General features: G+C 40.3%; 2 protein-coding genes across 3 annotated transcripts; both read left to right on the top strand.

Annotated features, from left to right (window-relative positions):
- Positions 1-54,582: 54,582 nt before the first annotated feature.
- On the top strand, positions 54,583-58,512 carry LOC143028639 (uncharacterized). The gene is made up of 2 exons (XM_076191054.1): positions 54,583-55,228; positions 58,292-58,512. The coding sequence occupies exons 1-2, from the start codon at positions 54,675-54,677 to the stop codon at positions 58,299-58,301; spliced, it is 564 nt and encodes a 187-aa protein (XP_076047169.1). The 5' UTR covers positions 54,583-54,674; the 3' UTR covers positions 58,302-58,512.
- Positions 58,513-58,726: 214 nt separating this feature from the next.
- Hsepi (D-glucuronyl C5-epimerase) lies at positions 58,727-119,924 on the top strand. Of its 2 annotated transcripts, none has more exons than XM_076191053.1 (12): positions 58,727-59,119; positions 67,001-67,099; positions 68,244-68,405; positions 69,716-69,890; positions 70,050-70,161; positions 90,459-90,589; positions 92,033-92,214; positions 94,471-94,581; positions 95,262-95,432; positions 111,984-112,146; positions 112,469-112,595; positions 116,784-119,924. In XM_076191053.1, the coding sequence occupies exons 1-12, from the start codon at positions 58,868-58,870 to the stop codon at positions 117,055-117,057; spliced, it is 1,959 nt and encodes a 652-aa protein (XP_076047168.1). In that variant the 5' UTR covers positions 58,727-58,867; the 3' UTR covers positions 117,058-119,924. The 2 variants fall into 2 exon arrangements, with proteins under 2 accessions (XP_076047168.1, XP_076047167.1); XM_076191052.1 differs by having other exon boundaries at positions 68,241-68,405.
- The last annotated feature ends 24,255 nt before the right edge of the window (positions 119,925-144,179 follow it).

Below are 144,179 nucleotides of genomic sequence, written 5' to 3'. Positions count from 1 at the left end.
GCATCACCGTAGCGAGGGACTCACCAGCCTTGCGAAAAGGGGTGGGAGTTGAGTCAGAAGAATAGAATCTCAGCCAGGAAGAAGAAGAAAGAAAAAGAAAGAGCCCCCCCCCCTCCTTTTCGTGGTTACTTCAGTGTACCAGTTTATGGAGAAAATAAAAGAAAATTACCTAGAATTTATTTTATTAATTCACAACGTACCGGCGTAAATTTTACAGTATATATATATATATATATATATATATATATATATATATATATATATATGGGTAACTAAAGATCGGTGTTATTTGTCACCACTGCCACAGTTGGGGGAGGATGCCAGTTGCCATTGGGGGAGGATGTGGCGTCCGCAAAATGGCTGTTTACAGGTGAAGCACACATAGCGACTTCGCCTGTTCGCCGACCTGGGGCATTTCCTACACCTCGCCTTCGGGTTGCTGGTGCTGTTGGCCAGCACTGCCTGGCCCATGTCTGTGTGGATGACCGTGGGAGGAGGAGCGATGTCGAAGGTGGTGGTGATGTAGGACTTGAGGCTAAGTGACAGGCAAGGGTTGGTCAGGCGTTCCTCCGCCCAGGGTCTGATCAGTTCCATCGCCACCTCCCGCGTGAAGTGACGCCGTGGAAGTGTGCGGCGAGAGGCCTCCATGTTGGCGCAGTGCACGATCCAGCCGTTGATCAAGCCGGCATTAAGGATGCTATAAAAGATGCACAGAGGCCACCTACTCGTCTTCCGCCCACACGAGTACGATCCGGACATTTGATCGAAAGCGTCGACCCCGCCTTTGGTGCTGTTGTAAAACTCCATGACCTCAGGCTTGCCACTGGCCCACATGGTGGGCTGATCGTGCATGGTGGAGAGGAGGAGCACCAGCTTCTTCACACACTTGGACTTTGCCGGCACGTATGACACGAGGGTCATTTCCTTCGTGTGCAGGAAGCAGGTGGAACCTGGCCTCCTTGCCCGCATCTCCTTCATCTCCATTGTGATCTCCGGGTTGTTTGGTTTTACAGTCCCCACTATAGTCATCCTGCAATTGTTGAAGAGGTCAGTGGCAAGGGGCACTGACGTGAACCTGTTGCCAAGTGTCACGTTCCTGCGGCTGTGGTGGTAAGGTTTAGTGAGCTCTTTGGTGAAGTAGTGTCTGAGGCTGAGCTTCCCTTGAAGTGGTGGATCCTGCTTCCCTAGGTATGGCATCGCCCCCACCAGGTACTTACTGTAAGTGTCAATACACATCATGAGCTTAATGCCATATTTGGTCAACTTGCTTGGGATATACATCCTGAACGGGCACTTCCCCCGGAATCCTAGCAACTGCTCATCAACCGTCAGATGGGGGCCGGGGACGTACATGCGCCCGCACCTGTCAACGAAGATGTCCCACAAGCTCCTGATGGGAGCGAATTTGTCCTTTTGTTGCCTCTCCTGCCTTGTGTCTGGGTCATCAAATCGGAGGCATGCTGTGAGGAAGGAGTACCGTGACTCTGATAGAGCCGCCCGGTACAGGGAATGCCCGGTGGCCAGATGCCACATCTCCCGCGTAGACAGGTGGTTGTCCCTCTGGCAGCCGCTGAAGATGAGGAGGCCCAGTAAAGCTCTCACCTCGATGGCATTAGTGGGACCAATCAAGCCTGACTGGTGCTGGTACCTGGGGGCGGTGACATTGATCTTTTTATTGGTCCACTTGACGATCTCATCCATGAATTCGTCAGGGAAGAACAGGTGAAAAGCCTCCAGCGGCGTGTCTACACCCTGTGCCCCGGGGCTTGGCCCTTGGGTCGAGCGGGACAGGATGTTCCGTGCCTGTGCCCGAGGTCCCACAAAGTTCTGAGGGCGACAGTGCCACTTGAAACCCGACTTGCTGGTCAGTGTGCTCACCCCAAGGTCTAGAATCCGCTCGTGTGGACCCACAGTAGAGTCCCTCCTTGTACGAACAGGATATACAAGATCACCCTCGTCCTCTAGACGGTGCCGTCGTCTTCCTCTACAAGTTCGCGACCTCGCACTAACGCCTGAAGAAGGTCCAGGGCGAGGTGAGGCACTAGGATCATCCACGTCCTCAGAAGTGGCAGATGTGGGCCGAGGAGGAGTCTCAAGCAAACTGCAGGAGGCAGGATCGACAGAGGGACTGAATGGCGATGGGGAGGTTACATTTGTTGGGGAAACCGGGTCGCTTATAGGGGAGGGGTAGCACGGACTTGCGCGGATTGGTGACACATTTGACCTGCTCAATTTAACATTTGAACGCCCACCACGCCATGGTCTCCTTTGTCCAATGAGCGAGTACTCATCGCTGTCAGTGGACTCGCCCTCTGATACACTGTACGCATGACCACTGTCACTATAATCGCTCTCGACATAATCACTACACTCGCCGTCACTGGGGGCGAGAAATAGAGCACCTTTGTTGTTCATAAGTGCATCCATCGTCTCATCTAGCCTTTGAGAGGCAGCCATTTTACATACCTGAAAAAAATCCACGTAATCACCTTCAACGCACTATCATGTACACTGATCTATATAACACCTGGATAGCGTATACGGGCCGTGGGCTGCCCCAGGAGTGAGGCGGGCAGGCGGGACATGGCCGCCATAATGGAAGTACCAAGACAGCAAGTGTGAACCGCTCCGCCGGTCATGGGACACTGATCTATATAACACCATTTTTAGATCAGTGTCATGGGAGCTGTCGTGTTACTCTCGTGGCCTGTGATCCAAGCATGATTGGGTATATAATGGCCACACAATTCGTCGCTGTTGGGCCCTCCATATACATACATACATACATACATACGTACGTACATACATATACAAGGTGTATATCAAAATAGCATCATCACAATAAAACAATATATTGATATTTATTACCTCTAGCAGGAATAACCATTTATATACATAAACTTGTGCATGTATATGGATGAGTTGGCACTGACAAATTATAATTCCAGTATATATTATAACTTCAAGGGAATGTTACACAGACAACAAATGGGATAATGATATATAGTCAAAATATTATAGGGATAATTATAATTATAGATCTATACTAGCATTTAACGGAATAAATATCCCTATAACATTTGATTACTGTACTGCATATCGTTATTGGTGCTTGAATAAAACAAGTTTTGATAACTCCTTCCTCACTTTGACACCGGTTACTTTTTGAGAATACAATTTGGAGATATGATGGAGCCTGATTTTGCAGAAGCACGTGACGATACACTTGATCAAATTGACGATGTGGTTAGAATCCGGGGTTGTGTCGAACATGTGGAAAGATAGAGAAATTGCCATATCCATGATCTAAATTGTTTCAAATAGTAAAATATCGCATTAAAGTGGTGAACATGTAAGGGGCCATTCAAAGAGTATGTAACGCTGGGGGGGGGGTGCATGGTAGATGCGATGCGTTACGAGGGTGTGGGGGTGTTTTCAACAGTGCTACGCAACGCTAATAATGGTTATTTATATTTATTTATTCATGTCATAAATTATGCACTGAAATAGCATATCCTTAATAGATCGAGCATTAAATATCGAGCAAAAAAAATCCAAAAACATCATACCATGTTTCATTCTTTGATGCAATCGTAAACAATTTCACACAGGACAAATAAAAATGAGTATGTTTTGGTGAGAAGTCAAGGGGGAGGGGTGTTTGGCGGATCTGGCCTACATTTGATGGGGGTGCCGAGTTGTAATTAGTTGTAATCAGTGTTATGTAATACAGGGAGGTGTAACGCCCAGTGTTACGCAATGTTACATGAGGTGGGGGGTGTCGAATTTCACCAGAAAAAACGTTACATAATTTTTGAACGGGCCCCGAATAGTAATTCAGCCCATCTAGTATGAATTCCTCACACTTCACATTATAGAAAAAGCCTACACATGTAATCAGGAAGAACAACTGGTTCTATACAGCTACACAGCTCTGGACAGCGTTTGAGCCTTATAAGATATTTTTAAATTATATATATCTATCCTGCTATTGCCATGATTACATTCGTGACAAATGGGTTGCTGCTAGATCTATTTCTTACATATAATAAATACATAGCATTAACATGACAACACCTAACAAAACAGTTGGTGGGCAACATTTTATGGCTCCTGATGGCCGCATCATTTGTTGATGGGTATCGGGATGTTTTGGGTAATAAAACCTTAATTTACTTACGAGTGGAAGGACTGCTCACATCCACCTTTTCTCCGGTTGGTGCAGTTGAATGCAGCACAAGTTGGCATTGTAAAATGATCGTTGAATATGTATATGGGAACGAAAGCTGCCGAGAACTGTAACTGTATCAGATCAGTGATCGCGTGGCGTGACTTTGTTTTGGTACTAACATCATGGCTGCCGCCGACCTCATAATCTCGACACCGATCCGTGATCCAGTTATATCTAGATCAGTGATCATGTATCATGCTTTTGATAAACATCCATAGTTCTCAAAAGGGTGCTGTATGCCTTAACCATTCGAAAAAAAAAGATCACGTGTCATACACGATGGCGGTAACACATTCGCAGACATTTTTATGGCCCATACTTTAAAAATATGGACAAACTAGTTAAGGAACGATTAGCATTGACTTGCTTCCGGCTCGACGCAGTTTCAACTGTGGCTGTTGCCTGTTGGGAACACCACCCGGCAGTGGCGTTGGTAACAATCGTGTAAGCGAAAGCGTTGTAGGGGCGAGGGAACTGAATGTCTCATTGTAGACACCAAGTCGTCAACGTGAATAGGGTTTTCGTTAAGAGTATTTGCCACTTTTACACATTTCATTAGAAATTAATCAATACAACGATTATTTACCCGCATGTGAATGGAACGTGCACGTAGATTGTTGCAGTATTTCATATAATTTAAGACGTATTTTGTAAAATTGGCATAGTTTTTTTCTTATTCTCCTACATTAGGTAAGCATAGTAGAAGTGTTACAGGCGAAAACTCGTTTATTATATAGGCCCCTCACAATCCCGTCAAAACTTCACGTAGGTTGAACGGTCTGTCACGCTGTCGGACGTACGATGCTCCGGAAATTTTATCGTACGTATTGAGCCGGTTCTCCTTCACTTAATCCTCTCCAGTCCCTTACATAAAATAACAATCGGAAACGAGTAGCACTACATCAATACATCGTTATCATATAAATGATATTGTAAATAAAGAATAAAAATAAAACAAAAGGTTTAATTATTTTTTTAAGTTCACGACCCCTTTATACGTAGTTGTGTCATCCATCTATTTGATTTATTGTACCTATAATGTAAATAAACATAGTTGCATTATGGAATCAGTACATTCAAAACGCATTTGATGAAATATAATATCCCTTTTCAAACGGAATACTCCCATATTACTGGAGTGATGACAAATGGAGATTTGTGAAATAAGATACAGGGACAATATTTTTCATATTATTACAGTGATAAAAAATCCACTTGTAGCCTTTCTCCTGTCATCGTAATCAACTCAGAGAGAAAAAAATGAAAAACATTTATATACAATTACACAGAAAATATGCATCATCACTTTGAATAACATAAAAAAAGAAAAATATAACTCAATAATAAAGCATGAACGAATTTAAAAGTAGGTATTATATACGGAGAAAAAGAGACGAGACCCTGCCAACGTAGCCCTTTTCCTGTATATTACAGTAATGCAAAAACAAATACGAGTTCTGACTAAGGCTTATTTCACACGCATCGACTTTTCGGTGTGCGCCGTCAACGACACAACGCCGTGCTCGCAAATAGCAATGGATGTCTATGGGCGCTTTCACACGCGGTCGTGACGTGTGATAGTGTCCACAAACACCCATGGGTATTTGAGAGCACGACGTCGTGTCGTGGGCGGCGCACGGCAAAAAGTCGATACGTATGATACCTATATATATATATATATATATGTGTGTGTGTATGTATAAATATATATGTGTGTATGTATATATATATTATATGTATACATATATATATATATGTATATATATATTCATATATATATAAGGCCATGTTTCCTTTCTTGCATTTATTTGTATTTTAGAATGCAGAATACTAAAGTGTAATTTTGGTTTTAATTTGAAATCGGTTATTACATTTAGCACTTTATGAACTATGAATTCTTGAAATATTATGTATAAGAAGGATTGAAATACAAGCGGCTTAGACATTATATTTTCACAGCCAGAAGAGCCTTTAGTGGGGACAACAGTTTATTATTGTAGTCCTTTCTTCCAACATCATTTTTATGAGGGTCTCATTGTGGTGTGTACCTATGCTCATGGGGCTCTGTGTACATGGCAGGTGAGACAGCGCGTCTACTACACTGACAAGACGAGTCTTACCTCAATACCCAATCAGAAGACTTACAGGCTTTCCCAAGTGTAAGAAGTATTCATCTACCTCGCAGAACGCTGAGTGATATGGTGCGTGTGTGTGTGTGTGTGTGTGCGTGTGTGTGTGTGTGTGTGTGTGTGTGTGTGTGTGTGTAAAAGTACTACAGAAAAACGGAAACTCGAAGACAGTACTTTGGTGTGCATCCTTAGAGAGAGTAACAAAGACAAACGTTGTCATATACTCACGAAAAAGACAAAAACAGAAGTAGACATGTCCATAGGAATGAGATTTGTAGAGGTGCACAGACCTGGCCCTACCTGACCTGACTTTACCTGTCTCCAACTAGGTCAATCTGGCACAATTTTCTTGATAATTAATTCGACCTTCAGTTTGTCACATTGAAAATGTCCATAACTCATATTAGCATTCCTTTTTTCATGTACCGGAGATCAAACACAATTCAATTACATTCCTATCAGGCAAACATTTTGAATAAGCTAAAACATTATTTGATTTTTATTCATCCATTTATTTACTCGTTTTTATTTATTGACATTCATTTATCTATCTGTTAGGTTGTGAAGTTAAAAAAAGTAACACAATAAACGTTGTTGACTCCTAACACTTTCAATAACATCGTGTAATTCGGGTTATTACTAAATATTATTAATCGTGTTGGAGCCGTTGGAAAATGGCTGTGTTCTTATACGTGGGGGACCAAAACGCCCCAAATATCGACCCACCCTGTGCTCGAAGTGAGTATACGGTTGGTAATTTGTTTAGGATTTTTGGATCCTAAGATCGTCCAACGTTTAGGAATATGGGTCAGAACGGAGTCATGCCACGTGCGCAACCTACTGGCACCTGTGCCCGGGGTGCTGAATAAAGGAAGGAAACCTGCACCATGCCTGCAATTAATTTCGCTTCCAGGAGGATATGAAAGACAATATCCGACAACAGCTGGTATGGTGGCGACGGTTAATGGCACCAATATGTAGTAAGTGGCCAGAGTTCACCACTTCTTCCTTCTCTCCACCTTGTCTTATGCATTTAATTATGCAAATATGCCTCCCGTAGCTTAACATGTAACAAGTTTTTCTATCGACCATATTAGGAGCGTTATTGGGAAAGGGATTTTTAATAGAAATAATTCTTTGACCTCTGCTTCTTCCTCAGTCCCGGGTAACATTTTTTCTTGTATTTTGGCAGCTGCCAGGCGATTTTATTCATCTCGCAAGCGAAGGGATTGCCGTAGGGAATGTATCGGGTCGAGTGTATTTTTTTTTTCGCCTTGTCTTCCTTTTCCTCCTCCTCTTCTTCGTCATCGTCGTCTTTGCCTTTGTTTTCGTCTTCTTACTCTTCTTTTTCCTCTTCTTCATTCTCATCTTATGTTTTTCCTTTCTCTTATCATCGCCATTATTATTGTTGTTATTATTATTATTGTTGTTATTATTATTGTTGTTGTTATTATTATTGTTGTTGTTATTATTATTGATATTATTGTTATTATTATTGTTATTATTATTATTCTCGTTTTCCTCCTCATTTTCCTCCTCATTTTTCTCCTACTCCTAACCCTCCTCCTCGTTCCTCCCTCCTCATCCTACTCCCTCCTCCTCACCACCTCTACCCCACTTCCTCCTCCTTCTCCTTCTCCTCCTCCTCCTCCTCTTCCAACACCCGTTCTCTTATCCCCAACCCCTCCTACCCTCTCCTCTTCATTCCCTCCTCTTCCTCTTCCTACCCTTCCTCTTTCTCCTTTTACATCTCATACTTCTTTTCCTCTTCCTCCTCCTCCCTTTCCTTCACACCACACACACACACTCCTTCTCCTCCTCCTCCTCCTCCTCCTCCTCCTCCTCCTCCTCCTCCTCCTCCTCCTCCTCCTCCTCCTCTTCCAACACCCGTTCTCTTATCCCCAACCCCTCCTATCCTCTCCTCTTCATTCCCTCCTCTTCCTCTTCCTACCCTTCCTCTTTCTCCTTTTACATCTCATACTTCTTTTCCTCTTCCTCCTCCTCCCTTTCCTTCACACCACACACACACACACACACACACACACACACACACACACACACACACACACACACACACACACACACACACACACACACACACATGTTTCTGGCCTTAGACTGACCCTTAACTGAATAGAACCTTGTGTCTGGAGAAGAAGAAACCATATTGAACGTAGCAACTTCATTGCCTGTCGTGGTAGTGGGACTGTTTATGTGGGAAGGCGAGCCAATATTGCTCATCTAAAAGAAGAGGAGGAAAGAATGTCTGCAGAAGATTTGTGTCACTGTGTAGGTGGAGGGAGAGATGGACTGGCGAGTCACGATAGTCCAGTGGATAGAGTACTGTGCTGGCGACATCAGGGCTGATGCCTCTCTCTCTCTCTCTCTCTCTCTCTCTCTCTCTCTCTCTCTCTCTCTCTCTCTCTCTCTCTCTCTCTCTCTCTCTCTCTCTCATTATCATCATCATCTTCTCCTCCAGATGTTTTTGTCTTATTTATTTGTTCATTTATTTACTTGATTGTATATTTATTTATATTATCATTTACCTATATGGTCATTTACTCGCCCTTGCATCTACCGCGGAAGCTATCTTCATTTTCACCTTCATGTGGGGGAGAGGGGGAGTTATGGAAGGGGAGGGGGTGTAATTCCGGCCCACAAGAAACAAACTCATAGGGGGAGGTGGAGAGGGAAGAAGGGTGGGTGGTGGTGGAGTCCATAATGGCAACAAACGGCGATGGTGGCAAGGTAGGGTCACTTTTACCATAGTAATGAACGTCGGAGTCGACGACACAATAGTAAGGTGACGACGCACCTGAAGACAGACAGTCCTATCGACCGACAGACAAATGGACAGACAGGCGGCGGGCGCGCTTGTCGATAAACGGTCTGATGGAGGTCCTCCTTGGGCAACGGGGTCTTGGTCTATAGAGCACACACACACACACACACACACACACACACACACACACACACACACACACACACACACACACACACACACACACACACACACTGAAGAAAAACAGTTTTCCACATAGAGTAGTGGACACTTGGAACAAACTGGATAATGAAATAGTATGCGCAAAAACCATTCATGAGTTTAAAAGTAAACTAGACACTGCGAGATACAAAGGCGGGACACCACGAGCATAGCTCCCCTTCCCGCAAAATACAACTAGGTAGGTAAATACACACACACACACACACACACACACACACACACACACACACACAGCATTACCCATAGATCGGTCATACGAGCTCTGAACTCTCTTCCGAGAGGGAAATAGCTGTCGATCAGGAGTCCAGCACGTGATCCAAAGACCAAGGTGAATACATACACACACACACACACACACACACACACACACACACACACACATACGCATGGACCAGATGAAATGGCAAACTGGGTTTTGAGAGAATGCAGGAATGAACTAACAGACAACATGCATGGTCTAATAAGCAGTTCATTGAAAGAAGGAAAAGTTCCAGAAGATTGGAAAAGAGCAAATATAGTACTAATATATAAAGGGGGAAACAAGGAAGACCCTACTATAGACCGGTCTCTCTTACAAGTACGATAGCTAAAATTTGTGAAAGAATGATCAAAATTAGATGGGAAAGGCATTTGGAAAAAACAACGTACTAAATCCAAGGCAATTTGGATTTAGACAAGGACGATCATGCGTCACAAACTTAATGTGTTTCTATTCAAGGCTAATAGATGTAATACAAGAAAGAGATGGAAGGTCTGATTGTGCATTTCTAGACCTGAAAAAAGCTTTTGATAAGGTGCCACATAAGAAATTGCTAAAGAAATTAGGAACTGCAGGAGGAATACAGGGCAAATTGCTGAAGTGGATGGAAGACTTACTGCATGAAAGAAAAATGAGAGTGGTGATAAGAGACAAACACCCTAGTTGGGATGAAGTAATTAGTGGAGTTCCACAAGGAACAGTTCTGGCCCCAATAATGTTTGCTATATATATTAATGATATGGATAAAGGAATTGAAAATTATATGAGCTTCTTTGTGGACGATGCAAAATTGTTGAAAAAGTGAACACTGTAGAAGATTGTGAGTCGCTGCAGAGTGACCTCAATAAAGTATGGGAATGGAGTAGGAAGTGGGAGATGGAATTCAATATTAAGAAGTGTAGTATAATGGAATTTGGATATAATAAAATAGGATAGTAGAGATACAAGAGGACACGGGAAGAAAATCAAGAAAGACAGTTATAGAAGAGACCTGAAAAAGAACAATTTCCCCCACAGGGTAATAGACGCTTGGAACAAGTTAGATGGAAATGTGGTGTGTGCAAAAACGATACACGAATTTAAAAACAGTCTAGATAAAATGAGATATGAAGGCGGGCCACCACGAGCATAGCTCCCCTTCCCATAAAATACAACTAGGTAAATACACACACACACACACACACACACACACACACACACACACACACACACACACACACACACACACACACGTGTGTGTGGTAAAGCCCAAAAAAGAATGTAAAGAAAATTGAAAGAATCCAGAGAGCAACCACAAGAATGGCTCCAGCACTTTCAAACTTGTCATATGAAAAGAGACTGGCTAAATTGGAGTTACCTACTTTGGCGGAAAGAAGAGAGAGAGGCGACCTACTGATCATCTACAGAATCATGAAGGGCACAGAAATACTCGATAGAGAGGACTTGTTAAATTGGGACAAAAGAAACACAAGAGGACATGGAAAAAAAAATAAAAAAAGATATAGAAAAGATCTGAAGAAAGAACAGTTTTCCACACAGAGTGGTGGATACTTGGAACAAACTGGACGAAACAGTAGTGTGTGCAAAAAACATTCACGAATTTAAGAGCATACTAGACACTGCGAGATACAAAGGCGGGATACCACGAGCGTAGCTCCCCTTCCCGTAAAATACAACTAGGTAAACACATACACACACACACACACACACACACACACACACACACACACACACACACACACACACACACACACACACATAATGAATAAGCCCTGTATGGCACTCAAATAATCCACTCGGTCTAAATAAGACCTTACTGGGAGTACTGTCACTGGTAACTACGGAGCGACAACCTCCCTTTACCCGCCATTATGTCACGATGGAAGAAATTGGCAGGATTGCCTTCAGCTCACTCCCCGTCGGGGTGGAGGGGGGTGGGTGCCTAGCAGCTGCACTGTGAGCTGCGGCAGTGTCCTGCGTCAAACAACAGCAGATTCTGCAGCTGCACCACTCGTGTTTATGTGCCGTACCTTAAGATTTTTTCTTCTTCAAATTGTTACGGTAAAATGTCCTTCATTTTGTCCGTTCCTTGCGTGAGTTTAGAAGTTTTTGTTTTCAAATTGTCTTCAGTCAAGCCTTCTTTCGTCCCAGAAAAACAAATGAATAAGTAAATAAATAAATTAATAAATAGATGAGTAGATAAGTGATAAAGATGAAGTGTATATTCCAGTCGATGATAGTACTATATATTTTATGACTGTTTCTCACTCTATCTTTTTCTCTCTGATCAGTGTGTCTTGTTTCTCTGTCCCCCACCTACATATCTCTCTCTCTCTCTCTCTCTCTCTCTCTCTCTCTCTCTCTCTCTCTATATATATATATATATATATATATATATATATATGCCGGGAGGTACCTCTTTTTTGTGGTTGTCGCCAGTCTCTTTCGTTCATGTTTTGTGTTGTGGCGTTCCTTCATTTAAGACTAAATAAATAAACAAAAGTAATGAATAAATAAATAAGCGTGTGGTAAGGCCCAAGTATGCAATAAATGAATAAAAAAATTGATAAATGAATTATAAATAAGTAAATAAGAATAAAGGACTACACATAAGTAAATGAAGTGAAAATATAAGTGAAATAGATAAAATGAATGAGCAAATTATAAAAGTAAATAAATGAATAATCAAATAAGTAGATATAGGAATAAGCGTAGATAACAAAAATGCACGTGAAATGCATTGATAATAATAATGGTAATATGATATAATAATAATAATTTTATAATAGTAATATATAATAATCGTATTAATATGTAATAATGACTCGTAAGTAATGACTCGCCAGTCCATCTCTCTCTCCACCTACACAGTGACACATAATGACAATGATAATAGTAGTAGTAGCTGTAGTAGTAGAGGTAGTATGCCAAAAGTGGTCATGAGTATACAAAAGAGAAAAAGAGAATGCCGTGTCCGCGTTCAGAAATAATATTCAAACGTAGCAGTAAAAGAACGAGAAGAGCACAAGAGCCGTGCAACGAATAATGGTCGTGAAGATGACGCGTAAGATGGGCAAAACATGAAGAAAACTTGCACACGTCCTATAAGACTTAGACACTCGAGGTCAGCTGAGGCATCTACAGTACGTTGTAATGTACTTCCTTATATACTCTGTCAGTCGTGACCATGTTTTCTTTCAAGTTTGAGTATAGTCCAACTTTGTCGAAGGATGTTTAATTATTTTTTATAAACTACTACTACTACTACTACTACTACTACTACTACTAATTTTTTCGTATATTCATCATGAAATTAAAGGCCTTATACCACACATATAAGATCTACAGTATGTAGACTGGAAGCGCTAGTGTCTGTTGAAGAATGTACGAACGTCGGCGTGTTCATGAGAGGCTTTGTTGGGTTGCATGTAAAGAGAACCTTTAGTACTCGTACGAAAGGCTGGCCTGCTACTATGTTGTGTGCGTGAGCGCGCGCGCGCGTGCGTGTGTGTGTGTGTGTGTGTGTGTGTGTGTGTGTGTGTGTGTGTGTGTGTGTGTGTGTGTGTTTACCTAGTATCTTATGGGAAGGGGAGCTATGCTCGTGGTGTCCGCCTTTATATCTCGCAGCGTCTAGTTTGCTTTTAAATTCGTGTATGGTTTTTGTACACACTGTTGTTTCGTCAGTTTATTCCAGGTGTCCACCACTCTATGTGGAAAACTGTTTTTCTTCAGATTTCTTCTGTAACTATGCTTTTTGAGTTTCTTTCCATGTCCTCTTGTTTTCTCTTGTACCAATTTAGTAAGTCTTCTCTATCAAGTATTTCCGTGCCTTTCACAATTCTGTAGTTGGTCAGTAGGTCGTCATTATCTCTCTTCTTTGTTGCAAAGTCGGTAATTTCAATTTAGCCAGTCTCTCTTCATATGAGAAGTTTGAAAGTGCTGGAGCCATTTTCGTGGTTACTCTATGTATTCTTTCAATTTTCTTTATATTGTTTTTGGTACTGGGTGACTATAATGTCGCAGCATACTGCAGTCTAATCATTATTAATGCGACTAATATCTATATACATAAAGAAATATTTCTCTCTAAACCTTCCAACCTCCTACTCCGGAAATGAGTCATCACCGGAAACACTAACTCCCGGGGACACATCTGACTCAGACGCCTGTAAGCATTCATAGAGGGTAGACGTGTCTTTAAGCTGCTCTCCGTGTGTTAATCTAATACGTTAATAATATTACCATGGGAAAAGAAAGTGGTGCTAACAAGAAAAAGATAATCTTTACGGAATTCTGACAAAAGAATCTTTACGAAATATTAATGAGAAAATATTTACGAAATATTGCCAAGAGAATCTTTACCAAATGTTAACAAGAGAATCTTTACGAAATATTACCAAGAGAATCTTTACGAAATATTGCTAAGAGAATCTTTACGAAATATTGCCAAGAGAATCTCCACTCCACTAACATAAAAAAATATTTCTCTCTAAACCTTCCAACCTCCTACGCAAGGCCCAACCCGGAAATGAGTCATCACCGGAAACACTAATATTACCATGGAAAAAGAAAGTGGTGCTAACAAGAAAAAGAGAATCTTTACGGAATTCTGACAAAAGAATCTTTACGAAATATTAATGAGAAAATATTTACGAAATATTGCCAAGAGAATCTTTACCAAATGTTAACAAGAGAATCTTTACCAAATGTTAACAAGAGAATCTTTACGAAATATTACCAAGAGAATCTTTACGAAATATTGCTAAGAGAATCTTTACGAAATATTGCCAAGAGAATCTCCACTCCACTAACATAAAAAAATATTTCTCTCTAAACCTTCCAACCTCCTACGCAAGGCCCAACCCGGAAATGAGTCATCACCGGAAACACTAATATTACCATGGAAAAAGAAAGTGGTGCTAACAAGAAAAAATAGAATCTTTACGGAATTCTGACAAAAGAATCTTTACGAAATATTAATGAGAAAATATTTACGAAATATTGCCAAGAGAATCTTTACCAAATGTTAACAAGAGAATCTTTACGAAATATTACCAAGAAAATCTTTACGAAATATTGCTAAGAGAATCTTTACGAAATATTGCCAAGAGAATCTATATACATAAATAAAGTTTTTCAGTTTTGAAAATTTCCTGGCGTTTTTATGACCACCTTCCGAAATTTTATTGCCTTTATGATTGACCTAACGAGAAAGAAACAGAGAGAGAGACGAGGGGAGAATTTGACGACAACGTCAGTAGACTTTGACGACTCCTTTTGGAGACTGAAGACTCCTTCGGGAGATTTTGAAGACTCCTTCGCAAATAGGGGAAGAAGAACCTGATCAATCCATCGTGTGCATTCCAAGATCAATTTTCAGTAAGACAGAAGAAGAAGCCGTAGCCATGATTATGCCCGAAGAAATTTACACAGTGGATTATTCTAAGGACCTTTCACTGAGGGACATCGTTAGAAAGAGAAGGAAGATTTGAATTTCCACTTATGTGTTTAATGTATTTTTCATGTACAAAATCGTAGTAGGTCTAAATAAAATAATGTAATTTATGCCGTAGGCCAAGCACACCTGGCGAAGCCAGGTCCGGGTGCTTGTTTCTATAATAATTTCTTCATCCAAATAGGTAAACTCCACTTTTATTTATCTTCATAAGTTATAGGATTCTCCGACAATTTTGTTTGTTTATCAGAGGACAAGTCGTTTAAGATAATTACTTCCAGGTCTTTTTCAGATCCCACTTTCTGCACCTCTTTAGTTCCAATTATATATTGTCCTGATATTTTTTTTTCCTGAACTCCATTATGCCACATTCTTAATGTTGAAGTCCACTTCCCACTTCTGACTCCATTTCCAAACCTTGTTCAGGTTTCTGTAGTGATTCACAGTCCGTTTTGATTTTCACTTTCCTCAACAATTTAGCATCGCCTGCAAAGATGCTCATGTAATATTCCACACCATTATCCACGTCATTCACATAAATAGTGAAAATTATTGGAGCCAATACAGATCCTTGAGGGACTCCACCTCCTTCCAACTTGAATATTTTTCTCTGAGTATTACTCTAATTTTCTACCATTCAGGAAATCTTCCATCCAGTTTAGTAGGTTGACTTGTATTCCTCAGATATTTTCCTTTTGTTTTCAATTATTTTTTGTGTTGTACTTTGTCGAAGGCTTTCTGTAACTCTGGGAAAGCACAATCAGTCCATCCATCCCTTTCTTGTATTATATCTATTAGTCTCGAGTAAAAACCGATTGAATTTGTGGTACATGATCTTCCCTGTCTGAATCAAAATTGTCTTGGGTTTATTATATTGTTTTCTTCCAGGTGTTTTACCCATCTATTCTTGATAATCTCACAAATTTTGGCTACAATCTTTGTTAGGGAGACTGGTCTGTAATTAGTTGGTTTCTCCTTGTTTCCTCCTTTATATATTGGTATAAAGGTGGCATTTTTCCAGTTCTTTGATATTTTTCCTTCTTTGAATGAGCATCTTATTGTGTTGTATAATTTGCACTCATTTAGTATCCAGTTTGCAAATCCGTCTGGGCCGTGTGATTCCCTAACGTCAAGGTTCGTTAATTCCGTTATATCTTTTTGTGTTATTATTATTTCCCTTATGGGGGGGGGGGAGATCGCACTTCGCTTCCTTCGTCCCAATGCTGTACTTTTTCTCTAGTGAAAATCGACTTGAAGTGATTGTTCATGACTCCGGCCATTTCTAGATCTTCTGTGTATTCTATATTTCCTTGGCGTAGTTTCACCATTTCCTGTTTGTTTTTAAGCTTACCGTTCACACATCTATAGAATAGTTTGGGTTGATCCTTGCATTTTTCTATGATGTCTTTTTCAGTTTATTTTTTCCTCTCCGTGCACTTTTACATATTCATTTCTATAGTTTATATATATTTGCCATTTTCCAGGTTTTTTATCTTTTCTCCATCTTTTCCAAGCTTTGTCTCTTTTGTCTTTTGCCTCACTGCATCTTCTATTGAACCAGCATTTAACGTACACCCTCTCTTGTTTTTGTCTTGGTACGTACCTATTCACTCCTTCATTATAGATTTCCATCAAGATTGCCCATTTCTCTTCCACTTTTGTCTCTTCAATGTAAAAAAATTCCCAATTTGCATTTTGAAAGAATTTCTTTAGTTTTCCAAAGTCCGTTTTGTTGTACATCAATCTTCCTTTTCTGTACTTTTCATTTCTCTCCATATATATTTCTTCCTTTAGTTCAGCCTCTATTAGTATGTGGTCACTCTTTCCAAATGGTGTTTTGTATTCAATTTTATCTACAATTTCAGGTTCTGTTGTAAATATTAAATCCAGTCTCGACGGTTCTTCATTGCTTCTGTATCTGGTATTTTCATTGACCCATTGTGTCATTGTATGTTCCATGGTCATATCCAGTAATACATTTCAACATAGGTCCTCTCCGCCCTTCACTATTGTCTCCTACCAACAGATTTCTTTGCAGTTAAAATCCCCCATAAGTACCAGGTTACCTCCGTCCTTTAGTATCTCGTTTAATGAATGCCTTGTATCTTCTAACATTTTTGAATGCTCGTTCTCTTTCCAAGAGCCCGTTTTTGGGGGCACATAAGTCACCACAAACTTTCTACTTTTCATGTCTCTGTCTTCGACTTTTATCATGATCATTTCTACATTGTTTTTACCCTCAGTAACCTTCGTCACATTCAAGTTTTTTTTTATTTATTTATTTATTTATTTATTTATTTTTATTTTTTTTTTTGCCACGAACATGATTCCTCCTTCCTGTTTCTCGTTTCTGTTTTTAATCCAATAATTGTATAACCCGTGTCCAACACTATTAGGTGGTATTGGACCTCTTAATTTCGTCTCCACAATTCCCATTATGTCTGGTTTTTCATCTGACAGGTAATCATTTAGTTCATTCAATCCTGAGATTAATCCGTCAATGTTAGTATAGGCCACTTTTATTTTTTTCTGTCTTGTTTTCTGGTTTTGTTCTGATGTATCATTTTCTCAGCCTCATGTCCAATAGGAATCCTTGCTTTCGGTCTCTGTTCTCTTCACGTTTTTTTTTTTTTTTCTTAGCTTCACCTTTTGATATTTTCTCTTTTTCTATTTCCTCAACACTCATCTCTTTTTATCCATATCTTGTTGTAGTGTTCACTAGTGTTCACTCCATGCTAGCTTACTTGCTTTTCTAATATGTCTTCTACTACCATTTGCGATCTTTTAGTTTTATCTTTAGTGGTCGATTTCTTTCCTTAGAATATTGTCCCATCTATACACTTCAATATCTTTCTCTACTTTCTGGTCACCATCTTGTATTTATTTTAGAACTGATATTGCTGTTTCCTTTTCTGCCTTTTCTCTCATGTACCTCACCAGACCATGTTTTTCCCTTAGTCCATACCACTATACATTTTTTTCTATCCACTGTATCTCTAACTCAATTTGCCTTTTCTTTGATTACTTGAATGATTGTATATTTTGCATTTTCCTGCATCTGTTGTACTATTTCTTTAAAGGCAATTTCTTCATTTTCTCTGTTTTCACTTCATTTCTTAATCTTTTGCATACTTTCCTTACCTAAATTTTCTTCGAAAATTTCAGTCATTTCTTGTATTTGGCTATTTACCTCTTTTTAATTTCTCACTATTGGTAGTATCATTAATCTTCATTTTTTCATTTTCACATATAACTTCTATTATATTATTTTTCATTATCTTGAGTTCGTTCCAAAATTCAGAGTTTGATTTATTCAGATCGGATATTTCGTTGTTACTATGGGCTAAGCATTCCATTATTTCTACAGTCTCCTTAATTCAGTGAATTCGTTCTCCCACCATTTTCTATTATTGTGTATGATTCGACTCGATTTTTTTCGTACTTACCAAAACCGGAAAAGGAGTTTTCGTTATACAGTTTAAATATTGCTGGTGTTTCCATCGGTCTGTTTACAATGTACTTTGGCGTAGCGTCCCTAGATGTCTCTGCTTTCGAGTCGACATTCGTCTCGAAATCATCGTTTTTATTTTCTTGCATTTTCTCTTGTTAAATCACAAATACAGCAGAGAAACCACTTTGGGTAACCACGAGTACTCCGCCTCCTATTCAGTACAAACTAGGCCTCCTGTTTTCCTTGCACTATTTTGAAAATTTTCGTCTTCGACAGTCTACGGAGCTCAAGTGAGATGTTGACAGTTCGTAATCTTACGGGAAGGGGAGCTATGCTCGTGGAGTCCCGTCTTCATATCTCATTTTATCTAAACTATTTTTAGATTCATGTATTGCTTTTGCACACACCACTTTCTCATCTAACTTGTTCCAACTGTCTATTACTCTGTGAGGAAAGCTGTTCTTTTTCAGATCTCTTCTATAGCTGTCTTTCTTGATTTTCTTTCCGTGTCCTCTTGTATTTCTATCATCCCATTTTATCAGATTCTATTTGTGTGTGTGTGTGTGTGTGTGTGTGTGTGTGTCTTGTTTTCCTACACTGGCTTACGGAAGTCGTATGTAGAGCTGGGTGTAGTGAGTCACAAAGCTTCGTTCTTAATTCATTTCAGTCTTTGCATTGTGAAGAGAGAGAAGAGCGAGAGAGAAGAGAGATAGAGCCGCCGAAGACTCCTCCAAGACTACAGTTGATTACAAAAGTTAGCATATAGAGACTGCATAGTTACCGCACTGCCTATAAGACTGGGCCTGTGTAAACTGTGATTATTTGTGATTGGTGATGTGAATTTGTGTGTACACTGTAGACTCGGGAGAGCACATCTCATGACGTCACACGACGTCACGTCAACGCGAGGATATGGTTAAGTCAATCATGTCATATTTTTTACGGTGTCTGTGTGTGTGCGTGTATTTACCAACATAATGTGCAAGAAAGGAGTTACACACGTGAGGTATCGTCTCTTATTCTCTTAGATTTAGCTTGGGCAAGCGTGAATGTTTTTTGTATGTGTGTGCTTTACTTAATTTACTTACTTGTGATATATTCGCATTGTCCATGTACCATCCTTAGTTTTAGTGTTTGCCTGGTGTTTCTGAATTTTTTTTTTATTAATCTATGATGCTAATATTTTCTTGTTATGTCATCATTTACAGTATCTACTGCAGAACCCTTTCCCAATGCCGCCAAGTGATTTTATTTAGTTGAAGGGAGAAAATTGGATCGTGATCAATCGAAACGTCATTTTATCCAAATTCTTCCCACTCTTCTGGTCGGGACGATAGAATCGCCGTCAGCAATAATAGAATAAGTAAAGAGTACCACCCAGAACTCGAAAGATCAAAGGACACAAAAATATGATCCAGAAATCCAGTAATTGATCGTCTCGAGAACCATCACACACATCTTAGTGAGACGCGTTGGAAGTCATGGTACTAGCTATGACTCCGAGATATCCTGAGGAGCAAGATTGGGTCTAATGTATTAAGAATAAAATTAAATATCTGGAGCACTTGTCACTGGGCCGTATATAACTCTGGTGAGACAATAGGCTCAATCGAAAAGGAAAAATCGTCGAGGGGAGGACCGTTATGACGTCACTAGCCTTTGCCGTCCTCGCTAACTGTGATTTGATTTTGTTTTGTTTTATTTCTACTTATGTAAATATTTATTATCAAATTTATTTATTTAGTTGTTCATTTATTTTTGTTGATTTTTTTTTATTTTGGTAAGATTCTGTAATGGCCTTTTATTCCTGATCTTATAGACCCAAAGGGCTTTTGTCAGCATACCTCATTATTGTACATACATATACCAAGGCTTTTTCCCCCTTACAAGGGAGGTAGCCAAAAAGGAAAAGGCATAAAATCATTCCCACCCATTCCATCCGTAAATACACTCCACACCCCCTCCACCCTCCCTCTTATCTTAACACCTCCTGGATGACGAGTCATCCCTGTACCTTGTCCACTGCCCTGGGTCAGAAGCAGTGTCACAAGACACAGCACATCCACAGCAAGGCCGCTTCATTAAATCGGCGACCCCCCTCTCCGTCCCCCCCCCCATGCATAAAAGGAGAAGACGGGAAGAAATCCCTTCAGGCTGCGTCAAAATTTGCTCGCACATAATACCTCATCCCCCATCCCCCCGCCCATTCCACATCATGCATCACAACATCATCCATATACAACCATTCTCCATTCATCCATGTCTTCTGTCCTCTCCCGTCCTTCCTCAACAGACATTCCCCTCTTCCCCAAAGCCCCCTTCACCCCATCCATCCACCTCATCCTAGGATGTCCCCTCATGTTCACTCCCTCCACATCTGCCTTCCATGCCTCTTTTACTAGTCTTTCTTCACTCATTCTTTCCATGTGTCCAAACCATCCCAATACTCTTTCATCAACCCTATCTCCCAACTCCCTTTCCACCCCTGTTCTCCTCCTCACCTCCTCATTTCTCACTCTATCTAGCCTAGTAACCCCCATCATACTTCTCAGACACCTCATCTCAAACACATTCAAACTCCTTCTCTCTTCCTCTCTTATGTTCCATGTTTCTGCCCCAAACAGTGCTGTTGGCACAATCACTCCTTCATATAGTCTCCTCTTAGCATCCATTCCCAAATGTCTATTCCTCATTACACTCTTCAATCCACCAAGGCATTTACTCGCTTCTCTCAATCTACATTCTACCTCCACCTTCACTCCACCTTTTCCTGCCACATTTGCACCCAAGTATCTAAAAATATCCACTTCCTCCAGTCGCTCTCCCTTAATGCTCACTTCCAGTCTCCTGCCACTTTCACCCCTTGTACATCTCATCACCTTACTTTTACCCACATTTATCTTTAGCTTTCTTCTATCACACACTCTCCCAAACTCTGCCACCAATTTCCTCAATCCCTCCTCCGATCCTGCCACAAGCGCAGTGTCGTCCGCAAACAACAGCTGGCTCACCTCCCACTTTTCTCCATTTTCTTTAACCATCTCCAATCCCTGACCCACTACCCTTGCATATACCTCTCGCACTACCCCATTATTGTAACTCATCATAATTATAAATAAACGCAGTGCATAGGACCAAATAGATAAATAGAATGAAATGTAAATAGACGAGTAACTAAATTATGAGTTATGAATAAATAACTATGGTCAAGGAAGAAAGAAGGATGATTATGAAAAAATACCAGAACATGCTTGGGCGCATGCAAGGTGGACTAAGTAAATGAAAACCCCGCCATATTTATTGTCGTCGCGGAGGAGTCATTACTCAGCAGGGCACAAATCACAAATGTAGTAATCTTCGTCGTACACAACCCCCCCCCCCCCAAACACACACACCGCCACCACTTACTGGGGAGACGTTGTCTGGACTTGGGGGGGAAGAGGTGGGGATACGTTATAATGCACATCATTCGCGGGGGGGGGGGCAGAATGTATTCTATTACCTTAGGGAAAAGATTGTCTTGAGGACAAGGTTATAAACGATAATTTTGTGACGTCTTGTCGCTCGGTTGAGTCGTGTAAGCCTTATTAGGTGCTCTTGTGGAGAAAATTTATATTGTCAAAGCAGTATGTAAAGGAAAGTTGACCTTTGATATATTTGTGTTTCTCAGTACCAAACTTTATGGTATAGTGTTCTCTTGACCGTCCGAGTTTATACGATTTTCATGGAAAATTGAAAGCTGATACGATTCAAAGAAAACGATAATATCTCTTGCCTTTGGCATTCTCATGTATCAGTAGCCTACATACGCTGTTTGTTTATGGGCAATTTACTTATTTGTTTATTTATCTATTAATTTGTAAACATTAGAACCTATTATTTTTCGTGTGAAATGGTATAATTTCATCATGGCGGGAACATAGAAGGATCAGTCTGTTTAGACGTGCTAATTTTGGTGTTGTCAGACAGTGCAAATTCTTTAAAATGACCCAGAAGGTCATCGACACATCACGTTTTGTTCTCAAGAAAGTGTTCAGCTTCAAATTGTCTCCTTTGATCTTCCCGTTCTGTACCCATTTGACGTCACATGTATCTTTTCTTTCATAATATTTACTTGATACGGCAACTTAGTATAAATATTTTGTTCTAGCAAAGGGTATAATGTTATAGAACTAGAACCAGACCAGGGGTAATCAACCTTTTTATGTGTGGGCGCCAAAATCAGCCAAATCTACAAAACATTCTCGCGTGCTAACAGAGTAACAATGATAGGCCTACATACTGGTATGGGCCCCCTCCCTTCACCACATAGGGATCCCAAAGCGCCACCCAGCACAACATACAGTTACCAATGGTCATACAAGAATTAGATATTTATCATTAGTTATTGTTTTAAGTTGCGCTCTGGGTTTCGCGTGCCGAAAAAGAGTCGTTATTGTGCCAGGTTGTGCTAGTATGTGGAATTTTAGATGCATAGACGGGCTTCCCTTGACCGAATAAAATGGCTTTGTGGCAACTCGAAAGAATTCATAAACTGTCAGTAGGAGAGAAAGGGTTAACTGATAAATGGTATTTTTTATCATGTATGTCAGTTTTCCTTTTATGAACTCTACATAACACAGCCATGATAACCACTTTTAAGCCAATTTTGTGAAGCTTTTAGTCGGTCTTGCGTGCTGCGGGTCATTGCCGATATGACGTCATGCACCAAAACAATGCGCGTCGTGGTCGACTGACGCGGACAGTGACTGGTGGCGCCGCATTCTTCTTTTTCCTCTTCATCTTCTTCTTTGCCTTTTTCGTCTTCTTCTTCTCTGTCATCTTTTTCTTCTTCCTCTTCGTGTTTTTCTTCTTCTTCATCTTCTTGTTATTCGTCTTCCTCTCGTTCTCCTTATTCATCTTCTTCTTTTTGCTTTCTTTTTCGTCTTCATTATTTTCCTTTTCTCCATCGCCTTTTTCTTACTTTTCTTCTTCGCCTCATTTTTCTTTTTCTTCTTCTTCATCATCTTGTTCCTCATGTTTTCCTCCTCATTTTTTCTTCTTTTATAGGTGCAAGCTGGAGTTTCCGATTTACGAACAGGTGATGTGGGCCCTCTGGAATATTTCTGGTTACGCCCTTGTAAACATGTAATATACTTTGAGTAAATTTGGCTTATCGTAGGGTCATCCCTTGAAATTATTGAGTATACGTAATATTGTAGGGAACGAAATGTAGTAAAAACAAGATTTCAGGGGGCCAATCGTCCTTTGTTATTGTATTATTAAAAAGAGAGAGAAAAAAAAAACGCGAAGAACTTAAATCTAATAGTGGGAACATTCAATTCCTCGTGAAATTTTATCGCCGGATTGAATTAATTAAACCTGAGTTTATTGTTATTGTATTGTTTCAACTCTAGTGGTTGTGCTCATTCGATCCGTTGTGAAAATTCACTCTAGACTGTCGTCTTTGAATATAACTCAACTGCCTGACCTAACCTAACCTTACTGAACTTAATCTTCCTCCTGACATAGGATACCAAAGTACTGTAGTTTTGAAAATCGCGATGCAAAAGCCTTGTACAAGTGCGTTTATTTTCTTATATTATTATATTTTCTTAATTTACATAACTGTTATATGAAAGGTAAGAGCTAGACTTATGAAATCCGTCTCGATTAATCCATTAGTCAGACTTGCCAGTTTATTCGTGTGTGAGCGTGTGTGTATGTGTATGCGCATGTGATTCACTACGGTCTTGGATCACGTGTTGGACTCGTGTATATATGCGTGTGCGTGCGTGCTTGCGAGTGTGTAGGTGTGTGCGTGGGTGTATGTGTGTAATTCACCGCGGTCTTGGATCACGTGTTGGGCTCATGTATGTATGCGTGCGTGTGTGTGTTTACTTAATTTACCTAATTGTTATATACAGGATAAGAGCTACGCTCGTAGATTCCCGTCCTTGTGCCCCCCCCCCATTGGTCAGACCTAAATTTGAATTCACGTGCTTGCGTGTGTGCGTGCACGTGCGTGTGTTTGTGCGTGTGTCCATGTCTTCCCTCTATGACCAGCTGACAGCTCTCTCTGTTGTGCTGTGACGTCATCGACACGCCCCTCTCTTTGAGGAGCGGAACCGACGTGTCAGTCTTGCTTTTGTTGCTTGATTGGCCTTCCTCCGACGGAATGCCCGTCTTCCAACCCTGTCAGTCAGTCACCAAGGGCTTCTCCGCCCCGATTGAATAAAATCTTCCAAACAGGAACAAGAAAACGATGGCGTGGTCTTCTAAAATTCCTTTTGCGAACTGGAACACATCATGTATCGGGAAGACTGGACAAAGGACTTGATGAACATAAAAGGTTTGCGAGACTTAACAGATATTCAATGGTTTTTTTAAGTAAAGCTATTTTATCAGAGTGGAAAGAGGTCCAGTTTTTACTTTCCTGGGTAAGAATGATAATAGAAATGATTTGGAAACGGGTTGCGAAGCCACAGAAAAAACGCCAACTCAAAAACGAGGTTTATGTCCTGTCCTTGGGTCAAACGTCCTCACAGGTGGCGACAGGCGAGTGATGGTGGAAAGGAAGAGATCAATCAAGCTACACTTGTGGGTGGAGGGTAATAGTCCTACTAGATAACAGATATTAGCAACTTCATTTTTTTTATTCAATTTAATTATTATTCAATTAATTTATTTATACTTATTTATGTTTACATATTTATTTGATTATGCACACACACACATATATATATATATATATATATATATATATATATATATATATATATATATTGATTCAATTGAAGAAGGCCCTAGGGGTCAGTATATGTATATGTGTATATATGTATGTATATATATATATATATATATATATTGTAACGTAATATTAGATATTACGTCATATGTGTAATTATGTTATAGAATTGTGTTCCTTTGTATTACATAACTATGTTCATATTTCTTGTCTATGTATGTATTGTAACAATGTTAAGCAGTAACGCCCGTCCACTATATGTAATCTTGCCTACGTGCGGAGAGAGGTGCGCACTCTTGTAGAACAAACAGACAAGCGAAATCCTGAATAGTTCGGAGCGCACAGATTTGACAGTTACTAAATAAGTAGATTGTTCAAGCGAGTCGAGGGTCTTAAAACTACCCATGTTGACGCGTGTTAACTTACCCTCCTCCCCCTCTTTCACTCTCCCGCACACTCACCCGGAAGTATCCCGCTTCCGGTCCAATGGTATATAAGCGGTGGAAATCGCTCACTCCTCGTCATTTTCTCGCATATCTTATCTCTTGATAAAAACTGGAAGTTTAGACTCATGAGACGATTGGTGTGAAGTGATCACCCTTTTTGCCTACATTACGTGTCTGATATACATTGCATTACTTTATACTTATATTTGTACTTATTACTTATTTTGATGCATGTTCCTGATCTCTTTGTACTTAGATAGTACCATATTGTATACGTATCTTGTGTTTCTTATTTGAACGATAATTTCCATATTCTTATAATCATGTAACGGTCCCATTGACCCACCTGCCCATTCTCTTTTGTGTTGATTGCCTGTAAAATATTTTCCATATTAATAATTTCGTTTACTAGTTTTATCGCTAGTTTAATATTCCTTTCCTGGAATCTTCTTTGTTACCTTTACTTCTAGTCTTACGAATTATCTAGGCCCTGACCAGATAGTTCAGTCCTACAGTGGCTTCTAGAAGTGAGCTGGTTCTTAAGCACTTATCCGTTATACGTAACGTCTCTTCACATACCAGCTCGTCCGTAACAATATATATATATATATATATATATATATATATATATATATATATATATATATATATATATATGTGTGTGTGTGTGTGTGTGTGTGTATCAAAGGGGGAAGGAATGGCCATGCCACAGGTTTTACTTCGAGATCCATAAAAGCGAACGTGCGATTCGCGTGGCGAATTAGTTGATTGCAGCTGCTGCTGCTGCGCTCGCACGTAACAGTATTATCATCGAGAGTGAACTGCAAAGGACGACTAACACACAGACCTCCTCTCTCTCTCTCTCTCTCTCTCTCTCTCTCTCTCTCTCTCTCTCTCTCTCTCTCTCTCTCTCTCTCTCTCTCTCTCTCTCTCTCTCTCTCTCTCTCTCTCTCTCTCTCTCTCTCCGCCTCTTCTAGTATATCGTGACTTTAACGTCGCAAACATTCCTGTTAGTGATTTATTGCCATTTGTCTCCAGCTGGGCATTGCCTTGCTTACGAGGCATTATCGTTCCTCTGCACCTGTGTGGTGTGGGTTCTGGAGAAAGTGCAAGGGTGAATCAGTACCCACTACCGTCATTTCATTTCTTTATTTTATTTTAATTGTTTGTTATTTTATTTTTCTAGTATATGCGTTATTGTAAAATTATTATCAAAAGTTTTGTCGATCCTCTAGTATGCATCATCTAGTGAAAATTATTTATTTTGTAAATAAAATCAAGTCATCACTATGAATGAAGCTAACACGCCGATGTTGGTGACATGTTTCAGTTTAGGGCTGAAGATCGCAGAGTACGATAACCCATGATTGATTGCAAAAACACCACCGTGGAACACCTGACCGGCAGCTTCCATAACACGAAAGTCTGCAGTCTTCTTTCCCCGTGGCGCCAGACCCAGGCGATCGTGATCATGGGCGACATTGACGCCACTCCGGGCGAAATTGACGCCACTCCGGGCGTATCGCCACCCCTCCTGGGCGTATCCCCCTACCCCCTCCGCCCCTTACGTGACCACTGTGCGCGCGTACCTTTCATGTGCGTTCGTGAGTCGTTCCACGTGCAAGCTCTGTACACTTCTCGGAAGAAGCGTGTAGCGGAAGACAAAAAAAAAAATATATATATATATATATATATATTGGCACTGCGGCGGAGTGAGGGTCACCAGACGCTTCCGGGTTTTTCGCACGCAGGAGGGGGAACGCCTTTGAAGATTTTACTGGCTGCAGGCGACGGGCCTTCTAGAACCATTCCCTCTTTCTCAGACATTCCCTGTGACCCCGCACAACACAAAACGCCTTCTTGATATCGGTTAGACGTGTTGGATCACACGTGGCACCAAGCACGTGCTTTATGCCAAGTGCATTGTGGCACCAGACTATCCACATGGCACCAAGAACGCCCTCGATGCCAGTGGTGGCCTGGTTCTAGGCATAACCACCCGATTACTTTACTCCGATGCTACACTGATGTTCCCAAAGGTGAATAGAATTGACTGACGCCAGCCAGAATGAAGTTTGGCAATGGTTCCTCGGGGTAGCCTTATTTCTTTGCTACGGTAATGTTCCCTAACACGAAATCATCTGGCGTTAGCTCGAAGGAAAGATGTGAGGTGCGTCATCGTAGCAAAGGGGCTGCCAGCAGGCATCCTTCTGTGGCACTCCTTCCTTCATACTAGCCACCGTCTGGTGCCAGGCATCCCCTTGACGGCGGGTACTCTTGCTAAACCATCCAGCTGCTCCTTGGCGTCAGGGAGAGCGACAGGAGGTGTCCTCATGGCGTCAGACACCTTCACGCCGGTCGACACCTCATGGCGCTGGGTATCTTCTTGCTGCTAGGCACCTCGTGGCACCAGACACCCGCGTGGTGCCAGGCAACTTCCATGGCAGCCCGTACACCCGTTGATTTGATGTAACCCCTGCCGGCTGCCGTCAAGGTTTAATGCCATGCAGCATGCAAGGCTCGGCTGCGGCACGCGAGGGGGCGTGGGGGTAGGGGTGGCAAGGCCAGAGGAGGGAGGAAGGGAGGAAAGAAAGGGAGATTAAGGGTCCCTCGAGGAGAATGAAGGCGAGAGGACGAAGGTAGGGGTGGGTGATAACTAGATGTGTAGTCGTGGAACTAAAACTAGGGTAGGGTCCGAAGGGTTAGAGTTGCCGTTTGGTCATTAAAAAAAATGTATTTGCTGGAATAAGCAATGAGCGATAATTGGCGACGCGTTCACGCTTCGGGACTCGACCACGTGTCGCCAACAATGTCACGAAAGGGACCTCAAGGTTTGGCGCCAGCGTCCCGTCACACCGATTTTGATGTGTCCCAGGTTCGTGACCCGTATGAACCTGTTCAAATGTGACATTCAAACACGTCACACTTCCTTATGTTGTGTTATACATCCCTTATTGGGGAGAGGGGGAGGAGGGGGATAGGCATATTGGATGTAGTGTGCACTGGTGCAATCTGTGAAAACGTTAATGAAAGCCTAGTGGCTCTAATTAAGAATAAATGTAGGTCGTGTGTACGGTTGTCTTTTTAATATTGACTACAGTATGATTATAGATTTCATTGGCCCATGATCACTGATTTATTGCATTTCAGCAAAATTGTATGATTAATGGGGACGAGTTGTCAAAATTTTCAATGTATTGGGTCGTTCAAATTATGCACGTTTACAGCATTGCCCCATGATACCAAGTTTTCATTAAACGCACAATTTGTTTCTTTAATGTATTTGTTGATTTATTCTTATTTTTATTTTCTCTTTTAACTTTTATTTCTTTTGTTATTATTTTTCTTAAAAAATCTAAGATTTTTGCTAATTACAATTTGTTTTTATTTATTTATTTATTCATAATCTTTAAAATTTCCATTTGACTTTTTTTTTTTCTTTATTTATTTTTTTCTAAGAACATTGATGATGTCAAGATCGTTGTAGCTTAGGTCCTAGTGGCAAAACTAGTTCAGTCTTGGTGTTTTGCAGTGCAGGATTGAACGTAATTAATCGTTACACAAAATGCACGAAACATTGTGACACCTCAATACGAAGGAAATTGAAACGGGTCTGACATGGTCGGCGGATTGAATGTTTACAGAAAGTATTGGTCATTTCCCTCTTGTGTACTGATACTTTTGTGACTTTGTTACGGTCTGAGGTCACGGTGCTAGTCTGGCGGAGCCTAGAGATTTCTAGGGTAGGTTTTAGGTCACTTTGTGCGTTCCAGCCTTGCTCTTCCTTGATTTGGAAAAAAAGTATAATAATAATAATAATAATAATGATGATAATAATAATAATAGTAATAATAATAATAAAAAAAAAGAAATTAATTACGGGGACAATACTGCAGCCCTTATTTATCAAGGTAAGTAAATTTTTACTCTCCTCGTATTTTTTTGTAATGCCGTTGTAAGTAGAATGTTGGAAGAAGAAATAAAGAAAGGACACCCAGCACGTACAGTCAGGACCAAAGTTTCGACCCACGCTACAGTTCTCAAAGCGTCAGTATGATCTTCTTATGTAAACCACGTGAAATATTTTCCTATGTAGTATTTAGCTTATAGATAGATGATTTTTCTTGAATAGATACAAAAATTGTCAGGAAAAGAACTTAAATTTTGTATCACGAAAAACTCTGGGTGGTGGGTCAAAACTTTTGATCGTGACTGTACCTAGAGACTAAAAGAGTAATCTGTTTCTTAATAGAGATGGTGGTGGAAGAAGCTGGGGGATAGTGAGAAAGGGGAAGATGAAGATTGGAAGATCTGGGCTGAAAAGAAGACATTTCTTCTTGTGTTGTGTGTGTGTGTGTATGTGTGTGTGTGTGTGTGTGTGTGTGTGTGTGTGTGTGTGTGTGTGTGAGTGTAAAAGGCTTACCATGACCCTGTCTCACGTGCCGGACTCGTGATCGACAGCTATTACCCTGCCGGGGCGAGAGCCTGTGTCGGTTTTTGTGTTTGTGTTGGTGCATGTTTATTCATATTTGCTTGACTTCGCGTGAAACAGAAACTTGGATATGTAGCGAGTGACGAGCGCCTAGGCGCATAGGAGATGTCTGTGTGTTGTCATCCAAAACATATCAAGTTTCAAACCAAATACATTGAGAGTTGGTGGGGCGCCCTACACACACACACACACACACACACACACACACACACACACACACACACACACACACACACACACACACACACACACACACACACACACACACACACACACACACACACACACACACACACACACACACACATACATACATACATACACACACGAGAGAGAGAGAGAGAGCACCTCTGGCATGAAGGGTCATCCTGGTCTCTCGCCACTCGGCTCGGGTCAAAGGCAGTGCAGCGAGGCACAGCGCTTCATCATATACCTCCTACCTTCCCCCCCACTCGTCTCCTCATCCACTCAAAAACGAAGGAAATCGTCATCCCCGTCTCCTGATTTATGCAGAGCCCCCTCCCCCCCAAAAAGTAAATAGATTATATAAAAAAAAAAGGGGGCGAGGATGAGACTGGTTGTCTCGCTTCTTCATCTTAAAGAAAGAAACGAAAGTATAGCCACCAACATTCCTCTTCTCCTTCTTCTTCCTCCCCCTTCCTCTTCTTCTTCGTCCTCCCCCTTCCTCTTCTTCTTCCTCCCCCTTCCTCTTCCACCCTCACCCTCCTTCCCCTCCTCCCCTTCCTCTTTTCCCCCTTCCTCTCCCTCACCCTCCTCTTCCAATCCCCTTCTTCTTCCAACCCCCTTCCTCTTCCTCCCCCTCCTCCCCCTCCACCCCCTTCCTCTTCCTCCCCCTCCTCCCCCTCCACCCCCTTCCTCTTCCATTCCCTTCCTCTTTTTCCCCTTCCTTCTTCGCTTCCCTCCCATATTCCATTTTTATAATTTTACATAATATTAGCTGCTTATATTGTAAGGTGAATAACCATTGCAAAAAATGGAAATGGAGATTTATTTGACTTGACTTCTCTTTCCTCCTCCTTCCCTCTCCTCTCCCTCTTCCTCCTCCTACTCCTCCTCCTTGTCCCCTTTTACCTTCCTACCCCTCCTTCTTCCCCTTCCTCTCCTCTTTCGTCTTCCCTTTCCTTCTTCCTCCTCTCTTTCCCCCTCGTCCTTCACCTCCCTCCCTTCATATTCCTCCTTTTCTTTTTATTCACTTTCCTTCGTGTCCCTCTCTTTCTCCTTCCCTTCATGTTCTCCCTCCTCCTCCTCCTCCTTATGCTCACAATATTTCATCTGCTGTTTTCATTAAAATAAAAGAGAGAGAGAGAGAGAGGGGGGGGAGAGATAGAGAAGAAAGAGCTCCCCCCCCCCCGACTTGGGCACTACTCTGAACCCGAGGCACTCTCCGGGTCTTAACTGTGACGACGCCGCCGCCGCCGACTTCGTGGGGGATTCACGGCCGCCTTTTGTTCTTGTCTCGCAGCCGACGTGAAGGGCTGAGGAGTGGGAGCAGAGGAAGAAGGTCTCGCTCTGCCGCAGGAAGATCCACGCCGCCGCCACCCTAGTCGTCGTCGTCGTCGTCGTCACACGATTCCTCTAACTGTGTGTGTGTGTGTGTGTGTGTGTGTGTGTGTGTATGTGTGTGTGTGTGTGTGCGTGTGCGTGCGTGTGTGTGTTGGCGTGCTTGCGTGCGTGCTGCTATGGGTGTCTGGGTAGCGTTCAGAAAACCACAACAGCAAGAACGTTTTTGGGTTCGGAAATGAAAGACTCTTCGGGGCCCAAGTTTCTCATTTAATTAAGTAGGTGGTGGAAGTAGTAGTATTAGTAGTAGTAGTAGTAGTAGTAGTAGTAGTAAGAAGTAGTAGTAGTAAGAAGTAGTAGTAGCAGCAGCAGCAACAATAATAATAATGATAATAATAATAATAATAATAATTATGATGATAGTAATAATAACATTAAAAAGTGCGTTGACATGTGATGTAATGATTTGAATGTAATAATTCTGCAGCACTTGTAAACGTGAATTTGAAGGCATACATTAAATGGAAACAGTATCCTATTTGTTTGTTTATTTCGTCTTTGTGTGTGATTGGAAACCTTGAACCTTGCCGTTGCGAGGGGAGAGGAGGAAATCAACACTCCACGAAGCACAATACATACAATATTCCTGCGACAGAACAATATTCCTTACTTCTTTATTTTTCATTTATTGATTATTTATTTATTTATTATTAAGTCTGCTACGCCAAGGTGGGGCTCTAAACGACTTTGTAGCCTGAAATTTGATGAACCATGCCCTTGGTCCAACTCGCTAGCGGTGGAACTCTAACCACCGTCACTTCCTCGACCTCCGCCGCAAGTAGCGACACTAACCCGCTCGGCCATCGAGCCCCCGTTGTGCTGTTTGTTACCAGACTATTTTATTCAGTCAAGGTGTAGGGTAGGCAAGCCGCCTTGACTCGCCAGACTTAAAGAAATTTACCATGAGGGCTACCGTGTGTAAGGAGTTGCATTCCTTCGTTATCGCTGGGTGAGGAAGTACCTGAGATATTGGGAGTTAAGGCGCTGGTGATGAGGGTGGGAGGTCGGGTAGGTGTGCGCTAAAAAAAGGGCCGCTATCTCAAAGTTTGGGAACAGTGTTTGATGTTGTATTTTTTTTTTTATCGTTGTATTATTGTTGTTGCTGTTGTTGTTTGTCTTAGTATTTCATGGTCATTTATTAATTTTTCTATTTTTCTACGAGTATTTAATTTATTTATTTACTTATTCTCCCTTTTCTTCATTTTCTTTTTATCGTCATCATCATCATCATCATCATCATCATCATTATTACTCGTATCATTATTATTATTATTATTACTACTACTACTATTTTATTATTATTATTATTATTATTATTATTATTATTATTATTATTATTTTCATAATTTCCTTTTTCGAAAGCAGTAGAGAGGGAGGGGGAGGGAGAGGTAGCAACTACAGGTGAAGGGAAGCGGGAAAGTAACCTGAGGGAGAAGGTCTTGGCTGAATTAGCACAAGAAAGCATTGATAGAATAAAAACAACTTTTACGTGTTAACTGTGACTCTCGCAATATGAAGATGAGGAAGAAAGTAAAATTGGCTGCCACCAGAATTATATTTACACTATCTCTCTCTGTCTGTCTCATTGATGAATGCAGCAACCATCCAGGTGAAAATAAAAAAATGTATAATTATAGTTAGATTGTATTTATAAATGTATGGAGAGAGTGAGTAGGACTGCATCAGGGATGTAGCATGTCGCCATGGCTGTTCAGTGTGTACATGGATGGGATGGTGCGGGAGGTAAAGGCGAGGGTAATTGGCAGGGCACTGGAGATGGTTAAAGAGGGTTGAGAAAAGTGGAAGGTGAGAGCGAGTTGTTGGTTGCTGACGACGTGTGAGGGAGGTGTGCATCTCCCATGTTCAGAAGAACATTTGTCTGCTCGTGACCTCAGCTCAGTCTGCTCGTGACCTCAGCTTCAGTCTGCTCGTGACCTCAGCTTCAGCCTGCTCGTGACCTCAGCTCAGTCTGCTCGTGACCTCAGCTCAGTCTGCTCGTGACCTCAGTTCAGTCTGCTCGTGACCTCAGTTCAGTCTGCTCGTGACCTCAGCTCAGTCTGCTCGTGACCTCAGCTAGAGAGCTCGTTTTTCTGCACAGACACCAGCTAGCGAATACCTGTGAAATTTATATCTCCGAATAGTGTTAAGTGATTGTGTTGTGTTTTTGTAATTCTATACGTATAGCGCTATACAGTTACAGATATAAGATAAAGTGTAGTGTTCTATTTATATTCAAAACAGTTTTCTGTTACTGTACTCCAAAGGTAGGAGAAATAGTATAAGGTAAGCAGAGTAAGCTTCGCGTATTTAGTTTATTAGAGACCGCTTTGTTGTTGTCGTTGATTTGTATTTTCTCTTTGCCGTTTTTATTGCTAAAGGAGGAGCGAAATGGCTTGTGAAGGTTGCGTGAACCTAGAAGTCCGTCTCAGGATGTGTGAGAAGGAAATTCGTCTTCTCAGGGGTGCGCTCCTTGAGAAGAGTGAACCCTCCCCACAACCCAAATAGCGTTCCACTTCTTCCCCTACTGTCACTGCCGTGAGCGAGTGGCGCTCCGTGGGGTCCCGTTTGTCGAGCCCGCGTTCGGTAGACGTGTCCCCTGTGGAGCAACCGCTAGCAGCCAATCGTTTTGCTCTACTGGAGGATGAAGTGGCTGAAAACCAGGAGTTCTTGGTGGTGGGGGACTCCATGGTGCGAGGCTATGACGACATCCTGCAGCGGAAGACTAAGCGACGTTGCAAGCTTGTATGTCAACCGGGCCGTGGGATCGCCGATTGTACCCAGTCCATTAGGGAGTAAGGACGGAAGAACACGGTTACGATTGTTCATACGGGAAGTAACGATGTAGGTAGGGTGAGATCAGAGGAACTTGTTCGGAATTACAAGGTCCTCCTTCAGGAGATGAAGGAACGTCACGTAGTCTGTGGGATCCTCCCGAGGATCTACGCAGGCTCGTGTTGGAACAGTAGAGCCATAGGGATCAATGATAGGATATCGTAGTTGTGCACACAATTGGGATACCACTTTCTTGATCTCTTTTCTGGGCGCCATGACCTTTACGCTTCTGATGGGATCCACCTCACCCGCAGAGGCAAAGATGTTCTTACAAACTTCATTGTGGGAGTTTGTAATAAACTAGCTCCTTTTTTAGGGTAGAAGCCCAAAGGGAAGGGGAAATAGAATATACATAAAAAAACTGTGTAGAGTATAGCATTAATGTAGAACAATGTGCCAGTATAGGACAAAATATAGTTATAGGATATAATGTCGGTAGAGGACGAAATGTTACATTAGGATGCAATGTCATAGGACAAAATGTCGCAATGGGATGTAATGACAGTGGAGGACAAAAGATCACGATAGGAAGTAATGATAGTGGAGGACAAAGTATCACGATAGGATGTAATGATAATGGAGGAGAAAATATCACGGTAGGATATAATGTCAGTGGAGGACAAAATATAATTTTAGGAAGGGATACTGGACAGAATGTCAATGAAGGCCAAAATATCATGATGGGATGTAATGACAGTGGAAGACATAAGATCACGATGGGATGTAATTATAGTGGAGGAAAAAATATCACGGTAGGATATAATGTCACTGGAGGACAAAATATAATTTAAGGAAGGGATGCCGGACATAATGTCAATGAAGGACGGGAGGCCGGTGTGAATCACGGTGACGTAGGGGGACAAAATGTACAAAAGAGATCGGATGACCGTGATCGACCAGATGTCCGTGATGGGGAAAATGTTAATGAGGCATTGAATGTCAATGAAGGACCAAATTACAAAGGATTACAAAGGCGGAGCATGCCGACAGGAGACCTTTTGATCCATATCTAGGTCGGATGCCAAAAAAAAAAAAAAAAAATCAAATTAGTAATAAAATAATAAATAAAAACTATAATAATGTAAATAAAAAATAAAATACATAAATAAATGCATAGGTATAGTTGTAATGATAAACAAACAGGTAAATAGTAAATAATAAATTAACATATAACTAATAATAAATTATTATCAGACAGACAAATGATAACAAAACAAAAACAAATAATATAAGATAAATTATAATCATTACAGCATCTTACTTAAGTATTTATCTAAATGATTCTTAAAGCTTTGAACTGAACTACATTGCACTACCTATAATATAGAGCAAGGTATAAATAAAAAACAAAATGATAATGTAAGACATGATATTGAAACTCAAAATGTGTCAAAAAGAAATAATCACGAGTTTCTTAAAACCATGTACTTTAATGCTCGTAGTATTAGGAACAAATTTCAAGAAATACAGGCGTATGTCAAAAGCGAAAATCTCGATATGATAGGAATAACTGAGACATGGTTAAATGGTAGAGTTCGAAGCTGAATTTAATATTGCGGGATTTAAACACTTTCATCAGGATAGAAACCACAAGAAAGGTGGGGTTGTTCTGTTGTACGTTAAAAACAATGTTCATGCTTGTGTTTTAGAGAAAGTGAAACAGGATGCATATGATAGTTTGTGGGTTGAGTTAATCCAAACAAATGGACAAAAAATGAATATAGGTGTAATATATAGGCCAAAGACATTATCATTAGCAGACGACAAACTGTTATTTCAAGAACTGTCTAGTTTCTGCAACCGGGATTTATTGGTAATGGGTGATGTCAATTTTACTGACATTGATTGGATGACCCTTGAACATGGCCATATACGTAGGTAGTCGCTTGGTTGATATTCTTGGTGACAATTACTTAATTCAGCATGTAAAAGAGCCCACAAGATATGGAAACTTACTCGATCTATTGATCACTAACCGCGAAAGCATGGTAACTGATGTAGAAGTCGGTGAATCTGTTGCAAATAGAGATCACAACTTAGTTAGATTCAAACTCCTAAACAATTTTAGAATAGATACTTGTGTTTCTAAAATACCCGATTTCAGTAAAGCTCAGTTCATAGGACTACGTCAGAAGCTTCAGCTTACAGATTGGGAGGCAAAATTAAACGAAAGACCTGTAGATCAGATGTGGGAAATATTTCAAAATACGCTCACTAAGATGATTCAAACTTACATTCCTTTTAAGGACAGACGTCCCCCAAATCAGGCTCGCCCAAAGTGACTCGACAAAGAAACTGAAAAAAGTATTGCTAAAAAGAGACAGGCTTATAAGAAATATAAGTGCTCGGGTGCATCTAATGACTATGAAAGTTATGTATCAATACAGAGAGATTTAAAAAAGACAATAAGAAAAAGAAAACGACAATACGAAATGAACATCGCTGATAAATCCAAAGAGAATCCCAAAGAATTCTATAGTTACATTAGAGATAAAAAGGTTGTTAGGAATCACATTGGTCCACTATTATCTGCTGATGGTCAACTTGAATATTCAAATGAAGGAATGTGTAATATCTTAAACAATTATTTTAGCTCGGTATTCGTAAACGAAACACCTCAAAGTGAATTCCAAACTGAAACCTGTGAAAAGTGTAGGGTAAACTTACTACGGTAAATATAACAAAAGAAAAAAATTAAAAGGTGTATAGATAAACTCAAAGTTAATAAAACACCAGGGCCTGACGGTTGGCATCCAAGAATCTTAAAGGAAATGAAAAATGAGATTGTTGTTCCATTAGAAATTATTTTCAAGAAATCCATCATATCCGGAGATGTCCCAAGAGAATGGAAGCTAGCTAACGTTACTCTCATATTCAAAAAAGGTGACAAAAAGAAGCCAAATAACTATAGGCCTATAAGTTTGACTTCAATCGTAGGAAAAATAATGGAAACTATCATCAGAGATGCTATCGAACATCATTTAGAAAGTAACCGTTTGATAAATGATAGCCAGCATGGTTTCAGACGGAAACGTTCTTGCGTGACTAACTTACTCGAATTCTACAACACAGTTATCTCGAATTATGACAAAAGAAACAATATAGATTTAATATATCTAGACTTTCCAAAGCTTATGATACCGTCCCACACGAAAGACTACTTACTAAATTAGCTTTACACGGAATAAGTGGTGCCAATTAGGTTGGACTAGTAATTGGTTGAGTGGTCGAAAACAGAGAGTTATTTTAAATGAAAAAACTTCTAGATGGAAAAATGTTACAAGTGGAGTTCCTCAGGGTTCCGTTCTTGTGCCACTTCTATTCATAGTATATATAAATGATATAGACCATGGACTAAAATCTACTGTTTCCAAATTTGCTGATGATACAAAACTGTGCGGAGTGGCAAATGATCACTCAAACCAATTAGATATTCAAGAAGATTTAGATAAATTACAGAAATGGTCTGAAAAGTGGCTAATGAATTTTAACACAAGTAAATGCAAGGTAATGCATATAGGTAAAAATAACAGTAAGTACGATTATAAGTTATTTGGAAATTCGTTAACAAAAGTGGATAGTGAAAAAGATCTCGGCGTAATTATCAGTAACGACCTCAAATCATCCAAGCAGTGTATTTCAGCCTCTGAGAAAGCAAATAAGATTCTAGGACTCATTGCGCGATCTTTTGATTTCAAAAGTCCATCACTCATTAACAAGCTATATAAATCGTTAGTTCGTCCACATTTGGAATATGCTGTTTCTGTATGGTCACCGAATCTCATGAAAGACATTGACAGACTGGAAAAAGTACAACGGCGAGCCACAAAACTGATTCCAAATATCAAAAATAAATCATACGAAAATTGACTAAAACATATGAATCTGTTTTCCCTAAAAAAGCGTAGACTCAGAGGTGACTTGATACAGGTCTTTAAGATTCTAAAAGGAATTGACAACATCAAAAGTGACAAAATTTTCACACTGAATGAAAATCCGACAAGAAACAATGGTCTCAAACTGTCCAGAAATAGATTCAGTTTGGAAGTAGGTAGAAACAACTTTGCCAACCGTGTAGTTAATGAATGGAATAAACTTCCTGCACAGGTAGTGCAATGTAGTTCAGTTCGAAGCTTTAAGAATCATTTAGATAAACACCTAAGCAAGATGCTGTAATGATTATAATTTTTTTTATATTATTTGTTTTTGTTTTGTTATCATTTGTCTGTTTGATTTTCATTTATTATTAGTTATATGTCAATTTATTATTATTTACTATTTACCTGTTTGTTTATTATTTAACTATACCTATGCATTTATTTATGTATTTTATTTGTTATTTACATTATTATAGTTTATTTATTATTTTAATATTATTATGATTTTTTTCGCATCCGACCTAGATATGGACCAAAAGGTCTCCTGTCGGTATGCTCCGCCTTTGTAATCCTTTGTAAAAAGATGTGAGGAGCCTACGCCAGGAGGCGCTGAGTAGCTGCGGCCGAAACCGTCACTTTTTGCCCTATGATGCGCTTTGAGGACTGTTGAGGCAGATAACACAGTCGCTGATGGGAATCGGAGAGAAGTGCGGAATTCGAGCCAACAGCTTAGAAAATGCGAGACCAGCGCGCAGAGGTGAAGAAAGGGAAGCAACACCTCGGCGGTCCAAAAAAGATCGGGAACTATCGAAAGCGTTGAGGGTTCGAACGGAGATGCGAAGGCGTTTCGATTCATACAGAAACTTCAAGACTCGAGTCGATCACTCTAACCACCAGGCAACCTCCTTCAAAGGGTTGTGCTGGTGGTTAGGGAGGAGGAGAAGGGGAACTGAGGGGAGGAGAACCGGGGGGAGGGGGGTGTTGTGACTCGGCCGGGAGTAGGAAGGGGAGATGGGAGGGGAAGTGGGTGGGGTGGGGGCGGAGATAAGAGAGGAAATTGCTTCTTGAAACGGGCGGAGAGAACGGGAAGGGGAGGGGGGAGGGAAGGGGGGAGCACGGAGGACAGCCAGTGCTTGCACACGCACGCACGCATTCATGCTTGCACGCATACGTGCGCGCGCGCGCACACACACACACACACACACACACACACACACACGACTCGGTGGTACAGTTGGTAGAGCGCTGGAATGGGAAGCAGAAATGCTCCTAGTACCCAGTTCGAATCCTGCCCAGGGCCGAAATTATTTCGGTATCGCTGTGCCTCGGGTCGTACTCTGACTCTCGTGGGCGGGGAGTTGGGGGTGTGTGTGTGTGCAAGGTCATAGCATTACCCATAGATCGGACCTACGAGCTCTGAGCTCTCTTCCAGGAGGGAAATAGCTGTCGATCACGAGTCCAACACGTGATCCAAAGACCAAGTGAATACACACACACACACACACACACTAGGTAAATACACACACAGTCTGAAGTATGCAGCATGGGGATGGCCGCCACGCAAAAGAACATATATAAACAAGCTGGAAAAAAATCAGAGGAACAACTGAATTGGTTTCTGGTCCTGCTGATAAAATATACGAAAAGAGACTGAATATACTGGAGCTATCAACGTTGGCGGAGAGAAAGAAGAGAGGCAATGTAATAGAGCAATGTTTAGAACCATGAGGTATTTCATATACTTGGCAAAAAATTATTGTGTTGTAAGAAAGGAAAAAACAGAGGCCATAAGATAAAAAAGTGAAAGACATGAAAGGTTTTTTTTTTTCCATACATAACACTGGTAAACACAATTTTTCTGGCATGGGGGTTTTGACCGAATTCTAGTTGATATTAGTGTGCCGAATCCAAATATGCAATAATTTTTTGTCCATCACATCAGGTTTTCAAGATATAAGATATATTTTCGTGAATTGGCAATTTGGCAATTTTGTGCGTATAGCGAAAGAATTAGATACAAAGATGTACAAAATATTTATTGTTTATGATTAAGTTACAGCCACATGAACTTCCTTTTTTTCGACATTCTGTCATGCACAACATCTGGAACATCCCTCCTCAAGCTCCAACAGTAGTCCCATCTGTCTTGGTAGCGTTCTTCCATAATTTTAATGTTTTGATGAAAGCGTTCACCTTGTTCCTCAGTGACATCATCATCCAGGTTCTCGGGAAAATTACTCAAATGACTGTGTAGTGTTCTTATCTGAGGTCCATCAACTACTCCTGCCTTTTTCTTCTCTTCACTCAGGATTGGAAGGGTTGAACATATGTGGTAGAATCATTCTCCATTGTGATCAAGGGCTTTCAAAAATTGTTTCATCAAACCAAGTTTTATGTGTAGTGGAGGAAAGACTATTTTGTCTCTGAGCAAGAGGATTATTGATGATGTTCTTCTCACTAGGTGTCAAACTCTTTCTTGGGGGCCATTCCTTTTTCGCCCGGTGGTGTGCTGTAGCCCTACTGTCCCAATAAAAAAAAAGGGGTGGGGGAATTTTGTGTAACCTCCTTGCTGACCCAGCAAAAAGTTCACCATTTTCATATCTACACAGATTAACCATTCATGTACATGATATTGCAACCTCTCCAGAACAATCTCGATGCTGGCATATTCTTCTTTCCTGATTACCGAGTGTCCTACTGGATTAGAACCAAACTTGTTTCCGATGTGACACAAAACACATTTCAAGCTCCTTTTGGAAATGTCAGTAAAAAGTCTCCACTCACTTGGATCATATGCAGGTAGCCCCATAGCAGGCAGAAGGCCTTCAGCATCACTGCAATACACAGGTTGAGCATCAGACTTAAAATACTTCCGCAGTTCTGCTTCTCTTTTACGACAAAAAGAAACATTAGTGCCAGGTTCTAGCATTCTTTTTTCTTTCAACCTGGGAGCTAACAATTCAGTAGATATCTTTGGCAAATACAAATCTCTTACCAGATAATTTAATTCAGCCTGAGTGAACAGAGAAGGCGTATCACAATCTTCAACAGATGGCAGAAAAATATCATCTGGTTCATTTTAATCCGTATTAGAAGTTGTTGGACTAATGACTTCGTAATCAATCTCAGGCAGTCCAGCAAATATACAGGTATTTCATCACAATGTTTAACTGGTCGAATGGCAGGGATATTTGGATATTCCAATAGATGCTTGGTTTTCTTATTGAAACCTTTCACAGTGATAAGACAGAATAAGCAGTTATCAAAATGGTTTGTCGGTTCCCTCCAAACCATTGGCACTCCAAACTTGAGCTTAGGATTCTTTCCTTGAGTCCATGATCGCAAGGTGTTTTGCACACTATGTGAGGATGGGCCCAGCTTTTGTCCTGGTCTCCAAGTTGTACATTTTCTTGGCAGAAGTAGTTATGTTGCGCCTTTGATCCTTTAAAGTGTAGTTTCCGCAGATGTGATTAAATACATTTGGGTCATTACAACATTTTCTTCTTTGCGATGTTGGAGCCATAGCTGCATTCATTATAACTGCCAAGTAATCACGATCTGCAAAGAAGAAACACAATTATTTAGGTCATAACTATCAGCATGATTACTTTAGTCTACACAATTATAGAAACTTTGTCACGTAAATAAGTACAAAATGTTGATATAAAATTAGTTAACATATATAACATGTTGCCCCAATAAACAAAATAAAAGCTATCTAAAAATAATAAACAAAATGTATATATAAGAAAAACGAAAACTCGACGCAAAAGAATCACAACATTGAGCAACCCTAACCTTTCGCACTGCAGCTAAAAAATCAACTGTCTCACATTTTCTTTGGCGAGGCAAAGAAAAAAAAAGTGCCATATTTTCCCAGAAAAATACCTCTGCATATCCCTAACGATATGAAGTAAAAACATATATGTAAGGACGCGTAAAAACATATTAAGCAGCTTGCAATAAATAAAGAAGTGTGAAAAGATAATACTTGCAGAAAATTACAGGAAAATGGGGTATGGTGATAGCGTAAAAATGTGATGTGATAGAGCAATTCTGAGACTAGATTTGGATTAAGCACCCCAAAATTAGTGTAGAAAAGCTATAATTTTCCATGCCAGAAATGTTTTTAGTTGTTGACCAGTGTAATTATTGACTTGTGTAATAGTTTGAGTGAAGGAATAGTGCAATGAAATATGTTTTGGACATTTTAAAGTCATAATTAACAGGTGGGAACGCAGAGACAGAACCCTATGAGTTGAGCTCTTATATACACACTCGGTAAATACAAGATAAACACGCACACACACAAACACGCACGCACGCACACACACACACACACACACACACACACACACACACACACACAAACACGCACACGCACACACATACACACACGCGCGCGCGCGCGCACGCGTCGTCGGAGAGAAAGGAAGTCTAGCGAATGAGCTCCGACTTAGCGCTTTTGTCGCTTAGATTAAGGAAACGCCTTGTTGTTGCATTTTCGGAATGAGAGAGCTATGTAATGGAGTGACCGGTAAGGTGTAAAATCCAGTTTTTTGAAAAGTATAGTATAGCACGAAGTGGAGGAAGAGAAGACAAAAGAATTAATGAACAAACGAAGAGAGGATTGGACATTAGTGGAGTGGAATCGCCACTGGGTGTGAAAACGAAGGGGACGAGTCTAAACGACACCCCGAAGTCTACTCAAAGGTGGGAAAACAAGGTTTTTCAGAGAGAAAGGGGAGCAATAGGAAAAGTTATGGATTCAGAAAGAGAAACTAGGTATATCAGCGTACTAAGGAATCGAGGCATCAGAGACTTCATGGAGGAATTAATAGATCTAAGAATTGATTATAGAGCCATGCATAGAGAAATACATGATTTACGTAAAACTAACGAGGAAATAATCAGAGAGTTGAATGACCTAAAGAGTGAACTAAGTATGATTAAAAGAGAAAACGAAAGAAAAACGAGGATAGAAACAAAAATGAAGAACAGAAGAAAGAGGTCAAAGAGTAAATACAAGCAGTGACCGAAAAAGTGGGAGAATCAAAGAGACAGATCTCCTTGAAATAAAAAATCAGTGGAAACAGGAACGTGAAAATCTGAAAATAACTTTCAAAGAAATATTACAACAGCAGGTAAATTCAAATGAAGAAACAAAGATGGAAAAGAAATGGAACATATTAAAGGAAAACTACAGGAAGGAACAGATAAATATGTACCAGAGGAACAAAATAAGGGTTTGCATAAAGTGTTGGTATAACAAAAAGTGTAGTGAGGCTAAAGATAGAAGAGACAAAGCCTGAAAAAGATGGGAAAAAGGAAAAAAAAAAAAGGCAAATATACATCAAACTGAGAAACGAATATGTAGATATACGTAGGGAGGAAAAAAAAAAACTACGAAAAAGATATAATAGATAAATGCAAAGACTAACCTAAACTATTTTACAGATATATAAATGATAAACTAAAAGACAAGCACGAAATAGTGAAACCGCGCGAAGGAAGTAAAAAATAGATGATGTAGAAGTGGCTGAAGTTATGATCAGGCATTTTAGATCTGTATTTACAATTCAAAGCCCACAAATTTGGGAGGGAAGACAGCGAGGAAGGTACCCCGAAATGAAAGAAATAATGGTAACACAGAAAGAAATAAGGGAGCAAGTAAAAAACCTTGACGTCAGAAAGTCACACGGGCCGGATGGAATTGCAAATTGGATATTAGAAGAGTGTATAGATGAACTAACGGACAAAATACACAGGATAATTGACTTCCCACTCAAAGAAGGAAAAGTACCACAAGATTGGAAAAATGCAAATATTGTACCAATATACAAAGGAGACAAAGAAAATCCAACAAACTATAGGCCGGTATCCCTTACAAGCACAGTAGCAAAAATACGCGAAAAAGTTATTAGGAATAAATGAATTAAACATTTGGAGAAGAACAAAATACTAAATCCTAAACAATTTGGTTTTAGAAGTGGAAGATCATGTACCACAAACTTAATATGCTTTTACTCAAGATAAATAGAAATAATACAAGAAAGAGACGGATGGGTAGGTTGTGCTTTCTTGGACTTCTAAAAGGCTTTTGACAAAGTACCACACAAAAAGCTACTAAGAAAAATTGAAATAATAGGTGGAATACAAGGAAAGTCATTGGAATGGATGAAAGATTTTTTGAACGGAAGAAAAATGAGGGTGATACTTAGAGACAAGAACTCAAATTGGGAAGATTTAAGTGAAGTCCCACAAGGCTCTGCACTGGCTCCAATAATGTTTGCCACTTATATAAATGACATGGATGAAGGTGTGTAATGTTATATGAACTTCTTTGCAAATGATGCGAAACTACTAAAGAGAGTAAGTACAGAGGAAGACTGCAAATCACTTCAAGAAGACCTGGACAAAGTCTGGGAATGGAGTCAGAAGTGTGAAGTGAACTTCAACATTAAGAAATGTAGTATAATGGAATTTGGAAAAAGCAAAAATAGAATATAGGGTCAATATAAAATTGGTACAAAGGAAGTTAAAAAAGTCAACTCAAAAAGGGACCTAGGAGTAACTATCTCTAATGACATGACACCAGACAAACATGTCAACAAATTAGTCGGAGAAAGTTTTAATTTATTAAGATCAATGAAAGTAGCCTTTGACTATACGGATGAAGAAATGGTAAAGAAAATATTAGTTACACTGATAAAACAAAAATTGGAATACGCTGCAACACTATGGACATCTAGTTCTAAAAAATCATAAAGAAACTAGAAATAATTCAAAGAGCAACGACAAAGATGGCACTAACACTCTCTAATTTGACATACGAACAAAGATTGGATAAACTAAATCTACCAACCCTGGATAAAAGGAGAGAAAGAGGTGATTTGCTAACCATCTACAGAATTATGAAAGGGATGGAAATTCTTGATAAAGACGACTTACTAAAGTGGGACAGAAGAAAAACAAGAGGGCACGAGAAGAAACTTAAGAAGGACAGTTACAGAAAAGATCTGAAAAAGAATAGCTTCCCACACAGAGTGATAGATATCTGGAACAAACTTAATGAGGAAACAGTGAGTGCTAAAACTATACAAGATTTTAAGAACAAACTGGATGCGGAAAGGTACTAAAGCGGGTCTCTACAAGCATAGCTCTCTTACCGTAAAATACAACTAGATAAACAGACACACACACACACACACACACACACACACACACACACACACACACACACACACACACACACATACACACACACATAAGCATGCTCTCTCTCTCTCTCTCTCTCTCTCTCTCTCTCTTTCTCTCTCACACACACACACACACACGAAGTTGGGCAGCTTTTCAGGTTTGTATCTCGTCTTGGTCAGAAGGTGTCGTCGTCTCCTCTTCCTCCTTCTCTTTTTCAGTCTTCTCCCTTACCTGCCCCCGCCCCTCCCCTCCCTTCCTCCCGCTCCTTACCCCTCCCGCCCCTCCCCTCCCTTCCTACCGTTCCTTCCCATACTTCCTCCCTCTCTTCCTTTCTTCCCTCCCTTCCTTTCCTCTCTCCCTCCCTCCCTCTTCCCTCCTTTTCTTTCTCCCCAATCCCTCTACCCCCCATCTCTCGCTCCTTCACTTCCTCCCTTCTTTCCTTCTTCCCCTCCTCCCTCGTTCCATTTCTCCCTCCTTTCCTTCCTCCCTCCTTCCTTTCTTCCCTTCCTCCCTCCTTCCTTTCTTCCCTTCCTCCCTCCTTTCCTCCTTCCCTTCCTCCCTCTCTCACTTCTTCCCCTCCTTTCCTTTCTCCCTCTCTCACTTCTTCCCCTCCTTCCCTTCTTCACCAATCTCCTTCTTCCTTTGCTGTCTGTGCCCTTGTCTCGCATCCCATTTTCCTTTCCACCCGTTTTCACTCCGCCGTCGCCTTCCTTCCAACCCATAATTTCCTCTTCATTAGAAGGTTGTATTTCCACGGCTCTCTGTGGGATCTTTGTGCTCCTCAGAGTCCTTAGGGCCTGTTCCCCGTGATGCGGTGAGAGATGCGTCTTTGCCCAGACGCCGCCGTTCGTCATGTCCTCAAGGACAACGCGTGTGGTCTTTCAGTTGGAAGATGTCACGGAGGAGAAACGAAGAATAATAACACACACACACACACACACACACACACACACACACACACACACACACACACACACACACACACACACACACACACACACACACACACACACACACACACACACACACACACACACACACACACACACACACACACACACACACACAGAAAGAGAGAGGAAAAAGCAAAAACAGAATAACAGGATCATATAAATTGGGAGAAGAAGGAATAAAAAAAGTAGAAAATGAGAAGGACCTGGGAGTCATTGTTATGAATAATATGTCACCTGAGAAACATATAAATAAGATTTAATAAGAACAATCAAAGTGGCATTTACATACCTGGATGAAGAAATGGTGAAGAAAATTCTAATCACTCTGATAAGACCAAGATTGGAATATGCAGCAACGATGTGGTCACCAAGTACAAAAAAATGTATAAAAAAAATTGAAAGAATACAAAGAGCAATTACAAAATTGGCACCAACACTCTCAAAACTATCATATGAAGAGAGACTAGCAAAACTTGAACTACAGACACTAGAGCAAAGAAGAGAGAGAGGAGATTTGATAGCTATTTACAGAATCATGAAAGGCATAGAAATTATTGATAGAGAGAATCTGATAAAATGGGATGATATAAATACAAGAGGACACGGAAAGAAAATCAAGAAAGACAGCTATAGAAGAGATGTGAAAAAGAACAGCTTTCCTCACAGAGTAATAGACAGTTGGAACAAGTTAGATGAGAAAGTGGTGTGTGCAAAAACAATACATGAATTTAAAAATAGTTTAGATAAAATGAGATATGAAGACGGTACACCATGAGCATAGCTCCCCCTCCCGTAAAATACAACTAGGTAAATACACACACGCACGACTCGGTGGCGCGGTTGGTAGAGTCTCCGGCTGTCACTACGGCAGTCCGGGTTCGAATTCTGCCCAGTGCTGAAATACTTTTAGTATCGCTGCGCTTCGAGTTGTTACTCCAATTCTCGTGGGCGGGGAGTTGGGTGTGTGTGTGCGTGTAAGGTCACAGCATTAATCATAGATCGGTCATACGAGCTCTGAGCTCTCTTCCGGGAGGGGAATAGCTGTCAATCACTAGTCCAACACGTGATCTCAAGACCATGGTGAATACAGACACACACTCGTTGGCGCAATGGTAGAGTTCTCGGCTGCCACTACGGCGGTCCGGGTTCGAACCCCGCCCAGGGCTGAAATTATTTCAGTATCGCTGCTCTGAGAGTCGTTACTCCAACTCTCGTGGGCGGGGAGTTTGACGTGTGTGTGCGTGTAAGGTCACAGCATTACCCATAGATCGATCATATATGAGCTCTGAGCTCTCTTCCGGGAGAGAAATAGCTGTCGATCACGATGCCAACACGTGATCCAAGACAATGGTGAATCACACACACACACACACACACACACACACACACACACACACACACACACACACACACACACACACGGTACACGGCTCGGTGGAGGATTGGTAAAGCACTGGCCTCACAAGCCAGAGAACCGGGGTTCGATTCCCCGGCCGGGCGGAGATAAGTTGGGTTTGTCTCCTTTCACGTGTAACCCCTGTTCACCTAGCAGTGAGTAGGTACGGGACGTTAGTCAAGGAGTTGTGACCTTGCTGTCCCGGTGTGTGGTGTGTGAGTGGTCTCAGACCTACCCAGAGATCGGCAAGTAATGAGCTCTGAGCTCACTGCCGTAGGGTGGTGTCTGGCTGTCTCGACAGAGACTGCAGTAGATCCAAGGTGAATACACACACACACACACATTCGTCGGATGGACGGCGAAGATTGGAGTTCCGAAGAAAAAGTGAAATGTTCATGGATCTGAACGTCAAAGAAGTACCTTATTGTATTTACAGGGAAGGGGAAAGCTCGTGGTGTAGTGGGAAGGTGATAAAAAAAAAAGGAGAAGGGGAGGGATTACTGAGGGAAATGGAAGGAAATGAGGAAGGGGAGGACTTGGTCCAGGAGGCCAGGCGTCTTGTAAACAAGCGAAGGACCGATGATGATTTTGGTGATGACGGGATTGACAAAAATGTAAAGATTAGAAATATAGATAAGAGCAGCACAATGGAAGATGAGGATAATAATTCCCAGGGATTTAATGAGGGGGGAGATACCAACCTCCCCCGATTAGCAAGACTAGAGGAAAACTTGAGAAAATGACCGAACATTGGGAGAGTAGGTTCGGTAAAATAACAAAGATTGCGCAGGGAGTTGAAAAATTGGAAGAATTAGAGAAGGTGAACAAAAACCTAACTAAAGAAATAGAAGAATTAAAAAGACAGTTAAAAGAAGTAAAATATGAGAATGAGGAATTGAAGAAGAACAAAGAGAATAAAGAGTCCATAGCAAAAGAAGCACAGGGTTGGAAAAAAATCCAAGAGAACAGTAAAGTTGCATTTACTGACATAATAAAACAGCAAATGAAAGAACAAACTGAAGACTCAGTTATTAAAGTGATGAGACAGGAGAATATAGTAAGAGACTTAGCATATAAAAAGAAATAGATAATTATATTAGGAATGGAAGAGAAGTATAATCTTAATAGAACCACAAGAATCAAAGAGGAAAAAGAAAAAGTAAGCAGTTTACTAGAATTAGTTCAGGAAGATGAACCTGAAATCATGAAACAAATTAAAGAGATGTATAGACTCAGAAAATATAGTACAGATAAGACCAAACCAATTAAGGTTAAATTCAGGTCACAATCGACAGCAGAGAATATCTTAGCAAAAACAGGGACACTAGCAAACAGTGAACAATATAAAAAGGTATGGATAAAAAGAGAAATGAATAGAGAGGAAAGAGAGGAGGAAAAAATGAAAAAACAAGAAGCTAAGGAAAAAAACGAGAACAGAACAGAGACAGAAAAAGAGAAATTCTTTTGGAGAGTAGTGAATATGAAAGTGAGGAGATGGACCATACCAGAGAAAAACAAAAGGGAAACAGAAAATACAGTGGAAGTAGCAGAAAACTAAGAGTGTCTTACACAAATATAGATGGATTAATAACAGGATTGAATGAACTGAATGATTATCTGAAGGAAAAAGAACCGGTCATAATGGGAATTGTAGAGACAGAATTAAAAGGTCCACTACCACCCAACAGTGTAGGACATGATGCATATAATTATTTGCTTAGAAACAGAGAGACAAAACAAGGGGGTGGAGTTATGTTCCTGACTAAGAAAGATATAAACGTGAAGTGTGTCACATATGGAAAGAATACAATAGAGATGATTTTGATCGATGTGGAAGACAGATAAGAAGAGCAGAAAATTTGTGATAAATTATGTGCCTCTAAAAACAGCCGCGTGGGAAGAGAGTGAACATAAAAGTATGTTAGAAGACACAAGGATAACATTAAATAAGATAATGGAAGATGGAGGAAGAATAGTTATGATGGGTGACTTTAATTGCAAAGAAGTCTGCTGGGAAGAGATGACAGTAAAGGGTGGAGACGACTCTTGGGGAAATGTTCTACTTGAGATGATTATTGACCAGACAATGACAATGGATACAAGAGAACACTAGGTATAGAAATGAAGAACCATCGAGACAAGACCTAATAATCACATCTGAACCTAAAATAGTGGAAAAGATTGAGTATAAGACACCAATAAGTAAAAGTGACCACATATTGATTGAACTGGAACTAAATGAGGAAAAATACATGAAAAGAAATTAACAATATAGAAAAGGAAGAATGATGTATGAAAAAACAAAATTTGATAAGATAAGAGAATTCTTTCAAAGAGAAAACTGGGAAAGAATATACAAAGAAGAAACAACAGTGGAAGAGAAATGGAATATTTTGACAACAATTGATAAAAAATGAGTGGAAAAGTATGTCCCAAGACAAAAACAAGAAAAAGAATATGTAAAGTGCTGGTACAACAAAAGTTGTAGAGAGTTAAAAGAGAAAAGAGACAAAGCTTGGACCAGATGGAAAAAAGACAAAAGACCTGAAAAATGGAAAATATATACTTGTTATAGAAATGAGTATGTACAAATGTGCAGGGAGAAAAAGAGAAAATATGAAAAAGATGTCATAGAAAAATGTAAAGATCAACCAAAACTATTTTACAGATTTGTAAACAACTAACTGAAAAACAAACAAGATCTAGAGAAATTAAGACAAGGAGTTGAATACACAGAGGAAATAGAAATGGCAGAAATTATGAACAAGCATTTTAAATCGGTGTTTACAAGGGAGAACATACAACCTGGAGAGATTGAATGGGAAGAGAAAGTCCCCCCCATGAAAGAAATAGAAGTAACAAAGAATGAAATAATGAAACACTTGAGTAATCTTGACGTCAGAAAATCGCATGGACCAGATGAAATAGCAAACTGGATTTTGAAAGAATGCAGGAATGAACTGGCAGACAAAATACATAGCATAATAAACAGTTCCTTGAAAGAAGGAGAAGTTCCAGAAGATTGGAAAAAAGCAAATATAGTACCTATATATAAAGGGGGAAATAAAGAAGACCCTACCAACTATAGACCAGTCTCTCTAAAAAGCAAAATAGCAAAAAAAATGTGAAATAATTGTCAAAAGTAGATGGGTAAAGTATTTGGAAAAAACAACATGCTAAATCCAAGGCCATTTGGATTCAGACAAGGACGATCATGCGTCACCAATTTAATATGTTTCTATTCAAGGCTAATAGATATAATACAAGAAAGAGATGGATGCACTGATTGTGCATTTCTAGACCTGAAAAAAGCCTTTGACAAAGTACCACAAAAAGTTGCTTAAGAAATTAGAAACTGAAGGAGGAATACAAGGCAAACTGCTTAAATGGATGGAAGACTTTTTGCAAGAAAGAAAAATGAGAGTAGTGATAAGAGACAAACACTCAAAATGGGATGAAGTAATAAGTGGTGTTCCACAAGGAACAGTTCTGGCCCCAATAATGTTTGCTATATATATTAATGATATGGATGAAGGAATTGAAAGCTATATGAACTTCTTTGCAGATGATGCAAAACTATTAAAAAAAAGTGAACACAGAAGAAGATTGTGAGTCACTACAGAGTGATCTAAATAAAGTATGGGAATGGAGTAGGAAGTGGGAGATAGAGTTCAATACTAAAAAGTGTAGTATAATGGAATTTGGAAAAAGCAAAAAAAGAATAATAGGATCATATAAATTGGGAGAAGAAGGAATAGAAAAAGTAGAAAATGAGAAGGACCTGGGAGTCATTGTTATGAATAATATGTCACCTGAGAAACATATAAATAAGATTTTTGGAGAAACTTATAATCTAATAACAATCAAAGTGGCATTTACATACCTGGATGAAGAAATGGTGAAGAAAATACTAATCACTTTGATAAGACCAAGATTGGAATATGCAGCAACGATGTGGTCACCAAGTACAAAAAAATGTATTAAAAAACTTGAAAGAATACAAAGAGCAATTACAAAATTGGCACCAACACTCTCAAAACTATCATATGAAGAGAGACTGGCAAAACTTGAGCTGCAGACACTAGAGCAGTGGTTCCCAAACTTTTTTCTGTCATTTCCCCCTTACATCCAGTTCAACCATCCAGATTTCCCCCTTTCATGTGTATGAGGGAAAGAGTAGTTAAAACACACTGTGACTATTTACTATTTTATTTTTCAAATGTACATATATACTGATAAACAGGCATTCTCTCTCTCTCTCTCTCTCTCTCTCTCTCTCTCTCTCTCTCTCTCTCTCAGACATGAGAAAATTCATCTGAGATTTTTTTAGTTAGTAGGTAGTGTAATTATTTCCCCCCTGGTAGGTTCAAATTTCCCCCCAGGGGGAAATTTCCCCCAGTTTGGGAACCACTGCACTAGAGCAAAGAAGAGAGAGAGGAGATTTGATAACTACAGAATCATGAAAGGCATAGAAATTATTGATAGAGAGGATATAATAAAATGGGATGATAGAAATACAAGAGGACACGGAAAGAAAATCAAGAAAGACAATTATAGAAGAGATATGAAAAAGAACAGCTTTCCTCACAGAGTAATAGGCATTTGGAACAAGTTAGATGAGAAAGTGGTGTATGCAAAAACAATACATGAATTTAAAAATAGTTTAGATAAAATGAGATATGAAGACGGGACACCACGAGCATAGCTCCCCTTCCCGTAAAATACAACTAGGTAAATACAACTAGGTAAATTCACTCACAGTAATCCCTCCCATATCCGAACTAGTTGAACAACACGATGTTCGGCTTGGGGACCATTTGGATACACACACTCACACGTACACTAATAAAACTCGTCGAACACCTCCCCCTCTCCCACCTCACTGGTCGGGTCAAGGGCAGTGCAGCGAGGCTCATTACGATGGCCTGACAGACGAAGCTGATTTATCTCAACATTTATAGTAACAACGATAATGATAGTAATAGTAGTTGTCGTGGTAATAACAACAACACTACAAACAGAGCTCATGTTGGTAATAATAATGATGATAGTGACTAAGAAAATAATAGAAGTAATTGTAATAGTTATAGTAACACTGTAATAGCGCTATTGTTATTATTATTATTATTATTATTCTGATTGTTGGGAGAGGGCGGGGTCATCATAATGGAGTGTTTAAGTGTTTGGCCGGAAGTAGCCATTACGACCTTTTTATTTATTCATTTTCTATTTATTTTCATCCTTCAGGTATTCGAGCCTACCACCTGCAATGGGGGTTGGTGGGGGACGTTTCTTTTGGTTGAATGAAATCACCTGCCGACAACTGATGGGATGGTTGCTGTAGTGAAAAGTTTAAACCCCGTGTTGGGTATCGCACGACTCTTCATTATCTTTCCAGCTGCCGTCAGGCGATTTAAATCACAATTATGGGGTTGTTTTCCTTCTTCGATGGAATGCAATCACGTGGCGACGGACATGAAAATATGCAAGAAAGCTCGATGCTATTTAGGGCACATGGAAATCATGCCTACAGTTCCTCTTCTCTCATACACAAGACACTCCATCTTGCTCTGGCTCCCCCTTCTCCTCCCCCCTCCCATGTCCCTCTCCCCTACCACACAACAGCCCCTGTGTGTGCAGGCAGGCTGCCCACCGTGAGGGCAGTCTTAATATAGATCGTACAGGTCACATCCTGCAGAAAAAGAAAAAAGAAAAAGAAATATTCAGACGCACAAACACGCGTCCCCCTGAAACGACCCACCCCCTCCCCCGGGCGCCCACAAAGCCAAGCCAGTCCAGATTCACAATTGGCCGCAGGAGACGGATCGCGCACCGCAGGATACTAATTGGCGTCGGTGCGGCGCCGCAACTGCGAGGAAGATTGACCGGTTCAGGGAGGTGCGGGGGGTGGGGTTGGCTGGCAGAGGGGAGCTTTTGTGTCGGCGCCGAGGGATGGGGATGGGCTTTTGTGTTGGCGCCTGGGGTGGAGGGGCTTTATACCGGCGCCAGGAGCGAAGGTAGAAATAGAAGTTGGACAAGGAGGGAGGGTTAGGCTGTTTTTTTCCATTGATTGTTTAAGTATATATTAATGTATTAAGTATTTATTTCGTGAGGGACTGGTCATCTGGGAGCCCCCCATACGTTTACTGTGATGATATGGACAATAATATGGCAAGGCATCTTACCTTCCACCATTATCCTCTTCCTCCTCCTCCTCTTCTTCCTCCTCCTTCTCCTCCCCCTCCTATTCTTCTTCCTCCTCCTCTCCTCTCTTTCTTCATGGAAACTGAAAATCGACCGCGATTGGAGTTAACGTTGACGTGGAATGATACAAGAAAGTAATGGCTACCACACCCCCACCCCTCCACCTCTCCGCCCCTCCACCCTTCCACCCCTCCAGAGGGAAGACCCGGGACTCCTCCTCCTCCTCCTCCTGTGTCGACACAGGAGGAGGACTTTCCGTCCGGTGGCTTAGACCCGGTTTGACTTCCTCGCCCGATACAACCGGTGGCTTCTCTTTCTCCGGTACGCGTGGTACGTCCGGTGACATCCCAGAACTTCCGGACTGTGGCTGCTGGTAACGCGAGTAAGATACCAGAGGGAATACCCGGTACCCGTTACTTCGTGGCTTGACTCGCGCATGCGCAGTCGATATGGTTTCTCCCCGTCCCGAGAATTTCCCCCAAATTCAACGGTAATTGAGCCCCCGTTAGGTTGGGATCTGGGAGTCTTACCAAGGAGTCGGTCTTACGGAGCGACTGGGATCGTCGTCTCATTCCTGGGACTGAACATCACCACCACCAACAACAGCTACTACAGGTACAACAAGAACAACAACTACAGGTACAAGAACAACAACTACAGGTACAACAAGAACAACAACAACTACTACAAGTACAAGAACAAGAACTACAGGTACAAGAACAAGAACACCTACAGGTACAACAAGAACAACAACTACAGGTACAACAACAACTACAGGTACAAAAAGAACAAGAACAAGTACAGGTACAACAAGAACAACAAGTACAGGTACAACAAGAACAACGAGAACTATAGGTACTACAAGAGCAACGAGTCCAACGGAAACAGCTACAATAACAACAACGACATTAACTACAACAACTACAACTGCAAGAAGACTTGTGCCATAGTAAAGGCTGGCTGGAGGATTTGCTCCGAAGTCGGGCCAAGGTACGTATCCGTAGGTGGTCGAGGTGACCCGAGGAAAAGAAGAACTTATAGAACAAAAAGAGAACAAGCAAAACATGAGCCTGGGCGTGGGTGCTTAGACAGGAACACGTAAGATAACTAACGTAAATAGAAAATAGACGTGGATGGACTGTGAATACACAAGAAAATGATAAAAAAGATATGTACGGGAAGATGAGTGGAAGAAGTCTTCGGTGAGGATTTGATCTGGAGAGGTGGAAAGCAAGTAACGACAGAAACATAAACGGGCTCATGGCGTCTTCTCTGAAAGAATCGCACGCTCAGAGTGAAGTAAGACTGCGTTTATTCGAGGTGATTTGAATGCAAGAGTAGAAAATAAGAAGTAGACTTGATCGTGCTCACGCGTTGTTGCATGTGTTTGTGTTTGTCTGTCTTCTTTAATAAAGATTTGTAATTTGATAATACTTAGACGAAATTGTGGTAGGGATTGCTGAACGCTTCATTTATGATTATCTTCTCTTGTTGGAATTTTCGTTGTAAAGGCAATGGAGTCTTATTATGGATATTGTTTTTGTTATTATTTTGATTATTGTTATTATCATCATTATTATTATTGTTATTATTATTGTTATTATCATCATTATTATTATTGTTATTATTATTGTTATTATTATTATAATTTATTATTGTTATTTTTATTTATTTTTATTCATTATTATTGTTATTTATATTATAATTTTTTATCATTATTATTATCATTATTTTTTATTATTATTTATTATTATTATTATTATTATTAGTTAATATTTTATTATCATTATTGTTATTATTGTTTTGTTATTATTATTATTATTATTTGTTATTTTTATCATTATTGTTATTATCATTATTATTATTATTGTTATTGTTATTATTGTTGTTGTTATTATTATTATTGTTATTATTATTATCATTGTTATTATTATTACTATTATTGTTTCCAGGACAATTTTAGAATGAAGAAGGAAATCGGCGCTAGTTTACCAATAGAGTGGTCAACAAATGGAATAGACTTAGTAACCATGTAGTGAGCACCGAAACTATAGGTTGTTTTAAGGAAAGGTTAGACAACTTTATGGATGGAGATGACAGGTGGTAATGGATATGGAACTGGCTAGTGTAGGCCTTATGGTCACATACAGTTTCCTTCATGCTTATGTTTTTCGTGCTATTATGATTATTATTATTTTTATTCTTGGAGTAATCTCTCTGATACAACTTTTGTTAAATTGGATAGCCGCTGACGTTCTGACGATCTGTGTAGCTGATTGCTCAAAATTGCGGAAGACCCTTTTTTCCTCATTGATCAATGTGGAACAGAAGTTTCCGAAATAGATCGTGGTCTCTTACCTCTTCTTCAGCTGGGTGGTAATAGTAAATATTTTAATCTTCTTAGTCTATATAGTTCACAAGTGAGAATGACCTCACCGAGTGGGCTGTGATTTTTTTGTCCGGAACTGTTATGACCAAACGTCACTATGTTTTTTGAGGTATCAATTGATTCTGCTGTGTATTCAAGGTGGTCTGCTGAGTTTTTCAATTAAAACAGCTTCTGCTATTTGTAGTCTGCGGTGATCATTTCTTCAGTAAATGATTGAAGTATTATTTCTTAAATCTGCTGTTTGTGGTCTTTAGTCATTCTGCTGTGTAGTGAGCGAAAATTCCACCATTGTAACGATGGTGATACAGCCTTTTTTCTAGAGAAGTTCTGGTGAATCCAGTGTACGTATTTTGAAGGGATGCACAATTCCCAGTCTGGCATGTGTGTTTATACACTACATTGTTTTCACTCCGTTCTCTGGAGTTAGTTGTTTTGTTCTTTATAAGGAGTGACGCTGTTTTATTTGGTTTGTGCTAATAAGAAAATGGAGAAAAGTGGGAATTAAGCCAGTTGTTGTTTGCTGACGACACAGCGCTTGTAGCAGGATCAGAGGAGGAATTGAGGAAGTTGAAGATAAATGTGGGCAAAATTAAGGTGATGAGATGTACAAGGGGAGAAAGTGGTAGAAGACTGGAAGTGAGTATTAAGGGAGAGAGATTGGAAGAAGTGGATATTTTTAGATACTTGGGTACGAATGTGGCAGGAAAGGGAGGAGTGGGGGCGGAGATAGAATGTAGATTGAGAGAAGCGAGTAAATGCCTTCGTGGATTAAAAAGTGTAATGAGAAATAGACATCTGGGAATGGATGCTAAGAGGAAATTATATGAAGGAAAGATTGTGCCAACAACACTGTACGGGGCAGAAACATGGAACATAAGAGAGGAAGAGAGGAGTTTGAATGTGTTTGAGATGAAATGTCTGAAGTATGATGGGGGTTACTAGGCTAGATAGAGTGAGAAATGAGGAGGTGAGGAGGAGAACAAGGGTGGAAAGGGAGCTGGGGGATAGGGTTGATGAAAGAGTATTAGGATGGTTTGGACACATGAAAAGGATGAGTGAAGAAAGATAAGTAAAAGAGGTGTGGAAGGCAGAGGGGGAAGGAGTGAACATGAGGGGGCGTCCTAGGATGAGATGGATGGATGGGGTAAAAGGGGTATTGGGAAAGAGGGGAATGTCTGTTGAGGAAGGACGGGAGAGGACAGAAGATAGGGGTGAATGGAGAAGGGTTGTGTATAGATGATGCTGTGATGCATGAGGTGGAGTGGGTGGGGGATGGGGGTGAGGGAGTATGTATGAGAAATAGATTGACACAGCTCGAAGGGATTACTCCCCGTCTTCTCCTTTCCTGCATGAGGGGACGGAGAGGGGTGTCGCCGAATTAATGAAATGGGTTTGCTGTGGATGTGCTGTGTCTTGCAACACTGCTTCTGACCCAGGGCAGTGGACAAGATGCAGGGATGACCCGTCATCCAGGAGGTGCCAAGATGGGAGGGAGGGTAGAAGGTGGAAGGAAGTGGAGTGTATTAGGGATGGAATGGGTGGGAGTTGTTTCTATGCCTTTGTCTTTGGCTGCCTCCCGTGTTAGGGGGAAAAGCCTTTGGTATATATATGTATTATTATTGTCAATGTTGTTATTAATGTTATCTTTTTTTTTTTTACCTTAGCTGGTGGTGACTTGGTGTGCAAGGTAGACGAGAGCCCTCCTGCTACCGCCGCCGCCGCCGCCGCCCTCCTGCGCGTGACCATGGTGTGGTGCTGAGAGTCCGGCCTGCCTGCGCGTCGAGCATGCGCCGCAGCTGCTGCTGCCGCAGGTGCCCAGGTGTGGCTGCGGGCGGCCCACACAGCGGACGCGGCGCCGCGGGGCTTCCTCCCCCGCTCCTGTAGGAGGCACCCATTCGCCGCCCGCGCGCGCACGGGGGGCTGAGGGCGGAGGCCGCTTGCTTGGTTTGCCCAGCCGCAGCAGCAGCGGCAGAGGTGCTGAGTGCAACGGGCGCAGCGCCCCCTGGAGAGACACCGCGGGTTGGAGCTGCGGCGGTGGCAGCGGCGGCGGCGGCGTTGGTGGCGGTGGGCGGCTGCGGCACCAGCGACATCCCCGCCTTGCCGATTGCCCTCGACAAGCGAAGACCCACACGTGAGGCGCCGCAGGTGGTGAGGACGACGACGCGGGCGGCGGCGGCGGCAGTGGTAGCAACACTCCAGCAGCAGCAGCAGCAGCAGCAGCAGCAGCAGCAGGACTCAAGATGCGTGTAACTGTGCGCGGGCTGGTTCTCGTCGGGAGCGTGGGCGTCATGGCCACCACGGTCCTCCTCCTGACGCAGTGCCGCCAGCCGCCCTCCCGCGCGCCGCTCTCCCCTCGCGACTCCGTGGTGGTTCGCTCCGACGCGGCGGCAGCGGCGGCGGCGGTCGGCAGTAGCGGAGGCGGGGGCGGCCCGCCACGCCTTCGAGAGGGACCACAGCCTCACCGCACCGTCCTGCAGACGAGTCACGTCCATGTGAGTATCCGCATCGAAAGTTCCCCAGCCCAGGGGTACTTCGGAATTGCAAGACTTACTAATTTCCTTACGTCAAAACAGTGATTTGCTATTATATCTTGTTACCCTTAAGAAACAGACTTTATAACAAAAAAGCTGGGCTACAAGCTGTAATTTGCCCCCATTGCGTAACAATAGGATGGTCGTAAAAACCAGTACAATAGGAATTACACAATGAAAATATTTTCACAAGATTATGAGAAAAGCTGGACGTTAAAGGGAATATATAAACGCTTAATTGACACAATATACTTTTTATGTGGTTGGTCTTACGTGATGGACGCAGGGCCGTTTCTAGCTTTGTGGGGGCCCTTAGCAAGATGCTGTTTGGAGGGCCCAAGATAGATAGGTATGTAGGGATTTCATTTATCCCTGAGGGGTTTGTCAAACAGTGATAAAGTGATTCCTCTTTGCAAGCATGTTGCAAGGGCGGCAGTGAAACAGGTTGTGTAGTTCGTGGGTTTATTAATCGGTAGGTTATGTGTACAGAGGTGAGTCACAATAGGAGAGCTACATGCTTACAGTAAGACGGACAGTTCTAGATTGACTTGGGGGTAACGTCGTATTCCCTGCGCAGAGGGAAAACTATGCCACGTCCTACATATTTATCAATGAGGGCCTTGTGCCCAAAGAGTCCTTGTAAACCTATGGTGCCCTGCTCGTGTCGAACGCCAGGGCCCATGATAACACTATACCACACCTCCCCACCCTCCGTGCTCGCACGACCACGGCGAGGGGAATGCTTACCCGCAAGCCCGGGCGAGCGGCGGAGGCGGAAGTGGGGGGATCCGCGCATGAGGACGGCATGTCCTCCACCGAAGGAAGGGACGCGACGGGGCGGCTTCTCTCAAGACCTGTGGTCGCTCCCGGAGATGGCGGGGCGTCAACGCGCTGTCGGACAGCGCCGGTCCTCGTCAGCGGAAGGGGCGGTGCGGAGCTTCCAATACGGAGGGATGGAGTTGGGTAGGGCGCGGTAGTCGGACGGGAGCCCGGAGGTCACGCAGGTCAGCGGGTGACCGTAGGCGGGGCTTATCCGTGCCGCGGCCCGTAGTCTTCAGAGCGCTCCGTCGGTGTCGGCGGCTGGCGACGGGTCGTCACTGCGGAGCGCCGGTATTGCCGGCGACGGAGTTCCTGACGTGAGGAGGGGGACGAGCGAACGATGGTCCGTCATCCACGAGAAGTGGGGCCATCCAAACGGGCATGGCTTGCAATTGGGTGCGGCCCAGATGGCAGCAAGCGTCTCCAGTGGTAGTGGCGTATCAGGTTTCGGCATCCGTCAGAAACCGTAGGCCACACTGGACGAAGCGGAAGTGCGCGGTATTTCAGTCACGCATATAAACTGCGTCGGAGGCGGAATCGAAGGGGGTCCACGCACGAGGACGACAAATCCTTCGCCGAGCGGAGAGGTCGGCCTGGTGCTCGAAGGGCGCCAGCACGGGCGGCGGCGACAGAGCTCGCCTTACGATGGGCGTGACGATACCTTGCTGCACCATTGAGTCAAGTCTTCCTTCGCTTGAACCTGAAATGCGAGCGGTATCGGCCTGGGCGTGCGGGCGGCGTGGGGCGTCGCGTCGGCTTGCAGGTGGGTTCTCACGAAGGGGGGGAGAACCATGGTCTTTCCTAGGGGGGGCGATGCTGGGGTCGTCCTTGGAGACCAGCACGTCACTAAAGTATAGTAGGAAGCAGTCGCGAGTGGCGGCCGGGAGCTGTCCATGGGCAATGTCAGCTCGGCGCACCTGTTTGCGTATGTCATCGCCAGGACAGGGTCCGGGAAGTCGAGTGGGACTGGCCAAGCCGAAGGAGAGGAGGGGCGTTCGGACCTCCCCGTGAATCCGTATGGCGGCGTTGCAGTCCCTGTCTCCGACGTTGAGGTGATCCGGAAGCGTTCGTTGCGGGGGGGCTAGGTGAGATATGTCGGCCGCGTCATCGGCGCCAAGAGCGGCGTCTGTAGGCTGGTTCCAGATATCTCCAACGTGCCTAGGTGCCGAGTGCCTATCCCTGTGATTCCGCACCTGTGTTGTCAGGCAATACGGCACGGGCACTGACAGGTGGCGGAGTGAGGTCACCCAGAAGTGTCCCATTGGGGGGGGGGGGGGTCACGTGAGATACGTCGACCGCGTCGTCTGCGCTGAGAGCAGCGGCTGCAGACCTCTTGATATCTCCAATAAGCCTAGGTGCTGAGGGCCTATCCCTGTGATTCCGCACCTGCAAAGGGCAGCACATTGCGGGTGCTGACAGGTGGTGGAGGGCGATGGCCCGGAAGGCATTGGGACGGCAGGTGCCAGTCCCTCCGGGAGAAGGGGCGGAGAGTGCGTGCGTCTGGCGGGGGACCCCTTTCATAGTGACACGGTGCATGCGTGCAGGTCCTACTGGGCGTTCGAGACGGTCCCCTTCAATGCCTCCGGTGGGCGGCAGTGGTGTCGACTCCTCCTGCGGTGACGTAATTGCCACGGGTGTGCAGAGACAGTGTGGCAGTTCCTAAGCTGGGTGGGTGTGGCCTGTGCGAGTCAGCTAGGCCCCACGCGGGTGGCACTCGCGGTGAGCAAGGCGAAGCAGGACAAAGGCCTCCTTGTTCGCGCGGCCTGCTTTGGCCTGGGCCCCGTGCAGGGTGGCGTCCGCAGCTAGCAGGGCGGAGCAGTGGGACAAAGGCCTCTTTGTTCGCCCCACTACGTGCACGAACGCACGCCACTATCACTATCACACGATTTTGCACGGTCCCGTGCATGCTCACTGTATCGGCACTGCACTCACGGTCCAGCGTGTTCACTGTCGCCTATCGGTCTAGTTCCGTCAGTACGCGCCACTGATTCACGTATCGTCCCATGTTTCATTGTTGCACACTGCAAGCAATTGCAAGCATCCTACTCACTGCGCCATGTGTGCAACAGAAACGCGGGGGGACGTTTGGAGTCTTTATTAATTAGTGGGTTATGCGTACAGAAGTGAGTCACAATAGGAGAGCTACATGCTCACAGTAAGACGGACAGTTCTATACTGACTTGGGGGTAACGTCGTATTCCCTGCGCAGAGGGAAAACTATGCCACGTCCTACATATTTATCAATGAGGGCCTTGTGCCCAAAGAGTCCTTGTAAACCTATGGTGCCCTGCTCGTGTCGAACGCCAGGGCCCATGATAACACTATACCATAATTCCTAGCTCCTTAGATGGTCTGCTAAGATGCAAGAAACTATTATACTTCACATTTATTTATTTTATATCTATTTCATAGTGCAAAGATAATAAAAAAAAACACTTAAAATAATGTTTAATCAACATCACAGTCACACACCAGAAAAACAACTATCAATTCACATTATTCACAGTAACATTGTATTGTCCTCAAAATGTCTGCTTCCTGGCTTTTTTACTTGCAAAGTCATCAATGATGTCCTCATATGACACCTGCTTGCCCACCTCATGGTTGATGCTGATTATTGCAAGACCAGTGAGTCGATCCTGTCCCATGGAAGACCTTAGATAGGTCTTGATGAGCTTCGAGAAGCTCCTCTCTGCTGAGGCCACAGTCACAGGGAGAGTGCAGGTGATTCTCAGGGCAACTCACAGATTGGGATACAGTTCCTCCAAATGTTTTTTGTGAATAAAGGTGAAGAGCTCCAGCAGTCATGTCATCTGAGGGTAAGCTTGGCAAGTTTTTGCCTTCCACAGCCAGTTCCTTTCCATCAATGTCACTTACATTTCCAGTGCTTAATGTCATGGGGAGGTTGTCATGCTGGTTACTCAATGCCTGATTGTCCAGTTTTTGGAAATTGAGCATACATACATACATACATATACCAAGGCTTTTTCCCCCTTACAAGGGAGGTAGCCAAAAATGGAAAGGCATAAAATCATTTCCACCTATTCCATCCCTGAATTCACTCCACACTCCTCCACCCTCCCTCTTATCTGAGCACCTCCTGGATGACGGGTCATCCCTACACCTTGTCCACTGCCCTGGGTCAGAAGCAGTGTCGCAAGACACAGCACATCCACAGCAAGGCCGCTTCATTAAATCGGCGACCCCCCCTCTCCGTCCCCCCATTGCATAAAAGGAGAGGACGGGGAGAAATCCCTTCGGGCTGCGTCAAATTTTGCTCACACATGCTACCTCACCCCCATCCCCCCACCCATTCCACATCATGCAATCACAACATCATCCATATACAACCATTCTCCATTCACCCCTGTCTTCTGTCCTCTCCCGTCCTTCCTCAACAGACATTCCCCTCTTCCCCAAAGCCCCCTTCACCCCATCCATCCACCTCACCCTCGGACGTCCCCTCATGTTCACTCCCTCCACATCTGCCTTCCATACCTCTTTTACTAGTCTTTCTTCACTCATTCTTTCCATGTGTCCAAACCATCCTAATATTCTTTCATCAACCCTATCTCCCAGCTCCTTTTCCACCCCTGTTCTCCTCCTCAACTCCTCATTTCTCACTCTATCTAGCCTAGTAACCCCCATCATACTTCTCAGACACCTCATCTCAAGCACATTCAAACTCCTTCTCTCTTCCTCTCTTATGTTCCATGTTTCTGCCCCATACAGTGCTGTTGGCACAATCACTCCTTCATACAGTCTCCTCTTAGCATCCATTCCCAAATGTCTATTCCTCATTACACCTTTTAATCCACGAAGGCATTTACTCACTTCTCTCAATCTACATTCTACCTCCACCTTCACTCCACCTTTTCCTGCCACATTTGCACCCAAGTATCTAAAACTATCCACTTCCTCCAGTCGCTCTCCCTTAATGCTCACTTCCAGTCTACTGCCACTTTCACCCCTTGTACATCTCATCACCTTACTTTTACCCACATTTATCTTTAGCTTTCTTCTATCACATACTCTCCCAAACTCTGTCACCAACTTCCTCAATCCCTCCTCCGATCCTGCCACAAGCGCAGTGTCGTCCGCAAACAACAGCTGGCTCACTTCCCACTTTTCTCCATTTTCTTTAACCATCTCCAATCCCTGACCCACTACCCTTGCATTCACCTCTCGCACCACCCCATCCATGTATAAGTTGAACAGCCAGGGCGACATAACGCATCCTTGACAAAGTCCTACCTTTACCTCGAACCACTCACTATCTCCATTTCCAATCCTGACACAAGCTCTACCACTCTCATAAAAACTCTTGACAGCTCCCAGAAGCCCTCCTCCTATCCCATATATCTGCACAACCTCCCACAGTGCCTTTCTGTCTACCCTATCATAAGCCTTTTCCAGATCCATAAAAGCCCAAAAAACATCCCTCCCCTTTCCTATAGCTTTCTCACATATCTGTCTTACCATAAAGATCTGATCTACACAACCTCTACCTGCCCTAAATCCACACTGTTCCTCACCAATTACTCCTGTTCCTCTCCTAATCCTCCCAATCAAGATCCTCCCATAAGCCTTCCCAACTACACTTAACAAGCTAATCCCTCTGAAACTACTACATTCACACATGTCCCCTTTTCCCTTGTAAAGAGGAACTATACAGGCACTCCTCCAGTCCTCCGGCACTCTACCCTCTCTCCAGCAAACATTAAATAACCTCACCAACCAGTCCACCATCACTGTACCTCTCTTTTTCAGACATTCTGCATGGCATCCATCCAGACCAGGTGCCTGACCTGCTTTCATCATCTTAACAACTGCCTTCACCTCATCCTTCCTTATTTCTCCTCCATTCTCCTCACTCATCACTCTCATTTTCTTAGCATTTCCCACTGCAGCTATCTTTCCCTCCCTATCCTCCTTCACATTTAGCAACTCCCTAAAATATTCTGCCCATCTTCCCCTTACTGCCTCTATGCTGTTAATACAGCTCTCCCACCTTGTGTCACTCCAACTCCAAGTCTTGAGTGCAACAGTGACATGATCCCTTAGGATTGCCCATCTTTGTGGTGATGCTGAAAAAAGCCTGTACAGTTTCTGTACATTGCCGAAATAGCTGGTGGCATCTTTTGAAGCTGTTGCTGCATTAGATACCACCAAGTTTAGGGAATGTGCCCCACATGGAACATAAAGGGCATGAGGGTTCTTTTCAATAAGTCTGGCTTGAACTCCTTTGTTCCTCCCTCTCATGTTGGCACCATTATCATATAATTTCCCTCTGCAATCATCAAAGGGAATATTCACCTTCATTGGTCTCTTCAAAATCAGTGATGACAAACCAAGACCTGTTGTTCCAGAAGCTGCAAGAAATCCCATAAAATGTACTTTGATTTCTGGTGCTTTGTCCATTTTGACAGTCCTTATGATGACTGAGATCCTGAGGTCCTGAGGTCCTAGAGCTCCCTGGATAGAAGGAGGTCCTGAAGAAAATGATGACCCTGGAGCTTCCTGGTCAGGAAGTTCAGAAGCTCCCTCTGGCTCAATGTCTGGAGCTCCAAAATGTTTTGGAAATACTCCTGCAAAGACAAATTTCATTAGGCTATCAAGCAAAAATATATCATGAGAGCATATTCCAATTTGATCATTGCAGTGATGTTGTAGACTGCAGTTATACAGAAAATTGCAATTATTTTTTTTTATGTTAAACATTTTTTGTTTTGTTTTTTGTTTTTTGATGTACAGGTTTTCTTTAAAGCTTGAACCAGTCACAAAGGTGTCACTTTTAAAAGTTTTCAGCATTAGTAAATACACACACTAGTTAAAGTAATAAAACTAAGCTAAATGATCCATTACCACAATAGTCTAAAATAATCATCACCATTCCTAATATTCAGAAACCATATAAAAAGCAAATGTTTAAAGTATTTCTTTAGATTATAAGATAAATGACTTATCTTTATCCTTTGACCATTTTTCTTCAGCAGTTTTCTTTTTCTTTCATTTTCTGTGCTGCTGGGATAACTTCCTTTTGATGCCATTACTGTGTATTTGCTCTGTTTAATCCTCTCGTTAATGAGAATGATGGGTCTAACTTGGCTGTATGATTCACTGTGTTCGACTTGTGTAGTTTCAGCTAACCAAATTCAACTGAACCACAATTTTCAAATAGAAATTTCAAATTTTTATCAGGGGTCCCGGTGGACGGGGAATTGAAAATTTTCCAAGCTACCCCAGGGGCCCCTGGTTGAGTGGGGGCCCTAGGCAATTACCTAGTCCACCTATAGCAAGAAATGGCCCTGAATGGACGTCTCCCTTTCGCCCCTCTTCAGGACTCGTCAACACCCTCATCTCCTCAGGGGTGTAGCCCCAAGGGGCTGACACTCAGTCTCCAGATCGGGACCAAGATCTTTCCTGGGGAACATTGTATTTCCTCCACCTTTTAACAAAGAAAGCTGACAAACGACAACTATTCTTCTCTCATAGTTTCTGTAAGCCAACAACAAAGAAACAGTCCCACAGTAATGCAATACAGATGTTCAACATGTCTTTCCAGAGCAGAGCTGGGCATGTTCCTTGGTGTGTTCATAGGTGCGTTCCTTGGTGTGTCCTGCTTTAGTTTGGCCGCGGTTAGCATTCTCAAACTATTAAGGCTTAAAAGACAGGTTCATGTCGAAATAAAAGTCTGGTAGGCCACATACTATACCAAAGAAAAATTTCATAGGTCACATCCAAAAGGTAGGCCACATACTATACCAGCACCTATATTGCTTTAATAGTTTGGGAGTGCTAACTGCATCCAAACTAAAGCGGAATGCACAGAGGAATGCACTTAGGAACAGATGGAGGAATGTACCCAGCTCTGGTCTGGAGACTGTTGCCAGCCAATGTGAGTCAGGAGGATTCCAGTCTGTAAAATTGGAAGGAACAGTTCTTATTGTATTTTAGGTTGTCCTCATGAAGGTTGTGTCCTGGTGTACCTTTCATTGTATTCCATTGTATATTTTGTTGCAGGGCGCTGCTGGAGGGGGTGGAGTTGGAGGTGCAGGTGTGGAGGAGAGTTATGTAGAAGAGGAGGATGGCACTCGAGACCAGCAAACCCTCCCCCACCAGGTAAGAACTCTCAGAGGAATGCCCTTGGGCCTCACCCTTCACATGTAGTTAGTGAATAAATGTTTAGAGCATCCACTTATGGTACCCTGTTACCTCAGTTGCTGAGGCATGTAATTATTTGCATAGATTTATTTTTTCTTTCTCTGAGGCTTTTGTGTTCTTACTCTGAACAACGTCCCGCAATTTGTTTCTCTATCCATATGGGCCCAGGTTTTTATGCTGTTTATATGTTCCAGCTCAGCATTACTCTTCACATCTTCATACTTTACAAAATAATTTTCTGTAATGAAAACAGAACAGAACTTTTCATTCATGATTTCAGCCCCTTCAGTGACCTCACCATCCAGTGTACTCTTAATAAACATGTAGAATAGCTTAGGTTCATATCTGGATTTATTGACAATACCCTTTTCAGAGTTCCTTTTCACCTCTCTGTATTATTGTGTAATTAATTTTAGTTCATTTGTATTTTTCTGATTGGTTCTTTCTTCATTTCTCTATACTGCAGACTCTGGTTCTTAGCTGTCTCACATTTCTTATTAAGCTAATCTTGGCACATGATTGTGTGTATGCAGTGCTGTTAGCAAGTCTGTCCCTTCCCTCTCGCATCTCTAAAAAATCATATATACTGTATATATATATATATATATATATATATATATATATATATATATATATATATATATATATATATATATATATATATATATATATATATATATGCTGTGATGCATGAGGTGGAATGGGTGGGGGATGGGGGGTGAGCGAGTATGTGCGAGAAATAATTCGACGCAGCCTGAAGGGATTTCTCCCCATCTTCTTTTCTGCTTGAGGGGATGGAGAGGGGGGTTGCTGATTTAATGAAGTGGCCTTGCTGTGGATGTGTCATGTCTTGCAACACTGCTTCTGACCCAGGGTAGTGGGTGAGATGCAGCGATGACCTGTCATCCAAGAGGTGCCAAGATAAGAGGGAGGGAAGAGGGTGGAGGGGAGTGGAGTGTGATAGGGATGGAATGAGTGGGAGTGGTTTTTATGCCTTTGTTTTTTGGCCACCTCCCTTATAAAGGGGAAAAAAGCCTTTGGTATATGTGTGTACATATATTTGATGTCTGCACAAGGTACTGATTACTTCTTTCACCAGCAGGATGATACCGTTGGAGGTGCCGGTGGTGGGCCTGGTGGAGGGGGCCAGGACCTGGTTGTGAGTGAGATTCCATGCGTCATCAACCAGGCCTCTACCATCTCTTGCAGACGAGATGACCAAGATGTTTATGTTCCATTTGATTTTCTCCATCACTACTTTGAGGTATGATAATGATGACTTCCAATTTTCAGTCTCCTAAGCATGATTCTTGTGCTGACCTGTCATCCTCCTTATCCTCATCCTTCTCATTCTCCTCCTCATCTTCCTTTTCCATATCATCTCAGTGCTCCATAGTTTCACCCTTTAAATTTTCTTTTACCTTCTCCTCCTTTTCCTCCTCTCTTTCATCCTCATTCTTTTCTTCCTTCCCTCCCTCTCTCCTTCCTCTTCCTCATCTTTCTCAACTCCCCATTTTTTTTTTTTTTTTTTTTTCTTTTCTCCTCGTCCTTCATGATGGTCCTGCAAGATGAATGATGGAAAGAATCCTTACCCTGGCCTCCATGTTCAAAACCCATCAACACCTTCACTCCCTTCTGGAGGTGCAACCCCAAGGGGATGACATGTGACCCTCAGACTGGACCCAAGATCTTTCTCAAACAACTTGAAGTATATTTTCTCCACCTTTAACCACTCTGGTATGATGATGCCTATGTAGGCATCATGAGGTGTGAGTGGGTTCACGAGGATGCCGGCATTTGGTGTCTTGATTATATATTTTTTTTGTAGTTGTACATGAGTTACCACCAGATTCTGTGAACTGGTTTGATCACGTTTTCTGTGTTTATTATTACTCAGAATAAAAGAGAACAAGTAATACAGCAGCAACTTTATATTTTATAATGTGAGTAGTGTGATGAATTGTACAAATGGCAGCCAATGCTATGTGCGAGAATTTGACTCGTATTGAAGTGGTGAAACATAATGAGAGCAGACAACAGGCAACTGATCCTCTCCATCTTACACTACTACAAGTCTGTGACAGGTAGAAACAGTCCCACACTTATACAATAAAGACATCAATTCAAAGATCCTTCCCAGAGAGATCAGTGGGAGGGCCCAAGGACCGTTGTCATCCACAGTCAGCAAAACTTGAAGCAGCAATTATTCTTTTACTCAGGAAGTGATTGGCACTCATGGGGTCCTGTCCCTTTCTCTTCAGTTATGTCTACTTTTGAATACATATGTGATTTTAGCTTGGGCTCTTATCAGTTAAGGGAATCCAAGAATTTATGGGTCTCCATTTTTTTTTTTCTTTTCTTCTTCTTCTTCTTCTTCTTCTTCCATCTTTTATAGACATGATCTCCCTCCATTTGTTTTCATGACTTTGTGTCACTCTCCCATCCCAGATCAAGATATTTCCTCTCAGTTTTATATTCACTCTCTTTAGTGAGGTGAACACTACTATCAAGTAACTAATGAGACCTGAGGCACAAAAATTGTTCTTCGTGGTGAAATGTATACTCCTTCTTCAGGTGTATGGGCGTGTACTGGTAGATGAAGGTGGCACAGAAGTGTTTGAATGGTCACACAGCTATAGCAAAGTATACGAGCCACAAGGACCCTACCACCCCTATGGCACCTTTCTCAACTTTCAGCTGTACAATGTTGAGGCTCGTGATCGTGTCAAGTGCATCTCTGGCACTGAAGGTAAATGGAAACCCCATCTTTACACACATATGCATAAACTTTTTATTTTATTTATTTATGTTTTTTTTTTTTTTTTGTCATCTACCAGCATTATTCCCTCATATGTGACAGTAATGCCGTACAAGAAATTATGTCAATTTGATTTCTTTTAATTGACAGGGGTTCCAATTTCAACACAGTGGAAGAGCTCAGGACACACATATCCCATCCAGATCGCCCAGTTTGGTCTATCTCATTATTGCCGACATCTAGCGGAGCCACCACCCAACAGGTAATTAGGGGTCTGTATGTATGCATGTGTGAGCATTTGTATGCCCATTATTGCATAGAAATATAGGTAGAGGTATCAAGCTTTCACTCATGTAATCTTCCATGCTTTCCTATATTTCTTTTAGGATTACTTACTACTTCCTTTCAAGGCTTTTAATCTCCTCAGAATTTCCAGCGCAATCACTTTCTATCTCATTTACCAATCGCTTTAACTAATATCTCACATAGTGCCACTTTGTTCGACATTCATGGTTCCATTTTTCATAGATTTCATATCATTACTTCAGCATATGTGTTAAATTCATACACTACTTAGAATAATTTATTGTAAAGAAAGGTTTATTTATTTATCTATTTATTTCATCATTAGTATTATTATTATTGTTATTATCATTGTTATTATTTATTATTATTATTATTATTATCATTATCATTATCATTATTATTATTATTATTATTATTATTATTATTATTATTATATCTTTTTATTTATGTATTTTTTTAAGTAGGTCACATCTTGTCATGATAAATGAAATGGTGTAAACAAAAGCTTATTTTCATATCCATTCAGTACCATCATATCTGGACCAGTTGTTATCTTCTTCCAGATTCAGTCACATACACAAATGTAACAAGAAATGAACAGGCATTTGCTGATCCTAGAGAGCAAACTCTGGCCTACAGGGCAGATCCAGCCCACACAGGATTGACTAGTGTCCAGCCCACAAGCATGTCTAGCAGTAATATTACAATTTGGTCTGTTCATTTTAGGGTTCTCATTTGTCACTCCAGTAAGTGGGCTGATCCAAAAAATTTCATCTGGCCTACATTTTGCTATAGAGCAGTTTCATTTGTAGCTACTGGGTCCTCTGTTCAGGAACTCTGCAGCAACAACAGTAATGCCAAAAAAGTAAATGGCAGCTTCCAAACCTATAGATCTCTTTGTTGATATTCTGGACTGATCCGGGGCTCAAGTGCCAGCCCATAGGGCTGCAACCCCCACTAGGAGTTAGGAGAAGTGAAGACTTTGTCCACAGGAAGTAGACCTTTGGGGGAGCAGTGACACCATATGCAAATCCTTCCAGCTATTTAACAAACAAATGAATCTAAAGACTGATGTTGAGCATGTCATGTAAAAGTTTCAGAAGTAGTGTATCTAGTGATGGCCATGAGAATGGAAAACTTGAATGGCATCTGAATAGTTATTAGGTTGAAAGACATCACATTTGTGATATAGATAGTACACATCTTTTGTCTCTACACACACACATGCACACGGTCGAAGCAGGACGTGCCAGAACGAACGCTCTCAACCGCTAGCTAGTGATTCACGAATGAATGATTTGAAAGTGGACCTGGTTGTTTATATAGATACGGTGTAGTGAAAGCGAAAGCTCGTTGGGACCAAAATGTAAACATCTTTGTATCTCCATTTTATTTTTTATTTTATTTTATTTTATTTTATTTTATTTTATCTTTTTTTTCTCATTGTTCTTTCTTAAAAAAAATGGAAAGTAGCAAAGAAACTCCGAGAGACAAAGAACCAGCAAAGAGATGCTTAGAAGAAAGTAGAATTGAAACTCCACTTGGTGTCGTTCGAAAGAAGACGTGTCTTTCTCAGACACCAAGGGAATACCAAAGGTTTGAAAGAGGTTTTTTTTTTCGAGGTTTAAACGGGAAGGAAATATTATGCATAGAGGATTAGAAATGGATAGAGAACCCAGGTATAGAAATATAATGAGAAATAGAGATATTAATGACAATTTGGATGATTTAATAGAACCCAAAAGTGAGTACAAAACAATGTACAAAGAAGTATCTATGCTAAGGAAAGCCAATGAGGAGAATAATAGGGAGATGTCTTTAAAAAGGAATTAAATAAATTAAAGGCAGAAAATGAAAGGTTGAAAAGTGAAGACATAAATAGGAAGGAGGCATTAAAAAAGGAGATAAAAGATCAAATGCAAGAAGTGACTGAAAAGGTGGAAGAAAAAATCCAAGAAAATGACTTACAAGAAATAAAGAAACAGTGGAATGTTGAACAGGAATGTCAAAAAGTATCCTTTAAAGAAATAATGGAGCAACAGGTCAAGGAAAATACCAAGGAAACGGTGATCCAAGTTATTAAAGAGAAAGGCAACTTAGTTAGGGACACAGTGGATAAAAAAGATGCATTGTAATCTATGGCATTAAAGAGAAACATGATATACCTAGATATCAGAGGGAAAAGGAGAAGAAAGAGATCACTAAGGAAATTTTGAAAGAATTTGAAGCGGAAGGACAAGACTTGGATAGGGAAATCGAGGAGACCTACAGGATAGGCAGATACTCTAAAGAAAACAATACAGGCCACTGAAGTAAAGCTTAGATCTCAAACAATTGCAAAGGAAGTACTATCCAGAACAATGAAATTAGCAAATAGTGAACATTACAAAAATATATGGATAAAAAAAGAAATGAGTGAGGAAGAAAAAGAAAAAGAACTTAGAAACAAAGTGAATGAAAAAAACGAAAAGTGAAAAAAAAAAAAAAAATTGGAGAGTGGCAAGGCTGTGGAGTTGGAGTCAAAAGCAATTATGGTGTCACTGGAGTCGGAATCGGTAAAAATAGACCGATTCTGACTCCAGTTAAATTTACACTTTATAAGGCCTTCGTTTAGTCTGTAGAGTTATGCAGTACACACTACTTATAAGTAGATTATATAAAAAAAAACATAATTTTATAAAATGTAATAAATCTCATTGTCTTATCTTTGTGGTCATTCCACTAAACCCCCAAAACATCCTTGTGCAATGCTGGCTTTCGAATTTATACATAGACCGATAAACATCCAAAGTATTACTTAAATAAATTAAATCAACACCTCCATTTTACACCTGTTGACACACAGTCATGGGAGCTGTAATATTCCTGTCAAGTTCCATATGCATTGTTTCCATCACTCCATCAGTTTGGTGGTTTCTCCCACTGCTGTGTTGCCAAACAGTAGGATAATTATGATTTCAACTGTAGACTAACGCAATAATACTATCTCTTCTCTCCTTTCCCCTTCTTTTTTTTCCCTCTATACTTTTTAACATTGAATTATTGAAATAAGGATATTTAAAGTTGAAAAAAAAAGTTTCATGTTTCAAGCATGTTCAGCTGTATCTTGTATTGTACTCAAATCGATAAGATTGGTTTGTATATCCTTTACAAAGGTTATATTTCAACTTTTGTTATAAAATACAGTATTTTTGTTTTTGAAATGTACTTGTCACTTATTTGCAAAGATATATATATTATGCCAAATGTCTTACATTATAGAATCTTTTTTTTTTTTTACTGAATTTTCTTCAATGTCCATTAAATTTTTTTGTCTCTACTTCAGTTATAAAGTATTGATAAAGAGGTCAAACATAGGAAAGCCACACTATAACATCTTCATTCTTTTATATAAACCAGTTATAATGATATAAGTCTACTCAAGATTGGAATGTATGTGTGTTGTATAGGCTTTATGAAATATGTAGGCCATAATCAGTTATTTACATGAAGAGGAGTCTGAGTCGGAGTTGGTGGTGCCAAAAATAGAGGAGTCAGAGTCGGAGTCGGAGTTGGAGGTTTTGTGTTCTGACTCCACAGCCCTGGGGAGTGGTGGACCTGAGGCTGAGAAAATGGTATATAAGGAAAAAGGAAACAAAGAAGACAGAAAAATACAAGGTGAAAGGAAATTAAAAATACCTTATACCATTATAGATGGAATAACTTCAGGAATGAATGAATCAAATGATTACCTGGCCTTAGAAACACCAGACATAATGGGAATAGTGGAAACTAAATTAAAGTGTACTCCACCACCCAACACTGTGGGACAAGGTTTATATATCTGGACAAAGAACAGAAAGGATAAACAGGGTGGTGGAGTATTAATTTTGACTAATAAAGATTTAAATGTAACAAAAATAACTGAAGGAAAAAATAATGTAGAATCAATTATGATAGAAGTTGAAAGCAAACATATGAAGAGTAGAAATTTTGTAGTGATGTATGTGCCCCCCAAAACACAGTCCTGGACAGAAAGTGACCATTCCAAAATATTAGATGATGCAAAATATTAATTAACTAATATACTGAAGGACAGAGGAAATACAGTAATTATGGGTGACTTTAATTCAAAAGAAATATGTTGGGAGGAAATGACAGTGAAGGTTGGAGAAGAACTCTGGGGCAACCTCCTGCTCAACATGACCATTGAATACACAATGACTCAGTGGATAAGGGAAAATACCAGATACAGAGGTAGTGAAGAACCATCAAGGCTGGATTTAATACTTATGTAAGAGCCTGAAATTGTCAATAAAATTTACTACAAAACTCCAATAGGAAAGAGTGACCATGTACTAATAGAATTTGAGTTGAAAGAGCAAATGGAACAAAGCAGAAATGGTAAACATGAAATAGGAAGACTAATGTACAACAACAACAAAATTGAGAAACTCAAAAATTCTTTCGCAACGCGAACTGGGAAAAATTCCTAAATGAAGAAACAGGGATGGAAGAGAAGTGGAATATACTAAAAGAAATTTACAATGAGGGAGTAAATAAATACGTACCACAACAAAAAATGGAAAGAACATACATGAAAAGCTGGTACAACAAAAGGTGTAGTGAGGCTAAGGATAAAAGAGACAAAGCTTGGAAGAAATGGAAAAGAGACAAGAAAACAAGCAAATGGCAAATGTACATCAAACTAAGAAATGAGTATGTAAAAATACGCAGAGATGAAAAGAGAAACTATGAAAAAAAAAAAATAGAAAAATACAAGGAAGAACCCAAACTATTTTACAGGTATGTAAATGGCAAACTGAAGAACAAACAAGAAATAGAAAAGCTGCGCCAAGGTAAACATGAATATACAGAAGAACTGGAAATGGCTGAAATTATGAACAACCATTTCATTTCGGTATTCTCAGTAGAAAACTCACCTAACTGTGATGAAATAGAGAGAGATCCCCCTCAATGAAAGAAATAATTGTAACACAAAAGGAAATCAGCGACCTAATCAAAACCATTGACGTCAGCAAAACACATGGTCCAGATGGAATTACAAATTGGGTACTGAAAGAATGCATGGAAGAATTAACAGACAAAATATACAATATAATTAAATTCTCACTTAAAGAAGGAAAAGTGCCACAGGACTGGAAGAAGGTAAACATTGTACCAATTTATAAGGGAGGAAACAAGGAAGATTCATCAAACTACAGACCGGTCTCCCTGACAAGCACAGAAGTAAAAATTTGTGAAAAGGTCGTCAAAAATAGATAGGTTAAACATTTGGAAAAAAAAAACTATACTGAATCCAAATAAATTTGGATTTAGACAAGGAAGATCATGAACAACAAACTTGATCTGCTTCTACTCAAGATTAATAGACATAATACAAGAGAGAGATGGTTGGGCAGACTGCCTTTCTGGACCTACAAAAGGCATTTGATAAGGTACCACACAATAAACTAATTAGGAAGACAGAATTAATAGGTGACATCAGAGGAAAATTATTGGAATGGATGAAAGACGTCCTGACTGGGAGAAAAATGAGAGTAGTAATTAGAGACAAATTCTCAAATTGGGAAGAAATGATAAGTGGTGTTCCGCAGGCAGGGATCAGTACTGGCCCCGATCATGTTTGCTATATACATAAATGACATGGATGAAGGAGTAGAGTGTTATATGAATTTCTTTGCAGACGACACAAAAATACTAAAGAAAGTAAAAACGGAGGAGGATTGCAACTCATTACAACAAGACTGACAAGATCTGGAAATGGACTCAAAAGTGGGAAATGAAATTCAATATCAAGAAATGTAGAATAATAGAATTTGGAAAAAGTAAAAACAAGAGTATCGAATGATTATAAAATTGGTGAAGAAGAGGTAAAAAAAGTAAACTGAAAAAGACCGTGGAGTGATGATCAACAAAGACATGACAATAAGCATATTAATAAAATAGTAGGAGAAACCTATAATTTATTGAGGTCAATAAAAGTGGCATTTGCCTATTTGGATGAGGAAATGATAAAAAAAAATTAACTACACTAATAAGACCAAATCTTTAGTATGCAGCAACACTATGGACACCCACTACCAAAAAGAATATAAAGAAGGTAGGAAGAATACAAAGAGCAACAGCAAAACTGGCACCAACTCTTTCCAAAATGAAATATGAACAAAGACTGCCCAAATTAGAATTACCACCTCTGGAACAAAGAAGGGAAAGAGGAGACTTACTAACTATCTATAGAATTATGAAGGGAATGGAAATCTTAGATAAGAATGACTTGAAATGGGGCAATGAAAAAACAAGAGGACACTAAAAGAAAGTACATACATATACCAAAGGCTTTTTTCCCCTTACACAGGGGGTAGCCAAAAAGAAAAAGGCATAGAAACCACTCCCACCCATATCATTTCCTATATATTCCACTCCCCTCCACCCTCCTCCCTCTCTCTTATCTTGGCACCTGGATGACGGGTCATCCCTGCATCCGGTCCACTGCCCTGGGTCAGAAGCAGTGTCGCAAGACACAGCACATCCACAGCAAGGCCGCTTCATTAAATTGGAGACCCCATTCTCCATCCCCTCATGCAGAAAAAGAGAAGATAGGGAGAAATCACTTTGGGATGCATCAAATTTTTTCTCATACTTCCAAGGATGGTGTGTGGAACAAGAAGGACAGGAGGAAATAGAAGAAAGGAGAGTGAATGGTGGGATGAGGAAACAAAGAAGGTTGTAGAAGAGAAGAAGCGAGCTTTCACAGATTGGTTACAAAATAGGACAAAGAAAAGAAAAGAGAAGTAAAGTAAAAGGTAAAGGACGGAAAGAGGAGAGCAGAGGTGAAAGTATGACAGAAAATTTTGAAAGTAATAAAAAGATGTTTTGGAAAGAAATTAGAGAGGAAGAGGAGGCGAATCAAGTAGAGAAGAAAAGGTAAAAGGTGCAGATGGAGAGATGATAATGGAAGAGAAGGCAGTAAGGGGAAGATGGGCAGAATATTTTAGGGAGTTGCTAAATGTGAAGGAGGATAGGGAGGGAAAGATAGCTGCAGTGGGAAATGTGAAGAAAATGAGAGTGATGAGTGAGGAAAATGGAGGAGAAATAAGGAAGGATGAGGTGAAGGCAGTTGTTAAGATGATGAAAGCAGGTCAGGCACCTGGTCTGGATGGATGCCATGCAGAATGTCTGAAAAAGAGAGGTACAGTGATGGTGGACTGGCTGGTGAGGTTATTTAATGTTTGCTGGAGAGAGGGTAGAGTGCCGGAGGACTGGAGGAGTGCCTGTATAGTTCCTCTTTACAAGGGAAAAGGGGACAAGTGTGAATGTAGTAGTTTCAGAGGGATTAGCTTGTTAAGTGTAGCTGGGAAGGCTTATGGGAGGATCTTGATTGAGAGGATTAGGAGAGGAACAGAAGGAGTAATTGGTGAGGAACAGTGTGGATTTAGGACAGGTAGAGGTTGTGTAGATTAGATCTTTGTAGTAAGACAGATATGCGAGAAAGCTATAGGAAAGGGGAAGGATGTTTTTTGGGCATTTATGGATCTGGAAAGGCACTGTGGGAGGTTATGCAGATATACGGGATAGGAGGAAAGCTTCTGGGAGCTGTCAAGAGTTTTTATGAGAGTGGTAGAGCTTCTGTCAGGATTAGAAATGGAGAGAGTGAGTGGTTCGAGGTAAAGGTAGGACTTCGTCAAGAATGCGTTGTTCAACTTATACATGGATGGGGTAGTGCGAGAGGTAAATGCATGGGTAGTGGGCAAGGGATTGGAGATGGTTAAAGAAAATGGAGAAAAGTGGGAGGTGAGCCAGCTGTTGTTTGCGGACGACACTGCGCTTGTGGCAGGATCGGAGGAGGGATTGAGGAAGTTGGTGACAGAGATTGGAAGAGTATGTGTTAGAAGAAAGCTAAAGATAAATGTGGGTAAAAGTAAGGTGATGAGATGTACAAGGGGTGAAAGTGGCAGGAGACTGGAAGTGAGCATTAAGGGAGAGCGACTGGAGGAAGTGGATAGTTTTAGATACTTGGGTGTGAATGTGGCAGGAAAAGGTGGAGTGAAGGTGGAGTAGAATGTAGATTGAGAGAAGCGAGTAAATGCCTTGGTGGATTAAAAGGTGTAATGAGGAATAGACATTTGGGAATGGATGCTAAGAGGAGACTGTATGAAGGAGTGATTGTGCCAACAGCACTGTATGGGGCAGAAACATGGAACATAAAAGAAGAGAGAAGGAGTTTGAATATGTTTGAGATGAGGTGTCTGAGAAGTATGATGGGGGTTACTAGGCTAGATAGAGTGAGAAATGAGGAGGTGAGGAGGAGAACAGGGTGGAAAAGGAGCTGGGAGATAGGGTTGATGAAAGAATATTAGGATGGTTTGGACACATGGAAAGAATGAGTGAAGAAAGACTAGTAAAAGAGGTATGGAAGGCAGATGTGGAGGGAGTGAACATGAGGGGACGTCCTAGGATGAGGTGGATGGGGTGAAGGGAGCTTTTGGGAAGAGGGGAATGTCTGTTGAGGAAAGACGGGAGAGGACAGAAGACAGGGGTGAATGGAAAATGGTTGTATATAGATGATGTTGTGATGCATGAGGTGGAATGGGCGGGGATGGGGGGTGAGGTAGTATGTGTGAGCAAAATTTGACGCAGCCCAAAGGGATTTCTCCCCGTCCTCTCCTTTTATGCAGTGGGGGGAAGGAGAGGGGGGGTTGCTGATTTAATGAAGTGGCCTTGCTGTGGATGTGCTGTGTCTTGCAACACTGTTTCTGACCCAGGGCAGTGGACAAGGTGCAGGGATGACCTGTCATCCAGGAGGTGCTCAGATAAGAGGGAGGGTGGAGGGGTGTGGAGTGTATTCAGGGATGGAATGGGTGGAAATGATTTTATGCCCTTCCCTTTTTGGCTACCTCCCTTGTATGGGGGAAAAAGCCTTGGTATATGTATGTATGTATGTATGTACTTCCTCACCCCCCATCCCCCACCCACTCCCCCTCATGCATCACAGCATCATCCATACACAACTCTTCTCCATTCACCCCTATCTTATGTCCTCTTCTTTCCTTCCTCCACAGACATTCCTCTCTTTTGTAAAGCTCCTTTCACCCCATCCATCTATCTCATCCTAGGACGCCCCCTCATGTTCACTCCTTCCACCTCTGCCTTCCACACTTCTTTTACTAATCTTTCTTCACTCATTCTTTCCATGTGTTCAAACCATCCCAATCTTTCATCAACCCTATCTCCCAGCTCCCTTACCACCCTTGTTCTCCTCCTCAACTCCTCATTTCTCACTCTATCTAGCCTAGTAACCCCAATCATACTTCTCAGACATTTCATCTCAAACACATTCAAACTCCTTCTCTCTTCCTCTCTTATGTTCCATGTTTCTGCCCCATACATTGCTGTTGCCACAATCACTCCTTCATATAATCTCCTCTTACCATCCATTCCCAAATGTCTATTTCTTATTGCACTTTTTTATCCACGAAGGCATTTACTCACTTCTCTCAATCTACATTCTACCCCCATCCCCACTCTTCCATTTCCTGCCACATTCACACCCAAGTATCTAAAACTATCCACTTCCTCCAGTCTTTCACCCTTTATGCTCACTTCCAGCCTGCTGTCACTCTCTCCCCTTGTACATCTCATTACCTTACTTTTACCCACATTTATCTTCAGCTTCCTTCTTTCACACACCTTCTCAAACTCTGTTACTAACTTCCTCAATCCCTCCTCTGATCCTGCTACAAGTGCAGTGTCGTCAGCAAACAACAACTGGCTCACCTCCCACTTTTCTCCATTTTGTTTAATCATCTCCAACCCCTGACCCACTACCCTTGCATTCACCTCTCGCACCACCCCATCCATGAAATTGAACAGCCAGGGCGACATACCACATCCCTGATGAAGTCACACCTTTACCTTAAACCATTCACTCTCTCCATTTCTAATCCTAACACAAGCTCTACTACATACATATATATACCAAGGCTTTTTCCCCCTTTCAAGCGAGGTAGCCAAAAAGAAAAAGGCATGAAATCATTCCCACCCATTCCATCCTTAAATACACTCTACTCCCCTCCACCTTCCCTCTTATCTTAGCACCTCCTGGATGACAGGTCATCCCTTCACCTTGTCCACTGCCCTGGGTCAGAGGCAGTGTCTCAAGTCACAGCACATCCACAGCAAGGCCGCTTCATTAAATCGACAACCCCCCCTCTCCGTCCCCCATGCATAAAAGGAGAAGACAGAGAGAAATCCCTTCGGGCTGCATCAAATTTTGCTCACGCATACTACCTCACTCCCCATCCCCCCCACCCATTCCACCTCATGCATCACAACATCATCCATATACCATTGTCCATTCACCCCTGTCTTCTGTCCTCTCCCGTCCTTCCTCAACAGACATTCCCCTCTTCCCCAAAGCCCTCCCTTCACCCCATCCATCCATCTCATCCTAGGACGTCCCCTCATGTTCACTCCCTCCACATCTGCCTTCCATACCTCTTTTACTAGTCTTTCTTCACTCATTCTTTCCATGTGTCCAAACTATCCTAATACTCTTTCATCAACCCTATCTCCCAACTCCCTTTCCACCCCTGTTCTCCTCCTCAACTCCTCATTTCTCACTCTATCTAGCCTAGTAACCCCCATCATACTTCTCAGACACCTCATCTCAAACACATTCAAACTCCTTCTCTCTTCTTTTATGTTCCATGTTTCTGCCCCATACAGTGCTGTTGGCACAATCACTCCTTCATACAGTCTCCTCTTAGCATCCATTCCCAAATGTCTATTCCTCATTACACCTTTTAATCCACCAAGGCATTTACTCGCTTCTCTCAATCTACATTCTACTTCCACCTCCACTCCACCTTTTCCTGCCACATTCGCACCCAAGTATCTAAAACTATCCACTTCCTCCAGTCGCTCTCCCTTAATGCTCACTTCCAGTCTACTGCCACTTTCACCCCTTGTACATCTCATCACCTTACTTTTAACCACATTTATCTTCAGCTTCCTTTCACACACTCTCCCAAACTGTGTCACCAACTTTCTCAATCCCTCCTCCGATCCTGCCACAAGCACAGTGTCGTCTGCAAACAACAGCTTGTTCACTTCCCATTTTTCTCCATTTTCTTTAACCATCTCCAATCCCTGACCCACCACCCTTGCATTTTGCATTTACCTCTCGCACCACCCCATCCATGCACAAGTTGAACAGCCAGGGTGACATAATACATCCGTGACGAAGTCCTACCTTTACCTCGAACCACTCACTCTCTCCATTTCTAATTCTGACACATGCTCCACTACTCTCATAAAAATTCTTGACAGCTCCTAGAAGCTTTCCTCCTATCCTGTATATCCACAAAACCTCCCACAGTGCCTTCCTGTCTACCCTGTTGTAAGCCCTTTTTTTTTTTTTCTTGTACAAAAACAAGCTCTACTACTCTAGTAAAAACTCTTGACTGCGGTTAACAGCTTTCCTCCTATCCCATATATCTGCAGTACCTCCCACAGTGCCTTCCTGTCTACCCTGTCGTAAGCCTTTTCCAGATCAATAAAAGCCCAAAAAACATCCTTACCTTTTCCTATAGCTTTCTCACATATCTGTCTTACCACAAAAATCTGATCTACACAACCCCTACCTGTCCTAAACCCACACTGATCCTCACCAATTACTCCCCCTCTTCCTCTCCTAATCCTCTCAATGAAGACCCTCCCATAAGCCTTCCCAACTACACTCAACAAGCTGATCCCTATGAAACTACTACACTCACACTTGTCCCCCTTTCCCTTGTAAAGCGGAACTATACAGGCACTCCTCCAGTCCTCCGGCACTCCACCCTCTCTCAAACATTAAATAACCTCACCAGCCAGTCCACCATAACTGTACCTCCTTTCTTCAGACATTCTGCATGGCATCCATCCAACCCAGGTGCCTGACCTGCTCTCATCATCTTAACAGTTGCTTTCACTTCATCCTTCCTTATTTCTCCTTCATTTTCCTCACTCATCACTATTATTTTCTTAGCACTTCCCACTGCAACTACCTTTCCCTCCCTATCCTCCTTCACATTTAGCAATTCCCTGAAATACTCTGCCCACCTTCCTCTCACTGCCTTCTCTTCCATTATCATCTCTCCATCTGCACCTTTTACCTTTTCTTCTCTACTTGATTTGCCTCCTCTTCCTCTTTTATTTTCCTTCCAAAACATCTTTTTATTACTTTCAAAATTTTCTGTCATACTCTTTCCCCATTTCACATCTGCTCTCCTCTTTGCTTCCTTTATCTTATGGTTAACTTCCCTTCTCTTTACTTTGTACCTCTCATACAATTCCCTCATCCTAATTTGTAGCCAACCTATGAATGCCAGCTTCTTCTCTTCTACACCTGTCTTTGTTTCCTCATCCCACCACTCACTACCCTTCCTTCTATTTCCTCTTGCCCTCCTTGTTCCCCTCACCATCTTTGCACACCTTATGACTCCCTCCTTGAACCATCCCCATTCCTCCTTCACTCCCAGTTCTACTCTATCCTTTACTCCCTCCCACTCCTCTCTCAGCTTCTTCTTATACTCATTCTTCTTTTTTTCTCATTAAAGTAGTTCATTCTAAGTACCTCTCTACCTCCTGCCCTTTTCCTCTTTCTCCACCTATTCTCCACTCTCAATTTACCTTCTACCAGAAAATGATCTGATATTCCCCCACTCTCTCCCCTTAGGACATGTACATCCTTAACTCTTCCTACCATACTCCTGGTCACCACTATATAGTCCATTAACGCTCTGTCTACCACCCTTCTATCCACCAAGCTCTCCCATGTGTACTTATGCTTGACTTTCTTCCTTAAACACTGTACTTGCTATCATCAACTCTCAAGACACATCTCCACCATCAATTCTCCACTACGATTTTTACCTGGAACTCCATACTTCCCAATCACTCCACCTATTGGTTCATTTCTTACCCAAGCATTATGGTCTCCTAATACAACTACATTGACATTTCTTCCTAGTTCCTCTATGCACTCATTTATATATACCCAAAAAGCCTCCCTTTCCATCATGCTCTTCTCACTACCAGGTCCATACGCACTTACAAAAACCCACATTTCCCTTCCCAGCTTCACCTTCATCCACATCAACCTTGATGAAACCTCCTTCCACTCCGCTACATGCTTATTTATCTCTTCACTTACTAGTATAGTCATCCCTTCTCTCCCTCATCCACTCTTCACTCCTGAGTAGCTCCCAGCTACACTCCCAAACTCACAGTTGCCCTTTCCTTTCATTTTAGTTTCACTCAAAGCCAGCACATCCATCTTCCTTCTCACAAACATACTGCCTATCTCTTCCCTTTTACTCTCATCTCTACCACATCCATGCACATTAAAAGATCCAACCCTTAGGGTACTGGTTGGAAAACTCCCAGACCCTCTTATGCCTTTCCTTTTTTTAGGAATGTCCCCTAATAGGGCTACAGGTAGCAGCACTCCTAATCCCATCCCCCGTCCTGTTTTTTGTCACCTTTTATGACTCAAGTGGAAAGACTTGGTGGTAGCATTCTCTTCCCCCACCACAAGTAGGCAAAAAAAGGAAGTGAATATTTGGAGAAATGGTACAGGACAGTAGCAAGGGGTTGGGGGACAGCATAACGGAGGGACAGTTGTAGTATAAAAGTGTCATCATTTCTTTATGAACAGAGTTTTCCTCTATCATAGACAAAATTATGTGTGGCTCTGGTCCGTAGGGGTGCCCCATATAGACCCTAAAGTGTCAACTGCATGCTACTTTGCCACAATAACATGCAGCCAATACCCGAGACGAGATCTGAAAAAAAATAGCTTCCCGCACAGAGTGGTAGATACTTGGAACAAATTGGACAAAGAAACAGTGTGTGCAAACACTATTCAAGATTTTAAGAAAAAACTTGATGCTGAGAGATACAAAGACAGGTCACCACGAGCATAGCACCCTTCCCGTATAATACAACTAGGTACATACAGGATCCTTCTTCAGCAGCCTTTGAGTTGATAATCCTTTTGAGACAAGTATAGGAAGTCTGCCTGTGCAGTTTAACGAGCCATAGAAAATATTAAGAAGAGTGGCAAGTTGGGATTTTATAGGTACTTGTGGATTCAGCACATTGAATTAGCCATCCATTCATTAAGATTTGTAACTTAAGGAATGAGACCTGTGGTACAACAATCACTGTTCATATGGGCACATAGTTCATCACATGTTCCATAATAAGGAAAAACCTGTATGTGCTTATAAACTGTATTCTAGTTTTAAGCACAGATTATTATTTATCAGGTCTTGTAGTTTTTTCAGTAACAGTTCACCTCCCATAAGTGATTAGGTAGACATTTAGACACTGTAATTTGAAGCTATTAATGGCTTTAGTACACATGCTACTTTTCTTTGACTTATGGTTGCCATAATATTGTGTCCAAATATGAAATCTTCATTGTAGTATGGAAGATGGGATACAAGGTACTATTATTTGGCTGCCCAAGAAAAGTGGAAGCTAGGTCTTTTTTTTTTTTTTTTCTTGTCTCACCAGATTTTCTATCTTCTTTTCTTATTTCTTCCTTTTATTTTCTTGAATAGCATTGTGCAGCCACAAGTCATGAAGTTCATACTGAAAAGTGTATGTTTACATGTCATAATCACAAGTTATGGCTCATGTATAGGCCATGTATATTATCACAGTATTTATTTTTTGGCAACGACAAGCCAGTCAAGAGGTACAGAAAGACACTTTTTTAGGTTTATTGCTGATAATGATTTGTGTTATTGTCCACATCCATTTTGTGATGTGCCCATATTCTCTACGTACTCATATTTTAATCTTTACTGTAATGCAAAGTATTACCTGGTTTTACATTACTGTATTTGTTTTAGCCCCCTCATTGGAAACTGAACTGTTGCTTTTCAAAAGGTAAGGTACTGAGGTGTGGGCTTAAAAGATAAGATGCTTTGAAATGGGTATCATAACCTTGATGTTTATGGACCTGTAAAGAGTTGTAACAGTAATTTTTCTTTCCATATGAATTTCTTCAACTTATAAACTTTATGGATTACATTCTGGCTAATGTCAGGTTTTATTAATCTGAAAGGCAGCCAGTGGAGTGAAGAGTTTCAAACTGTTGTAATCAACCCCTTACCTCCAAGGTCACCCTTTGAATGAATAGAATTATCTATATGATATTATTTAAAAAAAAAAATTAATAGACCATCACTTTAAAGGAACAAATTCCTTTGGTAATTGAATGTAGAGCTTTGTTTTACCTCAAGAAATGGGTAAGACAAGAGTATGTTTTCATTGTAATCATCAGTTGTGCACATACCATATCATCTTCTGAAGTTAGCCTATGCACAATATCTTCTGAAATTAGATGTACTATACCCTGAAGATATTTGCAAGTGTTTGAGCAATATGATGGGTGTTAAAAGAATGGATAAAGTGAGAAATTTTGAGGTGAGGGAGAGTGTGGGTGGTGGGTGAGCTGTTGGATGGGGTTGATTAGGAAGTGTTAAGGATGGTTGTTGTTGTTGTCGTCGTCGTCATCATCGTCGTTGTCGTTGTTTCTTAGACTGTCTGGCCAAACAGTCCTGCCTCTCTGAGGAATGCCACACCTGGAATGCGGTTTTCCCACAAATCTGTTATAGAGTGTATATTGTATTGTTACCATGCATGATTGTCTACAATGCAGTCTTCCATAATGTGTTGTATAGCATGGGGTGAAGTGTTGCATTCTGGACAGTTATCTGTTGAGGTGCTTTGGGCATGTGAATGGAGTGGGGAAAGACTGGCGAGGAGTGTGATGAATGGGGTAAAAGAGGCCTTGGATGCATGAGGGACATATGTTGAGCAGGGCAGAGAGAGTGCAAAAGATAAGAGTGAATGTATGAAAGAATGATGTGACTCAAAGGAATGTCTTTATACATAGATACATATACCAAAGGCTGTTTTCCCCCTTATATGGTAGGTAGCCAAAATAAAAAGGCATAGAAACCACTCCCACCCATTCCATCCCCTATATACTCCACTCCCCTCCACCCTCTTCCCTCCCTCTTATCTTGGCACCTCCTGGATGACAGGTCATCCCTGCATCTTGTCCACTGCCCTGGGTCAGAAGCAGTGTCACAAGACAGCACATTTTCTGTAAAAAAAAATTTGGGTAGATGAGGAGGAGTTCACCATGTATTGGGTTTTGAACAGTAGAAGAAAAATCTGATCATGGTGTATAAACAGTTCTTGAGAACCACACTCATCTACACTTCCACAACATGGTCCAAGTTAGGAAAACAAACATAGATATCTTACAGACCTTGCTAAATAGAATATTGAGAATAATAATAGGGTGCACTGAAACCACCCCAATAGAACATCTAAACAAAGAAACCAAAATTCCTCCCTGAATGGCTTGTGGACCTGCCCAGAGGCTGTTGCTGGTTATCTGAAGGCCGCAGGTCTTCTACAAGAAAGACCAGGGGCAACAGATTGATTAGTTATTTGACAATGATAGGCAGTAATGTGCACAGACATTGCAAGGGGCAGGTGCTTTGGGCAGGAAATTGGGCACTTCATTCTTGTATTATTCATATTTGACAACGATCAGGTAAGGTGCAACACCATTTTCCACATTATAATTTCTGAATGGTAAGAAAATGGAAAAAGCTTGGGAGAAATAATTTTTCATTCATTTTTATATATTTTTTGAAGGACACTTTTGGGGCATAGGGCAAAGGGGCAGGTGCTCGGGCACCCCCAGCACCCCCCCCCCCTCTGCACGGGCTTGATGACAGGCACACAGTTCTCTGCAAAAGTTGTCAACCCTATTCATTCATCTCATTACATCACACAAACATAACCAAGTGGAAAAAAATACATTTGTGGCATATTGCTCAAACATCTTTAATAACCTCCAACCCATGGTGCACAACATGCATATACCAAAAAAAAAATTCACATTCACATCACAACATTCTCTTTGCATTTATCATCAAATGAATATTTTTTCATAAATTTTTGCATTCCACCCAGATATTTACTTGTTTCCTTTACTCTATAATTGACTTTCACATCCACTCCTCTATCCAGTGCCACATGCAGCCCCAAATACTTGAAACTCTCCATTTCTTGCAGCCTCTCACCCTCACACATTCAACCTTCCAACATCATCACTCTTTGTGGGTTTCATCATTTTACTTTTGCTCACATTTACTTTCAACTTTCTTCCATGCAGGAGCACCAACTATTTCACTCTCCTTGAAATCAGCTACAACTACAGTGTCAACTGCAAGTACAGGTACTCCTCGTTTAACGACAACAATTGGGACCAGTGCGCCATCGTTAACCGAATTGGTCGTTAAGCGAAAGTGTATACATATACGTACATGTACTGTATGTACAATGTCCAGCAATACATGTATCTTTTCGTGTATTTTCCCTCTTTTATACAGTACATTAAAGCTTTATTTACTGTTTATTTACGGTGGTTAGGTTCCCGAAATTACCGTATATGACCAAATCCCCGTATGCTGACATTCCATATTGAATACCGGGGTATTTTTTTAGTTTCGACCATGGACGCAATATAGCAATAGAAATTTAATTATTAATTTTGTAAATTAAAATGTATCAACATAATATGCAATTTTGTGGGCGGAAATGAAAGTAAAAAATACCATGCTACAAGAAAATATGCTAATGAACGAAGTTGGTAGCATAGGATCAGGACGCCATCTTGTCGTCTGCCAAAGTCTCTCACGAGGACGAGCCGGATGACATTTAATTTGCAGGTAATGATTTATCAAACACAGGTTAGGTTAGTTTAGTTTAGGTTAGACGGATTTATCATCCTTTCATTTCTTCGACATCGGCATCTATCATAACAAACATGGTGTACCATTCGTCCGACATGACTTCGTTACTTACGAAATTTGTTTTAGCACCTTTTATTTCTGCTCACAAAATTGCATATTATGTTGATACATTATAATTTACAAAATTAATAATTAATTTTCTATTGCTATATTGCGCCCATGGTCGAAACTAAAAATTTACCACTACTGGTATATACTGTACCCCAGGTAGTTTTTTCAGCTTGCAGGATGGTAATGTAGACCTAAGCTTCAGAACACTTTACCTCACAGCTAATATCCACCGTACAAGTTCATTTATAACATCATACAAATTTGCCTCGGTCAACTTAATTATCGTACACGACGTCGTAACTTCGGGAGATTTACGTTAAACAAATGTCATAAAGCCCATCATTACTCCGAGTTGTCGTTAACCGAGTAGGTCGTTAAACGAGGAGTACCTGTAATAACTGGCTCATGTCCCTCATCCTGCCACCCTCACCCACCAGTTCCATTTCATAAACTGTTTTGCAGCACTCTATTCCTGACCTTGCACCCGAGTGTGATTGTGGCAGTCCTCTGACAATTGGTCACATTCTGATGCACTGTCAGCTGTATGCTAGAGCTCGATGTAAATATGGGCTTGCTGGCAAGCCCATGCCAAATCTTTTAGGGGATGATGCAGATGTAGCTGGACTAGTTAAATTTTTAAAAGAAATTAATTTGTTTTATAAGCTCTAACTTTTATGTAAATATTATCTAGATCTTACTTTATTTTATGTATTCGTTAATTCATTATCATCATATATATGAATTTAATTTTTTCAAATTCATAAATTCATTTTAGTTTTTATCCATTCAAATTTTTAAATTCATTTTGGTTTTTATTCATTCAAATTTTTAAATTCATTTTGATTTTATTCATTCACCAAATTTTTAAATTCATTTTGATTTTTATTCATATGCATAGTCTTACTATGCAACTTATCTTTATTTTAAATTCATACCATTAACATCTCATTAATTTCAATTTTCATAAATTCATTGTGGCGCTGAATGATCATTTTGGTCCCAGTGCCTGGCCGTCGGCCAAAAACTCATAAAATCAAATCAATCAATCTATTCCTGACCTTATAGTTATAATAATTGGCACTTCTAACAGTTATTTATCTTACATACAAAATTTGGATTTGACATTCCTGATCTGACAGTGGGATCATAATACAGGAAAACCATTGTGGGAGCTATTGGTATTGGGCAAGAGGCCTGAGGCATGGATTGATTAAATGTGGGACCAATGATGGATACCTGAAAGTGGTGGTGATCCTGTCATCCATCTTCAAAACCCGTCAGTATCCACGACTCTGTCTGAAGGTACAGCCATAAAGAGCTGACACTCATTCTCAGGATCAGGCCTAAGATATCTCTATATCAACTTTAGTTGTATTTCCTCCACCTTGTCACATAAGGAGAACTGACAACTGGCAATTGATCTCCTCCTCCTCCTCCTCCTCCTCCTATTCCTTCTACAACTCCTATACACTGGTGACATAGAAACAGTCCCAAACATGATTTTAAGAATAAACTGGATGTGGAGAGATACAAAAATGGGTCACTATGAGCATAGCTCTTGTCCTATAAAATACAACTAGGTAAATACAATATTACAACAGTGTTTCATCCAGGAGAGATCACTGGGAGGGAACAAGGACTGTTGCTAGCCACTACAGATATCCAGTCAGTGAGACTTGAGGCAACAATTATTATTAGTGACTTGACAGTAGTAATAGCTGTCTCTTCTGACAGTATGATTTACCAGTTATTTATCATGCATATCCCATGAACTGATTCTGCATTGTCATCTCTCCTGTATAAATGTTGCTCTTCTTCTCTCAGTGCTGTAGATGTGTTAGGATTACTTTATAGTAATCTATAGTGGTCACATTCTTTGAATGCAACCTGCTTAGAAATTATAAGATAGTATCACACCACTATTTCAAAGTTTAAACTCAAGTCTACACTGTCCATTCTGATCACAACCTATTTTTCAGTCTGCTGCCTGTCTAGTAACTATAGTCATCTATATGCTTCAACTAAAACTTTTTCTCCCTCTTTATCAAATAAATATGTGTTTGTAATGTATTGGTATGTATGGAGAATTTTTTTTAATATTTTACCAAGTGTAAGTGTCTTGATTCATCAGATCCATATTATTTTTTTTTCTGTATTAGATATTCAAAACACAAGCAAAAGGAGGAATCTTAAAGCTGTACACATTGAAAATTTGTATACATGTCCAAAGATAAAGGATGTAAATGTTTGGGAGAGGTACAGTGAGAAGTGAATGACTACTGACTACATTGGCCTTTCTGCATTACAGGGTCATACTGGAGGACGGACATGACCACCGTGCTAAATGGCACACAGATGATGCCACCACAGGCACAAAGAAAGCTTGGCGCACCCATGACCCAGAGCAGAATACACATGTACTCAAGATCAGCTCTCCAGGTAGGGGTCCACATCATTATGACCAGCACTAGAAATCTGCTTATTTGTATGGATCTTGCCTACCTGTTGACTTAGCTCTCCTTTCCATAACAGTATGTCCACATGATAACATGACTTCTAACCTATCTACCTGCTTATCTACCTACTTACCCATGTTGACACCCATCATTCTACTTATGTGGTCAAAACATCAATACTCTTATCTATGCAGATAACTAGACAATAATAGCCTATCACAGCAACTATAAAACAGCTGCCAAAGCACACAAAGATACCTTTACAACCATGAACAGTGACTGAGGCAAAACATAATGGTTGGTTCACCCAAGAAATCATCCATGACATTGCTTACCCCAGATGACCATGAATCAAAGAAACAATCAACAGTTAGATTGAAAGGTCAACTTCTACCACTGGATAAAAACATAAAAATATTGAGCATTTGATATGTATATGTCTTTCAGACTGTGCTTAAGGACCTGACAGTGAAAATAAACAAGAAACTGTGATCTGTAGGAAGCATTGGTTTTGGCCAGCAGAAAGAAATATGAATCACAGTGTAAAAACAACTTAAAAGAACCATGCTTGGCTATTTCTCGACATGTCTCCCAACCATCAAGAAAACAAAGGCATCCTACAGATAACACAAAACAAAGATTTAGAAATAAAAACCAAATGCATGAAAACCAACCCAGTAGAACACCCTTGTAAGGGGATTGGCTGGGTCAAAGCATATACCCATGTCACACCAATCCAAAAACACATTAGTTGTCCCTTTCATCTTAGCTCATTGTGGATGAAGGGTCATCCCTGCTTTGTGCCCATTGCCTAGGTCAGCAGGAATGGAGCAAGACACATCATCTCCACAACAGACCCAACAGCTAAGGCTGGTTTACCCCCACTACTTCATTATATGGTGATCCTTCTACCCACCCCTTCATTCATTTGAGAATTTATAGAGCTGACAAGAAGAAATCACCTCTGGCTGCATCAATTTCTCATCCATTCACAACCATTCTCTTTCACACCCATTTCTTTCCCACTCCCTTCCCTGCTTAACAAATATGCCACTTGTACACAAGGCCCCCTTTACCCTATCCATCTATCCCCTTTTTGATTTTCCCCTCAAGTTCACCCCATCCACCTCTGTCTTCCACATTCTTTTTCCTAACCTTTCTTCACTCATTATTTCCATATACCCAAACCATCCCAGCATTCTCTGATCAACCCAATCTGTCAGCTTGCTCTCCTTTCCCATTCATCACTTTACCTCCACATTTCTCACTCTATCCTCATTGCCCTCACTAGTTATTTGAGATAGGTTTAAGTATTTGAAAAGATGAGGGTTCTTTTATTGAAAGAAACTCAAGGTGGTAGCCTGAATTTAACCTGCAAGTTAGTATGTGTACTGCTGAAGATTTAACTTGACTCTGCCTTTTCCAGAATCACCCTCAAGTGGAGGGGTAACACTACGGTTGGCAAGCCTTCCAGATCTCCTTGTGCTGAGCCTCAACATCCTACTCCAGCACAATGCTTCATTTTCTGTAGCCCTTGAATACAAGGACAAGCGTTCAGAGGTGTACTTCCTCCACTATGTCCGTTCCAATACACTCATTGAAGTGAAGGTATGCTAATATGAATTCTTTGTATTTATAGTTCTGTGGTATTATGATGACTATGTTATATCTGGAAATTTGGCTGGAGCCACTGTAAGGGGTAGGAACTTGTTTCAGGAAAAGGAGTGGGGGGAAATACCAGTACTTTTACTTTGCTTGATTCTATAGCATTATAATAATGTTTGCTCAAACATCATCCTTATAATCTTTTTACTATTGGTGTCCATATTTGGGCATTGACTGCATGGTAACATGCAGTAATTAGAAACTAGTATGTTATAACACATTTGTAAAAGATCACTGTTAACCCACTATCAGAGAAATAATAACGGAAAGTACAGAGTACAGTTTCTCTGTACTTTCCGTTATTATTTCTCCGATAGTGGGTTAACAGTGATCATGCAGTAATTACTTTAGGGACTGGGCATCCCAACAAACCAGAGTTGAATGTCATTTGTCTGTGTTCGAGTAAGATGAGATGCTTTTGAACTATTGCCCCTCTTTCTCTCTGTTCTACTGTTCCATTGGATATGGAGCAGACTTGGATTTTGAGGGTGGGCAGAAAGGAAGACCCTAAACATTCTTGAGATGAAGTGTTTGAGAAATATGGTGTTATGAGGATAGAAAGAGTGAGAAATGTGAGGCAGATCATGGGAGTGAAAAGAAATGCTGGATAGGTAGATCAAAGAGCGTTGAAGTGGTTTATACATGTGGAAAGAATGAGTGAAAAGGCACTAGCAAGAAGAAAATAGAAAAGGGATGGTGTGAACATGAGAGGAAATCAAAGAATGAGTGAATGGATGAGGTAATGGGAATACATACATATACCAAGGGCTTTTTTCCTCTTACCAGGGAGGTAGCCAAAGTCAAAAGGCATAATTAGACTCTAATCCACTTCATCCCCACCCATTCCACTCCCATCCACCACCTCTCCCTCCCTTTCATCTCAGCTCTTCTGCATCTTGCCCATAGCCCTAGGTCAGAAGCAATGCAGCAAGGCACAGTACAACCACAGCAGTGCCGCTTCATTCACTCGCCAACCAACCCCCAACCCCCCTCTGTCCCCCTCATACAAAAACATTGAAGGTAGGGAGAAATCCCTTCAGGCTGCATCAAAGTATTATTCATATATAACCACTCCCTAACCCCCCATCCCTCACCCACTCCCTTCCATGCATCACAGCATTATCTGTACACAGTCATTCTCCACTCACCCCTATCTTCTGCCTTCTCCCTTCCTTCCTCAACAGACATCCCCCTCTTGCTCTTGAACAAGGAATGGAGAATGCAAAAGATAGGATTGAATGCGGAATGGTTGTAAATTGATAAGGTAATGACATAACCCAAAGGGATGTTCTTGTCTCCTCCATAAATTTTTCAACAGGATGAGAGGTGGGTTGATTAGATATTTAATAAAGAGGTTGGGGTAAACCAGCTTCTGCTGTCAGGTCCTGCTATGCAGGCATTGTTTTTCATTGCACTTCCTTGACCCAAGCATTGTATATGTGAAAGTAGGGGATCAGGAGGACCTTTCATCCACAAAGTACAGAGATGGGAGGGGCAATGAATGTGTTTTGAATGGGTGTGGTGTGGATATATGCTTTGACTACTGGTAGTTATTATTATGGACAATATTTTACCAGCACTTCTATCCTTATGCACAATCTTGTATGCTTTGACTTAGCCATCCCAGTTAGAAGGGGAAAAATCTTGAGTAAATATACCAGTATAAGTATTAGTATTGCAGGTACTTGTAAAGGAATTATAAATAGCTCTCAAAATGGGATTGATGGGGAGAAAAGGATGAGTACTAGTACAATCATTATATTTAATGGGTGAATACATAAGAGAAGTTTCATACTTGATTAGTTACTTGCATGATACTTGTAACAAAGTACTCGCAGAACTTGTGAACCCACTGTATCTTACATACATACATACATATACCAAAGGCTTTTTCCTCCTTACACAGGAGGTAGCCAAAAAACAAAGGCATAGAAACCACTCCCATCCATTCCATCCCCTACATATTTCACTCCCCTGTACCCTCTTCCCTCCCTCTTATCTTGGCACCTCCTGGCATCTGCTGTATCTTACAAAGTGAAATTAATAGTGTCATTTTCATATAGACATCATAAAAAGTTTGTATATATGTGTGTGGATATGTAGATGTATGTACCAAATGCCATAGCATTATTCTTTGTTATACACATGTTTTCATTGTATAGCTTCATCTACATCCAGGACTTGATTCTTTATGTACAGGAGCATCATATCTTTTATGGACTTGGTGATAGCATAGGATGGAGGAGAATTACTAGAAACCTTGCCATTGATCTTCAGAAAGGTGGAGCTGTTTCTAAGAAGATGAAAAAGGTATATTTTTTATTCTTTTAATACTAGAATATTGTATAAAATTGACAATAATTCTCAGACCCATAAATGTGCTAAAGAACTTGAAGTGAGGTAATCCTTGCCAGAAGTCTGTGTGTATAATTTAAATTTTAAGTTACATGTGGAGAATTTCAGAAATTATTGCAAGGTTGAACAGTGTGCTGGAAATGTCACTGAAATTTACAGAACTCAAGGATCATTTTTCTCGCTGTGAAGCCACAGGTTTCTAGTCAATGAAAGTTGAGGCAGTAATTAATGTTGAGGTCATCAATATGGAGAAGACTTAATAGCAATTTCTTTGGAAGTTGATATTTAGCATTTCAAGTTTTGAGACATAGTATTTCAAGTAAGAAATTTACACCATAATTTTAAGTATGTAAATATTGGAGGGGTTATTATTGATTTTGTAATTCACTGGACCCTTTGCAATTGCTTAATTATCACTTATCCAGTATATACAATAGAAAATATATGAATATAAGTTCACTCAAAACAATGGTAGTGATATTAGTGTCGAAGCATTGTTGACTGTACATCTCTATGACATCTCTATTACAAAGATATTTTAAGTATTCTTTGTGTAATATCCATACTTATTTGACATTCAATATGAGACTGACAGTGAATCAGTTGTATACATAACAGGTATCTTAATCTAACAGGTGTCTAAATCCAAGGTAAAGGTGTTGTCGTTGACTATATATGGTGATTGTACTCTTGACAATGTGACATTGTCAACTTCGGAACACCTGCACCACTTCTATGATGCAGCAGACTGGTTATTGGCTCACCAGGACTCCAGGGGTGGCTGGCCCATCGCCGTTAGCAGGAAGGTAAGGAATTGTAATGTGATAGTGTGGTATATACATTTTCTCAGTTTTTTGTTTGTGGATTTGATTATCAACTGTATGCTTTCTGTTGGTAAATTATTGACAGCCAGTTTTTGGCATAAGATAACATTAAATAAGATAATGGAAGATGGAGGAAGAATAGTTATGATGGGCGACTTTAATTGCCAAGAAGTCTGCTGGGAAGAGATGACAGTAAAGGGTGGAGACGGCTCATGGGGAAATGTTCTACTCGAGATGATTACTGACCATACAAGGACACAGTGGATACAGGAGAACACTAGGTATAGAAATGAAGAATAACCATCGAGACTAGACCTAATAATTACATGTGAACCTAGAATAGTGGAAAAGATTGAATACAAAACACCAATAAGTAAAAGTGACCACATATTGATTGAACTAGAACTAAATGAGGAAAAATACATGAAAAGAAATGATGTATAAAAAAACAAACTTTGATAAAATAAGAGAATTGATTTCAAAAAGAAAACTGGGAAGGAATATACAATGAAGAAACAACAGTGGAAGAGAAATGGAATATTTTGACAAAAACTCATAAAAAAGGAGTGGAAAAGTATGTCCCAAGACAAAAACAAGAAAAAGAATATGTAAAGTGCTGGTACAACAAAAGTTGTGGGGAGTTAAAAGACAAAAGAGACAAAGCTTGGACCAGATGGAAAAAAGACAAAAGGTCTGAAAAATGGAAAATATATACTTGTTATAGAAATGAATATGTACAAACGTGCAGAGAGGAGAAGAGAAAATATGAAAAAGATGTCATAGAAAAATGTAAAGATCAACCAAAACTATTTTACAGATTTGTAAACAACAAACTGAAAAACAAACAAGATTTGGAGAAATTAAGACAAGGAGGAGTTGAATACACAGAGGAAATTGAAATGGCGGAAATTATGAACAAACATTTTAAATCGGTGTTTACAAGGGAGAACATACAACCTGAAGAGATCGAATGGAAAGAGAAAGTCCCCCCTATGAAAGAAATAGAAGTAACAAAGAATGAAATATTGAAACACTTGAGTAATCTTGATGTCATAAAATCGCATGGACCAGATGAAATAGCAAACTGGATTTTGAAAGAATGCAGGAATGAACTGGCAGACAAAATACATAGCATAATAAACAGTTCCTTGAAAGAAGGAAAAGTTCCAGAAGATTGGTAAAAAGCAAATATAGTACCTATATATAAAGGGGGAAATAAAGAAGACCCTACCACCTATAGACCAGTCTCTATAACAAGTCCAATAGCAAAAATTTGTGAAAGAATTGTCAAAAGTAGATGGGTAAAATATTTAGACAAAAAAAAAAAAAAAAAAAAATGTGCTAAACCCAAGGCAATTTGGATTCAGACAAGGACGAGCATGCGTCCCCAATTTAATATGTTTCTATTCAAGGCTAATAGATATAATACAAGAAAGAGATGGATGGGCTGATTGTGCATTTCTAGACCTAAAAAAAGCCTTTGACAAAGTACCACATAAGAAGTTGCTTAAGAAATTAGAAACTGAAGGAGGAATACAGGGCAAACTGCTTAAATGGATGTAAGACTTTTTGCAAGAAAGAAAAATGAGAGTAGTGATAAGAGACAAACACTCAAAATGGGATGAAGTAATAGGCAGTGTTCCACAAGGAACAGTTCTGTCCCCAATAATGTTTGCTATATATATTAATGATATGGATGAAGGAATTGAAAGCTATATGAGCTTCTTTGCAGATGATGCAAAACTATTAAAAAAAGTGAACACGGAAGAAGATTGTGAGTCACTACAGAATGATCTAAATAAAATACAGGAATGGAGTAGGAAGTGGGAGATGGAGTTCAATACAAAAAAGTGTAGTATAATGGAATTTGGACAAAGCAAAAACAGAATAACAGGATCATATAAATTGGGAGAAGAAGGAATAAAAAATAGTAGAAAATGAGAAGGACCTGGGAGTCATTGTTATGAATAATATGTCACCTCAGAAACATATAGATAAGATTTATGGAGAAACTTATAACTTAATAAGAACAATCAAAGTGGCATTTACATACCTGGATGAAGAAATGGTGAAGAAAATTCTAATTACTCTGATAAGACCAAGATTGGAATATGCAGCAATGATATGGTCACCAAGTACAAAAAATGTATAAAAAAACTTGAAAGAATACAAAGAGCAATTACAAAATTGGCACCAACACTCTCAAAACTATCATATGAAGAGAGACTAGCAAAACTTGAACTACAGACACTAGAGCAAAGAAGAGAGAGAGGAGATTTGATAGCTATTTACAGAATCATGAAAGGCATAGAAATTACTGATAGAGAGAATCTGATAAAATGGGATGATAGAAATACAAAAGGACACAGAAAGAAAATCAAGAAAGACAGCTATAGAAGAGATGTGAAAAGAACAGCTTTCCTCACAGAGTAATAGACAGTTGGAACAAGTTAGATGAGAAAGTGGTGTGTGCAAAAACAATACATGAATTTAAAAATAGTTTAGATAAAATGAGATATGAAGACGGTACACCACGAGCATAGCTCCCCTTCCCATAAAATACAACTAAGTAAATACTAGGTAAATACACACACACACACACATACACACACTTATGTCGGATGGACGGCAAGGATTAGTGTTCTGAAGAAAAAGTGAAATTTTCGTGGACCTCAATGCAAAGGAAGTACCTATTGTATTTACAGGGAAGGGGATAACTCGTGGTGTCGTGGGAAAGTGAGGAAAAAGGAGAAGGGGAGTGATTATTGAGGGAAATGGAACGAAATGAGGATGGGGAGGACTTGGTCCAAGAGGCCAGACATCTTTTAAACAAATGAAGGACCGATGATTCTGGTGATGGGATTAACAAAATTGTAAAGATTAGAAATATAGATAAGAGCAGCACAATGGAAGGTGAGGATAATAATTTCCAGGGATTTAATGAGGGTGGGGGGGATACCAACCTCCCCCGATTGACAAGACTAGAGGAGAAACTTGATAAGATGATCGAACATTGGGAAGACAGGTTCGGTAACGTAACCAATTGCGCAGAGAGTTGAAAAGTTGGAAGAACTAGAGAAGGCGAACAAAAATTTAATTAATGAAATAGAAGAATTAAAAAGACAGTTAAAAGAAGCAAAAGAGGAGAATGAAGAATTAAAGAGGAATAATAAAGACAATAAGGAGGCCATAGAAAAAGAAGCTCAGGGCTGGAAAAAAATCCAGGAAAACAGTAAAGTTGCATTTACTGACATAATTAAACAAATGAAAGAACAAACTGAAGACTCAGTTATCAAAGTGATGAGACAGAAGGAGAATATAGTAAGAGACTTAGCAGATAAAAAGAAATGTATAATTATATTGGGAATGGAAGAGAAACATAACCTAGATAGAACTTCAAGAATCAGTGAGGAAAAAGAAAAAGTAAGCAGCTTACTAGAATTAGTTCAGGAAGATGAACCTGAAATAATGAAACAAATTGAAGAGATGTTTAGGCTCGGAAAATATAGTACAGATAAGACCAGACCAATTAAGATTAAATTCAGGTCACAAACAACAGCAGAGAATATCTTAGCAAAAACAGGGACGCTAGCAGCAAGTGAACAATATAAAAAGGTATGGATAAAAGAGAAATGAATAAAGAGGAAAGAGAGGAAGAAAAAATGAAAAGGAAAGAAGCTAAAGAAAAAAACGAGACCAGAACGAAGTCAGAAAAAGAAGAATTCTACTGGAGAGTAGTGAATATGAAATTGAGGAAATTGACCATAACAGAGAGAAACAAAAAAGAAACAGAAAATACAATGGAAATAACAGAAAATTAAGAATGCCCTACACAAATATAGATGGATTAATAACAGGACTGAATGAACTGAACAAGTATCTGAAGGAAAAACAACTGGTCATAATGGGAATTGTAGAGACAAAATTAAAAGGTCCACTACCACCCAACAGCATAGGACACAATGCATATAATTATTGGATTAGAAACAGAGAGATAAAACAAGGGGAGGGAGTTATGTTCCTGACTAAGAAGGATATAAACGTGAAGAGTGTCACATATGGAAAGAATAGAGTAGAGATGATTATGATAGAAGTAGAAGACAGAGATGAGAAGAGCAGAAAGTTTGTAATAAACTACGTGCCCCCAAAAACAGCCTCATGGGAAGAGAGTGAACATAAAAGTATGTTAGAAGACACAAGAATAACATTAAACAAGATAATGGAAGATGGAGGAAGAATAATTATGATGGGCGACTTTAATTGCAAAGAAATCAGCTGGGAAGAGATGACAGTAAAGGGTGGAGAAGACTCATGGGGAAATGTTCTACTTGAGATGATTATTGACCACACAATGACACAATGGATTCAGGAGAACACTAGGTATAGAAATGAAGAAGAACCATCGAGACTAGACCTAATAATCACATCAGAACCTGAAATAGTGGAAAAGATAAATACCAGGCACCAATAAGTAAAAGTTACCACATATTGATAGAACTAGAACTAGAAATTAAGACAAGGAGGAGTTGAATACACAGAGGAAATAGAAATAGCGTAAATTATGAACAGGCATTTTAAATTGGTGTTTACAAGGGAGAATATACAATCTGAAGAGATTGAATGGAAGGAGAAAGTCCCCCCTATGAAAGAAATAGAAGTAACAAAGAATGAAATAATGAAACACTTGAGTAATCCTGATGTTAGAAAATCGCATGGACCAGATGAAATAGCAAACTGGATTTTGAAAGAATGTAGTGTTATGTATTGGCTTTTCCTTAGGTGCCAATTAGTTTCTCTGTTCTCCATGGTTACACGGAAAGGTTGAAGGAAACATAGGCTTCCGGCACTGTGTGTATTTCACACTCTGTTTACATTATGGCGCTCCCAGAAGCGCGCGAATTCAACATTGAACAAAACAGAAACTGAAGGCACATATCGCCATTAACCTAATCATTTCTTTAATGTGAATACACTACATATTCCTCCCCTCTTATTTTTGATGGGTTTACACAAAATAAAATGTTACATGGTTTCTATTAACCTTTTACTAGGTTTCACTGACCTATTTGACCTCCTCAATAGAGGCTCAGTAGGAACATAAGGTTCATTAACAGATTTGTCAATGTTATGATTAGGAAGTACTTCAGTGGCACCTGCAGGTTGCAAAATGGTATCACTGCCAACACAGTCATTTACAATTTCCTTGTTTCCAACATTACTGCTAATAGTTGGTTTAATAAGTGAATTTTCAACTTGATAATTAAACAGAGAAGATGCAGAAACTGGTGATTTTCCATTTTCAATAGTATTATACCTAGCTTTCAATTAATCACAATGTCTACGCCAAATTAAATCTCCACTTTCAGTTAACACTTTTACAACATAGTTTCTGACACCTGTTTGTAACCTCAATAATAATGCCTGGTAACCAAGGTTCACCTCTAAAATAGTTTATTGCAAAAACTGCTTGCCCAACTTCAAATCTGGTTTCTACACAATCAAGAGCATTCTTCTTGTTAACTAGCACACTTTCTTCCTCCTTTGTTTTAGTCGTTTTACATATGTCCAGAGGAGATTTAAATTTTCTGTGAAACATCATTTCTGCAGGGCTTTCTTTTGTACCTGAATGAATGGTTCTCCTATTGTTATACAGAAACCTACTAACTCTTGTGTTAATTGATCCACTGTGATATTTTAGCATTCCCTGTTTAAAACTGTTAACATATCTCTCTGCTAATCCATTAGATGCTGGGTGAAAGGGAGCTGGATTGATCAGTTTTATTCCATTCCTTTCATAAAACTCTTTGATATCAGCAGAAACAAAATAAGCAGCATTATCTGAAACAATGACATCAGGGATACCAAAATTAGCAAAGCTTTTTCTTAACAATTCCATAGTATTAGCACTTGTCATGCTTGAAGTATATTGAACATCAATAAACTTAGAATAAGAATCTACTATGATAAAAAAATACTTATTTTCTATTGTTCCACAATAATCAATGTGAATCCTACTCCAAGGCTTACTAGCAAAATTCCACATCAATTTGCTAGAAGAAACTTGATTATTTCTAACACTACATTCATTACAACTCTTTGCAAGCTCTTCAATATCATCAGAAAGCCTGGGCCACCAAATGTTTTCTGTGGCTTCAGCTTTCATTGCCACAATTCCATTATGACTGGAATGCAGTAGCTCTAACACTTTAGCTCTTAAGGCAGATGGAACAATAACTCTATTTTTAAATAGAACAACACCCTTAAGAATTGATAAATCATTTTTAACATGAGAATATTCTCTACAAACATCCGAGTTGTTAGTCCATCCAAATTTTACCTGAGAAATTAATTTATTCAGTACAGGGTCTGCTTTTGTCATTTTCTGTACAACTTCAAAAGAAAAGTTAAAAGCATTGAAATTTTCTATAAGTTTCACATATTCTGGTGGTGTACCTGAATTGATACAATCATCAATAGGTAACCTACTCAAAGCATCAGCAACCACATTGGTTTTACCACTTTTATGAACAAGATCATAGATATATTGTGACAACAGAACAGACCACCGGATTAATCTTGCATTTGAATTTATTGGAATTGCTTTGTTTTTTCCAAATAATCCAAGCAGTGGTTTATGATCTGTTCTCAACTCAAAATTCCTACCTAATAGATAGTATTGAAACTTTGTGACACCAAACACTAATGCTAGCCCTTCCCGGTAAGTCTGTGAGTAATTTTTCTCAGCAGAAGTAAGTTTTTTACTAGCAAATGCAATAGGTTTTTCAACATTATTTTCAACCTGTATCAATACACACCCTACACCTACTGGAGAAGCATCACATTCTAGAATCAATTTTGACTTTCCTGTAAAGCATGATAAGACATTAGATTTACATAAAGCTTCTTTAATGACATCATAAGCTACTTGGCACTGGTTTGACCATACAAACTTGACATTGTTTTTTGTTAAATCATAGAGTGGTGACAAAATTTCAGAAAACTTAGGGATAAATCTACTATAGTAGGTGACTAATCCAAGAAATGACTGTAGCTCATGCAAGTTTTCTGGTACAGGAGCATCCTGAATAGCTTTAACCTTATTTGGTGATGGAGATAAGCCTTCTCCAGAAATTACATAACCAAGGAAATCAATGACAGTTTTATTAAACTCACATTTTCCCAGATTCAACTGGACATTAGCTTCAGCCAATTTATTCAAAACAAGCTTAACTTTATCACTTTGGTCTTCTCTCGACTTGGCGCATATAAGGATGTCATCTAAATAAACAATTAAACCATCAATATCACTTAATAACTGTGATATGTACCTTTGAAAAATTCCCGGCGCTGATGCCAGTCCAAAAGGTAGTCTTTTATATTTAAACAATCCCCTTTCAGTTGAGATAACAAGTTATTTCTGGTCTCCTTCAGAAACTTTCATATGCAAATATGCATTACACAAGTCATGCTTACAGAACACCTTATTATCTCCAACTGTAGCCAACATTTCATCAAGCTTGGGTAGTGGGTATTTCTCAATATTAATTTGACCATTCAAATGCTTAAAATCAGCACAAATTCTCATTTTTCCTGAATCTTTCAAGACGGGTACAATGGGTGAAGCTACAGGTTCTATGACTTTATTTTCTACAAGCTCCTGTATGGCAATATCAACTAACTCTTTGTGTGCTAAGGGCACTAGCCTTGCTTTGATGAATTTAGGAGTAGCATCTTTTTTCACATATATTCTAGCTTCAACTCCTTTAATAGGTAAATTGTCATTAACTTTATAACTATCCAAAAGTTGTTTAGGATTATCAGAAACATCCATGTCATTTACCGAATTCACTTTCAAAGCTTCATCTAAACCAGTTATCTTTATGCCTACTTTGCTCATTAAATCTCTTCCACATAAGTCATTACAGTGTGAATCAGTAACAAAAAATACATGATTTGTACTATAGTTATTAAACCTTACTACAAGATCAACTTGACCTTTTACCTTTATTTGATGACCTCCATAAGCAGTCAATTCTTTGGAAGATGGAGTCATTTTAACATTTAGTACTTTTATCCAATTTTCACCTATCAGTGAAACACATGAACCAGAATCTATCTCTAAAGGTATAGATTTATCATTTAACACAAAATTGTACATTTCTGGTTTAACAGATTTTAGACAATTACAAGAAACTTTCAGCAACATGCTTTTATCAACAACATTATTAGCACTACACTGGTGTTCTTCATGCTCTGGTTCCTGTTCAGAAACTGATTTGACGTTTTTATTCTTAAAACTTTTAGAGCTATTTTGCTTGTATGCATCCTTTTGCTTAAATCTACAAATTTTTTCTAAATGACCCTGTCGACCACAATAGTGGCATTCTGAGTCTTTAAACCTACAAGCAGAACTTGGATGCAGGAAACCACAATGCTTGCACTTTGACACAGTCTTGCTATGCACTTTTTGTACTGTATCTGATGAACTGGGATTACCTGTCTCTCCTTCCCCCATGTGAGCTTTTTCAAGCAACAGAATGCGTTCTAGGAGTGTTGAAGATGTTAATGCTTCTAGTTTCAGGTCTTCAGCAAGTAGATATTTGAAATAGGGTTCATGGTCCACTGCCATAAACAATTGGTCTCTCAGCCTGGCATCAAACATGGTGCCGAAGTTGCAATCCTTTGCCAGTCTCTTCAAGTCTGCATATAGCTCTTTCACAGTTAAAAAATTAATTTTTAGAACATTTATCAGTACATGCTGATGCAATTTTTATTTATACAGATGGATCAAAATCCCAAGACGGTGTTGGTTGTGCTGTTGTAACTGATAGCACAGTTTTAAAGAGAAAGTTGCCTGATTTTAGCTCTGTTTTTACTGCTGAACTGCTGGCAGTCAGCAGCGCCGTGAAGTTTGTTTTTAATTCTGTTTCATGTGGTAGGAACGTTGTTATTTTTACGGATTCCATGAGCGTTCTATCCTCTGTAAATAATTTGTTGCCTCATCATTTTTAGTGCAAGAAATACAGGAATGGCTGATTCTCATAAACAACAGAAAGAAGATAAAAGTAAACTTTTGCTGGGTGCCGTCCCATGTGGATGTCACTGGAAATGAAAAGGACGATGCTGCAGCCAAAGCCGCCACTAGGCTCACCCATATAGCAGACCGAAAAGTCCCACATACGGACTTGAAACAAGTGATCCATTGTTATACAATGAAGAAGTGGCAAGAGCAATGGACAAGGCTGGACGGCAGTTATAAATTAAAAGAAATTCATCCCTTAGTGAACCCTTGGAAGTGTCCTCCTTTGGACAGAAGGTCAAGCATTGTCTTGACAAGACTGAGAATTGTCCATTCCTACATTACACATAAATTTTTAATGGCAAGTGGGGCAGAAAGGCTGGCCCCCCAATGTCCCACTTGCCAAGTAGTTTTGACAATAAGACACATTTTAGTTCAGTGCCCTGCATTCTCTAATAAGCGCAGGGCAATTTTTTTAACAGATTTATCTTTTAAAGAAATTTTAGGGGCAGAAGCTTGTGTGAAGAACATTTTAAAGTTTTTAAAAGACATAAATTTATTTTATGAAATTTAAAATTGTGTGTGTGAATGCTTGTGAGTGTGTGTTGAAGTGTGTTCGTGAATGTCTATTGTTTTAATTCGAGCCAAAAACTCCATAAATCAATCAATCAATCAATCTAGTTTGCTCTTAAAGTCATGAATTTTTTTTGTGCAGACTATTTCATTGTCCAGTTTCTTCCAAGTGTCCACCACTCTATGTGGAAAACTATTTTTCTTCAGATCTCTTCTGTAGCTATTTTTTTTTTTTTTCCATGTCCTCTTGTGCTTCTCTTGTCCCAGTTTAATAAGTCCTCATGATTGAGTATTTCTGTGCCTTTCATGATTCTGTAGAAGGTCAGTAGGTCACCTCTCTTCTTTGCTCCAGAGTTGGTAACTCTAGCTAATCTTTTTTGGTACTGGGTGACCACAATGTCGCCGCATATTCTAGTCTAGGCCTTATCAGTGTGACCAATATTTTTTAAATAATTTCTTCATCCAAATATGCCAATGGCACTTCTATTGATCTTAGCAATTTGTAGGATTCTCCAACAATTTTGTTTATCTGATTATTATAGGACAAGTCATTTGAGATCATTACACCCAAATCTTTTTCGGATCTCTCCTTCATTACCCCCTTGGTTCCAATTTTATTTTGTTCTGATATTCTGTTTTTGCTTTTTCCAAACTCCATTATGCTACACTTGTTAATCTTGAAGTCCACTTCCCATTTCTGACTCCAATTCCATACTTTATTCAGGTCTTCCTGCAGTGATTCGCAATCCTTTTCAGTTTTTACTATCTTTAACAGTTTGCCATTATCTCCAAAGAAGCTCATTTAACATTTCACATCGTCGTCCATATCATTTACATAAATAGCAAACATTATTGGAGCCAATACAGATCCTTGCAGTACTCCACTGATCACCTCTTTCCAACCTGAATAATTTTCTCTGAGCACTACTCTCATCTTTCTACCAATCAGGAAGTTCTCCATCCATTTTAGTAGGTTCCCTTGTATCCCTCTTATATATTCCAGTTTTTTTTTTTTTTTTTTTTTTTTTTTTTTTTGTGTGTGTGGTACTTTGTCAAAAGTTTTTTGTAAGTCCAGGAAAGCACAATCAGCCCATCCATTCCTCTCTTGCACTATGTCTATTAATCTTGAGTAGAAATATATTAAGTTTGTGGTACATGATCTTCCTTGTCTGAATCCAAATTATCTTGGGTTTATTATATTGTTGTCTTCCATGTGTTTTACCCATCTATTCTTGATGATTTTTTCACAAATTTTGGCTATAGCGCTTGTTAGTGAGACTGGCCTATAGTTAGTTGGTTCTTCCTTGTTTCCTCCTTTATATAATGGTACAATGGTAGCATTTTTCCAGTCTTTTGGTATTTTTCCTTCTTTGAGTGAGCAATTTATTGTTATGTATTTTGTCCGTTAGTTCTTCTTTGCATTCTTTTAGAATCCAATTTGCAATTCCATCTGTGCCATGTGATTTCCTGACGTCAAGGTTTGATAGGTGTTCCAATATTTCTTTTTGTGTTATTGTTATCTCACTCTTGGGGGGAGATCACCTTTCATTATCTTCATCCCAATATTGTGCTTTCTAGTGAAGACAGATTTGAAGTGATTATTCATGACTTCGGCCATTTCTAATTCTTTTGTGTGTTCTATATTCCCTTGGCGTAGTTTCACCATTTCCTATTTGTTTTTAAGTTTACCATTCATGTATTGATAGAATAGCTTGGGTTGCTCTTTGCATTTATCTACAATATCCTTTTCATGGTTCCTCTTTTCCTCTCTTCTCACTTTAACATTCTCATTTCTATAGTTTATATAAACTTGCCATTGTCCAGGTTTTTTATCTTTTCTCCACCTTTTCCAAGCTCTGTCCCTTCTATCTTTTGCCTCACTGCATCTTTTGTTGAACCAGCATTTAATGTACACTCTCTCTAGCTTCTGTCTTGGTACATGCCTATTCACCCCTTCATTGTAATTATCCATCAAGATATCCCATTTCTCTTCCACTTTTGTCTCTTCCATGTAAATTTTTTCCCAGTTTGCATTCTGGAAGAATTTCTTTAGTTTGCAAAGTTTGTTTTGTTGTACATCAATCTTCCTTTCCTATGCTTTTCATTTCTCTCCATGTATATTTCTTCCTTTAGTTCAGTTTCAATGAGTATATGGTCACTCTTTCCAATTGGTGTCTTGTATTGGATTTTATCTACAATTTCAGGTTCTGTTGCAAATACTGTATTTATCTAGTTTCAACGGCTCCTCATTATTTCTGTATCTGGTGTTTTCACTGACCCACTGAGTCATTGTATATTCCATGGTCATGTCCAGTAGTACATTACCCCACAAGTCGTCTCCTCTCAACAAATTTCTTTGCAATTGAAGTCCCCCATAAATACCAGATTACCCCTGCCCAATAGTATCTCATTTAATGATTGCCTTGTATCTTCTAGCATTTTTGTATGCTCGTTCTCTTTCCAAGCGTTCGTTTTTGGGGGCACATAAGTCACCACAAACTTTCTATTTTTCATGTTCTTGTTTTCGACTTTTATCATGATCAGTTCTACATTAATCCAGTAATTGTATAGTCCAATCCAACATTGATGGATGGTATTTCACCCCTTAGTTTAGTCTCCAATCCCCATTATGTCTGGTTTTTCTTCTAGCACGTAATCATTAAGTTCATTCAGTCCTGAAATTAATCCGTTTATGTTGGTATAGGCCAAATTAAAATTTCTTCTTTCTCCATTTTTTTTTTTTTTTTTTTTTTCTGTCTTTGGTTTCCCTATTCTGATGTACCATTTCCTCAGTCTCATGTCAATTACTCTCCAATAGAATTCCTTGCTTTCTGTCTCCGTTCTCTTTGCATTTTTTCCTTTGCTTCATCTCATAGTCTTCTCTTTTTCTAATTCCTCAATACTCATTTCTCTTTTTATCCATATCTTATTGTACTTTTCACTCCTTGCCAAGTTACCTACTTTTTCAAATATGTCTTCTACTACCATTTGTGATCTTAGTTTTATCTTTAGGGGTCGATTTCTATCCTTAGAATAGTGACCAATCCTATATGTATCGTCAACGTCTTTCGCTGCGTCTTGGGCTCCCTCCTGAATTTCTTTTAGGATTTCCATTGCTGTCTCTTTTTCTTTTCCTCTCATGTACCTCGCCAAACCATGTTTTTCTTTTAGTCCATATACCACAATACATTTTCATTGCGTCTCTGACTCAATTTGCTTTTTCATTAATTACTTGGATAATTGTGTCTTTTGCATTTTTCCTGCATTTGTTTTTGGACTTTTTTTTTTTAACAATTTCTTTATTTTCAATGTTTTCCTTCCATTTCTTGATCTTTTGTATACTTTCCTCACCTAAGTTCTCTTCGATTTTTTTAGTCATTTCTTGTGCTTTGTTGTTTACCTCTTTTTTTTAAGTTTTTGCTATTGGTAGTATCATTAATTCTCTTCTTTTCATTATCACTCTTCAGCTCTCTTATATCCTTTTTAATTTCCTTAATCCCGATTCTTAGATCCAAATTAGTTTTCCTCAGTTCGGCAATCTCAATGTTTGCTTGCGCTAAGCAATCCATTTGTCCAACGATTTCGTTACTTATGTCCATAATTTCATTCTCTCACTGTATCCTATTTTTGCTCATTTCCCTCTTTATCTCCAAGATTCGACTTAAACTCCTGCTTTCGTACTTACTAAATCCAGAAAAAGCATCTTTGTGATATTCCCGCGTAGTTGTAGGAGTATTGTAATGTTTGTTTACATCGGGGGTTCAGCATGGCGTCACTAGATGGTTCTGATTCACAGTTGTTGTTCAAGTCAGACTTTTCCTTATTTTTTGCTAATTACGTCTTAATACATTTAACTAGCACTACAGAGATATCATTTCGGACACCCACGATTCCCCCCCAATACGATGCAAACCACGTTTCCGTTTTCGTCGTTTATCCTCTTCTATGGGGTCCAGCGACGACGATGGTGTCATGTCTTTGCTGATTATTACTCCTAGGTCTCTTTCTGAGTTCACTTTTTTTTTTACTTTTTCTTCACCAATTTTATAATTTCCTGATATTCTGCTTTTACTCTTTCCAAACTCCATTATACTACACTTCTTGATATTGAAGCTCATTTCCCACTTTTGAGTAGATTTCCAGATTTTATCCAGGTCTAACTATAATGATTCACAATCCTCCTCTGTTCTTACTTTCTTTAGTATTTGTGCATCATCTGCGAAGAAGTTCATATAACACTCTACTCCTTCATGTCATTTATATATATGGCAAAATGCTTGGAGCCAGTAATGAACCTTGTGGGACACCACTTATCATTTCTTCCCAATTCAAGTATTTGTCTCTAATTACTACCCTCATTTTTCTCCCAGTCAGGAAGTCTTCCATCCATTCCAATAATTTTCCTCTAATGCCACCCATTGATTCTATTTTTCTTATTAGTTTCTTGTGTGGTACCTTACCAAATGCTTTTTGTAGGTCTAGAAAGGCACAGTGCCCATCCATCCCTTTCTTGTATTGTTTCTATTAGTCTCGAATAGAAGCAGATCAGGTTTGCTGTACATGATCATCCTTGTCTAAATCCAAATTGGTTTGGATTCAGTATAGTTTTTTTCTTCCAGATGTTTAACCCATCTACTTTTGATAACTTTTTCACATATTTTTGCTACTGTGCTTGGAGACTGGTCTGTAGTTGGTTTGATCTTCATTATTTCCTCATTTATATATTGGTACAATATTTGAATTTTTCCAGTCCTGTGGTACCTTTCCTTCTTTGAGTATTTGATTATGTATATTTTGTCCATCAACTCTTCTATGCATTCTTTCAGTATCCAATTTGCAATTCCATCCAGACCATGTGATTTTCTGACAGTTTTTTTTTTATTTGATCGCTGATTTCCTTCTGTTACAGTTATTTCCTTCATTGGAGTGGGATTTCTCTCTATTCCCTCACAGTTAAGTGAATTTTCATTTGTGAATACTGATTTGAAATGATTGCTCATAATTTCAGCCATTTCTAGTTTTTTCTGTATATTCATAATTTCCCTGGTGCAGCTTTTCCATTTTTTTTTTTTTTTTTTTTTTTTAGTTTACCATTTACATACCTGTTTAGGTTGTTCCTTGCATTTTTCTATTATTTCTCTTTCATAGTTCTCTTTTCATCTCTGCATATTTTTACATAGTCATTTCTTAATTTGAGGTATGTTTGCCATTTGCTCATTTTTAGTTGTTGTGATTTTTGCATCTTTTCCTAGCTTTGTCTCTTTTATCTTTAGCCTCACTACATTTTTTGTTGTACCAGGTTATGTATACTCTTTCTTGCATTTGTTGTGGTACATATTTGTTCACTCCCTCATTATAAATTTCTTTTAGTATATTCCATTTCTCTTCCATCCTTGTTTCTTCATTTAGGAATTTTTCCCAGTTTGTGTTGTGAAAGAATTTTTTGAGTTTGTCAAAATTCATTTAGTTGTACATTAGTCTTCCTTTTCTATGTTCCTCATTTCTTCTTAAGTCCATTTGCTCTTTTAGTTTGAATTCTATTAGTACATGGTCACTCTTTCCTATTGGAGTTTTGTAATAAATTCTGTCCACAATTTCAGGTTCTGACGTAAGTATTAAATCCAGTCTCAATGGTTCCTCATTGTTTCTGTATCTGGTATTTTCTTTTATCCACTGAGTCATTGTGTATTCAATGGTCATATTGAGTAGTATGTTGCCCAAGAGGCCTTCTCCACCCTTCACTGTCATTTCTTACAAATGTATTTCTTTTGAATTAAAATCACCCATTATTACTATATTTCCTCTTTCTTTCAGTATATTAGTTCATATTTTGTAACTTCCAGCAGTTTCGAGGGATTACTTTCTGTCCAGGACTGTTTTGGGGGCACGAACACTATTACAAATTTTCTACTTTTCATGTAATTACTTTCATCTTTTATCATAATTGATTCTACATTGTTTTTTCCTTCTCTTATCTTTGTCACATTGTCTTTCCTAGTCAAAAATAATACTCCCCCACCCTGTTTTTCCTTTCTGTTCTTTGTCCAACAGTTGTATAGACCTTGTCCCACATGTGTATATATATATATATATATATATATATATATATATATATATATATATATATATATATATATATATATGCATATACATGTATGGTGTATTTGTGTTGGGAAGGGAGCAGACAGAGAGGGCACCAAATTTTGATCTTACCTAGAGCACCAAAATAGCTAGAACTGGCCCTGGTTGTTGATTATATTTAAACAGATTTGTATTTGGTACTTTCTTGCAAATTTTTGTGTGACCTTACCAAATGTCACTGGTTCCTGCTTTCCCAAGCATGTTGACATATCTTTACTGCTGTCACTACTTATATTACAGACTGTCCATCTTCTAACATAGTCAAACAGAGTCTTCTCTTCTGTTGAAAGCTTAGTTCTACCCATTCTAAATACTGTAGGTAAAGTTAAAATGTCTTAAAGTAGATTAATGGAAGCGAGTGTGAAAAAAAAAATGGAGTGTATGGAGAGTGGTTGTAAATGAATGAAGGACTGGCATGGCCCAAAAGGATGTTCTTGTCTGTTCCATAATTTTTTTGAGTGGATGAGGGAGTATGGGTCACCATATAATGGATCAGGGGGGTAAACCAGCCCTGACTGTTGGGCCCTGCTCTAGAGGGCCCAAGCAATGTGGCAAGGGACAGGATGACAGTTCATCCACAAGGTGCTAAGATAGGAGGGGAAGTGAATAGGATTTTGAAGGGTGTGTGCTTGTACTTGGCCACTCCCATATAAAGGGGAAAAGGCCATTTGGTATATATGTGTGTATATATTTTCTCTGTATATGGTGTAATCAGTTCTCTTCATTTCTCTCTTCCAGGAGGCCCAATTATAAAACAAAGATTAATATTTTTATTAAAGCAATGTGAATTGTTTTCACAGATTGTCCCTGGCAAGCTGGAATTGGACTCTGGGTGGTACTCTGCAATGGCCCAGGGGCAGGCTATGTCACTGCTGGTAAGGGCAGGTTACCACTCTGGTAATCCTCGCTATGTAGAAGCTGCTATGAGAGCTACTCATCTTTTCACTAAAGATGCACGTAATGGTAAGTATCCAATGGATCAAATTTAGTTTGTCTATCACAGTGCACTGTGGACCCCCCACACCCACACACATACTCACTCACTCTTATAGCTAAAGGTATGTTTTCTTCTGTCACAAGCATGACCTGCCTTTACCCAGACAGATACACAGAAAGCTTACAAGAAAATAAGAATGGAGGAGACTGCAAGAGAACATAAGGCTTATACTAAGCAAGAGTGTATAGGCAGATTGTGCACACATACATCCCATGAATTATTGAGAAATTTTGCTTCCCACTTATATTTTCTAATCAAGGAATATAAATTTTACATCTCATTTTACAGGAGGTGTTCGGACATACTTCCCAGGAAATAATGTTTGGTATGAAGAATATCCAACCACTCCCTCTCTGTTTGTCCTGAATGGCTTCATCTACAGCCTTTTGGGACTCTATGACCTAAAGGAGTCTCAGTAAGTATAGTGTGTTCAAACTTGGTGGAGATTTACTAAAATAGAAATAACTGATAGGATTATGTGATAATCTTTTTATGAAATGCAGGCACCTAACATTAAGGAAAGAATTGGAAATGACAAAGAACCATTTAATGAGACTTAAGAATTATAGGTCAACTATTGACTGACATGGATGAAGAAAATTGGAGTCAAGTAAGTTGAATTGGAATGCAGTGAAATGTGTTTGTAATTGTTTACCTCAAGACCTGAGATGTGAACTTACAGGAGCAATCATCAGTAATTTATCTCATCCCAGAAAACCATGAATCAAAAAGCCATCCAATGATAAAATTGAATGCCCAAATCCCTCCATGAGTAAAGAACCTTAAAATCATTGGCCTTATTTTTTTATATGTCCTTCAACCTACATATCAAGGACCTGACACTGAATATCAGCAGGAAGATAAACATCCTACAATCAGTAGGGAACACAGGCTTTGGTCAATAGAAGGAAATTCTAATCAGTCCACAAACACTAAACACTATAGTTTCCAACACTAAACACTATAGTTTCCAACAAGCAGAAAAGCAAACATACAATTTACTCTCCATCTATCTATCTTTATACCAAGAGGTTCTTCTTTCCCCTTATAAGGGAGGTAGGCAAGTCAAAGGTATGCACCTACCCCCACCCATTCAACGCCCATCCACCACCCTTGTTTCTCTCTTAAGCTCCTTGTGGATGAAGGGTCATCCTTGTCACCTAGGTGCCCATTGCCCTGGTTAGAAGCAATGTAGCAAAACACAGCACATTCACAGCAGGGCTGCTTCACTTACATGGCATCCCTCACTTTCTCCCCTCATATGGAATGTAGAGAAGATGAGAAGAAAATCACTTCAGGGTGCATCAAAGTCATTCATACACAACCATCCCCACCTGCCCCTGTCCACCTTTTTCCTTACTTGCTGAGCAGACACTTCTCATGCTCTAAGCCCCTTTCACCCCATCCATCCATCCATCTCATTCTTAGTTGTCCCCTCAAGTTCACCCTATCCACCTCTGCTCTCCACACCTCTTTTGCTAATATTTCTTCACTCATTCATTCCATGTGTCCAAACCATCCCAATAATCTTTCATCAGCCCAATCTCCCAACTCCCTTTCCACCTCTGCTCTCTTCCTCACCTCATTTTTCACTCTCTCCAATCTTGTAACCCCTACCTTACCTCTCAGACACCTCATCTCTAACACATTTAAACTTCTCTTTTTTGCCTCTTAAATTCCAAGCTCTACCCCATACAGTGTTGTAGGCATGATTACCCCTGATGTCTATTTCTCATGATAATTTTCAGTCCTCCAAGATATTTACTTGCTCCTTTCAATCTATAATTTACTTACACCCCTACTCCTCCAATTATTATCCTTTCTTGCCCATCTTCCCAGTCTCACTTCCCTACTCATAACTTGTATTTACTTGTCATGAGTCTGTCCATATATAGATTAGAAAGAGCCTCAATGACTTGAGGGTAGTGATCTTACTGCATTCATGAATGACCTGAGTTCAAGCCCTCAGGGTTGATACAAAAATGGGTGCTGGTGGTAAGGCTTCAATTTTAATCTATATGTTTGCATCATCAGACTCACAAACTTCCTGAAAAGGAATACAAGGTCTGTCCAGAAAAGTATCCAGCCATTATGAATATTTGTAGAACTGGTAGTGCAATCCTAACAAAAGTTGGTGGACACTGACAGAAGACCGTACTGCACATACATAAAGAGCCATAGTCCCATGTGACAACTCAGTTACCAGCCAGACACAGTTGAGTGCAGGTGTGTAGTTTGACTGTTGCATTGGCAATGACTGAACGAGTAGATCAGTGAATCTGTGTCAAGTTTTGTTGCAAACTTGAATATTCATCAGCAGAAACTATTTGAATGATTAAGAAGGCATTCCAGGATGATTCAATGAGTGAAGCACAGGTAAAGATGTGGTACAGACACTTCAAAGAAGGCTGAGAATCTGTCAAAAATTATCCACATTCTGATAGGCCTTCAACAAGCAGAACACCTGAAAATGTTGAATGTGTGAAGACCGCAATCAATGAAAATCAGTGATTGACAGTTCTAGAATTAGAAGATGATCTTGGTACCCTGCGAAAAAGATTTTGACGAAAGATCTTGGCATGACACAGGTGCCAGCAAAATTTGTCTTGCGTCTCCTGACCCATTAGTAGAAGGAATTTCATGCTAAAACTTCACAAGACATGCTTCAGGCTGCTACAAATGACTCAGATTCCCTGAAACCAGTAATAACCAGAGATGAGTCATGGGTCTACAGCTATGACCCAGAAACAAAAGCCCAGGGATGCTGGGAGAAGTGTGTGAGGTCAATGCGACAGTCAAATAGTACACACCTTAACTCACCTGTGTCTGACCCTGAGTTGTCACATGGGACTATGGCCACTCACACATGCACAGTAGGGTCTTCAGTCAGTGTCTGCCAACTTTTGTTAGGATTGTACAACCAGTTCTGCAAATATTCACAATGACTGGATACTTTCCGGACAGATCTCATATAGCAGCATCAGTAATATGTGGTAATATGAAGTGGGTGGGAAGAGGGAAGACTGGAGTCTTGATCCAATTATGTTCTTGACTAGTTTCACTACAGTTTTTTCAAAAGAATAGTGCTACAGGGCTAGAAGTGGCATATATGTATGTCTGCATACCTTTCCACTAGGAAAAGTATGCACATATACATATAAACCACTTCTAGCCCTGTAGCACTATTGTTTTGAAAAAGCTGGTAGCAAAACTTGTCAAGAATAAACTTGGATTAAGACTCCAGTCTTTCCTCTTTTCACCCACTTCAACTTGTCAGAATGTCTCAACAGTTAAACATACATATTCCAAAAGGCACTTGCCTCTTTGTAATAGGGGTGGCCTATTATATTGTAGTATTCCATTTTTATCTTCCTTTCTGTATTTTCTTTGGAGAGTGTGTGATAGAAGAAAGCTGAAGATAAATGTGGGTAAAAGTAAGGTGATGAGATGTACAAGGGGTGAAAGTGGCAGTTGTCTGGAAGTGAGCATTAAGGGAGAGTGACTGGAGGAAGTGGATAGTTTTAGATACTTGGGTGCAAATGTGGCTGGAAAAGGTGGAGTGAAGGTGGAGGTAGAATGTAGATTGAGAGAAGCGAGTACATGCCTTGGTGGATTAAAAAGTGTAATGAGGAATACGACATTTGGGAATGGATGCTAAGAGGAGACTATATGGAGGAGTGATTGTCCCAACAGCATTGTATGGGGCAGAAACATGGAACATTAGAGAGGAAGAGAGAAGGAGTTTGAATGTGTTTGAGATGAGGTGTCTGAGAAGTATGATGGGGGTTACTAGGCTGGATAGAGTGAGAAATGAGGAGGTGAGGAGGAGGAGAACAGGGGTGGAAAGGGAGTTGGGAGATAGGGTTGATGAAAGAGTATTAGGATGGTTTGGACACATGGAAAGAATGAGTGAAGAAAGACTAGTAAAAGAGGTATGGAAGGCAGATGTGGAGGGAGTGAACAAGAGGGGACGTTCCTAGGATGAGGTGGATGGATGGGGTGAAGGGGGCTTTTGGGAAGAGGGGAATGTCTATTGAGGAAGGACGGGAGAGGACAGAAGACAGGGGTGAATGGAGAATGGTTGTATATGGATGATGTTGTGATGCATGAGGTGGAATGGGTGGGGGGATGGGGGGTGAGGTAGTATGTGTGAGCAAAATTTGACGCAGCCCGAAGGGATTTCTCCCCGTCTTCTCCGTTTATGCATGGGCGGGCGGAGAGCGGGGGTCGCCAATTTAATGAAGCGGCCTTGCTGTGGATGTGCTGTGTCTTGCGAAACTGCTTCTGACCCAGGGCAGTGGACAAGGTGCAGGGATGACCCGTCATCCAGGAGGTGCTAAGATAAGAGGGAGGGTGGAGGGGTGTGGAGTGTATTCAGGGATGGAATGGGTGGGAGTGATTTTATGGCTTTTCCTTTTTGGCTACCTCCCTTGTAAGGGGAAAAAAGCCTTGGTATATGTATGTATGTATTTTCATCTAACCTCATTATTGACAGAAAGGTCATCTGATGACCTATTTTGATTATACAAAACATTGGAAGTGGAATAGTGGATGGAATTGTATTTGTCCATTATTGATAATCATATCCTTATTTTTTTTCTAGAAATACAGCCAATAGTGAAGCTGCAGTGCTCTTTGAAGAAGGTATGACATCACTCAAAAAGCTGCTGCCTCTTTTCGATACTGGGTCAGGGTCCATGTATGATCTTCGCCACTTCACCATCCATTCACCTCCAAACCTGGCCCGCTGGGACTACCACACAACACATATCACACAGCTGCTCCTTCTGGCCTCCATTGATGCTGACCCAGTCTTAGCCTCCACAGCTAAGCGCTGGAAAAGTTATGTTGTGGGCAAGCGAGCACCGCACAACTGAGGACCTTCAGATTTATGATTCATGAGCATCTCAATTTAATTTCTGTCATAACATAGGTGAAGAAGGTCCCTGTTCAGGGGCAGGTTAGTTGGTAGAACCCTGGTATCATGTACCTCAGTGATTTGGACACTTAGACAATAATGAAATAGTTACCTTGGTGATGGAGGACAGAAAGGAAAGTGAAAGGGGCACTTTTTGACTTGTTCCAAAGTTCACTGTCAAAAAGGTGAGGTACCCTTTCACTCCATAGATGGTTCCGTGAAAAATGCTGCCAAATTTTCTAAAAGATTCCTATTGCTTCAAATGGCATGAGATACTTGAAATTTCTGTTGTGCTGTGAGGAGTGTATGTCGCTAGGGTGGTGCACATGAGTGTGCTGGACACCAAGCTTCTGTGATTGATAGAGGGTTGCCAACAAATTATTTTTATGACTATTTTTTTGTAAAGTGGTATATAAAGCAAGTGATGTATAAAGCAAGTGGTATATAATGCAAATAGTATATGAAACGAATGGTATGTAAAGCAAATGGAAGACGTGGTATTATGCAACGTATGCAATATATACTGGACTCAATATCTTTCTACATAGTATTAATGGGATGATCATTGTACATACAGTACCTGTATAAAAAAGATAATTTAATGTTGTGCAAGCATTAGTATGGTATTCTCTGGGGTATGGGGTTTTAGGTAATTATTTTCCCATAATATGCCCAGGCAAACAGTAGAAGGTCTGAGGATAAAGAAGGGTCTTTTAAACCCCTTTGTACATATATCAGATATATATGAGTCTACTGAAATGAAAGCGATTTCATGTTTCTAGATACCAGAATATATATTTCCACGCTGACTGTCCGGAAGAGATAACTTGTCTCACTTTTTTTGCAAGTGCTGTAGTTATTCATGGTACCAGATAGTGATATCATAGCATTTTTCTTTCCTCAGAAAAAAAGCTCTTTGACCACGGGTTGCACCTCTACGAATCATGATTGATCAGGAATGTAGGAACTTGTCACTCTTAACTAAGTAAAAGAAGCATACATTGATTCTCTTGTCTTAACAGAGAATTCTTTTCTCCATGGTGATATATATATATATATATATATATATATATTTACTATTATTAGTTTATATATTTTTTTTTCTTCTTTCCCTTTTCTTTTTCTTTAAGGCATTTGCCCCCTGGGGAAGAAATAGGTAAGTCCCTTCCTTATGCAAGAATTAAAGCTATTGATCCCTTCTTTACTTAAAGTAAGAACCATGCATCAAATTGTCTAAAAGAACTGAATTATCCACTTTGCTGCCCTTGCAGAGGAAGAATTTTGCTATCCTGATATTGTTTGTCCTTACACATTTTTTCCAAATAAGCCATGCACTTGAAATGAGTCATAAAAATATTACTTTGGGGCAGTTATATGCACTTTTATGATTTAGAGGATGCAACCTCAGTTCTGTTGGAGTAAAGGAATGTAATCACAAGTTTGGGCTAGGGAACTCCTTGGCATTTTCTCTCAGCTAGATGATGAATATACACTTGTACCATGGCTTACCATATATATTGATATTTCCCCTTGGCATAGCAACTACCTGAACTGTATAATACAGTAGACTCGGCACATGTCCACACACAGAGCCAAGGGAGAATGACAACGGTGTCCAGTGCCACTTATGTGGACCAGATAAAAGCAGTTGTATCTTTTTAGAATCTCTGTGTTGTTATGCAGCTGTAAAAATATCTATTTTAAGGAACTTAACCATAGTAGATACAATATGATTGAAGGTAAATGTTCACTGTGAGTGTTAGGTATATTTCTTATTTTAGACATAAAAAGTATGGAAAGCCACATAGCATTATGATATTGTGCTGCAAGTTTGGGAAGCCTTACAGCACAATGATGGTGGTTTGCTGCAAGTTTAGGACTCTTCCACATATCAAGTAAAGAACAGCGTTGGAGATGATCTCCGAGACTGCCCAAGCCCAGAGACCTGTAGGGAGGTGTGACCAAGAGGTTGTCTTTAATGAGGGAGGATTGTTTGAGCTTGAGAATGGATACCAGGGAGGTTCTCTTGTTCAACAGTCATGCATACTCTGTCTCTGCTTAGTTTGTAAGTAACCCATTCTTGTTCTACAGCTGCGGCTGTAGTCGAGGCAACTTTTTCTGTACCTGCTGTGGTGATGGCCATGTAGTACAGTGTGAGATTGACTACAAGGGAGGACAGGTTTACACTTGGTTTACAGAGGACAGCTGTGTAACCTTTATGCATGTGTGTGTATTCACAGAGGTCAGTGGCTTCAGGACATATATACTCTTGAACAGGAACACCATGGTGACAGTGACATGTGACGAGAAAGAACTTTGAAGAAGTAGACATATCAAATGAATGTTGACATGAACACTCAGGTCCAGTTTAGGCAAGTTATGTCCATGAGAGACACTTCATATCTGTCACAGATATGTCAACTTCAATGGGATGTGTTGTGATAGGTTATTTATATAGGATCTACCTTTGGTAGATTAGTACAGCATATATACACTCATGCCTCAATTTAACGGACTAAAAGGGGGGAACACCGGTTCAATATACCCGATTGTCCGAAGTTTCCGATACTACTGTATTTCAACGATTACGTTACGAAAAAATGAGGAATGAATACAGTACGGTACTTTTACTTAAGCATACTATCCAATCTGTTAGGGTAAATACCTGGGATCTGGCCCAAAATTTTCACTCCAAGAGTACCAAGTCCAAAATTTTCACTCCAAGAGTACTAAGTCCAAAATTGTCATCAACCGAATACTTCAGCGAATATTGGGTAAGTTGTTCCTTTTGTTTACAAATATCAGACAGTTTGTTTCTTTACTCCATATTCATCACACACCTGCTTCACCGACACTCCACTTTCCAACTTTTTAATCAACTCAAGCTTCTGTGATACTGTTAAATTGACTCTTTTCCTCTTTTCTACAGGATGTACAGGTGCCATGGTTAAAAAAACTGTTGAATTATTTCACAAACAATACACAAAACAGGGCCAAAAAGGTCGAAAAATACGGACCAAACAGCACCACGTGTTCTGGCACAGTTGTAAACAAAGCGACCATAGGTCATCTGGTGGTCAACTGCGGAAACATCGGACCGCGTCCGGTCGCTCCGGACGATCTGGAAGTTACAGATTTTGTCCGTTGCATCCGAAATCCGTTAAAGTGAGGTCGGTTAAATTGAGGTATGAGTGTATTACAATCATCATTGATGTCACAGGGATATGAACTGGGTTCCATTGTGAAACTGGTGAGTATATGTGTTGCTACTTTGCAATGCTTTTATCTGATAGTGTTTGGATGTATGGGTTATGAGCAGTTGTCAGCAGATGATAGATGATGGTTTGCATTGCCAAAGCATCCTCACTACTGGACCTCTTCCTGTAACATTCTCACACATGCATGTAGGTGCACATGCACACCCACAACCACCCAGGCACCTCATGTAACCCAACAGTCATAGGAATCTCAACCTGTAAGTGAAGGATGTGCCATATGAATAGGAAGTGTACTATTTGAACTAGGAATGTATAATACCTACATACATACCCAATGTGAATCAGGGTTGTACATAGTTTACAGGTAACACCCTATCCAAATCAGGGCTGTAAAATATGTACATGTTTACCCTCCATAGATCAGGGTAATGTGGTTCATACCAGTACACCCTGTGAGCAATATGGGAAAGTGTAAAGAAAATAAAGAGATGATGTTTAAGAATGGGAAGCAGCCATAGGTGAGCAGTTCTGTGCTGCCAATAACAATGAGTTTGGAATGGAATTTGCAGCTGTCACCTACACCAGTTTCTTCAAGTCACAGTTGTTAAGCTTAGTTCAAACAAAAGTTGCTCTTATCTCAGCCCTAGTACATGTATCCCAACACAAGCTCAGCATGAGAGCATACTAGTTAGGTTTTCATTTAGTTAGTGCATGATGATTTTATTCAGCTGAAGCTTCATTTCAATCAATGAGACTGAATATATATCCTTCAAGAAGAAACAACTCTAAATACCTGATATTATTCTACATAGATAAGAAGGCTATCCTGTTTGGGAAGGTGTATATCTTCTGTATCAGGGCTGAATAAAATTATCTGGCATGCACAGGAAAATTATTGAAATCATGTTTGTGCCCTGTTAGATTTGTTTTGTCAGTCTGGTCAAGTGTCATTTTTGTTAAAGAGGACATGATGCTTTCAAGCACAACAACAATGCACAAGGTTTTACTTATGCTTGGCACACAAGTACAAACCTTGCTCTTGTAATATTCATTATCTTTTATAGTTAATTTCCTCTTCAGAAATGCATATATAATTTTGCATCTATTTTACTCCATATGTTCATTATACTGTGTACAGGCAATGATACCCTCAGTCCTAGAACTACTACTTAGTAATCAGCTCTAGCTTCCTCTAAACTAATGAACATAGTTCCCATGTACCTGTTATGATGACATTACAAGACTTCCACATACAGTTAACCTATGTAAATGTATTTCTTCAACCACTAAGTATCACAGCAAACATTATCTTTAAAACACTGGTACACTGTTCTTCCTTCATCTACACTACTAGTCAGCATTCCTGATATTGGATCTATACAGGTACTTGCACAATATCTTTACTCAAACACTCATTACTGCTACCCATTGCTACTGAAATATTGACATGTACAGTTAGCTAAAAAAGTAGAAAGACCTTAAGAAAACCAAGAACAGAGTAGCACCTTCAAAGGCATTAAATGTTATAACAGTGGGATACCAAACATCTTTGTCCTGTTAAATATTCTTTCATAGTCATGGGATCTATATGATTTTTTATAACTATACATAGCAATGCAGCATAAATGTCCTCCCACACAAATCTTCACATGACTCCCAACTAAACTTCTTGTTTACCCACACAACTGCTCTGTATTATTGCAAATCAATAATGTCTCTAGAGATGCCCTATGTAGCTGTAAGAACATAGCTATTCTCAAAACTGGTGACAGTTGTGGACACTATCCATCTATATATCAAAAGGATTCTTTCCCCATATAAGGGAGGTCACCAGCCAAGACACCCATGGCTAACTACCTCCCTTACAAAGAACACAAATTTTGCACACAGAATCTCTAATTCACATGTACATCCTCTCTGTCGCACTTGTATCAGGACCAACTCATTTTCTTTTATAAAAAATAATATCTATCAGATGTAACACATTTTTTTCATCTTCAAGGGGCAAACCATGATTAACTTAGATTATGTAGTCTTGTTTTAAATACACTGTTATGCTAACTTAAAGACACAACTGTGATGGAAGATATGGAATAGAGGAGTTCAGCCTGCCTCATCTTGGTGAACCAAATGGCTGCTAACAGAGCAAAGCCAAGTGGCAGCACAGGACTGCTAGAGTAGTTCCAGGGTCATTGTCTTCATAATTGTAGCCAGGCCTCGGCCATATTATTATTTGGATTTTTCAATTTTTCATTACTCTTTTGCAATAATACAGTTTTCTTTTTTGAAGTGGAACAAGTGATGTATTTCATATTTTTATTTGTTCTGATCAGATCAAATTATTTTTTATCGAGTGTATGATTTCTGAATTTCCTTTTACAGATTTTGAAAATTAAAATCTACTGTTCCACATATTGAATCTTCCATGTCTTGTAAATAAGATGGAACAGCTCAATTCAAGGTTCTATTCCTAGGTTAGGATACTACATAGTAAAGAGGTAGTTATATATATATATATATATATATATATATATATATATAGTGTGTGTGTGTGTATGTGTATATATATATAAATATATATATGTATATGTATGTATGTATATATGTATATATATATATATATATATATTTTTTTTTTTAACAACCACAGTGCACTTTAATTCTAAACCATCAACATCAGGAGACCCAATGGAGGCCACATGCATTAATTGAAATGCAGTACTGCCGAAGACTCGAACTCAGCGATCACATGACAAGTGCCGTGATCACTGAGTTCAAGTCCTCGGCAGTACTGCATTTCAATTTCTGCATGTGGCCTCCATTGGGTCTTCCGATGTTGATGGCTTAGAATTAAGGTGCATTGTGGTTGTTAAAATGTATCTCTAATCACTGGGACCCATTCAGTGTTGTACATATATATATATATATATATATATATATATGTGTGTGTGTGTGTGTGTGTGTGTGTATATAAATATATGTATATACATACATGCATATATATCTTTTTCACTTGACCTACTTGTATAAATACATGCATACATACACAGATACTGACAGTCATGACTTGCAATATTTGTTTTTTGTTGTCATTTCTTTAGATGTTGTTCCTTTCGGATGATGAGAACTGGAACATGATAAGAATTCCTCCATTAATTATTTGGCAGAAATGTAAATCAAAAGAAAAAAATACAGATTGTGCTTTCATGTTTCATAACATACAAACACACACTCATTTGTCAACAGTAAACTGATGTACAAGGAAGGAATCTAAGCTAATATTAGAAAGAGAAATCTATAAAGACACATCATCTCAGGCTGGCTTAACAAAGTTAACAATCAGTTCTTGTCAAAGAAATGACTGTGGAGTAGAAAGTTGAGAATAAAATTGGTGAGTAAAAATATATGAAAATAGAAATTAAAGGCAATACAATGCTGGGGAAACTTCCAGTTTGATGGCATCTTCAATTGGATACCGGTACTGTAGTAATGCATTGAACAACTGGTATACAAAATGCATAACCAATTTTTTTTTATTAATTTGAAAGAATAATGCCTCTTCTTATACTCACTCTCCTTTTTTTCCTCATTTAAGCAGTTACAAAGAAGTAGCAACACTAATTGCAGACAAAAATCGCTGACCAGCACTGACGAACATATGGGTTGAAAATTAATTATGAACCTTGAAAAATTAATAGACAAATAAGTAAATATATAATTACATTTTAACAGAGAATCAGTTTGGTTTGAAAACCTATATTCAAGAGTAGAGGGGCTAGTGGATTTATATACAGTACAGTAAAACCTTACTTAGCCAGTACAATAGAGGCATCGTGCTGACTTATAGAAAATTCCACTGATGTTTTAGATTAGGGTAAGAAGGTCACATTGGAATAAAACAAGAAATATAATAGTTAATTACAGAGACATTTATTGCGAACCAATAGAAGTTAGAGGAATACATAACGTTTTGTTTCACAATTTTTTGTAAAGATGCAAAAAATAAGCCTCAGTGCTTATGGCGAAATAGGAAAAATTCCGCAAAATAAGTGTAGTGCAGTTGAAATAGGAAAGGTCTTGCTAGTTTAATACACTTCCGAAACCCTTTAATCATGGCCTTTATCAATCTTCCCTTTCTCATCCTTAAGGAGAGTTGTGGGACATTTACCTCTTCTGTTAAGGATCATTGAAGTTGCTGGCATTGCAGTTGTTAATATTTATTTATTTATTTATATATATATAATATATATATATATATATATATATATATATATATATATATATATATATATATATATATATATATATATATATATATATAAATTGATAAAAAAAAAAATATGCGGAACTGTGATTGTAAGGGTAGGACAACAGCAAACACAACTTGGCTGATAGAAAAAAATGGGGTTTCGCAGTCTCGCCGTTCCAATATTATAATTTATTAATTATTTTATTTATTCATTTATTTATTCTTTTATTTTTTTTGAGGGGAGGATTGTTCCCAGTGACCCATAACTAGAAAAAATAATATTATTTTATTTTTAAATTAATGCATCACACACAAAATTGGCATGGCTCTTTGAAGAATAAGTTTTATAACTGTAAAATACTATTATGATTTTCAATTATTTACATGGAAGTTAATTCTCATAATAAATAGACTTAATATGATAAAAAGGGAGGAAGATAAACTACTGTGAAAATAAACGGTGAATGATGTATTAAATTTGATTAATTTAGAAATACAGCAACTTATTTTTGTATCTATCAAAGTTTTATTGAAGACAATGTTTTTAGAATAAAGTATAGTTTTTAATGATAACCCCCATGATGTACCTGGTTGCTGTATTTCTTGGTTAATCTGTTAGCCATCAGAATGTCAACTGCAAAATTTGATTTAGTAGATGCCAACTAAGCAAGGTCTTTTTGTACTGTCTGCGGAAACCCTTTGGTAAGGTACCTCACAGAAAATTAATCTGTAAATTGGTGTCTGTTAGAATGCATAAAGAAAGCCTCTTGGAATGTATGCAAGACAAAATGTCAGAAGAAGCAACTAGTGTAAATGAATGTGTATGCAGGTGATGCAAAGTTTGTGAGAGTTGTTGTTGTTGTCGTTCCCTAGACTGTCTGTCCGAGGAGAGTAGAAACTGAAGACTGCAAGAAACCTAAGCTGAGCCAAGTGTAAAAGTTTTACTCCAATGAAACATGCAAAATATGAGAAATGATCAAAACTACAAAGAGAGCATCAATTATTCATTAAGTAGTGAAACAGTCAAAGTAGAAGAAAAATCCGGGAATGATGATAATTAACTAATCCAGCCCAGGTTAGTGCAATGTGATTCCCATACAAAAAGATACTTAGAAGATCGAGAGAAAAGAGATAATGACAAATTTATCCCACCCTAGGCTAGCAAACTATATAAAGAAATAGTATTGGATCTGTTATCATTAAAACGCAAAAACAGCTAGGGGTGATATTACAATGTCCATAGTGAAATTTTGTTTTAAGTTGACGGGAAAAAAAGAAAGGATGAAGAACGTCACAATAATAGGAATGATATTTATATATATATATATATATATATATATTTATATATATATATATATATATATATATATATATACACACACACACATTTACAAATGTTTTAACATTAGTTTCCCATATATATATATATATATATATATATATATATATATATATATATATATATATATATATATATATATGGGAAACTGTAATGTTAAAACACATTTGTAAGTGTACAGTACACTTTAAACCTACTATTGGAGAAATAATATTAGAAGTACAGGAAAACCGTATATTTCGACTACTATCTATAGTCTTCTTCAGCAGAAGAGGACTGATAGCAGTCGAAATATACGTTTTTCCTATTCTTCTGATATTATTTCTCCGATAGTGAGTTTAAAGTGTACATATATATATATATATATATATATATATATATATATATATATATATATATATATATATATATATATATCCATACACTTTCCATATAGATGTATAAAAAATAACAGTACATTTTAAAATAGTTAACAAATTGAAGTCTAAGTTTGACCAATTGAGACAGAAGAACGAACTTCTAGCGTAGCTCCCTTCCTGTACATGCAGCAATGAAAATACAATTAGTTTTACACTGACACCATACTCAAACTACACTTACATGGATAGTTCAAGAAAAGGAGAAGGGATCTCACGAGTATAAATCCTTTCCTGTATATTAAATATTAGGTAAATACAAACACGCATGCGTGTAGACACATACACAATTTCGTCAATGTATCAGCCATAGAGATTGGAATACTACTACGGTTACAGAAGAAAACTGCTTGTCTGAATCCCTCTAGGTGGTTGCAGTGGCGTGGCATCTGTGGCTGATCCCAAATAAATATATTTACCTTGGATGCTACCTCGCAATTTATACGTATACAAAGGGAAAAAAATCTCTATAACTGAAAGTCACCTATGGTGGGCAGAGCTAGCCACTGTCCTGACAGTAACCTGTCCACAAAAGATTTGAGCCTTCAGCTAATTCAGCTAGACTATGACATTGCTGCCAGTTTGGGAAGATTTGGCGGGAAAGGTTTTCTGTTGTGCTGAGGAAACATTCTTTTCCTTTAAAGGCCTTATGTGATCCACACTGTATTTTGTGCAGAATTTTTCTTTATACTCTACCATAAAACACACAATTTTGTAGAATGAAGCACAGGTTTGTGTAGATATCAAATTTGTGGTTCTGTGTTCCCAGTAGTTTTGTAGAAACAGTAACGTTTAACGTATTAACTATAATTAACTTTCCATTAGTAATATATTGGGATTCCCCCATTTGTAAATTATGTTAGATTCAGTTAGCCAAAGATATATGTGAACAATGAAAGTGCCCTTCGCTGTTCACAAGAAACCGTCACTTGGCTACGTTTGGAGTTCAGTTGAATCTCTGTAAAGTACGTATTTCCCAATCCAAGATTGCGCTCTCTTTCCCAATTCCTAAGATATGCGAGAGTTATCCTGTACAACACATTATCAAGGTTCTAGCCAGGATATGTGTATGCCGCAAGCCATGGTGTGTGTGTGTGTGTGTATATATATATATATATATATATATATATATATATATATATATATATATATATATATATATATATATATATATATATATATATATATATATATATATATATATATATATATATATATATACCACAACTACACGGACGAAAGAAAGGAGTTCAGTAAGCGAATCTATATATTTCGATTGCTCAACTCGTCCGACTGTGGTGTTGTGATTTACAAATGTGTTACTACATTTCTCACCATATATATATATATATATATATATATATATATATATATATATATATATATATATATATATATATATATATATATATATATATATATCACGTTAAAACCACTGTTGTAGAAAAGACTGGATACAGGGAATCTATATATTTCGATTACAAACTGCAATCCTCCTTAGATACAAATAAGAATAGTGAGTCACTATTCTTTTTTTGTATCTACTGAAGAGGATTGCAGTTTCCAAACGAAATAAAAATTCCCCGTATCCAGTCTTCTCTACTCCAACAGTGGTTTTAACGTGATTGACAAATGTGTGATTACATTTCGCTCCTGTAATATATATATATATATATATATATATATATATATATATATATATATATATATATATATATATATATATATTCGCAAAAGGGCTACTTAATTTACACTAAACAGTGATGCTTCATTCTACACTTATATGAACTCAATTTTGCTTATTCCAGGCATACGCGCGCACACGTTCTAACACGAATGTACACAAACATCAATTTATCTTATCTTCCCATCAATATATCTTGTGTGTGTATAACATTATATATATATATATATATATATATATATATATATATATTGTGTGTGTGTATGTATATTGTTTGGGTATTTACCTATGCTTTAAACTAATATATATATATATATATATATATATATATATATATATATATATATATATATATATATAACGTGTATGTATGTATAGATATTGTTTGTGTGTATTTACATATATTTTAATATATATACATATATATATATAATATATATATATATATATATATATTATAAAAGTACCAGTAATTTGTACAAATACAATCAATGCCCATTTTTTCTTTTTTCTTTAGTTTTGTAATGAATCTGCTTCCTTAGAGTTGTCAGCTTCTTTCTGAAAATGATCTGACTTAAAATCCCCAACTCACCCTGATATGTCTTTGACTGTGCCTGATATATTGTAAATATTTGGATTACAATTCACCTTGCACATTTCTCTCATTTGCACCCAGCACTTCCTTTTACCTGTTGAAGTTTATGTTTCAAACTTGCCAGTTCGTAGTGTTTGAGTCTTTCGCACCTGGTTGCACCCACGGGGAGGTTTGAAGCCGCGGTTGGCAAGATGTGGTTCAATGCCTGTTTCTCCAGCACCTCTTCGGATATCTCTTTGCACCATCCCTTCTGATGCAATGCACATTCTCTGCACCCCTTCTGATGTGTCTTTACACCCTTCCGGATGTGACTGATGTCCCAGTACATCCATTGCACCACGTTCATGTATTGTATGTAATGTATCAGCACATTGCACGTTAGTTTTCGTTTAGATCAGACATTCCTGAGTTGACTGTTAACGCACTGCACTCTTGATAACTATATAAATCTTGGTCGATGAAATCTTTCCTGGAAACCAATGGTCTTCCAAAAGCAAAGCTGCTGCTATTGTAGAGCAGGTCGGGAGTGGGAAAGGAGGAGGAGGAGGGTGACATTAACGACTGTATGCTAGAAAATGCTTCTCAGTAATCATTGTGCCTAACCTAACTTTCCAAGGGACGTGCTTTCTAGAAATCTTGTACTTTTGCAGGAAACGATTTGATAAAAAGAAAAATGTAAAGTTCTACTACTTTTAAGCCTTCGGCGAGTATTCATATTGTAAAGCTCCAGTCACTTCATGATGTTAATGATTTTTCTACATTATCATTTGTTCACATGACAAATCTTTGATAATTTTTTAAGTTGAAAGAAAACAAAGCTCAGATGAAATGTCTCAATACTAGCCTAGATATGAGTGAAAGTCTTGAACGGTGCTAAGAAGTTGGTTTGCTATTTTGCTATATAGGTTCATATCCATTTGTCATGTACCAATCAATCATCCTCGTGTATACATCATTATATACATCTACATGTTCATATACACACATTAAGCACAGAGTACATACAAGCAAGACCATGCCATCCAGTACACAGAAGGGGAGTAGGAGTATTTTTTTTTTTTTTTTTTTAGGAGTTCTGAAGCTAAGGTGTATGGAGGAGGTCGTCCATTTGTGCAGCCTATTCTGTCCTTACTTCTTTCCGTCAGCAACCCCCTCCCCCGTTTGTAGCAGTGCGCACTTCCGACAGCGTAGGGTCGGGTGGCGAGTTACAAGATCTGGCGGCATGGCAAGTGTTGCATCCAGGGACCCAAGCGTCCCTCTCGGGCGCGGTCATCTGTCGGCGTCACGTGTCAGTAGTTAGTACCTTTTGGTGCCGCATGTGTCGCGTGTCCGCAGCCGCAGGCAGCCCCGAAGTGCGGTGGTGTCAAGTATCCACAGCCTATTTATGTACGTGTTTATGGTTGCCGCATCCAGTGGACCCGGCGGCTGCGGGGGCTCGTACCCAGTGGCTTTTTCTTGGACAACGGTTGCCCGTCCAGTTCGGACAACGTGGTGGATGGGCAGCACGCGCCGTGGTGTAAATGCGGTGTTTGTTTGATGAGGAATGGGAGGACCTCGTGTCTAATTTGTCGCTGATGAAAGTCCTTGGATGTATCCGTTTTCATGTTGGCCAGGAACATTTATCTGTAATTTAAGCTTTATAATAATCCATTTGCTTTTATGAATGAAAAATGACATTCCTCTGAAAAATGTTCGGCTATTCATAGATGACATTAATGAAAGTTGTGCCAATAATCCTTAGGCTTGTATATTCTATAGATGCGGGGAGTGTGTGCATCTAGGCATGGAGACTTCCTATCTTAATAATACGATAAAATGGAGCTGAAATGTACTCTTTCTTTTATTTTCCTATGACATTCTGCATGTCAAACTGCTTATGTGGAGGGGACAAGAACTTGGTCCGATGAAAGCTTTGCCAACTATTGCCCGATCCACGGGTAATGTGACCTTACACGCCCAACTCCTTGCCCATCAGAGTTGGAATGGCGGCTACACACGGTGTAGTGATGCTGAAATTTTTGGATACGGGCGGGACTCGAACTCAGATTACTGATTTGGTTATCGAGAACGGTACCGCTGCATTTTTTTTTTTTTTTTTTTTTTTTTAATGAAGGTACGAGCCACTCCACCTACTTTGCCGGAAGTTCAGCTTTCGGTATATGGCGGCCTTCGGCTGGAATCCAACAGTACACGATTCCACCGAACCTATGGAACTATCTCATGACAAAATGTCACAACTTCCTTAATTTAGAAAATTATTTTATACATACATATACCAAGGGAGGTAGCCAAAAAGGGAAAGGCATAAAATCATTTCCACCTATTCCATCCCTGAATACACTCCACACCCCTCCACCCTCCCTCTTATCTGAGCACATTATATATATATATATATATATATATATATACACTAAGAAGGTAAATATTATGCGGCAACGAATGAACTCGAAATTGCCAATCCAGGTAAGTCATTTGTGATGCCAGTGATAATGGTCACAGAGGAACAACTAGGATAAATCACGATAATTTCCATATATCCTACAACTTGATTTAAGTAATCATTGATAGAGGTCATGGAAAAGCAATCTACAGTTCATCAATATATTGATTACCCCATAGGGATCAATTTAAGATGAAACGACTAAATTCATTCAATTTAAGGTTACCTGGTTTAAACACAATACAATATGAAGTATCTATGCTCTGTTAACTGTACACAAGGTAGCTTTTAAATAAAATATTTTAAGATATAAGTGACATTTTGAAATACGAATGTTTAAAGGATAATCTAGTTATTGTTCAACTATATGATCACATGAACTTTTAAATGAATTGGTTTTGGTAAGGTTATGTTTATAATGAATTATTGTTACGAATAAACCTAAATAAAAATAAAGTTTAAGACTAAGCTCGAAGATGTTAACAATTCAAGAATAAGCACCTGTCTTTTGACCAGTGTCAATAATACGACCTTTGTCACAATTTTTAAATTGTGACACCCAGCTCGTTGTCTCCCTTCCCATTTTCTCGTCTGTTTTCTCTCCGTATCAGCCCTTCATTCCCCATAGTCGGGGGAATTTCCAGTCCTTAAGACTTCTAGTAGCTGCATCTTTTCTCCTCCTCGATATCCTCTTTATTTGTCATGTCATTTTTGACAACCAATTCAATGCCTTAACGAAGGGAGAGACTTCTAATATCTAGAAACACACACCCCCCCCCTTTTGATTTGTGTTCTCGGAGCCATGCTCAACGATTCGCGCCCACACAAAGCACTCAAACACACCCCCTCCCCCCCCCTGCGCGCTGCCACATATTTGTTTTAAGTTAGGTAATTAGAATTATTAGGACTGTGTTTAACCCGCTCGTGAACAGTGTCTACCTCAAAGAACACTTGGAACTGTGTCACCCTCCCGCATGAACATTATTCGTAGTACCCTTCGCAACTAGGGACGGAGACATAGTACTATTGGCAACGTCGGAAGCCGGCTAGCGGACATCGTGACCTGACCTGTCGCAGGACAGGGGCAGTCTAGCGTGGGTTCCCATCCATGTAGGAACTCCTACACGGTCTCGGAAGATTCAGGTGCATCGATCTCGCACAGTGGATACGATGAGTTCCTTTCGTTATTACGAACTGGTTAAACGTCATCCAATATTCAAGGCATAGTGAACACGTGAACACGTGAAACTTTTTAGTGATGAACTCAGTGCTACGGAGTTCCGTGTTACCGGTGATCAGGATCTTATCAACATCGCGTAGACTACCAGGATCATCTCATCAAGAAAGCCAGATGCAGATACATCCCCTTTCGGGACATCCAGACCGGAGGGACATTGGCAGAATTGCGGAGAGACGCCTACCCAGCCGTCTTCAGTGCCCGCTCGGAGATGTCAACTTAACCAGGCAGTTCCCGCCCATCGCCAACAAAGGCCTCATCCGAGGTGTGAAGCCGTGCTCGCCTGAAGCCACTCCCACTACCCACGTTAGATGCTAAGTTATATTTATTTGATGTTACTGTAAGATGTTTAGTTGAATCGCAGGGAGACAGAGTACGATAGGAACCATTAATTAACTTTTAGACCTACCTTTATAGACTATACTAACCATATTTGATATTTGAACAAGTTATCAATTAAAAGTCACATTAGGAATTCTGGGTTTCATTACCCAAAGACGGTCATCTTTATGAGTTGTCCCCACACCCCTCTTTGATTTACTCACACTTGCCTTGGAGGGAAGGCGAGTGGTCCCGAGATGTGATAAAAATCACCTGGACTTCGGTTCCCCAACTGCAGCTATCTTCCCCCTCCCTTCATCAATCACTTAAGGTACGTGTTACCCACACCACCTCATCTACCACCTTCTTCCACTGTCCAGGAATTTGCGTCACGTGCTCGCTAGTGGTCCTTCGAACCGGATATTCATTCCATTACCTATGTACAGAACTCGTAAATTAATGCGACTTCACTAGTTCAATAATCAGTATGACAACTCATGAAGTAGATCACAACATGTTTCCCTGCGCATAGGTTAGCAACTCAATGCACTGTACAGGAGTCACTCCTGCTCGTTAAGGCACGCACTAGGTCAACCATGATATAGTAATTTTATGTCACATTAATTTACCCTTCCTACTTTTACCTTTCTCTTGTGCAACATTTCGCCCCCTAAGTAGAATTAGATTGTGCTGAAATTACACTGGTCCCTTTTTCACGGGTAATTCCGCCCGGCCTCATCATTCAGCGGCATCCTCAGCCGCACATCGTAATTTTAAGTTCAGCCATTTTCGGCTTAATTTAGTTTCGGCTCGGCCCAGCCTTCCAAAGCGGCGCAAATACCCCCCCTTTTGGCGCCATCCGCCACCACGTCCTTGTGTTAAGCCTAGCCGTTACCGTTACGGATGACCTGACGCTAACGGCTCGCATCGGCCCGGATTCAAGCGGCCTTATTTTTAAACTTTCGCGGTTTCACGCGAGTATCCTCTCCCCCCTCCTTTGTCAGACCAGCTCGTATGACAGCACAATCTTCTATAGTCACCCCCTTCGATTCTCCATTTTCGTCGTGCGATTCTTTCGCTCGACTCTGCATCGTTCTTTAGAGGGAGAGCGGACACCCCCCCCCTCTCGGCTTATGATTCAGTGACCGCAAGCATACTCAGACGGCGGCCACCATGTCTTATTACAGCCCTAACGAAGACGCAATTACGAACGCAACACTGACCGAGCTCATTGCCATCACGCAGAATTTCCTTGACGCTGTCACGGAATATGCTGAAGCTTACAGGACTATCAACGTTGAGAGCCTGAGTCCCAGTGCGGCTACGGAAATTCTTCAAGAAGGTCAAGACCATCACCAAACATGGCGGTTATTGGAGCCCGCGTGGGCACGCCATCCTCACGAGGATCGGCTCACAAAACTGAAACAGGAACTAAGACCCCACAAGAAGGTACTATTAAACCTAAAAGTCCGAGCAGATGCGCGAGTGAACGGCGCAAATACCGCCGTTCAAGCGTCAAACAGCCAGCTTAATCAAAGCCCACTGGTCACATACATAAGGGAAGAAAATCATACCCCCTCTTTCGATGGGGATCTGGAAATGTTCTCCAGCTGGTGGAGCATTTTCAAGACAAATGTTCACGAAAGCAATAGGTACACAGAGGGAGAAAAGTTCAGCGCTCTCATGCGCTCTCTAACGGGGCGTGCCAAGCGTCTTGTGGGATACCCCGTGTTCAACAACACCGCGTATGAACACACCATCCGACGGCTGCATGATGCCTATGACAAGCCCTTGGCAGTACGAAGAAGTCTGAAGGAACGCCTCGTCGCCATTCCCGCACCTACGGACGAATGGGAGGACTTGTCAAGGTTCCTCGCCGATTGGGACGAGTTGGGCGAAAGATACAGGAACGCAGTAGGACAAGCCCTCTCCGATGAATTTGTAGAGGATGTCCTAGTGCCGAAACTACCCCGACAGGTTCTTTCATCAATATACCTGTTCAAAGGCACTTCTGAACTAAGTGCACCAGAGCTTCAATCAGCACTCAAAGTTTACTCGGGTGCCATCACGGGCAGTCGACTCCATACCCCGGTGTTGTTACGCCCAGTTGCCGCAGCTACCCCCACACCCGTTCCTACTCAATCCTCAACACGCCAGCCTCGACAGACATTGACGTGGGCTCCGACGCCACCGAGGAGTCAAGGTCATACGTCCAGGCACAGCACTGGACGGCCTGTACCCACGCCCCCAGTAGGTCACACCCCGGAAGCCACCTGCACTCCCTCTTCAATATACATGGCCCCCATCACCGCCACTCCAACTGCCCCGGAATCCTCTCCAACAGTGTCGGACGCGGCGATGAGACCAACTCCAACGACGTCAGCAGCCCGCGCCGCGTTGGTCCCAACTTCCTCCGTATCTAGTATCTCCTTATCTCAGGACCCGGAACCAGTACCAGTCCTCGTCATTGAGAATTCACAAGTTGCCACTGACGCCCCAAGCTCTCAGAGCACCTCTGCTCCCACCACAACAACGTCTACTAGCGCTCGCCTCGACAGCTCCTGTGCCACACCCCCAAAAGGCCACGCCCCGGAAGTCGCCTGCACCCCCTCTTCAATGCACGCGGCTCCCGTCCCGCAAGCTGCAATCCGCACTTACACGGCACCAGATGCCACCTTATATCAGGACCCGGAACCAGTACCAGTCCTCATAGAAATTACTCAAGATGCCACCTATGCATCTACTTCATCCACGGCTGTCAGCTCTCAACATGACGGCTCCTGTGCCACGCCCCCAGTAGGCCACGCCCCGGAAGTCACCTACACCCCCTCTTCAATGCACGCGGCTCCCGTCCCGCAAGCTGCAATCCGCACTTACACGGCACCAGATGCCACTTTATATCAGGACCCGGAACCAGTACCAGTCCTCATAGAAATTACTCAAGATGCCACCTATGCATCTACTTCATCCGCGGCTGTCAGCTCTCAACATGACGGCTCCTGTGCCACGCCCCCAGTAGGCCACGCCCCGGAAGTCACCTACACCCCCTCTTCAATGCACGCGGCTCCCGTCCCGCAAGCTGCAATCCGCACTTACACGGCACCAGATGCCACTTTATATCAGGACCCGGAACCAGTACCAGTCCTCATAGAAATTACTCAAGATGCCACCTATGCATCTACTTCATCCACGGCTGTCAGCTCTCAACATGACGGCTCCTGTGCCACGCCCCCAGTAGGCCACGCCCCGGAAACCACCTCCACCCCCTCTTCATTACACTCGGCTCACATCTTAGGAACTTCAGTCCGCGCTTCCACGGCACCAGATGACATTTCACCTCCAGCACCGGAAGCAGTCCCGATCATCGTTGGGACTACACCAATTGTTAATGACGCTCGAAGTCCTCACATTACACCATTCGATCCTGGAACCACTGTTACGGTCCCCAGAGAAGACGATGTCAACAGCTCCGTAGGAGTCCGCACTCTTAAAGGAGAATACGAGCGGTCTGTCATACGAATCATCCCTCGAGAGATCAATCTGAGCGCGGACACGCCCCCTCATTCCCACGCGGACCGTCACGAACCGACCGCGGAGCACCTTCCCCCCGCGGGGGAAGGCGAAGCGGACACCGTAGACGACGGAACCTCTCCGGCGGCGAACGACCCGACTGAAATCGCCTGTGAACACGAGTACCTCACCACGCCACCTACGCTACAACCCCGCACGGCCTCGATGACCGACGTCACAACGAGAGCTTCAGCCACGTCACTCAACGAGCCAGCAGCGGCTCCATTAACAAGAGCACGACCAAGAAGAACGGCCGCCTAGCAAGCCAGAAACTGGTTCTTTCACTCTTGATGGAAGACCAGCCTTCTTCTCCCAGCTTCAAGCCATAGGGGAGACCGCTCCCCCCCCCTCCTCTTTTTTGGTTCATAACCTGTGTCACAATTTTTAAATTGTGACACCCAGCTCGTTGTCTCCCTTCCCATTTTCTCGTCTGTTTTCTCTCCGTATCAGCCCTTCATTCCCCATAGTCGGGGGAATTTCCAGTCCTTAAGACTTCTAGTAGCTGCATCTTTTCTCCTCCTCGATATCCTCTTTATTTGTCATGTCATTTTTGACAACCAATTCAATGCCTTAACGAAGGGAGAGACTTCTAATATCTAGAAACACACACCCCCCCCTTTTGATTTGTGTTCTCGGAGCCATGCTCAACGATTCGCGCCCACACAAAGCACTCAAACACACCCCCTCCCCCCCCCCCTGCGCGCTGCCACATATTTGTTTTAAGTTAGGTAATTAGAATTATTAGGACTGTGTTTAACCCGCTCGTGAACAGTGTCTACCTCAAAGAACACTTGGAACTGTGTCACCCTCCCGCATGAACATTATTCGTAGTACCCTTCGCAACTAGGGACGGAGACATAGTACTATTGGCAACGTCGGAAGCCGGCTAGCGGACATCGTGACCTGACCTGTCGCAGGACAGGGGCAGTCTAGCGTGGGTTCCCATCCATGTAGGAACTCCTACACGGTCTCGGAAGATTCAGGTGCATCGATCTCGCACAGTGGATACGATGAGTTCCTTTCGTTATTACGAACTGGTTAAACGTCATCCAATATTCAAGGCATAGTGAACACGTGAACACGTGAAACTTTTTAGTGATGAACTCAGTGCTACGGAGTTCCGTGTTACCGGTGATCAGGATCTTATCAACATCGCGTAGACTACCAGGATCATCTCATCAAGAAAGCCAGATGCAGATACATCCCCTTTCGGGACATCCAGACCGGAGGGACATTGGCAGAATTGCGGAGAGACGCCTACCCAGCCGTCTTCAGTGCCCGCTCGGAGATGTCAACTTAACCAGGCAGTTCCCGCCCATCGCCAACAAAGGCCTCATCCGAGGTGTGAAGCCGTGCTCGCCTGAAGCCACTCCCACTACCCACGTTAGATGCTAAGTTAAATTTATTTGATGTTACTGTAAGATGTTTAGTTGAATCGCAGGGAGACAGAGTACGATAGGAACCATTAATTAACTTTTAGACCTACCTTTATAGACTATACTAACCATATTTGATATTTGAACAAGTTATCAATTAAAAGTCACATTAGGAATTCTGGGTTTCATTACCCAAAGACGGTCATCTTTATGAGTTGTCCCCACACCCCTCTTTGATTTACTCACACTTGCCTTGGAGGGAAGGCGAGTGGTCCCGAGATGTGATAAAAATCACCTGGACTTCGGTTCCCCAACTGCAGCTATCTTCCCCCTCCCTTCATCAATCACTTAAGGTACGTGTTACCCACACCACCTCATCTACCACCTTCTTCCACTGTCCAGGAATTTGCGTCAACCTTGGCGTATTAAAGAAAGAGATTGAATATCTACGGACAAGGTCGTGACAGACATACTACTACAAAACAGGTTATTTGCCAGGTCCGGTGTAGTACGGTGACAAAGTTAAATAGAAACATTTATACACTTTATTAAACTGTAAATTTAACAAGCTATAAAGTTAACAGTTTTGGCCTATTTAAACAACGGAAACGGAATTATGAAAGATGAAAATATGCAAATCAATTGTACAGTAAAAGGAAAATACAAATCTAAATATTTCGAAAAGCGGATTAAAAACTCCGTGCATTTACTTATTGCTAAACCTAAGTTTAAGATAAAACGTCTGGTCACCACGCGTAGCACTGTAGTACAACAAAAAGGCTAACCAGAGCAACACTTAAAACAAAGGAGTTTACCTTAAACTTACGGAAGGCGGCAGCTTCCTCTTCGGTGAATGAAGATGGAAAAAAGCCTCGGGAAGCTTCTTTTTTTTTATTGATTGCAATTATATACAAAAGAAAACTTGCGCGGGTCACAACCCGCTACCTCCTAGGAAGTCTGAGGGACTTTTACAATGAATGGGACCTTTCGCAGTCAGGCTCGTAGTTTCCTATTAGCGCTAGAATTTTCAATTGTCTCACATTCCATGAGGCAAAGGGGTGACTTAGCTAATTTTGAAACCGATATTAAAAAGAAAAATACGACATAAATGGCTGCATAAGTGTTTTTAGAATTAAAAACATGACTCTTAATGTTATAAATTTTATTTACTGGTGTGTGATAAGGCTTTGTTAATTTAATTATAAGATAAAACTAAAAATAGGTAATTATTTTTACTGAAGTAAGTGTAAGCAGTAAAAATTAGAGGATGTCGATTTCGGTTTGTGGAATTTATCTAAGAGTGTCGAAAAATAATGGATATCACTGTCACGTCCTGTATATGAAGATAATCAGTGAGATAAAATATAACAACAGTGGTGGCGGACGTACGAGTATTTGATGCGCGATGTATTGAAGCGATGAGTTGAAAAACGTCGCACAATCATGAAAGCAGTCATGGGCGTACCGATTTCTAATCGCCGCGCAGTGTGTAAACAGTTAAAGGGAGGAAAAGCACGCTCTCTGCTTCGCTCTTCTAGTTTCATACAATGGCACAAGCAACTTCCGCAAAGCCTTTCGAGTGGACGAAGACTATTATCTCACATTACATTTAAGCTACTAAAGCAGTACCCAGCCATTAGGAATATCAAGTGCAAATAATATAAGATGAGAAATACAAAAAGTACAAACATCGAAAGCTGACTTCTTTTCTTTAACAAAATGTAATGTGCTGAATGAAGACATTACCAAAAAACTTTATATCCTGAAAACACAGTTTCACAGGGAAATGACTGCCATCATTGCATCAAAGAAGTCTGATGTTGGCACGAAAAATGTATACACTCCAAAGCTGTGGTGGTTTAATGATTAAATGAATAGAGCGCCGGCAGATATCCTCATCCCGTGAAAGCCAAATGATGACTGAGATCTGGTTGTTCGCGCAAGGTATTCGCAGTGATGCAGCCCGTCCGGTAGCTAGTAACAAGTTTTCAACACGACTACTGCATCAAGTAGTGGTGGGCAGCTACCGGTAAAGTTACCGGCTTTATCGGTAACAACCTTGACGGTACCGGCAAAAATTCTGCTACCGTTAAGGTTCCGTTAACCGATAAGCTATACCATAACACTCGGGGAGCGGTAAGCATGTCTCGGCTTGATGGTACTGACGGAAGTGGCGGGCAGCTACCGGTAGTTACGGGTTTTATCGGTAACAACCTTGACGGTAGCTTACCGGCAATATATCTGCTACCGTTAAGGCTCCGTTAACCGATAAGCTATCCCATAACACTCAGAGAGCGGTAAGCACGTCTCGGCTAGGTGGTACTGAGTGACGGTACTGACGGTAGTGGTGGGCAGCTACCGGTAGTTACGGGTTTTATCGGTAACAACCTTGACAGTAGCTTACCGGCAAAAATTCTGCTACCGTTAAGGCTCCATTAACCGATATGCTATACCATAACACTCAGAGAGCGGTAAGCACGTTTCGGCTTGGTGGTACTGAGTGACAGTACTGACGGCCCTACGTCCTGCTCCCTTCTCGGCCCACAGATGCACAGTACGAAATGTACGTATTCGAATATGAAAATTAACAGGAACGTATTCAACGTGCTAGATCGTCTTGCTCGCATCTCGGTCCGCAGAGGTTCAGTGCGAAATGTACGTATTCGATTAGTCAGCCTATGTGATCTAGGAATGAAGAGGTGGTCAAACTACTCGAAAACTTTTCAGTCTGCCTGGTTAAAGGATCCCCTGTTTAAAAAATGGTTAGCGGAAGTGAAAGAGGATGGAAATAAGGCACGTTGTAAAGTTTGTAGAACGGACATGAAAGCTCACAGAACGGGGAGATTGGAGACACTGTTTCCACACTTACCAGATCTTCATATTTAACTTTATATTTAATGTTTATTAATATATGCATATTTACATAAATAAATGTACGCAGTTGCTCATGAAAGACACCATCTGCATGTTGCAATCTATTTGTACTGTACTTGTATTGGAGTTAATCACAAACAAGTTCACAAATACACTTATCAGACTCGCACGAGTGATGACTGACAGGATATGCGACAATTTACGCCTACTGACCTCCATCCTAGCACTCCTGCTGAAGCTGCATCAGCAAGGCAGGAGTGTTACGCTCAACTGGGTGCCAAGCCACGTAGGCGTCCCAGGTAATGAGTTAGCCGACGCCGCAGCAGAAGCGGCGCGAAAAAGACCTGAAGTCGATGTTGTCGTCCCTCTCAGCAGAAATCAGTTGCGTCTACGCACCAGGGCTCTTAACCAGGTACAACGGTTCCTCGAGCACAGACTGGAGGCAGAGGTGTCAGAGAGGGCGAGGTGGTACAGGGCAGTCACAGACTACGAGCCCCTTGTACTTCCTCGCTCCACACCTAGAAAAGTGGAAACTCTGCTCTTCCGTCTGCGGCTGGAGGACCGTTGTTTCTGGGAAATCAAGACTAATTCCACACCTGAAGAGAGAAGATGCCGCCATTGCAGCCACCCCGAAGCCACCTTGAACCACTACCTCAAGCATTGCCCCGCAACTGCTTTTCTGAGGAGAGGGCCTCCGACAACATCTGAGGGTCTTGTGCGCCGCCTATGCAGCCACTTAAGTCAGTTTGAACTGCGTCGGCTGGTGGAGTGTCAGCCCCCCCTTTAAATATTATATATACATGTCTCTGTTCGGAAGGGTGAATTCATAGCGATGTGCATACGTATATTGCATACGTATGCACATCTAATGTATGTATGAGTGTGTGTGACCAAGGCCACACACGCTCATACATTGAATCACCCCCCTTTAATTTCAATATATATATATGCTTTTTGTCAGGAAGGGTGTATTCATGGTGATGTGCATACGCATATTGCATGCGTATGCACATCCAATGTATGTATGAGTGTGTGTGGCCAAGGTCACACACACACATACATTGGATCACCCCCCTCCCCTTTTCTTACATTATATTTACGAAGATGTCACCACTTACCATCCAATTCAGCTATATTGAGAAGGGTGCATTCACGGAGATGTGCATGCACATTCTTATGCGTGTGCACATCTTGTGAATGTATGAGTGTGTGTGGCTGGGCCCACACACACTCGTATGTACAATCAACCACCAAACGGGCTCACACCCAAAGCCCGTGGGAGCCTCTCTCCCAAATTAAACACACACACACATTGGGGCAGGGAATACAGTATACCACAACAGACTCAAGGAAAGCAGAGACAAGAATAAGCGGGCAGAGACGATCAAAGATTCTGGTGGATTAACATTGTGCCCATTGAAGTGGCCTCTACGACGCAAGGCAACGTGTTATTCAAAAATCATATTTTGATAGTGATACGCATGTAAATATTATTCACGTAGTCTCAAGTAACTAATATTTGCGAGCCTTAATTGGGATGAATTAAGTGAACGTGTGCTTCTTTGAGAGTGGATCAAATCTTTTCGAGCGCTTGCCCAACTCTAAGAGATACATTAAATATTGCGATGTATGTCTTTTCTTAAAACTCAAGTAATAGTAGATACTCTATGTATGTTATTAACGAGAATTAATTCGATGGTCAATATAATTATAGCCTACTTAGTAAATGATTCCTTACAATGTTTTTTCTTTTTTTCTTTGTTGCAGTGTTCTCTCTGTCTCTACGATGTACTCCAAACGAAAGAGAACAAGTCCGGTATGGACATACATGGAGCAGACAGGATCAAACATAGTTACATGTACCATATGCAAAGGTACTTTTACCTTTACAGGAAGTACATCGGGACTATTTAGGCATTTAAGAACAAGACATCGTACCGAGTACCTTGATCTGACAAACATAGAGACACCTAACTCGCCACCACCGCTTGCATCGTCACAGTCCGCTGAATCTGCATCACCATCACTGTCTGGCCATCACAACCAGGACCATCGCAGCCTGGACCATCACAACCAGGACCATCGCAGCCTGGACCATCACAGCCTGGACCATCCAGCAGGGTCATTTCAGCGGCGCCACGTAAATTATCACGACAACAAACGCTGGAATATGTTATCATCAGAAGGCAGGCATATCCAGATGGGTCAGAAAAAAAAAAACATTGATTCACATCTACTGAAAATGATAGTGAGTGATATGCAACCTATATCCTTGGTAGAAAATAAAGATTTTCAGGAGTTTGTCAAGGTGATCGATCCTCGTTATGTGCTTCCAAGTAGGAGGGAGCTCATGCGAACACAATTTCCTTCTCTTTACGAAAAACAAAAACGGCAGGTGCGAGAAGAGTTGGAGGGGGCAAGTTATGTTGTTCTCACTTCCGAACTTTGGACCTCAAGGCAAACTAAATAATTTCTAAGTGTGACTGCTCATTTTATATCTCCTGAATGGGAACTAAAATCTAAGCTCCTGGCTACAAAAAGACTAATGGTTGACCACACATCAGAAAACATAGGAGGTGCACTCAAAGAAATATGTGAGGAGTGGGACTTGCTAGAAAAAGTGTGTTGCATCGTGACAGATAATGCTCCCAACATAGTAAAAGCAGTGAAAGACATGAATGTAATTCACATTCCATGTTTCGCCCACTCTCTGAATCTTGTGGTTCAAAATGCTCTGAAGAACATTAATGATGTGAAGAAAGTACAAGAAAAGGTGAAAGCGATTGTGTCATTCTTTCACCATAGTGTTAAAGCATCAGACAAGTTATGTGCCCAGCAGATACAACAAGGAAGTGAGAGAAAAAAACTGATAATGGACGTGGAGATAAGATGGAACTCAACATTTTATATGTTTGAAAGGTTCCAGGAGCAACACGAAGCAGTGACATCAACTTTGTGCGTTAGGTTAGGTAGAAATAACATGTGCCTATCTGGTGATGAGTTAGAATGTCTCAGCAAAGCCATCTGTGTCCTTCAACCTTTTGATGTGGTGACTAAAGAACTTTCGGCAGAAAAAATGACTTGCCTGTCAAAAGTCATTCCACTGATCAAAGCCCTTCGAAGTTGCATGTTTTCAAAGAAGGACGCACATAGAAGAGAGCTCTATGAAAATTTTTCTTTGGGTCTGGAGGTGCGAGCGCGATTAGATAGGAAATTAAGGACTTGAGAGAGGATTTATTCTTGCAGTGGGAACATTGTTAGACCCAAGGTTTAAGAAACTTCATTTCGTTGATAAAGGGAACATAAATGAGGTGCAGGAAAAGCTTATTAACTCAATGCGTGCACGAAGTGATTCCCAGGAGCCTGTGCCAGCTCCAGCAACACAAGCAGCTCAACATCAGAGACCAACACAACCAGAAAGACAGCTCCACTTGTGGGAAGAACATGAGATAGTGAAAGGGTGTCTGAAGGCAGTACAACCAGCATGTGTTGGACCAAATGTGGACATGAGGAGGTACCTAGAGGAAGGCATTATTGCCCGACACGAAGATCCTCTACGCTGGTGGAAAATCATTCACAGTCCTTCCCTTTATTGCAGGAAAAAGCAAAACATTACCTTTGCATTCCAGCCACATCTGTGCCATCTGAACGAGTGTTTTCGCGAGCAGCTGAGTTGATTTCAGACAGACGAAATTGCTTAAGTGATGAAAATGTAAATATGCTTCTGTTTCTGAATAAGAATATGAACTAATTTGTATGAAA

This window comes from Oratosquilla oratoria, chromosome 9 (assembly GCF_046742065.1).
Source record: "Oratosquilla oratoria isolate Oo_2021 chromosome 9, ASM4674206v1, whole genome shotgun sequence".
NCBI lineage: Eukaryota > Metazoa > Arthropoda > Malacostraca > Stomatopoda > Squillidae > Oratosquilla > Oratosquilla oratoria.
Note: the sequence above shows the minus strand (reverse complement) of the source record. Positions and strands in the feature narration are given on the sequence as shown.

Excerpts from the sequence above, each read along its gene's own strand:
- LOC143028639 (XM_076191054.1), top strand. The coding sequence starts at position 54,675 with ATGCGCAGTCGATATGGTTTCTCCCCGTCCCGAGAATTTCCCCCAAAT.
- Hsepi (XM_076191052.1), top strand. The coding sequence starts at position 58,868 with ATGCGTGTAACTGTGCGCGGGCTGGTTCTCGTCGGGAGCGTGGGCGTC. Across the intron at positions 67,100-68,240 it reads AGCAAACCCTCCCCCACCAG|CAGGATGATACCGTTGGAGG; the intron begins GTAAGAACTCTC and ends TTCTTTCACCAG. Across the intron at positions 95,433-111,983 it reads CCATCGCCGTTAGCAGGAAG|ATTGTCCCTGGCAAGCTGGA; the intron begins GTAAGGAATTGT and ends TTGTTTTCACAG.